This window comes from Miniopterus natalensis, chromosome 9 (assembly GCF_054644295.1).
Source record: "Miniopterus natalensis isolate mMinNat1 chromosome 9, mMinNat1.hap1, whole genome shotgun sequence".
NCBI classification, from domain to species: domain Eukaryota; kingdom Metazoa; phylum Chordata; class Mammalia; order Chiroptera; family Miniopteridae; genus Miniopterus; species Miniopterus natalensis.
The window spans coordinates 18,545,342-18,687,126 of NC_142089.1; the positions used below are offsets into that span (position 1 = coordinate 18,545,342).

Genomic DNA, 141,785 nt, shown 5'->3' on the forward strand with positions numbered 1-141,785 from the left:
TAATTACTGCAAATGGTAATTATAAGGGAAGGTAATTATCTGCTCTTTCATTATAGCACTTCTGCCCTTTTCCTCTGGCAGCCGGGGGCCAGTCATAAAAGAGAGCTGGGTCCTGATCTGCAGTGACAGCCCAGCTCTGGACGATCCTCTAGACCAGCTAGGAGGAAGGGCTGTAAATAGTTACTGCCATCATTTTCTGAAGGTAATTTGTAGATTATAAAGCCCTTCCATGCCATGAGCTCCTTAGATCCTATTGGAAAAGAGGAATGGACACTTCCTGAGCACTGGCCAGGTCCTGGGGACCCTACCTTCTCCAGGTGCGATCATGCCTGTGAAAAGCCCAGCAAGATGCCTCACCGATAGTAAATGCTTGGTAAATGGTGGTATATACAACTCCTGACTTACTGCCCTGTGAAATAAGAATCATTCTCTTCAATTTATAAATGAGAAGACTTTGATGCCTTCAGGTTTTAAAGCCAGTGGGAGCCAGGGTTTGAGCTGTGTGTGTCTGATCTCAAAACACTCATGCTTTTCACTTACAACTTGCCACTGGATACTATTGGCCTATTTCATAGTTGAAGAAATTGAGACCCGGAGATGCAGTGTGGCTGACCCCAGCTCACCAAGGTTATTTAATAGAGCCAGGACCTGGATCCACATATCTGCCCTGCCTGGTCCAGGCTCTGACTTGCGGCTGGCTCTCCTCTGCTCCCTTACTCTTCCTCTGCCATCTTCCTGCATCCCACAATGTCCAGCTCACTACTAATGGTAGAGACACAGAAGATGACTAAGACATAGCCTTGACCCTATGGCTAAGCAAACACTAAGCTAAATTGCAGACCCAGGAGCCCCTGAGTAAGGCTGGGTCTATGTAACCAGCTGTCACTGTCCTTGACAAACATTGCAAATCAGTCACAGCATTCTTCCTATTTAAAGCCCAGATTCCTAAACTCTGGTGCCTTTGCACGTGCTATTCTAAGAGCCTAGAATTACAATGACCATGATAATAATAACATAATAACATTTGTTGGGCCCTTTACAATATGTTAGGTGCCTAATTAAGCATTATTTCATTGACTAACAATGACATCAGCAATGACATGGGCTGGTACATTTTTTTTTCTTATTGGACTTTGTATCAAGCGTAACTACTGTCAACGTGATTTTCCACTGTTGATGTTGGCCTTGATCACCTGGCTGAGGTAGGAGTTGTTTAGCTTTTCCACTGTGAACTTACTTTCCCCTCCTTTTTCATATTGTGCACTTTGGAAGTTGCAACACACGACTCACACTTAAGGAGTGGAGAGTTATGCTCGAACTCCTTGTTTATCTACATAAATTACTTCAAATTCTTCTGCATGAGAGAGTTGACTCTTCTTTCCATTTTACATGTATTATCTCACGGAACTTCCCGACAGTAGGTTGATACTCATCGGCCCCATTTTTCTGGGAACTGGGAGGGCCCCCCTTCTTCCCCACTCTGCTCACACTAGATCTAATTTCTGAAGACCTTTCCACCTCCCTGAGGCATATAGTGGCCTGATCTGTGTTGCCCTCCCCCTGCTTTGTAATTCCTGCTAATTCATGCCACATATACATATTGTGCTCTGCGTTGCGCTGGGTACTGTGCTTGAGACTTGGACTTGAAAACAGATGGCCTATGTGTGTCCTGTCCTCCAGGTGCTCACAGCCTTGACATCTGTGCTAGACTGGAGGTGCCATAAGGGCAGGCACTTTGACCAACTTGGTCAGAGCTGTTTCCAGCCAATGGGTAGAGCATCTGATAGCAGGTCCTCAACACTACTTACTAACTGGGAAATACTTCCTGGAGGATGGCAAAAGGTGGCAGGTTATTGTGTGTGTACCTCTCCCAGGGGACTGGGTGCTCCCTGAGGGCAGGGCCAGCCTTGATTCATCGTGGCCTAGAGGCTGGGTGGCAGTGAGTGTCACAGAAGTCTGAGCTGGGTGAAACGACCCAGGGATTGGCCACCTCAGGTAGAAGTGAAGTTTGGAAGCTGACACAGCCTGGGAGGCCGAATCCGGAGGACTTGGTGACTGATTGGCTGGGGAGGGTGAGGCAGGAGGAGGAGTCACACACAGATGGCTCAGAGGTCTGGCGCTGGGGACAGCCGTTGCCACCTCTGATACATTCTGCGAGAAGAGCCGCTGACAGCCTCAGGCGGCCCCACCCTTTGGGGGCTCCGGCCTAGAGCCAGGGAGGGCCGGAGCCTACAGAGGAAGGGGTGGCTTGGCCTGTCCAAACTTCTGACCCCCATCCCCATGTCTTCGTTTAAAAAAAACAAAACCACCTCAGCCTGGATTTTGAGCACGATCGTTGGCTCTCAGGTGTGGGGGCCCATTCTTAGGGTCTCCTTCTGCCTGCGCCCGCGAAGGAGACCCCCAGGGCAGCCTGCATCCGCGCGGGGTCGCCCTGATCAGGGCCATGGTTCGCCAGGCCCAGGTCCCCATCGCTGGGGAGGGGGCGGCGAGGCGGCGGCCCAGCCAGGGCGGGACAATGGCCGCGGCCGCCGGGGCCCCGGGAGCCCCCGCGCTGGGGAAGGGGCTGGCCTAGGGCCGGGCGCCGGTGCCCTCCCCGCGCAGCTCGGGCGGGCGGAGGGGGGCGAGGAGTTCCTTTGTGGCTCTGCCTCCAGCGCGGCGCGGACGGTGGGAGCCGCGCAACTTTGCGAGGCGGCGGTGGCGGCGAGAGCCAGACGAGGCCCCGGGGCCCGAGCGGGGCCCCCAGCGCGCGGCCCGCCCCCGCCCCCTGCCCGGCCCCCTCCCTTCGCGCGCCGTCGCCCGCGCCCGGCGCTGCCCACTCGCGGGAGCCCCCGGGGCCGGACGGGCTGCGCAGCCGGAGAGGTGGGGGCCCGACGCGGCCCCCCCGGAGCCGGGCGCCTGGCGCGGGGGCTCGCCGAGAACACGGGGGGCCGCGCGGCGCTGCAGACCCAGCCTCCCGCCGCCGCCGCCGCCGCCGCCGCCTCGGCGCTTGCAGAACCCAGAAGTGAACAGCAGGCGACCCGGAAGGTTTGCGCGCGGCTCCGCACCGAGCCGGAGCCCGGAGCCGGAGCCCCAGCCCGGCCCTGCTCGGGCCGCCGGGCGCGGGGCTGCGGCCGCGTGCCGGAGCCACCGCCAGCACAGCCAGGTCCGTGCGGGCCCGGGGTGCGGGGGGAGCGGGCTCGGCGGCGGCGGGTGCCCGCCCGAGCGCCCGCCCGCGGGAAAGTTGCGCGGAGTTGCGGGCGGGGGTGCGGGCCCGGGCGCGGGCGCTGTCAGCGCGGGCCGGGCGCTCCGAGGGCCGGGGGCCGCCTGCGCCCGCGGCCGGGCCCGGAGCGGCGGCGGCGCGCGGGGTACGAAGTGTCCCCGGCGGCGTGTCTGGGTCTGCTCCGAGTGTGCGTGCGTGTGTGTGTGCCCGTGTGTGTGTGTTTTCTTAAGCCGGGCTATTCAAACCTGCTGCAATTCTCCGGTAAACAATGATTCATGGGACTTAATGCAAATAAACGGATTGCAAACGGCGCGGTTCGCGCACTTTGCAGCCGGCCGGGTGGAGCGGCCAGTGCCGGATTTCTCCCTTTTTTTGCAGATCTGCAGAATATGGCGTCCCTGTCCTGTTTTAAAAATAAGCCAGGCTGCCATTTTTGTTTTTCTTTTGTCTGAAAATTTTAATAAAACTGTCTGAGAATGTGGGAGAGGCGGCTGGAAGCAGAGGGGGCACCCGAAGGGTTGGCTTTTTTCCCCCTTTTCTTTGGCGAGAGCCGCTAGCCTTTCGGGGAGGTGAGACACAATGCAATTGCACTTTAAAGAAAAAAAAAAAGGAAGCCGCTGGGCGATTTGGGGGGTAGGGCTGGGAATTTAAAGTTAACTCCGAAAGTTTTCTTTTCTTTTTTTTTAAAGCTCTCCTCTCTCTCTCTCTCTCCCTCTCTCCCTCTCTCTCTCCCTCTCTCTCTCCTTCTCTCTCTCTCTCTCCCTCCCTCCCTTCTTCTCTCTCTCTCCCTCTCTCTCTCTCTCTCCCTCTCCCTCCCTCTCCCTCTCCCTCCTTCCTTCTCTCTCTCTCTCCTCTCTCTTTCTCTTTTTGAAGGCAGTGAAATGCCGCAAAAGGATCTTGGGGTCCATTTCTCTCCGACAGTCACCTTTGCAGGAATTTTGGGAAAAAGTTAACTGTCTGTTTTCTCAGAGCTGCAGGAGGCATGTGGGAGGTTGGGGATGGGGATTTGGGGGGACCAGGAAACGTCTTTTGGAAGAGGCTGTATAAAAATTGTATTGTAAAGAACTATAATTGTAAGGGGCTCAGAGTGGGCCCAGGGTTGGCCCAGAGTTTACCACTGAGACTCCTGGCTTGAGGAAATAAACCTGCTCTCCAGCACCCTATCCTCCAGCAGTGTTTGTGGGCAGTGGGCCTGTCTCCATGACTGCTGGGGGCCTCCCTTGTAGTTGGGAATCCTGCCCTGGGTGCTGGGTGGCTCCGGGAGCCCTCTGGCAAGTGTGCTTGGTTGGCAGTTGGAGAGCCCCTTCCCCAACCTGGTAGGCCTCCTGCTGCAGGAGGTGGCATCTGGTGGTGAATGACCCCAGGGGGGTAGGCTCTTGGCTGGGTGCAAGCCGGCAGCCCCAGTGGGTTCTGTCTGAGAGGTTGTCTGGTGGAGGGGGCCTGCTCTGGTTTGCTAGTGGGGGTCATCTGAGCCTTTCGCCCGTGGTGGCTCCTATCCCTTTTTGCCACTCCTTCCAGCACCCTGGAGGCTCATCTTTTGGAGGCAGTGAAGTTCCTGAGGTATCTCACTGGACTGATCAGGGCCTGCTGGCTTTGCAAACTACAGAGGGGATCTGAAGGCCAGGTCTTGGGTGGCTGGCGCTGTTCAAGGCACCAGGGCTCGTTGGGCCTGGATTTTCCTCTCTTGGGAAAGTATCTTCTTGGGAGGACCTTGAGCCCTTCTGGCCTTTGTCCTAGCATCTCCTAGAGGAGATACCTCTAGTCTTATTCCTGGTCTGTGTCCTGGCTCCACAGGGCAGTGTGAGCTCCCTGAGGGCAGAGTCAGGAGTTGAAGGTGGGTTTTGGAGTTCAGGGCTATAGAACTTGGCATGCCTGGGCCAGAGGTACCAAGCCAGGCATTTTTCAGATGAAACTAAAGTCCAGAGAGGGGGAAGTTACTTGCCCAAAGTCACATTGCCAGTGAGGATATCTAAATCAGGGACCTAGGCTCCACTGTTCTCTGGCCCTGACCCCTGAGAGGGTCATTTTGTAAGAACTAGACTAGAATGTGACAGCATGTCTCCCTTCACTGCCCCCCGCCCCCCGCCAGTAGTAATCCTTATTATTGGAGTGAATGGAACTTTACAGTTTATACGGTGTAGTGCATGGTTGTTATCACATCAGACTCTGCAGGAACTCTGTTGGGGTGAAATTGCCAAGGTGAGGATACTTAACACCATCTTAAAATTCAGAAAACTGAGACTTGGGGAGGTTGAGCAGTGGCAGAGGAAGGCTTAAACTGAAGCTTCCAGGCTCCTTGTCTGGGGGTCTTTTCCTAGGTGGACTTTGGTGCTCGTGGAGAGGACTCTTTCTCACCTTCTAGATTTTGATCTCTCAACTTCTGCTGACCCAGTGACTGTGTAAAAATCTAGAGGCCCACCCCCTACAGACTATCAGAGCTGAAAAGGCCCTGAGAAGCCGCTGGGTTGAAGTAACCCAGTGATTCGGGGCCCAGATAGTACTAGAGCCCTGGTCTCCTGTTTCCCTTCCTCTCTGGGACACTCAGAGAGAGAGTAAACCACTCTACCCACCGCCAGGCTCCACTGGGCTCAGGAGAGCTGTGATTGTTGGTTGTGCTGATGGGCACTATAATGGCCAACACTGAGAGACATGGGTCTGTCCCAGGGGCTGAGGAATAGGCTATTTGGGGAATGGAGGCAAATGGCCCCAGGTGGAGAGGAAGCGGGTGTGTGGGTGTGGTGTGAACCGGTTCTGAAGTTAGCCTGGCTCCAGCCCTTCCCTGGGTAGGTACTTCTCTGCCCTGCCTCTCCTTAAAGTAAGAGTTGCTTCCTTCCTTCTTTCATCTCCCATCCATTAATTTATTCATTTATTGGTCTGCTAGATCCTTTATTCTTTCATTTTAATCTTTGTTCTTTCATTTATTCATTACTTTATTGGTTAGTCATTTCATTAGTCCACCCATTGTGTGTCCATTGGTCCATCCATCCATCCAGCTGTCCAATCCCCGGTACACCTAGCCCAGGTGGACAGCCATGTGAGATACAAGTGCAGTCTCTGGGGCTCTAAGGAAAGCCAACGGGGAAAAGGGTGTGAGATTGCAGGTGTGTATAGCACTCACCAGGGCAGTATTCATGGGTGTCTACGTGAGTCCCCAGGGAAGGTCTCTAGGAGAAGAGGAGACTTACAAATACTAAAGGAGTGCCATAGACCATCTCGACGGTGGATCTGGTCCTGGGACCAAGTCCCATTTGTGTACTGAACTTTACAGCTTGCACAGTCTGGTGCATGGTTTAGGTGACTTTGGCAACATTTTTCCCCTCTCTGAGCCTCAGTTTCTTGATCTTAAAAGTGGGGATTCTCTGTGAAACTCTCATGGGTTGTTGGGAGTGATAAGAGTGTCTGCAATGTCTCCCAGATCTGGCCAGGGATGTAGTAGGAGCTCATTATACACCAACTGAACTATAAGGATTGTTGATTACAGGCCTAGGCTCTACCTTGATTTTGAAAACTATCATGGTGTTTTCAGAATGAGCCAAATCACCTGGGGACCTTGAAAGCCCTGCTCTGCCTTGTCATTCCATTGCTGAAACTTTTCTAATGTTTCCTAAGCATTTAGAACAAAAATCCAAAGTTCTACAAGGGCCTACAGGCCTACAAGACCCTTCAGGTCTGGGCCTGCCACCCCTCAACTTCAGCTCCCCTGCACCCCTCCCCTCCCCACCCCTACCCCCAGTCTCACCATTTCCAGGCGCACTGGCTTCTTTTTGTACCTTGAATTTACAAAGCCTGTTGGTAGGGCCTTTGCACATTCCCCACCTAAATGTTTAAATGGCTGGTACCTTCTTGTTTCACAGGTTTGGACTCCAACGTCACCTTCTCAGAGGGGCTTCCCTGACCACCTGCTCTGTAATAGCTTCCCACTGTCATTCTCCATCATGTCAGCCCCTTTTTATTTTTTCTTGTGGCTCTTACCAGTATCCAAGTCATTCTCACTTATTTGTTTATCTGCATTTCTTGTCTGTCTGCATCACTGGAATATGCTTAAACCCCATGCAGGCGGGTGGGCAGGTGGTTCCAGCGTGTGTGACTGGGGCTTTCGTGGAGGTGAGCCCAGGTGTTGCGGCTGCCTTGGCAGCACCTGGGAGATGAAGCGACACCGAAGTGACACCGAGCTGTGTCCTCTCCTCCCCTGGGAGGCCCCAGGCTGTTGTTAGGAAATAATGAGATGATTAAATCACGAGATTTAAGAATCCCAGTCTCTTCCAATCTCAGAATCTTAGCATTGAGAAGCTTTCCGCCCTCAGAAACTTTGACACTTGGAGTGTTCACATGATCTGATCTGGGATTTAGAATCTTACAGAAGGGGACTCTCACTGCCTTACTCTCACTGCGTGTCAGGCCATGTTATAAAAGGCTTTAGAAATGTTAGTGGATTTAATCCTCATTGTTGTTACCCTCATTTTACAGGTAAATTGAGACAGAGAGATTAGGAAACTTGCCAAAGTCTACAGAGCTTGTCAAGGGTGCTATAGGATTTGAACCCAGCTCTCTGGGGCGCCTCCTTAGAAACCCACAGTTGTTGAAGAGAAGCCCAGCTTCATCAGCCCCTGCACAGAGCTGGAATTCCTTTCCCATGTCCTTGACAAAAGGGCCTCTGACCTCTGCTAGCTCAGAGGGGACTCTTTCCTCACCATGTCCCCCATGCTCCCCTTGTCAGACAGTTGTCATTGCTGGAAAGATTTTCTTTACAAAGTGTGAAGTGGTGTGAGTGTCATGGTTTCCCAGTGCTTTTGTCCTTGTCTTTTTGTGACTTCAGTAGCCTCTTTCTCCCCACTGGGTTGTGAGCTCCTTGAAGGCAGGGCTTTGGTGCATGGTGTTGAATGAATGAATGAATGAATGAATGAATGAATGAATGAATGAATGAATGAGTGAGTGGTGTGTACAAAGAATGCATCCTGGACTCCTCCTATCTGTGTTGCACCATGCTAGGCACTTGTTTCAGGGTATTGGGCAGCTTAATGTACTTAGGGAAAGAAGACAGTTACTTCTCCATGTAGCCCCAAGAAGGTCTGTATTGATTATTTCCCCCATTCTCGGGAGAACGATCTGAGATCTAAAGTCATGCACTAACTAGAGAGAGGTAGACCTCATAGATTATCCAGTTGAGCTTCATTTTGTCCATTGTGGAGACTGAAGTGGGAAGGAAGAGGAGTGGGCCTTGTCCAAGGACACTCACATCGAGATGCTTTGCCTGGTGGGCTTTCTGCTCCCCAGGTGCCAACAGGCTGCCACAGTATGTGCCTAGGGTTCAAAGGCAGGGACAGTTCCTCTTTGGAGAAGCTCCTTCTGCAGCACCGGCCTCCTCACCTCCACAGTGGTGTAACATTCCTGATGCACAGGGGTGCACGAGAGCCCAGCGCCTCGCCTGGCACTTGGGTGGGATTGAGGAAGTAGGCATGGTGGAAGTGGGTTGGGGGCTGTGGGGATGGCTTCCTGGGACCTGGGACTGGGGTAGCTTTGGAGTTTGGGTAGGATTTGGGGAGGGGACTGAGTGGTGTCTTTAATGGGTAAGGTGTAGGGGGAAGACCCAGGTGTCTGGGGCCTAAAGTGTCCTGCCTTGTCCCTGCCTCGTTTGTGTAGCTACAGCATTTCCTTGGTGGGGGCTCCCCACCATCTAGGTCCTTCTCTGAGCTTTGGGCAAAGGCTTCATGCTCTTTGAGGGGACAGTCTAGCCATTTCAGGTTCTGGGGTTGGGGTGGGCACCCCTAGATACACTGAAAAACATACATTCTTATATATTCACATTATCAGCCATCATCTACCACCTTTGACCTTACCCTCCTTTGCCAATGTGGGGTGCTCCCCTGCTGTTTCAGAAGTGCCCCGACTGGGCCCACAGGAGCCAGGAGTTCAGGAGGCATGTCTGCTGGAGCGTGCATCCACACACATGATACATATGTCACATGGGAACACATGCATACACTCCTGCCACCTGCAGGATCACATACATGTGCAAATACCTGTGTGCACCCTCCCAGGAAATGACAAACAGCTGCATGGCAGCCCCTCCTCATGTACTTTCACATGCATGGTACATGCCAAGTTTATCAACTGCACTCAGGCATACTTGTATACATGTGTGTTTTTACATGTAGGTGCATCTTGCATGCCCATTCATTTACGCCATGAGGATGTAGCCTCCCATGCTGGGCTGTGCACATTGTCCCCCGTGAATTCACACGTGTGCCCACGCCCTGCCTGGATCTGCTTGCAGTGGTGGAGCAGGCAGCTCGTTTTCATCTCCCACCTTCATTCAGCAGTATTTCTTGAGCATTTACTATATACCAGGCCATGTGCTGGATGCTGGGGACAGAGGTGAGGAAAATTGACATAGTTCCTGTCCTGGTGGGGGAGACAGACATTATACAAAAGAGCACACAAATGATGAAGTGATTATATATTTTGGTAAATGCTGGGAAAGAACTACTTTTCTCAGATAGGGGGCTTCCCTATAGCTTCGTACTTGTGGATTTACTATAGTGAGTGACAGAGTGACAGTCATGGTGTATGCAGGGGAGAGATGCTTCTGGGAAGAAGTGATACCTGAACTGTGGCCAGAAGTTTTCCAGGTGAGGGCATAGAGGCAGAGGGAGCAATCTGAGCAAAGGCCCTGAGGTGGGAAATCAAGGAACATGGAGAAGGTGGTAGCTCCTAGACAATACCTGGGTGAGGGTATAAGAGACGAGGAGGTGGGCAGGGCCTGGAGTAGGTCTTCTCTGGCCTCTTTACCCCTCCCTGTGTGCCCAGGCACTCCCTTTGCTGCCTTGCCCTGCTGCTCAGGGCCCACTCTTAACGCCTCCACTCAGGCCTGAGCCCTGTCTGACCTGATCCACAGGCTACCTGCCCCTGGGGGTCTGGAGATACAGCTTGAGAACAGGCTCTGACCATCTGCCAGGGGTTCCCTACCTACAACCACAGGACCTGTCTAGAAAGTTCCTGGGGGCCAGGCCACAGCTGGGGTTCAGCAGCTGGCTATCCTGCTTTGAGTGAATCCCAGACTTGGCTCTCCACATCAGCAGAGCAACCCCTTTGGGTCCTGAGAGGCTCCAGCACTGCCTCATTCCCTCCCCCCCAAGCCCAGGTAACAGCACTGCATGGTGGGATTTCAGCCCTTCCCAGCCCCTTCCCAGTGGGTCTTTGGAGTGCGGCTCCTCATGCGTTAGAGAACCTAATAACAAAACAGCAGTAGACGGGAGTCCTTATTGTGTACCAGGCATTCTTCTAAAGACTTTATACATAGTAACTCATTTGATCTTCACAACAACACTGCGGAGATACCATTAGCATCCCTAGTTGGGTAACAATCTCTTGGGCTTCCCCCTACACTGTCTTGTCCCAGAATCTGTACTGTTGACCTGTCAGTTGCCACACTGCCCCTCAGAGGGTCCAGGAACTAAGGCTGTGACTTAGCTGAATCTGTTTTTTAAGGGAAGGAACAAAGGTCCAAAAAGGAAGTGGACTTGCTAAAGGTCACACAGCCAGCCCAGGGTGGAGGGTTCCAGCTCCCTTGGCCCTCACCCGCTGCCTGGCCTTAGGCAGGTTACATACTTCTCTGAGCCTTATTTCTGCCCCCAAACAGGAAAAGATTACCACCAGAAGCCAGGAGGGTAGAGACTTTGGGGGATGCAAGCAAGGGGACTGCAAGGGGGTGGGGGCTTCTTGGGTACCCTGGATGTGCGCTTTTATAACAAGTCAGTATGCTGTTCATTTATGTTCTGAGCATCTTTCTGAACATGTGTTATATTTCGAAATGTTCACAGCATCTACTTCACAGGGTCGTTAGGAGGCTGAGTGAGAAATGCTTATAGAACATCTAATAGCACCTGACATGGAAGACGTGCTCAGTAACTATTACTGTTGTTGTTTTGTTATTGTCATTTTCTGGAGGCAGAGCAGTTCCCTGTGGGGATGGGAGCTGGGGATCCCCGGGGGCAATGGAAGTAGAGAAGGGCATGTGTTCAAAGCCTGCAGAATATATTCCCTCTCAGCCTTGAGAGGAGTGTCAGGCCCATTTCCTAGGTGAGGGCAATGAGGCTCCCAGAGAGGGTCACTGTTCTAGATGGCTCTGGGTGGCTGGCAGTGGGATGGGGAGCCCAGGGGGGTATATCATCCCCGCTCCCACTGACAAGGGCACAGAGAGCAATCCCCTCCTGCTCGTTAACCCCACCGCCTCAATGGAAACAGCCCTTCCCAATCCCGCGGGGCTGCGGAAACCCAGCCTAATTGGATCCAGGACCCTTGGGAGCCTGTTCCTCACAGGAAGTTCCCAGGAGCAAGCTTCTGAGGCTGGCCTGGGTCTTGGGGGTGGGGTGGGGTGCAGCAGCTGGGGCTCAGGGCTCTGGGCTGCATGGAGTAGGGCACATGGAGGGCAGAGGGGTCATGGGAGGAAAGCTTGGAGCACACAGGGGTGTCAAGGCGTTGGGAAGATGGGAAACCTCAACTTGTCTTTCTTAGACCCTCTCCTGCTCGTCCTTTTCAGGCCATCCCTCTGGCCCCATAATGACCTCTCCACTGAAAACCTTGGTCACGGCCTTCTGCTCAGGGACCTCCCATGTCCTGTTCTCCCCCCACCCCACCCCCGCCTTTCATCCAAGCACCTTAGCCTGGAACTCTGGTCCTTTGTGAACTGCCCCGGCCAACTTTCCCTCCTTCCTCTGTGAATTTCTACACTGTACTTACAGTAGACCAAACGTGATTCTGTGCTTTCCTGCCTCTGGGCCTTTGCACATGCAGTTCTTTCCACCTGGCCTGCCCATCCCTGGCATCTGACATCTCCCCTTCCCCCCATCAGTAAGTCCCCCCTTCATGAACTCTTCATTCAGATGGGCTCATCTTCCCAGGAATACCCCACCCCCTAGCCCAGCCACGCCCCCAGCAGTAGCTTGCTGCCTCTCTGCGGCAGGGAGCATGTTTGAAAACCCTTTGCATCCTTACAGGCTAGCAGTTTTCCATGCCTTTGCACACACTTCCCCTCTGCTCAGAAGGTTCTCTCTACACCCTCTCACTCTCCTGGCAAACTTCTCGGTCTTCCAGGCCATCGTGGACAGACACCCTCCTCTCATTGATTCTCTCAGTGAACATGTATTAGGCATCTAGTGTGAACTAGACACTTGAGTACCTACTATGTGGCCAGGACTTGATTCTGGGCCTACAGTGGTGGCTCCATCTTTGTGTGTCAGGACTGGAGTATTTAGAGGTGTGAAACAAAGGTGGGATAGGGAGAATGCAGGTGGCAGTGGGTGTGTATGATAGAGTGACCCCATTCCTGCGGGGGAAGAGGTGAGAAAGTGACTTTATAGGAAGAGCCTGGTGAGCTGTGGGGCTGAGTCAGGGCTTGGGGTTGTAACCCAGAACCAGACCCAAGCTCCCCTTGGAGGGCTTCCATCTCTGTGGGGACTGGGCAGACAAGTAACCAGGCAATTCTAGGACAATGGGATCAGTGCTTTAGTGGGGGAAGCCAGGCAGCTGTGGGAAGTCAGGGGAAAAGCTGCAAATGTAGCCTTGGAGGGGCCAGTGATCAGGAAAGTTTTCCCAAGGCAGTGACACCGAGCTGACTTAATAGTTGATGGAAACCTGTAGGGTTTCAGCTTGGTGATGACCCCCAGGTGAAAGGGCACAGCCTGTGCAAAGCCACAGTGGCACAAGAGAGCAACTAGTTTTGAAATCTGCAGGTAGTGAGGCTGGAGAGAGGGAGGTACCTGTGGGATGCATGTGGCTAGCAGGGCCTCCATGGCAAAGGCCCCTGGGTGCCATGCTGGGGAGTTTGAACTGTACCTCAAAGTGATGGGAACACAAATGGGATTTAAGCAGGAGAGTGAGTGGCCTGGGTAGGCTTTCTTTTGTTTGGCCTGGTCCTGTCCCCTAAAGCCTCCAGATAGGAGGGGGAGCCCATGGCTGGGGTCTGGGCTGGGTATGAGGCTCACAGTGGGACTTCGAGCAAGCCCCTCTCTCCTCCTGGGTAAACCTGCAGGGCATGAGGCCAGAATCCTCACGGGGCTGTGGGTGGCTTGGGGTGTCTTTGCTTGGCCAAAGCTTGCTGAACCTTTAGTTTTATTAAAAATAGTCCTTAAATAAAAGTCACGTAACCACCCTATAGAAAAATCAGAGTGGCCTGAAACACCACCGTTATTAGCATGTTTGTGTTTCCTTCCCCTCTTTTCTCCCTGCACCTAATTTTTATATAGATGTCATCATTCTAAACATAATTTTTTAAAACTTCCCTCCCCCCACTCCTGACTAATGTATCGCAGGTATTTTCTGAATTACTGAAGGGTGGTTTTAATCCTTTCTAACAGATCCAGTGTCAGGGTGGAAAGTGTGGGCTCTGGAGCCCAATTTCTAGGTTCAAATCAGACATGGACTGCTTGACTTCGGGCAAGTTACCTAATTTCTCTGTACCTCAGTTCCTTTTACATTTGATATAAGTATTAGATAAATCATTACAGTGCCAGTAAACACTGTCTGTTAATAATGACTGTAGACTTGTGTCACTGTTGAACATGATTTACAGAACCATCCCCCTCGTTTTTGCTGTTGTAAGAAACCACTGAAGCAAACAGCTTTGTGCCTAAAACTTTGTCTATATTTGGGCTATTTTCTAGGGATAGATGACCAGGAATGGGATTGCTAGGCCAGCATGTCCGAAAATTTTTAGAGTTTATGACACAATATTGCCAGATTGCCTTCAAAAATGATTGTTGCAATTTACACTCCCAGCAGTAATGGGAGTGCCAATTTCATCATAGGCTCACCAGCACTGGGTGTTATCATTTTCTTATTTCTTTTTGCTATTTTAACAGGTGAAGCTCATTTAATTTTCACTAGGGAAGCAGAGCCACTTTCTGTGGTTATTAGCAGTTAACATCCTTTTGGGTCTGCTAGTCTTTATAGCTTACAATGCCGTCTCAGATCAATTAGGGAGACAGGGCTCAGATATAGGAAATAGGAAGCAGTATAACACAGGGGACAACATGGTGCCAGGATGAATGGAAGGTACCCAGAGGAGGGAGAAGGGACTTTCCTCTACCCAGACCATGCCGCGTGCAGTTCCTCCACCTAGACAATTCATTCATTCAAACATTTATCAGGTACTGTGTGGGGCTCGAAAGGTAAATGACTCAGCTGTGGTTCTGCCCTAGCAGAGAACATGCCCAGCAGCAGAAATGGATAGGAAAACAGGCAGACAACGGAGTGACAAATGTCTGATGATGGAAATGCAGGCCACAAAGGGAGCAGAGTGGAGGGGCACCCAACACAGCCTGGGGGGTGGAGGTAGAGGGTTCCAGAAGGCTTTCAAGAAGAAACAGCCTATAAGCTGAGGCCCAAAGAATAAGTTGTAGTTAACCAGTGAAATGAGGAGGGCAGAGGGCTCCAGGGGGAGGAGGCAGCCTGGCTGAAGGTGAGAAAGTGAGGAGGGAAGTGGAGCACTGAGGGAACTCTCCGAGTAAGGCCGAATAACCAGGGAGGCCAAAGAGGCCAGCGGGGGCTGAGTAAGGGCTAAGGAGTCCGGACCCTGTGTGCAGGGAAGCAGGGAGCGTGGAAGGTTCTGAGGAGGGGGTTGTGATCAGACTTATATTTTAGAAACATGAGAATGACTATTGTAGGAGAATGGAATGGGGGGTGTGGGTAGAGGTGGGGAAACCTGTGAGGAGACCCTTGCAGTAGCTGAAGGGGACCTGGACCAAGGCAGGAAAGGGGGTAGAGACACTCCTCTTTCCCCACCTGGTGGAATCCTAACCAGCTCCAAAGTGTAGGTTGACTGTTCACCTCTGTCAGGCAGCCCTCACTGACATTTGCTATCCCTTACCCAGGTCATGTGTACCTGGAGGATGGGGGCTGCGCAGGGCCTGGCATGTAGCTGTCAAGTGAGTGCCCATCGTTAGCTGACCTTGACCTCTCCCTGCTCTGCCTCGCCTCCAGACCCTCCAGCTGTTCCTCCCCCTCCCCCCTTCCTTCCTTTCCCCCCCTTCCTTCCTTCCTTCCTTCCTTCCTTCCTTCCTTCCTTCCTTCCTTCCTTCCTTCCTTCCTTCCTTCCTTCCTTCCTTCCCCCCCTTCCTTCCTTCCTTCCTTCCTTCCTTCCTTCCTTCCTTCCTTCCTTCCTTCCTTCCTTCCTTCCTTCCTTCCTTCCTTCCTTCCTTCCTCTTTCATTTTTTAAAGAATAAATTTATTGTTTTCAATGGAAAAGCAGCCGAACAATATTACAGAGAACCTGGAAATCAGAGAAACAAAGACAAAAAGTCTGACCAGCTCCAGCTGCTTCCCAGCACGCCCAGCCTCCCTCTGGGCGTGGTTCCCTGCTGCTGGCTTTTTCTGACGCAGGTTTTTATTTTTGCATCCTTGTAATCATAGTGTCCCGACAGTTTTGGGTCCTGTTCCCTCCCATTTGCTTTGTGGCCACCGGGACTGGGCAATTCTCATTTTTTAATGTCTGTGGGATGGGCTGAGGTTGGGGGAGGGACATTAATTGCTTAACCACACCCCCTGCCCTACAGTGGGTAAGGCCAGTCACATTCTACCCTGGGCTACTCGTCCTCTTTGTCTAGGCCTCACCCTCCTGGGGTGGTAGGGCCTGGCACTGGCTGTACCCCTTCGTGAGTGCTCCTCCCCCAGTTCTCCATTGTGGAGCTTGCTAGGCTGGCCTCAGAGGCCACCCTCCTGGTACAGGGTGATAGACCTGGTTTCAAACCCAGACTGGGCTCTATGACCTCAGAAAAGTTACTTCACCTCTCTGGACCTCAGTTTCCTTATAATGGGCCTATTATAACAGTAAAATAATGGCTGTAAAATGCCCTGACACAGTTCCTGGCCCATTGTAAGTGCTCAAGAAAAGGTTGTCGGCATTATGATACTTTTCCATTCTATGAAGAGTTTCTGAAACCACCGTGGGCTAGATGCTGGAATGGCAGAGGTGAACAAGCACCATTCCTACCTGGAAAAGCTCATAGTCTGGCAGGGAAGTCACCCAGGGAGGCAGATAACTGCCCCAGGGTTTGATTGTCCCTGTGGTGCTGGGTGGCATCCTAACTCCATCACTTGCTAGCTGTGTGACTTTGGGCAAGTTGGTCAACTTCTCTGAGCTGCTGTTTCCTCTTCTGTTAAATGCACATTTTCAGTGTCATTGGGAAGATTCAGTGACATGATGCATATGACATAGCACAGTGCCTGGCACATAATAAGTGTTGAAATCAACTGTAGCTGCCATTTTATTATTATTATTGTTATTGTTATTCTCATATACAAGGTGCTGTTGGGAACACAGAGGAAGTGACTGACTGGGGGTTCAGGGAAAGCTCCGTAGAAGAGGGAACACTTGAGCTGGGTCTTGAAGGATGAGTAGAAGTTCACCAAGTGGGAAAGGACACTCTAGGTAAGCAGCCTGTGATTCCAGGTTGAAACCTGTCAATGAGGGGTTTGTTCTTTGGGGGAATTAAGCCATTGTGTTCATCCCAGCTTCCCCGAGCGCCCCACATTGCCTCCCTCTGGGTCTGCATGGAGGGCTGTGTGCACGTACCCACTTTAACAGTATCCGCCTGTGACTCCGTGTCTTGGTAGTTGTGGGTTCCTACTCATGGGAGTTGTATCCCTGTCTGTCCATGTTTGGGGCTACAGGTCTGTGTCTGTCATGTGTGTCTGAGTTTGGTGCTGTCTATATCTGCATGTTCCTGTGGCCATGTCTGTCCACATTGCTATCCAGAGGATCTCCCAGGCCACACCATGGGTGGCAACCTGAACATACTTCCTTGGTCTCCAGCTCAACCAAATAGCCAGGCCCCCTTGGTCATTCTCCTGCCTGGCCCAGGTTTGGCCCTGCCTATCGCCTCCATTCCCCAGGGGCCTCCTGATGGGTGTTCTCTCACTGCCTCCACTCCCGGCCTCTCTAGTCCTGTCTACACTCGGCAGTCAGTGGGGTCTTTCTAAACCATAGATTCTCATCGCCCACTGCTTTAAGTCTAGACTCCAGGCCCAGGATTCAGGAATTGACCTTCTGGATCTGGCTCCAGCCTCGTGTCCTGTCTCCCAGTCCACACCAGAATGCCTTAGCTCCCCGTGTTGCTTCTCACCTTGGCCTTTGCTGAGGCTGCTGCTCCTGCTAAGAATGCTCCCCACTCCTCCTTTGCCTGGCTAACTCCCACTCATCCTTTAAGACCCAAAGCAGGCATCATCTCCCCTGGGAAGTCCTCCCAGATCCTTTCTTTCCATCCTGGGTCAGGTCCCTGGCTCTGGGCTGCTCATCCCTTACTTGCGGGGAAGAAGCAAGTGACTTGCCCAAGATCACACAGTTGGTGAGTTGGAGCCAAGATTTGAACCTGGGTGCATTGGGCTCCAAGCAAAGCGGGCTGTTCCATGGGCCAGGTGAGGTGATTGTAGCTAGGACTTGTGGAAAGAAGTGAGAATCCTGAGGACGTGGCTGGTGGTGGATCTGAACTGGGAAGGGAGGGAGGGGACATGTTGTAGATCAATGTATATATGGGCAAGAACATCTGGGCAGATGGGGATGCCCTCTTGGAGTTGGGAATGGCTAGAGGAGGTGCCCATCTTAGGGGAAGACCAAGTCCAGCTTGGGCCTGCTGAGTCTGAGAGGCCCTGAGATAGTCAGAGGGATGTGTCAGGGAAGCAGCTGGAAAGCTGGGCCTGGAGCTCCAGGGAGAGGCCTAGGCTGCAGGTGGAGACTTGGGTTTGACTGGTATTTAAAGTCCTAGAGTAGATGGGCCACCCAGGTATTGAGGTCAGTGGGAGAGGAAGCTCCTACCCTATTCTAAGCAGCCCAGTGGGAGTGCTGTGAAAGAGACTGAGATGAGGGACCTAGGGGTCATGGCACACAGATCTTCCCAAAGGGCCCAGGTGACAGGGATGCCATGTAGGACTGGAAGGTGGCCTGTCGGCTTTGACCACATGAGGTCCTTGGTGGCACGTAGTAGGTTTCATAGGCAAAAGTTCTTTTTTGCAGAAACCTGGGTCACTTGTCTGCTTCCCCCACTTAGCTTGGGGCTCCCAGAGGGCAGGGCTCTTCTGTTTGCCTCAGGTTCCCCAGCACTGGTTCTCTGGCCCATAGCATGTATTCAGAATCAATGGATGTGTTGATGGGCGGATGGATGGATGGGCCAGTTGCCATAAGAATGCTGTTTTCAGAGGCAGCTCTAGGAGGTGTCTCATTCATCCACCCATCCAACTTTTCCCCCCTTTTAGAGCAAAAACCCAAAATGACAGCTTGTTTGCCCCACTGCAAGATCAGTGCTGTGTATCTCAGGACTCTCAGTACCGACTCTAGGCTTCTTTCTGGACCATGAAGCCCAGGCCATGTTCCCTGCGCAACCACCAACGTGTATCCTCTGCCTGTTCTGCCATGGACATGCAGCCCCCGCCCACCTGCTGTGCTCTGCCTCCATCCCTCTGTCCTCAGGCTTCTCCCTCTGCCTTGGCCCCTAGATTCATTGCTCCCCTTGCCCAGCACACTTCCTGATGCCTTCTCACCACCAGCACCCATCCCAGCACCTTAGCGCAGCATTCAAGAACCTGTGTCTCTCACCCCCTCACCACTCTTCATACTCTTTCTGATGTCAGTGGGTGGCTGCTCACTGTCCCAAAGCTGCCTTGGACTGTCATATCTCCATGCCTCTGTTTGAGTTGGTGCCTCTGCCGGGATGCCCTCTGCCTCGTCCACCTGTCCTAAATGCACGTTTCACCAGTCTCTCTCCTGCTTAAAACCCTCCTGCAAGACAAGGTCCAAGCTGCTTAGTCCGGCCCTGGTCACCTTCCCCCCCCTTACCATGGTCCCCTTGTCATGCAGGTCCTGGGGTTGCAGAGGTGGACACCCACCTCCCAGGTGTGTTGGGGGACTCACATGAGATACTCTTGGTGCACACCTAGCAATGTGTCTGACAGTAGGAGCTCAGCAAGCGTTTTCCCCATCCTGCCCCAGCCGGCCTTCCCTGCATCTGACACACAGTAGGTATACACCAGGGCCAGGGTCACTGACTGAATAATTAAATTATTTCAGACCAGCCAGAGCAGGATGCAGACATTAGGCAAAGTTGTGCAGATCAGATCAAATGACTCAGGGCAGTGCCTTCCCCTCTGTGGGCCTGCTGTGGCCCAGGTGAGGAGTGGTCTGCCTGGCTGGGGGCCTGGTAAACGGCAGAGAAGATGCTCTGTTGCAGCTACGGGACCCTAGGCAAGCCACGCTCTTCCCTATACCTTTCTGACCAGGGTCGGACTTTGGGAAGCCTGAACTTGGCATTGAATTGGAGGAAGAGGAGAGCACAGCTTTCCCCCAGAACTATCTGAGGAAGAGCTGGTTGCAATGGGCAGAGCCCTGGACCAGGACTGTTTCACCCCATTTTACAGATGAGGAAAATTGATGCTCAGAAAAATGATGCCCACCATTGTAGTCCAGTGCTCCCTCCTGTTTCCCCATCCATGTGGCCTGGAGAAAGTGCTTCCCTCCCTCCTAGTGCCCTAGTTTCTTCCTCTGTGAAATGGGGGTGAAAATTTTTCCCTGCTTCCTGGGGCTCTGATGAAAATGCCAGGGGGTACAGAATAGCTTTGTAAAGTGCCAGCAGCACTAGATAATTGTGTGGGAATGTCTAAAATAATTCTGATTATTATTCCTTCATTTATGCATTCTTTCATGCAACTTGCATTATTAATAACCTCTGGGCCGAAACAGCTAAGGGACTGATAAGCTGGACTTCGGAGTCAGGCAGTTTAGAGTGGGAATCTCAGCTCTTTGCTTACTTGCTGTGTGACCTTGACCAAGTCATTCCGCCTCTTTGAACTTCAGTTTCCTCGGTTGTAAAATGTGGGCGATGAGAGTACCTGCCTTCCAGTGTGCCTCACACAAGGTAGGCACTTGGTAAAAGGCAGCCTCCTCACTGTTGTTATTGTTTTGAGGTCTTTCTGAGAGAGAAGTCCCAGGGATCTGGAGCATTCAGGGAGAAATCCAGGCAGGAAGTGCGTCTTGTGTGGGGCTCTAGGGATGGTAGAGGGAAGGGCAGCTTGGTGTCTGTGAGTGGTGGGAGCAGGAGGGATATTAGAGGCAGGGGCTGCCCTGGCCACCCCAGAGGAAGATACTTTGATCCCCAGGCTGGCCAGGCTTAGACCCAAACTACCCGCAGGCTGGAAGTGAGAGGCAAGGATTTTTGCATATAGGTATTGAGTTATTGGCATGTGGACATTTACCCAACTGAGCACTGGGGTTTGCAAAGCAAATTCCCCAGAGGAACCAACTTATGCAAATCTGATTTCTAGTTTGACTCTGGAACCCTAGCCCTGTGGTCTTGAGCAGCTCTCTTCCCTTCTCTCCAGGCCTCAGTTTCTTCACCTAGAATATCGGGTTATAATACTTCCTGTGCCTTCTTCTCAAGTAAAGACCATAAGAGATAACTAACATAAAAGATCTTTCTTAAAGTGTTGAGATTAGGTTATAATCTTACTGACGGTTTTCTCTGGAAATCCTCTGTGTGCAATTCTAGTAGGGGCTTCTCAGGCTTGTAGGACCAAGAAAAGAGGTTGAAGGCACTTCGTTTTGGCCTTGCCTATCAAAATAAAGTTCACTTAAGCAATGATATCAGTTAGGCATTTAGTTAGTAATTTCTGTAAGAGAGATAAGTAAGAGAAATTGGATGGGAAGCAAGACAGTGGAATACCTCTGTCCAGCATGGTCCCTGTAAGTCACTTCTTGACTTACTCTAGGGTCACAGGAGGACTTGGACCCCCTAGAAGACTAAGAGAGCGCTCAATGCCCATCCTTCATACTTCCCTGGTTGAAAAGGCCTTCTAACTGCACAGGCCTGCCATGGGAACTGCAAGGTGAGGGCCACCAGACAGATTGTCACATACTTTTACTGAAGAGCCCCAGACTGCCCTAGCCTCAGGTCTCCTCAAGCCCTCCTGTGCACAAGTGTTCTGACATATTCCTGCAGGTAAAGGGTTACGCATGGCCAGGCTTGTTTCTTAAAGGCAACTTTCCAGAGTCAAAGGCCAATAACCACTTGGGTCTTTGTAAGTGGTCCTGCCAAAGTGCCTTTCAGAAAGACGGTATCTGATGGCTCAGGTTGCCCCCTGTGTTCCCATGAGGATGTCTGCACTAGAGAGGCCATTGGTTCTAAGAGCAGGGATGAGGGATGGGCAGTTGCCTCTGCCCTGTGGCCATTTACAGAGTTGCCCCAGGATTCCTGTTTGTCTTTGAATGGGATGGGGGGGCGGGCTTCAGTGTGGAATCGTGGGTCCATGGGTTGGCTCTGCAGCTAAAGTCCTTCTGGGGCATGGGCATTGGTCCACCAGGGGGCTGGGAGCATTCCGGTGTGGGTGTGACCTTTGTCCTCTGGGCCCCCTGAGGGAGACACTGAGTTCCAGACTTTTTTCCCTGGGGCTGTCCTTCCCTGGCCCTGGTGGGATGCCTGCATTGCTGCAGGGTGAGGGTCTCACCGGGGCAGGCATCCCAGACACTGGCCCAGCCTTGAGTTCCCCTCAGGCTGGTGGGGAGGGCCCTCTTCCCTGTGACAGTCGCTCTCTCCCCGCAGGATGGCCGAGCCTCGGTTTAACAACCCCTACTTCTGGCCCCCTCCTCCCACCATGCCCAGCCAGGTAAGACAGAGCGCCACCCCTCCGGCCGCCCTCCCCCTCTTACTGCTTTGCTTTGCCTGGAGCGTTGGAGCCTTGGCCGCGGCCTGCGGGGCGAGGGCCGGGCGGGGGCTTGCTGGTGGACGGGCGGCCCAGGGAAGGGGCCCGGCGCCGCCCACGCTCCCTGAGTCCCTCTCCTCTCCCGCCCGCAGCTGGACAACCTGGTCCTGATTAACAAGATCAAGGAGCAGCTGATGGCGGAGAAGATCCGGCCGCCTCACCTGCCGCCCACGTCGGCCTCGTCGCAGCAGCCGCTGCTCGTGCCGCCGGCGCCGGCCGAGAGCAGCCAGGCCGTCATGTCGCTGCCCAAGCTGCAGCAGGTGCCGGGGCTGCACCCGCAGTCGGTGCCGCAGCCCGACGTGGCGCTGCACGCGCGGCCGGCCACCAGCACGGTCTCAGGTACTGCGGGGGCGGGGCCGGGGCGGGGCCGGGGCGGGGCCTGCGCGGGGCGGGGCGGAGACCGGGCTGGGGGCGTGGCCAGGGCTCAGTGCCTCGGGAGGCCGAGCGGGCGGGGCCTGGGCTGAGCGGCCGCGGCCGGCACCCTGTCCTGGGAGGACCCACCCCACAAACTCAACCGGACGAGGACGGGCCCCCCGGGGGGCGCATGAGGGAAGCGAAGTCAGTTTAAAGAATTTAGGAATCCAGAGAAGAACCCTGAGCAGACCTGGGGCAGGATGGAAGGGGGGGGTGGGTAGATTTCCTTGGAGGAGCAGATAGGCAGGGAAAGGTTGGCAGTTCAGTAGGGAACGGAGCAGCCAGAGGGAACAGCATGTGCAAAGCGAGTATACGTAGAAAGCAGGAGTAGGACAGTCTGGGTGGGCAGCGCCAGATGATGGTGAGCACCTGTATACTTCATTAATACTCATTTGATCCCTCCCAGCAGCGCAGTGAGGTGGGTACTGTTAGTATTAGGTTCACTTACAAAAACAGCAGTTTTGTGCGTTCACTCTAACATCTCCATTTGACAGATGAGGAAACTGAGGCTCAGTTTCACAGTGAGGAAGAGGCGGAGGCAGGCAGTGTGGTTCCAGAGCCTATGGGCTAATCCTTTTGCTCTACCTCATTTTGCTGAGGCTAGAGAGGAAGCAGGCATCAGACTGCCAGGGGCCCTATGGGTCATGCTGTGCAGTTTGGACTTTACCCTAGGGCAGTGGGGAGCCATGGAAGGTTTTTAAGTTGGGGAGGGAAATGCTTAGATTTGGGTTAGAAAGCTGGGTCTGGCTGCAAGATGGAAACTGGCTTGGTGGGAGACAAGCATGGAGGCAGAGAGAGATGCTGGAGAGGATGGTGGCCCTGGCAAGGCAGTGGAGACTAAGAGAAGTGGGCAGGTCTGAGTTACGGTAAGAAGAGTGCTCAGGGCTGGTTGCTGGATTGGATGTAGAGTGAGGAGTGGGAGGAGGTGAGGGAGACTCCCAGGCACTGCCAGAGAGATGGAACCATAGAAGGAGTGTAGGGGCGGGGGGGGGGGGCATAAGCTCAGTCTTGGATAGGGTGCCAGGGGGACATCCTGGTGCAGGGTCACAGGCTGGGGATGCCTGGTGGACAGGTTTTCTCTGGCGGCCACTGCAGCTGGGTCTTTGTTCTTCCCCTGGCTCACACCTGCCACCAGCCAGGCACCCCTGCCTCTCTTCCCTTCTCCCGCCTCCTTTCAGAGACATCCAAGAATTATGGGGCCCTGTGAGCCTCCCCCAGGCCCCAGCCACTTTGCACATTTCCCCATTATTATGACTTTATTAAATTTATTTTTTTCATTATAAACGTAATATTAAAAAAGTAATATAAGCATATTATGGGAAATTTGGAAAACAGAGAAACGAAGAAAAAAAATCACTCATAATCCCCCAGCTTCTAACTCAGCAGCTTAGAGAGCCTTTTGGTCTGTTTCCTTCCTTTTTCATCATTTTTGTTTGCTTTTTAATGTGCATACATGTTTTGCTGAGCTTGTGGTAGGGCTGTACCCATGACTTTAACTTGCTTTCCTACTTGCCATTCTATCATAAACATACACAGTGTCCCCCAAAAATGTATACACACTTTAACAGCTACTAGCTCAATTGATGTTTTCTTTCTTTTCAGATTTAATCCATTGGAATTAATAATTATTCAAAGTGTGTACACATTTTTTGGGACACTTTATTTTAGTGCATTTTTTATTATAAAGGTAAAATACATAGTCATTATAGAAAGTTTAGACATTGAAGATAAGCTGAAAGGAGAAAAAGTTAGTCCTAGTCCTACTATTGTTAGCATTTTATTGTCTTCTCTGTAACTTATTTTATTTTATCCTTTAATCACAGATGTAAAAAGTGGATGAATTCACCAGGTAAAAATTCAAATAATATAGAAGCAAATAGACAAAGTATGAAGATCTCATTTTATCGATAAATTCTTTCTCCCTAGAGAGCACCTCAGTTTGCACACAATTTAGCTTGGTGTGTCTCTTCTCACATCCATTCCTGTGCACTTACACACATCTGCGTTGTCTCTATATAATATATATGTAGTTTGGGTGTATGTTTTTAAATAAATGGGTTCATACTTTCCATGGTTTCCTTTTTCACTCGACAGTACACGTTGGCCTTCTCTCTTTGTCACTAGGTGACATCTGTCTTGTGGCTGCCCAGTCCTCCATAATGAGGATGGACCTCATCTCTTTACAGAGTCCCTACTGTGGACAAACAGATCATACCACAGTTTTGTAGAGAAGGTCCATGTATACAGTCTTTTTGTCCATGTGCAAATATTTCTTTAGGGCGATTTCTAGAAGTAGGATTGCTTGGTGTAAAGCTACATACATGTAACATTTTAAGGGTTATTGCCATGCAGCCTCCATTAAAGTTGATAAGTGCACACTCCCAACTGTGTGTGTCACTCAGTTGTACTTGTGCCAACTCTGGATATTATCTTTCTCAGTGCACAGAAAGATTAAAAAAAAAAAAAAAAAAGCATAGTTTTCATCGCATACTATTTTTATCTTTTTGTCTGCTTAACCTGATATTGTAAAGGTTTCTAGTTTCCTCATTTTAAAGAGTAACTTTTATTACAGAAGTAAAAGAAAGTAAGTTTCATGTCAAAGAGTCAGAAAGTATAGTTAAACCAAAAATTTTTTTTAATTACTCCTAATTTTACCACCCACATCACATTTTGGTTATCTCCTCTTGCTTACTTTTTCTATGCATACATATGACTTAAAAAATTTTTTTGGCCCTGGCCAGGTAACTCAGAGCATCATCCCCATACACTAAGGTGGTGGGTTTGATCCCCAGTCAGGGCACATTCAAGAATCAACCAGTGAAGGCATAAATAAGTGGAACAACAAATTGACCTCTCTCTCTTTCTAAAATCAATCAATAAAGAAAAAATTTTTAAAAATGTTTTTACAAACATAATCTTTTTTATGGGCAGTAATGTTCATTAGAGGAGATTGATCAAAATTCATTGAATCCTTCCTTCCCTAATGTTGCGTATTTCAGCTGCCTCTAGCTTTTACTATTATAGCTAACACAGTAGTGAACATCTTTGTGCCTCAGTTTTTTTCTGTGGTTTGAATGATTTCCAAAGTGCCTGTTACCTAACTCAATTTAGCTCTTAGGTACCTAAGGCATCTTACACATATACAAGCTCTCATTTAGTTACCCCTGGGTAATAATTTACAAAGGGAAGGGGGGTTCAGAAAGGCGAGTAACCTGCCAGAGTCACACAGCGGGGTGGCCAGGGCTGAGCTGGCCTCTGCAGCTGCCCCTCACCCCTGCCCCCCCATGTCTTCGCAGGTCTGGGGCTCTCCTCCCGGACCCCGGCTGTGAGCACATCAGAGTCCAGTGCGGGCACGGGCACCAGCACCCCATCCACTCCCACCACCACCAGCCAGAGCCGCCTCATCGCCTCGTCCCCCACCCTCATCTCAGGGATCACCAGCCCCCCCCTCCTGGACTCCATCAAGACAATCCAGGGCCATGGCCTGCTTGGCCCCCCCAAGTCCGAGCGCGGCCGCAAAAAGATCAAGGCGGAGAACCCAGGGGGCCCTCCTGTCCTCGTAGTCCCCTACCCTATCCTGGCCTCAGGCGAGACTGCCAAGGAGGGCAAGACATACAGGTGGGGATCTTGACTAAAGGGGGTCCTGGTGGGCTTGGGGCAGAGGCTCTCACAGAGGACTGCCCCAAGGACCGAGGGTGGGGGCACCTGACAAGCTGCACCCATCCTTTCAGAGGCAGTGTGAGGCACCCCAGCCTGGGGCAGTGGGAGTCTGTTTCGTCTTCCCTTCAACCCTGAACGTTAGAGTCACCTGGGGGGAGTTCAAAAAATGCCAAACCAGGGCCACACCTCCAAAAATTCTGATTTAATTTGTTAGGGGGGATATGCGGAGGGTCAGGTGTCAGCCTTTCCTGCAAGCTGCCCCTGCATGATTCCGAGGTGCAGCACGGTTGAGCCCCTCCCCCAGAACTGTGGATCCCGAGGCCTCTTCCCTGTGAGGTGTGAACCTGCTGCCCAGGCTGCGGAAATGTGCCCCCAGGTGGAAGACCTTGCTCCTCCACATTGGAGGTTGTCCAGGCCCGGAGCCTGCCCCCATCTTTCCCAGGTGGGCCTGTGCCCGGGAGACTCCTCTCAGGAAAGCTCCGTCCCTGGTGCACGGGGTCTCTGGTGCAGGTCTCCCCCGCGCTCCCCACGCAGGGCTGCAGGGGTCTTCCCGAGTGTGAAGCTGCCTCTTGCCCACAGGTGTAAGGTTTGCCCGCTGACCTTTTTTACCAAGTCCGAGATGCAGATCCACTCCAAGTCGCACACAGAGGCCAAGCCCCACAAGTGCCCGCACTGCTCCAAGTCCTTTGCCAACGCCTCCTACCTGGCCCAGCACCTGCGCATCCACCTGGGCGTCAAGCCCTACCACTGCTCCTACTGTGATAAGTCCTTCCGACAGCTCTCCCACCTCCAGCAGCACACCAGGTGAGTGGCCGGCCTGGTGCTGCCTCCTGCAGCCTGTTGCAGCTCAGCGCCTGTGCCTGAGCGTGGACCTGGTCCAAGGAGGGGCAAGGACTTCTCTAAGGTGCCCGTTGCCCTCAGGGTCCAGACCAGATTCCTTTGCTTGGTATTCGAGGGAGGCCTTTTATGATATGGGCTTTGTGGACCTCAGCTCACACTCCTGCACCCTCTTTCCCATTGTTTCTCATCTGTAGGTCTTTGCACTGCTGTGTCCTTTACCTGAAACACCCTCCCCTCCTTTACCATGTTTCTCCGGCCCTCTCTTATCCACTTCTCAGTCCAGGCTCCTCCAGGAAGTCCTCCTCCCAGGCCCCCTGAGCTGGCTCCACAGGCCCTGTGCCTCCCCACCCCAGCAGTGGTAGGCTGTCCTTTCCTTGCCCGATTATTTGCCCACGATCCCCAATATATTGGGAGTTCTTGAAGGCCAGGGCTTGGTCTCCTCATTTCCACATCCCCAGAGTGTGCCACAAGCATCTAAGCATTTCTTTAATATTTGTGGAATAACTAGAACTAGCTTTTATATGGCCCATTAACAAATAATTACAGAGCCTCTTCTATAAGCCCAATGTGATTCTAGGTCCTGGAAATACAGCAGTGAACAAAACAGACAAAAATCCTGCCCTCGTGGGCTTACATTCTAGTCAGTGTGTGAAAGGGAAATTCCAAGATAAAAATGCTTTAAGGATGGAAAAGTTTTCGCAGGGGAGTACAGACATCAGAAAGACTGGCTCACTGCCTCGCTGGCGTGGCTCAGCACTTGAGCGTTGACCTATGAACCAGGAGGTCGTAGTTTGATTCCCGGTCAGGGCACATGCCTGGGTTTCGGGCTCCATCCCCAGTAGGGGGCATGCAGGAGGCAGTCGGTCAATGACTCTCTCTCATCGACGTTTCTCTCTCTCTCTTCCTCTCCATTCCTCTCTCTGAAATCAATAAAAACCTATTCAAAAGAAAAAAACGACTCGCTCACCAAATAAAAAGGCCATGGAAATATAAAGAAACAAACCCACGGTTTCCAAGATTGCAGTTCATCTCTTCAGAGGGAGAAACAGCACTTTTCTCCCAGGTGATGGGATCTGTGAGCATTGCTGTGTTTGTCGGTATCAGCACTGCACAGTTAGGGAGAAGACTTTTTCCCGTGGGGTTTGTAACTTACAGAAAGCACTCAGGTTTTCTCTGTTAGGGGGACGAATGCTAGACAGAGGGACCTTATGTCTTACTCGTGTTGTTGCGATTATTATTTATCTTCACTGTCCCTGTGTGCTCTATCCAAGGGCACAGCATGCTCTGTTTCTCAGACTTTGGGGCATGATATGTAGGTTGGACAGTAAGAAACATGGCAGAAAACGTGGCCACAGGACAAGGAGTCAGTCTGCTTTTCTTGTTCCCATGCCTCCTGCCATGGATTTGGCCCCATAAGTTTGTTTAAGCAGTTTTCTGATTTTTGTCATTACTTTGATTTTTTAAAAAGTTTGGCCAATTTTACGTACATAGAGGTCATATGTATGAAGGTTGATTAATCAAGCTCCCTGGTTGTAAGGTTTGAGAGTTAACTTCTGTCAGGACACTGGTCATAATTTTAATCTGCGTGTGTGTGCACAAGTTTTCTTATCTTTTTACCTAAGATCAGGCACCTAGAACCATCCACTTCATCGCTGTCAGGTTTGCCTCTACAACCTGTAACAATAGGTACCATCTTTTTGGAGAATCTCAAGTTTGTCACGTTTCTGGGCCAGCAGGAGGGACTTTTTCTACAGCCTTAAGGACTGTAGGTCCACAGAGCACGGAGCAGATCCTGTCCAGTTTCCTGGAGGCCTGGGGAGGCCACCCGTGAAGTACAGTCCTCCTTTCTTACAATCAGGCTTGTCATGCCTAATTAAGTGACATTTGTCTTTAATGTGACATTTCTGGCATGGTCATGGTCACAAATTTGATTTACCCAATTATGCCCTGTTAGGAAGGAAGACAGATTCTTACTGAACCTACTTACAGAACTGGCAACCATCACAGAAAGAGAAGGGTCTCCGTTAAGGACCTTAGAGTGTTTACAGTCATTGTTCTGAGTGTTGTAGACAAGGCCAATTACCTGTGTGGTTTCCAATAGAACTGTTATTTTTCAGTTTCCCTAATCATTCATTAGTTTTTAATCTATGTTAAATTTTTATAGTGTTTCCCCTCCAGAATTCTGAAGGGTTAGCTGGAGGAGGAAGGCACCCTTTACGGGATATTTTATTCTGGTTTGTACAGTTATAGCCTCCTAAATTGAGGATTAGAGATAAATCAGATAAAAAATGGGTTTTCTCACATGCGTTTTAGAAAATAACATTAACTAGAATGAAACCTTTGCCATCCAATGCTAGGCCATAATTCCTGTTCTGCTGATCTTGGGTGGTTAGTCCACTTTGCAGAGTTGTTTGCTTCTGGACTAAAGACTTGTGGACCCTGCCTTGGCCTCGGGCAGTGTCTGGTCATGGTCATGGTGATGGTGGCAGCTTGGATGCCAGTGCCCATTTGTCCGTTCCCTGAAGTATAAAGGGCCAAGTGCATGTGGCTGGGTCCTCTACTGCGGCCCTCATCGCCTGATGTGTCTTTCAGACTCAGTTTCTGACCTGCAGCTTGAAGCAGAGGTCTTTGGGCAAGTGTGAGGGGGAAATCAGATCTGCGGATAAGACTGAGTGGCTCTGGTTTGTTATAATAGTGAACTGTATCGGAACGGAGGAGAATGGAGTTCTCTGTTTAGGTATAATGAATGCACGGTCAGTTTTTTCAGATTAAAAACAAAGGCAGCAAGGGCATTGACCCATCTTCAGGGTCTTTTAATTTACCTCCGAAAGCACGTGTTATGTGATCGGCACTAATTGATAAGTGTAGTTAAAGCTAAAAATAATCTTTTTAAGACATCTCTCTGTGGCTACATACTGTTCGAGTCTCTGTACATGAAAAGTTGTTGGGTTTTTTTCCTCCATCTTAAAAAATACACAAATATATAAATATATTTATATTATATATAATTATATGGCGAATATATTTATATTATATATGATTATATGTTTATGCATAATTATATTATATATGATTACATGTTATCTATGACTCTTATATATGATATTACTATATATTATATTTATATAAATTATATATAATTACAGATATTCATAAAATTAACTAAGGGAGCTTGAGCTTCCCTTCTTTTGCTTCGCCAACTTTCTAGTGCTAGGAACTTCACAGGACTGCTCTCACCCTCGTGTTTATGGAGAATTCACCCAGCTGGTGTGGCTCAGTGGTTGAGCATTGACCCTTGAAACTGGAGGTCACAGTTTGATTCCCAGACAGGGCACATGCCCGGGTTGCGGACTCAATCCTCAGTAAGGGGCGTGCAGGAGGCAGCTGATCAATGATTCTCTTTTATCATTGATGTTTCTCTCTCTCTCTCCCTCTCCCTTTCTCTCTCTGAAATCAATAAAAAACACATTTAAAAAATATATATATGGAGAATTAAAAAAATACCCATTTATTTAGATCACCCCTCTTTTTATAAAACGAAGGAGGAAATCTTTGGTGTCACCCAGTGGCCATCAGAAAACTGCAAGAGCCTTTGGGTGTAAAGGACACCTTGGTCATTTTATTATTCTGGATTTAAGAAAGGCTGCAGCAGAGAGTTGGCAGACAGACTGGGCAGGGTTTGGGCATCAGTCTAGCAGGAAATACACACAGTAGCAAGCAGTGATGGTTATTAAGAATTCGAGTTTTTTCAGAAGTAGACATTTGTTTTAAGATATTACTTCAGATTGCAACAAAAGCAACAAGAAATTAACAGGCCCTAAAGGAGGGTATTTTGTCAGAATGTTCCTTGACCTGGGAATTGCTCTCCATTCCTGAGGGTATAATTTTTTTTTTTTTGAGTGGTTTGAGTTTTTAGTGGTGAAATATGAAACAAGTAACATGAGGATCATAGCAACATTTAGGGACAAATAATTAGTCATTAGGCACATATTAAACCATTGTGTCCTAACCCAGTGACAAAGAGGGGGGGCTCCCAAATGCCCACAAGCCCCAGAATCCTTTAGGCAGACAACTGAAAAAAAACCAAACGTAAAGAAGCACCGAGATTGCAGGTTGCCTGTTTGCTACCATTCCTGTTTTCTGCCCCTTGATGGAGAACCCAGCGATCAGGGCATATAATCAAACGCCCCTTCCCAGTGTTATTGCCGGTCATGCAGGGAATGAAAAAAGGAGGTCGTGTCCAAAACCGAACCAGCCCTGGTCAAGAAATAGAAGTGGAGTTAGAAAGGGGTTGAGCAAGACTCACCCTGGCTGTTGAGAAAGATGCACCTGGGAGCATTTTGGGGGTAATGTAGTTTAGTGGTGCTGATGACACTGGAGCATCTTGGTGGGACCTTCAGCTGTAAGAAAAGCACAGGAGCCCGGCCGAGCGTGGCTCAGCAGTTGAGCATCGACCTAGGATCCAGGCGATCGGGGTTCGATTCCCGGTCAGGGCACATGCCTGGGTTGCGGGCTCGATCAGTGACTCTCTCATCATTGATGTTTCTGTCTCTCTCTCTCCCTCTCCTTTCCTCTCTCTGAAATCAATAAAGATAGATTTAAAAAGAGGAAGGAAGGACAGGGAGGGAGGGAGGAAGGAAGGAAGGAAAGCACAGGAAGGAAGAGCAGGAGATTTGCAAAGTGTTGCGAGGTCCAGACTTGAGGTCCGGCTCAGTAAACAATAAGTACCACGGTGCATTTAAAGAGAATAAGCAGAACTTTGTAGTGAGTCTGTCGGTGGTAGGAAAACAGCAGTGGTCTCCTGCAGTCAGCATGTTGTCAGATCACAGATCTGTAGGCACCGCGATGCAGTCAGGGAGAACTGTTTTGTTAGGGAGGCAGGTGCAGAGAGGGCTCCCAGTTCTACTTTGGGGGGAACTCCTGCTGGACTGAGGACTCTGGGTTGGCTGGTTTGTTCAGACTGCAGAGTGTTTTTGCCCCCTTTTCTCCCCCTGGCTGTGATGTTTGGTATGTGTGTAATGATGAATGTGACAGGGGCAGGTGTCACTTGTTTTCTCAAGTCTGATGTAGTAACTGTTAAATGAATGAATAAATACTACAGGTGTTTATTGAGTGCTCATTTTATGCCAGTACTTGGCTAAGCCCCTTACATGTATTATCTAATCTGTCTTCATAAGGCCCAGTGAAGGAGGGTCTGTATTTTATTCCCATTTTTCAGATGAGGAAACCAAGGCTCTGGTTTGCCCAAGGTCACCCAGCTAGGTAGTGGTGGAGCCAGGATGAGAACCGGGAATGGGGGGACAGAAGGGACTCACAGGAATGATACAGAGGGGCCATGCTTCAGGGCCACCCTGTCCTGCATTCTCTCAGTAGTTGGGTTGACCGTATAACCATCATGGACATGGGCCTGACATGGGGAGGGGTCTGGAAATAGAAATTGGGGCCCAGTCACAGGGAGATGCCTCCTTTTTCTGAGGGAAGAGGCAGGTGGGCAGGGAAGGTCTTGGCGAAGCTGTGTCTGTGCTCTTTTCAATGGGTGGTCTGCAGGTGGGCTTTTTAGAAGAGGAGCAGATGCAGTGAAAGCAAGCCCTCCACAATTAGCTGGAGGTCAGGGGCAGGTCTCTGAGTGGGTGGGGTTGGGTTCAGCAGGGACCTTGGGGAGCAGGGAGGCTTTAGTCACAGACTGGCAGTGGGAGGTCAGAGAAAGGAAAGGGGTGGCCTGTGGCTACCCCAGCTCTTACCTGGGGCTTACTCTGGGGAGAGTTTGGGTAGTGGAGCCTGGGAGGCTTGGGGTCCAGAGGTGTGTTCAGGCCAGTGAGGGCGTGGGGGGTGGAGCTGGCCTAGGGGTACCTGTCAGGGACCCCACCTGACTGGGCTGCCCATTGCAGAATCCACACAGGCGACAGACCCTACAAGTGCCCACATCCTGGCTGCGAAAAGGCTTTCACTCAGCTCTCCAATCTCCAGGTGAGTGGCCACCTGCCTCCTGCCCACCAATTGCCTTCTCCAAAAGGGAGCGTAAGAAGGGGGTGGGGCTGGGGGATGCCTGTTGGCCCCTGACTCCCTCCTGGGCTCCCTACAGTCTCACCAGCGCCAGCACAACAAGGACAAGCCCTACAAGTGTCCCAACTGCTACCGGGCCTACTCGGACTCCGCCTCCCTGCAGATCCACCTGTCCGCTCACGCCATCAAGCACGCCAAGGCCTACTGCTGCAGCATGTGCGGGCGGGCCTACACCTCGGTGAGTGCCTGGGGCGCTGGGGGGCCTTTTTCTCCCCCTGGGCCTCAGTTTCCTCCTCAGCTTCCTCCTCCTCGCAGATCTATACTGACTCTCGCCTTTTTCCAGACAAGAAAACTGAGGCCCAGAGATGGGAAGTGACTCCTTAAAATCACAGTAGTGGAGAGCCAGGATGTCTGTGTCCCAGTTCTCTCTTAAGCTGCCCCAGACCAAGCTCCCAGCTCCCTGGCAGCCTGTAGGGTTCCGAGGTGTGGTTTACTCCAGGCCCAGGAACACTCCAGGGAGTGGTGCTGGGCTTGGCACCCTGCTTTCCAGAGGCAGGGAGGGAAGGGAGACGGGCCTTCTTCCTCTGGGGAAGCTGCAACCCCCATCGTGGCCACAAGGTGGCACAGTGACTGCGCAGAGCCACCCTCAGGTCTTAGGAAAGGTCTGAACAGCACCAGAAAGGTCGGTGCATCCAGCCCTCTGTCCCTGGGTTTGAATTTCCCTAAACACGGGCCTTTCAGAAGCAAGAAGAGAGAGTCCAGGTGAGTCATCTGTGTGTGTGCTTCTGGCTAATCAGATATTCTGGGTAACAGACCCCTGTGTATACCCAGACAGATCACTGAGCCTCAGTTTCTTCAGCTGTCAATGGAGGAGGTGATAGTTCTTAACTCACAGGGCTGTTGGCTGGCAGAGCCGGTGTCTGAGCCACCTTAGCTAACATTTGTTCACTCAGTGTTTACCAAAAGCTTGTGCCAGTGCTTGGGGACCAGGATGAACCAGACAGACATATTCTTGGCTGCCAGGGAGGTTAGAGTCTACTGCTGGGGACATATTAAATAAGTAACTACACAAATAAAGATGTAATGACAAGTTGTGGTCATTGCTCCAAGCAGGGTTTCTCAGCCTCAGACCGTGTTGGCGTTTGGGCAGGTACCTCCCTGCTAGGGGGCTGTCCTGTGCATTGTAGGGTGCTTAGCAACATTCTTGGCCTCTGCCCACTAGCAACTCCCTCCCCAGTGTGACAACCCAAGATGCCTCCAGACTTTGACGAATGCCCAGGGGGTGGGGGGGCAGAGTCGCTTCTGATTGAGGACCATTGCTAAGAAGGAAAGTGTGTTTTGAAAGAGTGGCAGGCAGGACAAAATGGAGCTGGGGAGGAGACAGGTCCGGGTAGGCTGTATGAGGAAGCAACACTGAGCTGGAGACTTGTAGGACGGGCCAGGCGAGCAGGAGGAGGGGAGAACATTCTATGCAGGGGAACAGCGAATGCAAGCCCCTGAGCTGCAACAGACTCGGTGTGTTCCAGGAACTGAAAGAAAATTAGGTCACTTGGGCCTGTGTGGCCTGTGTGGGAGCCTGGATACTTTTCCAGGGGGAATGGGAAGCCATCAGGAGGGGACCATCTGGGAGTGCTTTTGAAAGGTCACTGTGACTGGAGGGGGCGCCAGGATTGCAGGCAGGGTGGCCAGCTGTATGCGGCAGGTGCCGGCCAGGGCTGCAGCTTGTTGAGTGCCGAGTGTGTGGTATTTATCCTTCCCTGGAGTTCAAGGGCAGAGGAGAGTTGAGGTACTGCAAGGACAGGACTTGCAGGGACCAGGCCCAGTCATCTGACCTTCAGCCAGTCCCAGCCCCCAGTTCTTGACCCTCCTCCGCACCCCCACTCTTAGAGGAGGGGACACAGCTGTGGTTCTGAGAGGGGATCTCTCTGAACTCTGGAGGGAGGGGGGTCAGCCTGGGGTCCCACCCTGAACTGGGCCTCCATAGAACAATAATAATTACCATTTTTTTAAAAAATATTTTTAATGGATTGATTTTTAAACTACTTTAATACATAAAAGAAGTATTTTAGAATAGTGAGCCCTCATGTTCCCATCAGCCCCCAGAACCATCAGCCAATCCCGCTTCACCCGTATCCCTGTTTTTTGAAGTAGAACAGACATCATATTGTTTCATCTGAAAATTTTCGCTTAGTGTCTCTAAACATAAAGACTCTTTTTAAAACATACCCACACTACTTTATAATACCATAAAATAATTCACTGTAAGTCCTTAATATCACCAAATACCCAGGGAGCATTCACGTTTGTCCCACTAACGCCATACTTTTGTGTACTTAGAATTTTGTTAGTTAATCAAGATCCAAATAAGATTTCTACATTGCACTGGGTCAGTATATCTTTTTATCTATTGGCTCCCCCACCCCTGCCTTTTTTTCCCTTTGTAGTGTATTTACTGAAGAATAGTTTCCTAGTTTGGATTTTGCTGATTGCTTCCCTCTGATGTTGTGTGCTAGCATGTGGCCACCACATTTGAGGGCTTCCTCTGCCGGATTCTGAGCAGATTGAGGCATGAGGCCAAGGAGTGAGTGGCAGGTGGGAGCCAGAGCACCACCCTGCAGCCTAGTGTGAGAGCCTATGGGCCTGCAGGTGAGCCTTTGGTCACCTTGCCCACCTATTCTTGGGTGCCTCAGGTCAGATTTAGCAGAGCCTGTGGGGGGTGCGCAAGGAACGAGCTGAGCATGCCCAGTTTATGCTTCCAAAGTCACCAGTCAAATCAGGCCCCTCTTCTCCCCAAGGGAGAATCGAGTGTGGGGGTGCAGAGGCTGGGTCTCCCACCACCACCTGGAATGAAATGCAAAGACTGGGGAAGGAATGGTTCCCTCAACCCTTACTGCATGCTGAGCTTTACCCACATCACCCTAGCAACCCTTTAGGTTGTTCTTGCCCCATCCCTGCTTGCAGAGGAGGAAACTGAGGCTTGGAGGAATGAGATGACTTGTGCAGAACTAGGCTCAAACCCAGGCCTGCTGCCCCACCTTCACTGGGAGCACCAGCCAGCGTACTCCGCGACAGCCAGTTGGTAAATGGCAGCTGGCCTGGCCTCTAGGCAGGTCTAGGTGGGTACTGCTGAGGGACGGGCCTGGTGCCTCCTGGCTCTCCAGACAACACGCAGTGGCTCAGACTCTGGTCAGTGAGCCAGCTCCCAGGCCTGTGATGCAGCATCCCTGGAACCTGTGGGGGATGCTCATCTGCCCCCCCCAAACTGTGGCTGCTCACCACTAGCTGGCCCACTGCCAAGGAGCCCTCCAGTGGCCATTTGAGGGAACTTCAGCCTCTTTTGCCACCTCTGCCAGCTGTTGGTTTTATGTTCTGAATCTCACCCCTGCCCACAGGAGACCTACCTGATGAAGCACATGTCCAAACACACAGTGGTGGAGCACCTGGTGAGCCATCACTCACCCCAGAGGACGGAGTCCCCCGGCATCCCGGTGCGAATTTCCCTCATCTGAGCCGACCCCAGGCGCCGCCCTGCCCGCTGGCACAGACCCAGGCAGCACCAGGCCCCGACTCCCTTCAGGGCCCTCCAGGAACAGCCGAGCTCTCTCATGACCTTCCTGACCTTCCAGAAAGCCTGGGCTGCAGAAGCCCTGCCTGGTCCAGGTCTGGGGGTGGCCAGGCCAACTGCAAGATTCTGGACTGTTTGGTGGCATCCAAAGACGATCTCAGAGCACTTTGAACCTCTCTCTGTTGGGTTTTCTCCCCCCCCCCCACCCCTTCACTTGCTTCACTGTTGTTTTTTTTAAGTTTGTTTTGGAAATAACAAAAAAAAGATATTTATTGGCCAAGAAGTTGGTGCTGCTAAGACCGAGAGATAAAAAGAGTCGGACAGATGGACACAGAGAACCAGAGGGCAGCGTGGGACCTTCTCTTGCCATGGCCTTAGGTCCTGAGGGAAGGCTCAGGCCTGGGTTTCTGGACTGTGAAGGGGGCCCCTGGTGGTAGGGGGCAGGAGGCAGCTAGAGTGAGCCATTCACGCTGGGTGCCCAGCTAGAGCCTTGAGCTGCCCCCTGGGCATCACTGACTAGAGGGAGGCAGCAGCTGCCAGAGCTGCCTAGGCTTTAGGAGGCAAAACAAGAGGGGCCGGGAGATCCGAAGGACCAAAGGGTGCAGCTTTGGGCTGGGCTGGGTGCTGGCCCAGGGAAATGGGGTGGGGGTGGGCTGGGTAAGACCTGGACCCCTGATGCCCTTAAGACCACCCCAGTCTACCTCGGTGCTGGCCAGAAAACCTATTGGCTACCTCTCCCGCCATCCCAGACTGTGGGCAGGGGGATGGGGAGGGAGTGGGTCTGGGGCTAGGACCCCCTCCATAATTTCCTCCAGATGGGGCAATACCCAAGGAGGGGTTGTCTTCCCTGCCATGGAGGGGGAATCCCCAGCCCAGGCCCTAGGCCCTTCGGCAGGGAAGGGATCCTCAGAAAGGAGGGTCCCAGGAGCAGCCCCTGCCCTCAGCCCCCACAGACACACCCCAATCTGAAAGCCATGCGTGTCCATGTATATAGGAACTATGTACAGAGACCGGAGAAGCCCCACTCCATCCCCCGGGAAAAAAAAAGAAAACTAGACAGAAACTCATCTATATATTCTGTATCTGGAGTTCCGTTTTGAATATTAACTGTGTTATTTTTATACACTTTTTAAGCCTTAACTCACCATTGATTTACCAGTTTAACGTTTCCTGGGGTTTCTTTTCCCACTGCGTTCTCTGCCCCCACCCCCACCCCTTTGTTTGACTTGCGTCGTCTGATACTCAGTATTGTAGCTTTTGTCCGCATGTTACTACCCTGTAAATACGCTGTTATACATACTGTTAACACCCTTTGCTTTTTCTATGGGACCTCCAGGCCACCGTATTTAGAACTAGTTACCTTATTAAAAAAGAGAAAACAGTCTTTTGGCTTCTCAGTCTGCATCTTGGTGGCAGGGAGGTGAGGGCAGGTGCCCCTCAACGCTTCAGGAAAGAAGTTTGCATTATATTTAAGATAAGGGGTGGGAGTAAAAAAATCAAATGTGGGGGAAAACACTAAAGGGGGCAAGACACAAAGGAATTCTAAACCTTCTGCTCTGTATTTCTCTGTTGTGAATAAACCATACCTGCACCCGGGTGGCGGTGGTGTGTGGCGTGCTCTGTGTGAGGGCGGGGCTGGGGGGCACCTTTCTACTGCTCCTCTCCCCTCCCCCACCCCCCAGACTCAGGCAAGAAGGAAATGGTGTTGATTACCTCTCAACTCCCTATGAAGTGGGCAGCCAACCAAGAGAGGTATTTTGCTGAGGATCATGCTGCCATTAAGGGACATAAATTTGACCCAGGTTTGTCTAGTTTTGAAGATTTTTTAGATGTAAGGGGTCCACCAATGAGGGGTCCACTGCCACTTCTCCCAGAGGGGCAGCCGCATCCGGTTACCCCACCCCTCTTTGGGGGACCATCTTGAGTGCCCTGATTTGTGGAAGCTGTTCCAGTGATTGCAGGGACCAAGAAGACCCTTCACATATGTTTGCCCTATAGAGGTTCTGATTGCCTAGGAGGGAAATGCAGGAATTAATTCCCCCAAAATTGATCAAGGAGGGCCCTGTACTAGGCATTATGGGAGAGAAGTGACTCAGCCATGAGTCACCATGGAGCTCACTCTGAGCCCAATGCAAATAAGGATTTATTGGCTTACACAAGGACATTACAGGGATAGGTTGGGGTCAGGGCTCAATGACGTGTTTCTCCACTTGGCTTTGTTCCCAATCAACTTTACCCTTGGACTCCTGTGGAGTTGGCAGCTCCAGCCTCACAGTCCCCAGGTTCCCAGCAGCCAAGCCTCTGTCTCTCCCAGAAGTTCCAACAGAAGTCTAATTGGGCCTTCCTGGTTTGAACTGGGTCAGGTACCATCCCTGAACTAGTCGCGTGACCAGAATGTCTGTAGTTGATCGGCTCAGGCCTAGAGCCTGTGCTTTAAGCCTGGGGCAGAGCGTGAGACCGCTGTCTAAAGCACATCTTCCCAGGAGGAAGCCAGAGCGTTAGCATCAGAAGGGGAGATGGATGAGTAGTCAAGAACATGTTTTAAGTAACCTCACAGGACTCCTCTCTTTCTCTGAAATTGACCTCCCTCAGCCTGCTACATGGTGAAGGGTGGGCCATGGCTGTATTTTGTCACGTGACGTTATCTCAGCCACAGCTCGTTGGCCAGGGGTGGCCACCTGACTCAGTGACGATTCCTAGACCAGTGGTGTATACAGTTAAGCCCTCACCTAATGTCGTGATGGGTCTGTGACTTTAAGCGAAACGACGTATAATGAAACCAATTTTACCACAGACTCATATAAACAAGAGTTTAGTTCCTACCACATCTCATCAACGTTGTAAGGAAATGACATTGAATGAAATGTTATTGGGGGACCTGCTGTGCTAGCAGTGGGCTGCGCACACCCCTTTTCCATTCTATAGTCAGTGGGGGTTTGGAAATCGGCCACAGTGGGATTTACATGGTGGTGTAAATCCCTACAGATTGGGGCTTGCTTTTTCCTCAAAGGGCTGGTTGCCAAACATTTACCAGCACACCACTGGCTGAATCTCCGATCAGATTCTCCATTCCACGAATTAGGAACAAGTGAGGAGGTGGTGGGCACCTGAACGGGCGAACCCCGTGGACTAGGGGTCGGGGTGGCTGTGTTATGCAGAAGGAGGCAGGGATGGCCCGAGGAGACGGGGAGCCAGTAGCAACCTCAGTCTCTACCTTCTGGCCAAGTTTAATTTCCTGTTTGTTCTCACATCAATGAATTTAATTGCTACTGGTGTAACATCGGGTAAGTACTTAATCTTTCTGTGCTGGTTTTCTCATACTTAAAATGAGGGATATAGTAGTAACCAACTTAAAGGGTGGGTGTGAGGATTAAATGAATCAATACACGTCTAATGCTTAGAACTGTGCAGGGAACTTCATAGCCAATAGATGGTAGTTGCTATAATTTGATGTAGCCCTGGTGGAGCTGTGTCTCTTCTGATCAATGGATAGCTGAGGATGGAAATTTCTGGAGGCAGCATCTGAGCTGATAGTAGGGTGAGGCGTCTAGGATAGGTGAAGACTGCAGACAGCAGTGACACTCAGGGCAATGGGAGTCTGAATTTCACCTGCTTGCCCAGAAGCTCTCGGGAGCATCCATTGTCCCTGAGGGCCCCAGCATACATGTTGAGGACAGTGTATTTGGCCAGGGAAGTAGCTGCAGAAGGAACTTCAGCCCCTTTGTTAGTCCTGCTTCAGCCCAGTCCCCTCTACTGTCCCCATCCCCACCTTGGGCCTCTGCATATGACAAGGAGGGAGCTGTTTCCAAGAAGTTGTTCATTGTTCCACCTTGTAGCTGCCTTGACCCCTCCCCCTCTGCAGGAAGGTCTTCACCCCACAGCATGAGGCTGCCTGAGCCCAGCACCTAGAACCCCCTGACTGTGTCATCATTTTCTCTTTAAAACAGAAAACGACTGTTCTTTGGTGAATTCTTTGCACTCCGTGAACCTGTTGGAGAAGGGGCAGGTAAGGAGGGGGAAGGCAAGTTATGTTTTCTGGAGCACCACACCCCTGCAGGGAGGGCAACTGGCACCTCTACTTTACATGTGAGAAAACTGAGACCCAGCAAAGGTTAGGAACTTGTCCATAGTCACACACACAGAAGAACAGCTGAATCCCACCCAGGTCTTACCTGCTCATGCTCAGGTCTCTCTTTCCCTAGGGTCATGTGTGTGGCCCTTAGTGAATGTTCTAGGGTAAGGTGGGAATCATAGTCCCAGAGGAAGGGATGTGCCAGATCATGGTCTAACCTGTTCTTAGGCACACTTGGCCTGTTCTTATCTTTGATCCAGTGGCCAAAAGGCCTTCTGGGTTTTCCTTATCTAGTTTAGGTAAGAGATACTAGGGAACCTTGAAATGCTTTTGAGAGGGGAGGTATCTTTTATTCCATACCATCAGTAACTGGAACTTGCTTGTAAATGTTACTAGATTATATACACCATCAGGACTGGTTTATAGCTGGAATTGCTATCCTACCTGGGGACAGTGGAGGCTGTTAAAAGTGCAAGTCTTTGAGAACACTACATAATGGACTCAGGAGACCTGAAGTGAAATACCACCCTCTCAGGGCCTCAGTGTTCCCAGCTGTCAGACAATAGCTCACGGGCTTCCAGTGGTTACCTTTCCTGTCACCTTGGCTCTGGGACCACCTTTTCTGGAGGACCTGATGACTTCATGCTCCTATTTGGAGCCTCTGTTTTTCCCTGTTGAAGATGAAGAGGCTGGACTGCAGCCATGGATGAAGAAAAGTCTCTCCTAGATACTGTGGCCAAACAGACTTATGAGCCCCAGAACAAGGAAATGTCATTTTTGTTAACTTTGACTCTTCAGGAAAAAGGGCCATAAAGACACTGTTGGAATAACTTATTTTATTATGATGTCAACAAAAGAACTCGCAGCATATAGAAAAGTCTCATAAGAGTTTATTTGCACCCTGGCATACGGCTCAGTCGGTTGGGGAACCTCCTAGGAGGTTTGCCATGCACCAGGTGGTTGCCAGTTCAATTCCCAGTCAAGGCACATGCCCAAGTTGTGCGATCAATCCCTGGTAGGGGGCATGTAGGAGGCAGCTGATCAATGTTGCACCATTGATGTTTCTCTCCCTCTCTCTCTAAAAATCAATAAACTATTCTTTAAAAAACAAAACAAAAATAGATGAGTGGGCAGCCATCCCAGTAAACACATTAAAAAAAAAAAAAAAAAGCCTGGCCAGTGTGGCTCAGTGGTTAATCATTGGCTTAGGATCCAGGAGATCGAGGTTTGATTCCCCATCAGGGCACATGCCCTGGGGTTTCGGGATGGATCTCCAGTAGGGGGCGTGCAGGAGGCAGCCGATCAATGACTCTCTCATCGTTGATGTTTCTCTCTTACCCCCTTTCCTCTATCTGGAATCAATGAACATATATTAAAAAAAAAAAGCTTATTTGAGCCAAATTTTGAGGTCATGCCTGGAAGCAAAATCTCAAAGGATTGAGAAAATGCTCTGGAGAAAAGCAGTTCTTCAGTTCTTTTTATGCATCTAGAATTAGAGGAGAAAACATAAGGAGGGAGGGTACATGCAATCCATCGGTGGTGGATTACAAAGCAAAGCAGGGAAATCTCTATGGTTAAAAAGCAAAATGGAGAAAGCATAGCTTTGGTGGGTACAGGATAGTTAGTAATTAACATTTACAACACACAGACATGGTATTCAGGGAAACAAAATAACAATGAGGGGTTCTGGTGGTCTTGTGCTCTGCTGCTTGTGGTTGTGCCCTCGAGGGGTCTAGAAAAGGAGATCACTCTGCCATTTCAAAAGTATGTTACCCTAGATGCGTAAGAACAGTGGACAGGGCTCACTTGAGGTAAAGAGCGACCTTTGCTAAGGATGCTCTAAGCCCGGGACGAGACTACCCACTATGGCCTGCCCAGTGAGGAATTTATGATCAGACCTTCCTGTGTGATTGCTGAGCTTGTCAGGCCTGCCATGTGGGCCCCTGAACTTCTCTCAGGTTTATTTCATAGCCCCTTTTTCATTCATAATAATATTACTTAAATATGTACAAACATATTATTTAAATATGCTTGAGGGTGGGGGAGGTGACAGGTCAGAGCCAAGGAACTGGATGCCACTGGCATCCAGTCTCCCCATTAAAAGGGGGGAGGGGGACTTTACATCCCCACAGGTGGCATCGACTGGGTTAGGTAAGGTCAGGGGTGAAAGGTCTGTGTGCCTCAGTCCCCATCAAAAGTGAAGGAAAGGAGATCTTACAAGTGAAAAGCTCCCGACCTTTTTGTAATGCAAGTGTCCCATTTAAGCTGATTGCCAAGGCAGTCACTTCAAAGAGAGCTGTCTCCAATGAACACGTTGCCAGCCACGCGACTAGAGCGCGAGGCCGCATCCCCCACTGAGGAGCCTTTGTTTTAGAGATCTTGGTTGATTTCAATACCTAACCACTTGGGCTACTTGTTTTTTCTCTTCCTGAGCTTTAAATACTTGCTGTTATATTTTGAATTCACCCATAGAGTGAGTCCGCGGAAGGCCCAGAACCCCGCTCTCCATCCCAATAAAGGCGGGACTCCAGGCCTGCGCGCTCTGCACCGGAGACCCTGCAGTGTGGCTCCTGGTGCGCTGTGTAACTCCCAGGTCCCGTAAGCAATAAGCCTGTCTTCTCTTCGGCGTCATGATGGCTTCTGCTTAAGAACCACATGCCCAGGTCCAACTGCAACATGGTCTGTTCATAGGCCGGGCCCAGCACAAAACACTGCGGAGGGCCAGGGCGCCCTCCCCCCACCTCCCGTCTGGGCACCCGCAGGAGGTGGTAGAGACGTTTTCACCCCATCTCTCCCGGTCCTCCAAAGCGCCATGCCGCTTCCAGAAGGGACCACAATGGCTGCGGGGTCTCTCCTCGCTGTCCCGCCCACTCCGCACCCCCCCAGCGCCCAGGTGTCCCGCGGGTGGGGCGAGGCCCGGCGCTGGCTCCTAGTTCCGCACCACGGCGTACTCCTTGGGCGCCCAGAGCAGCCGCGGGTGGCGGATCTCGGCTCGCCGGCCTATTTCCGGGGACCAGCAGAACTCCGGCGACAGCACCTTGGCGGGCTTGTGCAGCCAGAAGTACTTGTTGAGGTGGCTCTCGTCGTGCCAGCGCGCCTCGAGGCCGCGCTCGCGGTCCTGCCGCTGGCCCCGCGCGCAGTGCGCCGTCAGCTGGCGCAGCGCCGGCACGCTGCCCCCGAACAGGGCCGCGTGGTAGTAGAAGTCGCCCTCGTCCGGCGCCAGGGCGGCGGCCGAGCGCGCGTCGCGCTCATAGGGCAGCAGCCTCCGCGGCCAGTGGTAGTGCCAGGAGTGCAGCTGCGCCACCGAGTCGGCCAGCGTCTCGGGCCCGAAGGCGCCGCTGAAGTACTGGTCCACGTCCATGCAGAACACGAAGTGCGCCTCGCGGCCCAGCCGGCCGCCCAGCGCCGCGTGCAGCGTGCGCATGCGCCCCATCGAGACGTCCTGCCAGCGCCGCTCGCGCAGCACGCGCTCCACACGCAGCCGGCGGCCCGGGCCCAGCGGCGGGCGCCGCACGGCGTCCGGGCGCTCGGTGAACACGTAGTAGACCACGCGCTGGCCCACCATGAAGTACTGCTCGGCCGTCTCCAGGAAGTGCGCCAGGTACTTCTCCAGGTACCTGCGGGGGGGCGGGGCGGGGCGGGGCTCCAGGTCAGCCGGGACGGGCGCCGGGCGCGGCCTGGCCCCGCCTCAGCCGCCCGTCTCCTCCCCCGCCCCTCCCCCCTCGAGCTGCCCGCTCCCCCGCGTTCCGGTTCCCGGCGGTCCTCCCTATATCCTGCGGCCCCAGCCCCTGGGGCTCCTGAGCTGTGCAGTCCCCGCATGGCGCCGGCTGATTAAAGACGGTAGAAATTGTTTGCCATTCCTGCCCTCAGGGGCCGTGTCTTTCCTCCTTTGAACTCGGGCTCTCCCTGCCTGCTCTGAGTGCCAAGGAAGTGGCGCTGTGCTGGCCTTTGAAGGGCTGGCAGCGTTAGCCTTTGTTTTCTTTGCTCGAGTTCGGGGCCTTCGCTTAATAAGTCTCAGAATTTGGAAGTTGCAGCGATGTGGGGAACCCCAAAGTAGCCACGCAGAGAGGCTGTGTGGGGAGAGGTGCCCCACCAGTCTTTAGCAGCCGGCTATCCAGGGGAGACCCACACATTGGGGAGCAGTGAGGAGCCCTTCCAGGAGCCCTGTTGGAATTCCTGGCCCACAAAATCATGAGCTATAATGATAAATAATTGTTGTTTTAAGTCCCCGAGTCTGTGGTAACTCCTTACATAGATAACCGGAATGTTTGTAATATTGGACACTTTGTATTAACAGACTTTGGGATCCCAAGGTTCTGAAATAATAGTAATAACGCCTAACATTTATGTGGCAGACAGTATTCTAAGTCAGAGTGCATGATCGCATTTAATCCTCACCATTTATTATTATCTCTATTTTTCAGGGGAGGAAACTGAGCCACAGAGAGCTTTAGTAACTGGTGCAAGCATACACACAGCTGGTAAGTTGCAGAGCTGTGATCTGAACCCAGCTTGGCACTGGAGCCAGAACTTTTACGAGCACTTGCTCTGTTCCTGTTAGATCTGTGAAAAACTGGAATTGGAGACCTTGGAAGCCTCAGCATCCCAGGGTGTTAGACTCACAAAACCTTGGAATTTGGGACCTCAAGACCCTGGAATTTCTGGGCCCGGAGATCCTGACCCCTAGGGCTGGTGCAAGGACACTACTTAGTATCCGGAGTGGAAGTAGGAGCACCAAGGCTCTGCCCACCTGGCCCACAGGTCAGCCCTTGGTCCTGTTTGCCCCCTCGTACCCCAGGCTGCCTCCTGGCTTTCTCTCCCTTGTAGCGTGTGTGGGTCAGAGTTGGAGGAGCTCTGGGGTATCCGATGACAGAATTCCTTTCCCACGTTATCAGAATTTCTTCCTGGATGCAAAATTCTCATTACCTTCTCAAAGCAGTCTGTTTCATTATTATAGACTCTTCCTTTAACTGCCCTGAACTCTACCTCTGTGTACCTTACTCAGGGTTACAGGATCGGTTGCCTCTCAGACAGGAGAACCCTTTGCCTCTGGAAAGTAGACACCCAGCTTGGACACCCCTGCCATCCATAATGGGGATGTCAGTGCCCCTGGGATTTCTTCTCCACTTACCACTCCGGCTCCTTCTCCATACCTCAGGGCCCCTCAGTTTCTCGATTGGACTCCTCTCCTGCAGTGATTCTGTCCTCTGCCCTTTTCAGGCATCTTCCCCCGTATCTACTCCCTTGGCCTGGTCTGTCCTGCTCTTTGATCCCTCCCTCCCTCCCTTCCAGCCGACTTCCTGTGATACCGTTCCCCCAGCATTCCTACCCTACCCTTTCTCAGTATCCCCCTCCTCTCTTCACTTCCCTCTCTACCCAGCTCAAAATTCACTCCCTTGCAGAAGCCCTCAGCCTCCCAGATCCTTTCCCTCCATTGGGCTTGCTGGGCAAGCCTCCCCCTCCCCTTACTTTGTGCCTGCATCTGAGCCACTGACCTCCAGTGGGCGCTTACTGCAGCCAGGCCATTTCCTCTATTCTCCCAGTTGCTCTCCCCATGTCTCACCATCCTCACCTGAAAGACGCCATCCTTTTCTCACCACAAACTCAGTGCCTCCAAATGGACCACCAGCCACTGGGCAGGTTCTGTGTAGGACATGGCTTTGAGCCCCTGGCTGCCTGTGCTGGGTGGGCTGTACGGTCTTGGTGTCCAGAAAGGACAGGAAAGGGAAGGACGGTCCCCCCTAACCCTGTCTTTGCCTTCTGCATCAGCTTGAGATCCTCTGGCTCAGGGAACAGGGTGCTACACTACCCATATCACATGCATACCCTCCCACTCCCTGATTGGACAGCACTGCTTCCCTCCCCAGGCCTTACCTGCCTACAGCAAAGACAGTCAGCCCAATGGTGAGGTTCTGCTGTATAGCCTCTTGCTGGGCCACATCTGGATCGAAAGTGCCATCCCAAATAATGGGGGCCCCCCAGGAGGTACAGGTCAGGACTTCAGGCCGGGCCCTGGCCAGGGCAGGGAGGGGAGATAGGTCCATTCATCTACCCCCTGGTGATGCTCACTGCCATCTCCCCATGCTGGGCCCTAGGGACCCCCAGGTGGGACATACTGGGTCCCTAACCCAGAACCAACACAGAGGATCCGTAGATGTGTGGTCACTCACTGGGTGAGGGATGTGAGGAAGGCAGAGGACGCTGGAGCACAGACTGTAGGGGATTGTGGGCAATCTCAGAGTAGGAGGGATGGTATCTCCTTACCAGAGATGCAGGACACCCGTGAAGTTGTCTCTTATCAGGGGCATTCTGGCCAAAGGGCAGGTGCCCATGGGGATGAAGGTTTCCAGATGCCTGTTGGGTAGGGGCAGCAGTCGGGGGCATGCCAGCCTGCCCAGGATCCCTGTCGCTCTGCTTACAAGTAGGGAGAGCCCACAGGGCACTTGTGCAGGCTGGGATGGCTACCACCCCTCATCCCTCAAGGAGACACTTGGAAAGATCCACTTTAATCCTGCCCCTGTGGGACCCACCTGGAGTGCTTGGGAAAGGAGGTTGTACCTGACTGCAGGGAACCCATACAGGATCATCCCTGAGAAGCCAACTGCAAGTAGGATCAGCCGCCAGAAGATTCTCTTCCAGGCCCTGGGGAATGGGGAGGGGCATCAGCAACATACTGTTTATATCTTTATATTTATATTCACAATATCCATACACACAAGAGAAATCACTTGTGCAATTTAATCTTTTGTTTTATTTATTTTTAATATGAATATATTCTCTTCATGTGGTACATTCAAAGATACAAGAGGAAATACTGTGCAAATCTTTCCTGCCCCCAGACTCCTAGCTTCTCTGCGTGGAGGCAGCCAGTGTCACAGTTCCTGTGTGTCTTTCCAGAGAGAGTCTGTGCACAGACAGGCAGTGTGGTAAATATGGTAGCAGGTTCTCCCCCAGCCCATTTCCCTAACCCTTTCTTTTCCTTTCCTTTTCTTTGTTATCCTGTTGTGGCTTTCATCTCCCCACAGATAGTAGCACAGTAGATATGCCATTCTGCACCTTGCATTTTCAACTGACCGTTATGTCTTTGAGGCTTTTTCATCTCAGTGCTTAAACAGCTTCCTTACCCTTTTTTCCATTGATTGGCAATAGCCTAATTTACCTGACCAGGTCCCTTCTGATGAGCATTTAGATGTATATCCTTTGCTTCTCCCAGTAGTGCTGGGGGGCATGGCCTTGGGCAGGTTTGGGGGATGCTAACATTAGGTGTGGGGTGTTTAGTCTGGGAAGGGGCAGGGACTGACCTTGGATGGGAGAGAGTCTGGGAGGGGAGGCGGGGGAGTTCGTGTCTTGGTGGCTGGAAGGTGAGAGCTAGCTGGGACTTGAAGATGAGTTGCCAGGCTGCATGGAGGGCAGCTGTGGTCAGGGACCATGTGTCTATCGTGGCTCTAGTCACCGGCTGATTCCTCCAGCAGAGCTCAGCAGCCCTGTTCCTGGCTCAGAAGAGGTGAACTAGGATTTGTCTGTGGCTGGTTGTTTTCCAGGAATGGTGCCAAAAGTTGAGAATCTTAATAAGCCCCTTCTGGGAGTCTCACCCTGCTCTCCTGCTGTGTGCCCCTGTCTCTGGAGAGGCTGGAACCATGTGGTGAGGAGCACAGACATTGGGGCCAGACCCTTGGTTCAAATCCCAGCTTTACCTCTTATCCTCTGTCTGAGCATGGGAAGGCTTTGGACATCTGCACTTTAGTCTCATCTATAAAATGTGAATAATCATGGCTACCTCAGAGGGCTGTCGTGGTTATTCAGTTATTACATGCTAAGCGCTGAGAACAATGCCTTGCATAGTAATAGCTGAGTAAAGCTTTACCTGTTGTTATAACTGTTCCTGAACAGAGTTAATAATAACATCATTATTCCCCCTCTGCCCCTCCTGCTCCTCCAGCCCCCAGGGTGACCCTGCCTGCTCACCCCTCACCAGGACCATTTCTGCAGCAGCCTCCATGCTTCCAGTCATTCCCCACACAGCCCCCAGAACATCTCATAATCCAAAATGCCAACCTGCCTTACCAGTTTCTACTTCACATGACCAGGTAACTCCCCAGAGAAGAAATGCGTTTAGTGGTCACACAGGGAAGAACACCCTCACTAGTAATCAAAGACATGTAAATTAGAATGGGGTGGTGTGTTTTGCCTATAAAATGAGCACATTTAAAAAAGAAAGAAAACTACCCGCTGCAAGAATACAGTGAGATGGGCACCATCACACTTGGTGGGATTGTAGAGTGCTGCTGTAGCTAAACTGCTACTTAGATATGGAAATTGAAGCTTTCAGTCTTCATCCCCTTTAATCCAATAACCTCAGCCTCTAGGAAACTGTTCAAAGGAGATAGTCTTCAGTATGGGTTAAGTTCACGCATCAAGACCTTCACTTGTTTCTGTTGTATTCAGCCTATATGGGCACAAGCTCATAATCAGGCACTGTGCTAGGTCAAGGTTTCAGAGGAGAGCGAGACATGGACCTGTCTTCAGGGAGTGGAGTCAGGAAGATGGATATAAATATAAGATGCTAATGAGGGCAAATTGGAGGGTGGCACCTGAGCCTTGAGAGGTGGGAAGTCAGGGAAGTTTCCTGGAGGAGGTGACCTCTAAGCTAGGAACTGAGGGATTAGAAGGTATCCAAGCGAAGGAGGTAGTGGAGGGGGAAGGAAGGTCTATGAAAAGGAAACAACATTGTGCAAAAGTGACCAAATGTCTTTCTTAAGATACCACAGCCTCTATCAGACCTCTTTCTTGGAAGTGGAGTAGGGGCTGAATCATGGCCTGGAGCCTCTGGTGGACTGATCTGGATATCATTGGTACAGTGACAGGACATCCAGGCATTGGTGCCACTTGATCTCTCCACTTGGATATCTCACAAGCATCTCAAATTTATATGGCCAGAAAGGGACTCTCGATTTTCCTCAGAAACCTGCTCCCCACTCAAGTCTCCCCCAACCTGGGAAATGACATCACAATATATACCCCATTTCTCAAACTGAGGACCTAGGAGCCCTCCTTGATTTCCCCTCCTCTCTCGCCCCACATGCAGTCCACCAGCAAGCCCCTTGGACACACTCCACCCCACTCCCACGAACACACTCCATCCACGTGCCTTCACCTCCTCTTATTCTGCTCCAGGCCACCGTCTGGATAACCGTCATGCGTGCCTTCCATCTTCCCTGCTTCCTCTTGCCCCCCAACAATCCATTCTCCAGGATGAACTTTCAAAAACACATTAGCATACATTTCTCCCCTCTCCTAGACCTTCCAATGATTTCTTACTGCTCTTAGAACAAAACCCACACCCTGGGGTCTGGTTTGCAAAGCTCCATGCATCTGGCTCCTGGGGTCTCTCTTGTGCTCCCTTGCTGTGCTCTGGCCTCCCAGCCTTGCTCGTCTTTGCATGGCTTGCCTTTCTTGTCATTTGGAACCCAGTTAGGATTCTCTTTGTGCCCTCTTTCACCCCATGGCTTCTGTCTGCCAATGACTCTGCAGTGTCTCTGTCCAGTTCAGCCCTCACTGAGCCCTGGACTCCGGTATCATGTGTCTCATGGACTGCTATGTCTACCTGGGTATCCCACAGACACCTCAAACTCAGGGCTCCTCAAGCTGCATTTTGCATTTCCCCTGATCTCTTCTTCCTTCTGCATTCTCCATGACTGGTCCCAGTTACCCAAGTGGGACCCCCTTCTCACTCCCCCTATAGCCATTCACTCACCAAGTTCCATTGCACTTGCCTCCCTCATTGAGCCCTAAGCTCCCTCCTCTCCACCCCACTGAGCTCGTCCTGCCTAGTCGTTTCTCATCTAGCTAGATTCCTGCAGTTGTCTGCCTCCCAGTCTCCGTCCTGTGCAGTTTCCAAGACTTGCTTTGACTTTGTGACCTCCCACTTCTGTATCTTTGCCTAGATTGCTCTTTTCCTGTCAACTACCATCAAGCTCCCAGTCACTCCTCAATACCCAGCTTCCTTCCTGGGATGCCTGCCTTGGCCTTCCCCTCCAACACCTGCTCTACCAAGAGCTCCTCCCATGCAAACCTCTACTGTAGCGCCTGCCAAACTAGACTGAACTGCCTGCCCCACTAGGCCATGAGTTTCCTGTTTTATTAGACTTTGGCTCTCACTGCCAAATCTGAGAGCCTGCCTCATAGTTGGTGGTATTAATAATTATTCAATAAATTAATGATATAATCACTGGGTTCCTTGTCTTCATTCTCTTTCCTAAACTGACGGTTACTCGTTTGCCTAAAACTCCATTTTCTTTGTGGTCATCTCTGCACTTTTTCTGAATAATCCCAGAAATTTACTGAGACAGACACTCCGCTGGGAGTTTCATGTCCCTATCTCATGGAAGTCTGACCACGATTGCTTAAAGAAGATACTGTGATTACCTGCACCTTATAAATGAGGGAACTGTGGCTCAGGATTAAATCGCTTGCTCTGGCTCACATAACCAGTAAGCGATGGAGCTGAGGTTTGAACTTGGGGTCCCTGTTACTATTCCTCATGGGCTTGGCTCCTCTCAAGGTTCCTCACGTTCCCTGCAAGTCAGTGTCTCTCCTGCAAAAAGCCTTTCTCCTCACTCTCCAGCTCCATGCCGAGCTCCTGGAGGGCTGGCTGCACCAGGGCCTCTGTGGCTCCCGGAAGCACGACTGCCCAGGAAAAGGCTGGAGCGGACCTCTGCGCTCTCAGGCTCTCCCTACCCTCAGAGCCAGCCCCTCCCAACCCGGATAGGGCAAACCCATGCTTATCTTGGGCACTGGACCTCAATCAGGGCAGTCGGGCAGAGCTGGACCCAGGTGGGCTCAAACTGTCAGGTCTGGGAGGGTGCAGAGACCCAGGCCTGCGGCAGGCATCTGCCAGCTCCTGCGACCATTTCCATGCCCCAGCCTGGGAGCCCTTCGTCCATAAGGCCACTGCCTGAGCCGTTCCTCCACATTCCTTTCTCAGGTATTTTCAAAAGGACTCCTTCCACCCTGCTTCTACCTGCAGAAGGTGGTCTCTCAAGCCCACCCCATGCCCTGTTCCCTCCTTCCTTTCAAGAAGCAGTTAAAGATCAATCATTAGTTCTTAAGCAGGAACAAGCTCCCAATCCTGGACAGTCACTCCCATGGAATACAGAGACTTCTCAGTTACAGGGGCGGTGCACCCCAGGTCTCCATTCTCCAGCTCACCAAGGGGCCCAGAGTTAAGGGAAGCAGGAGGGTTCCCCCAGCTCCTCACAGACTGCAGTACCTACTAACCTCTCCCCAACCCCTGTCTATACCCCTTGGGCCGTGTTCCTTCTTAGAGTCACCTTCTCCCAGGCCCACCTTGGTGCCTCCTCCTTGGCTGTTCTAGACTCCCCTCAGGTCAGCTGTCCTGCCCCAGCTTCCCCCACACTGGCAGTGGCCCCACTCACCTGAGTCCCTCTTTGAGAGCCATGTTGAGAAGCTGGTGGGACAGCCTTCTAAGAACTCTCTCAGTTCAGAGCCGGGAAACAAATGACCTGGCGATTGGGACAAAGCAGTTATAGGCCATCTGGAACCACACCCACAAGGGCAAGCAAGCAGGGATGAATTGCCTTGAGTGGGACTTGCTTAGGAGCGGCACCTGCTGGAGGAAGCTGGCCTCAGGCTGGGGGGGGGGGGCCTGGGAACCCCCTTGGGGCCAATCACCTGGAAAAGAGTGGACCTGAGTAAAGCCAGATCTGATGGCCAGAGGCCCTGAGCTATTTTGTACTGACTCCTTTACTCTCCAAGGCTCCTTGTGCCCGCCCCCCAGTGTCTTCTGGTCTGGTCAGGGAAAGGCTGCAGCCAGAGCCCCAGGGCACTGGTCTCCCAATTGTGGTCTCTGACAATTTACCACAAGGGGTCCTTTACCTCCTCAGAAAAATGGAGTATAGTCACCCAGGACAGTGTAAGAGCCACACGAGACAGTGTATATGGGAGTTCTAGAGAGTTTACCCTGGGCAGGGTTTTTTGAAATGCAAGTTGTGATTTATCTGAGGGCCATGAAATTAATTTCATGGATCATGACCAAGATTTAAAACGTATGAATAGGAAGAGAATGGAAAAGAAAATACCACAATGCATTATACATAAAGGTAGGTATTGTTTTGTGAAATTTTTGTTTCCATTATACACATTTAAGTATGTATATCAGGGTTGGAAACACTTTTTTTTTTTTAAAAAAAAAGGTTTTTGTTGATTTTAGAAAGAAAGGAAAAGAGAAATAGACACATTGATGAGAGAACATCTGTCAGCTGCCTCCTGCACGCCCCCTACTGGGGATGGGGCCCAGAACCCAGGCACCTGCCCTGACCGGGAATCCAACTGAGCTACACTGGCTGGGCTGGAAACACTTTAAACTGTGGATGATAAAAAAAAGGTTTGAAAAATTCTGTGTAAAGTGTAAACAGGAACAAAAACATATTTAAGGACGCACCCTTTAAACTTACGATAGGTTGGAGCCTTTCAACCAAAGTAAAGAAATAGTGATTCACCATGTTCTTTTTTGGGAGTTTTGGTTTCCTCCTCCACCATGCACATAAAAACAAACTCAGGTGGGGCCTGGCTTTCATTGTCTGCCAGGAAGGGGAATACGGAGGTCCAGAGTGCAGACTTGCCCAGAGCCGCCCAGGACGCACTGTACCTGCAGTGGGAGGGGCAGGACAGGGAGCATCCCCGGGGCGCCCTCTCCATTAGGTGCCCTCCCCAAGGTGTCCTCAAGGTTCTTTATGCTCTCCCTCTTCCCCCGCACCTCAGGGGCTATGTCGGACCCCTGTCCTGCGAGGCATTCCCTATCTTCTGGAACAACCAGACTTTCCAGTCCTGGCTCCACCCTCTGGGCTCTCAACTGCAGGCACACCTGTGATATACTGTGGGTTTGGTGCCAGGCCGCTGCAATAAAGTGAGTATTGCAATAAAGCGAGCCATGTGAATTTTTTGTCTCCCAGTACATAGAAAAGTCATGTTTACACTATACTGTAGCCTTTTAAGAGTACAATAGCATTGTGTCTAAAATAATGTGCATACCTTAGTTTAAAAATACTTTATTGCTAAAAATGCTAGCCTTCATCTGAGCCCTCGGCAAGTTGTAATCTTTTTGCTGCTGACTGATCAAGGTGGTGGTTCTGAAGGTTAGGTGGCTGTGGCAATTTCTTAAAATAAGACAATGAAGTTTGCCCCGACGGACTCTTCCCTTCACGAACAATTTCTCCATAGCATGTGATGCTATTTGGTAGCATTTTACCTACCGTGGAACTTCTTTCCAAATTGGAAATCTCGAATCCTCTCAAACCCTGCTGTGCTCTGCCAGCTCAGTTGATGTGATAATTCTAAATCCTGTTGCATTTCAACCATCGCGACAGCATCTTCCCCAGGAGCAGACACAGACGCACGAAGTGAGCAGATGCCTGCTTGAGGCGAGGGTGCCACAGACCTTTGTTAAAAAATGCAGTATTTGTGAGCTGCAATAATGTGCAAGAACGTGGTTTGTCTGCACAGAAACACAAGGTATGCGTGTAATCGGTTTCTCTTCCAGGTAGTACATATATTTTAAAATTGACTTGAGAGAAACATCGATTTGTTGTGGCACTAATTTATGCATTCATTGGTTGCCTCTTGTGTGTGCTCTGACTGGGGATTGAACCACAGCCACGCTCTAACCACCTGAGCTGCCTGACCAGGACAGTAGTAGTTACACTTTAACCGGCTTTCCAGAGACACGTTACCAAGGTGCGGGGCACTGGCTCTTCAGAGGGCTTCATCTTCCAGGCCCCGCCCTTAGGGCCTCTGGTTCAGTGGGTTGTGGCCTGGGCCTAAAGCCTATGTTTTAAACAAGTGGAAACATGGCCTGAAGGAGAAACCTAGAGACGGGTAAGGAGCAGGAGGCCAAGTTGCCCCCTCTTCCCTTCCCCATGCAGGGTGTTAAGCTCCATGCCAGCGGGCGCAGCGGCGTCTTGTTCACCACCAGCCACTGTTGGCCGCATAGCCCCCCCCCCCCATTCTGCTGGTCTGCACTCCCACCTCATGCTCTGGCCTTTGGGTGAGTGCCTAGGTCTGGAAGGCCCTTTCTCTTTCACTCAAGGCTTAGGTGTTATCTCCTGGGAGGCAACTTTCCAATAATTTGCCATTCCAGCATCCAAAAGATGCTCAGAAAGTGCTGAGTGAACCAGAGCCATTCCAAGGGCCATTCTGGACACTGAGCGACAACCAAAGGTATCTGCTAAGGGATGGACATCAGGGTTCTGCCTTGGGTGTTCCAGATGCCCCTGGCCTGATGGTGTCTTGTCTCCCCAGTGGGAATGGTGGATAGGTGGCTGAGAGCTGAAGGGGCTCTGGACTCTCCACTCTAAGGGACACCTGTGTGAAGAGCAGTCCCAACCCAGGGATTCACCCCTCTTCTTGTGTGTGAATGGGAGCCATGAGGAACCTACACCTGCAGGACAAGCATCCTCAGGAAAGAAAGGCACAAAAGAAATAGATTTTACAGATTTATTTTTTAAAAACAAAAACAAAAGGTTAAAAAAGTCCTTCATTTCCAACCCTGCCTGCGGTGAGTGGGGAATAGAACAAGCTGAAGAAGGCGGCCATCTCTTCTGGGGAGAGGCCCACTCTCCCCCTGGAGCCTAGAGGACAGGGCAAGTCAGAGGAGGCCCTCGCCCTTCCTGCCCCGCCTCCTCTGCAGGTAGCTCCCATTGCTGCTGGGGTCCCAGAGCCCAGAGGCTGCCTTCTTCTCGGTGGTCACTCCAGCTCTGCTCTCCCTCAGAGGCCGTCTGGTCCTCACCACTGGGGCTCCCAGGGCCGGCGGGCAGGAGGCTCAGCCTGACCCAGCCCGCCCACCGGACTATGTGGCCCAGCCCACCGGCAGCTTCCTTAATGTTGTTTGTGACAGCAGGGCAGTCAGGGGGACTTCACAATGTGGGGTAGGGGCTTCAGAGTTGTCGTGAGCAGTCTGGAGAGGAACATCTAGCCTTCGTCGCTTTCTGATCTTGTCCCTCTGCACTGGGGCTGCCCTTCTTTTCTATTCCCCATCCTGAGGCTGAGTGGAGTCCAGGACAAAGCACTAAGTGGCTGTTTGCTACAAAACACCTGGAGAGTCCAGAGGGTGGCTCTTGGCCTGTCTGTCAGTCCAGGCTCCCACACAGTCATACAGTCACACACACAGCGTTTAAGGCGTCTGTGCCAGCAGGCATGGCCACACTGGGCCCAGCTTCTCTCTCTCCACCTGCACAGGGCGAAGGGGAAAACACCTGGCTGCTTCAGAAATAAGCTGAAGGGGGAGAAGCTGGTGTCAGGAGAGTCAGCCAGGCCTGGAGAAGGAAAGCCCACACAAGGGCTTTCAAGGCCTCTAGCCAGGCTTGACGGCTGCCCTTGGAAGTAACCCAACTCAGGTTGGGAGCCCTGACCATATACCCCCTGGAAAATGGGGGACAGAGAGAGGGGAAGAGAGCGGGGCTAGAGTATTGGGACTTTGGAGGAAGCCAGTGCTATCAATATTTACAAGCATAAAGCCCCATCTTCTGCGCCACCTACCTCTCTGCCCCTCCCACAGAAAGAAAGGCCCCTGAGAGCCACTGAGAGGTACCAACACCTCCCCACCAGCCATGCCCCATAGGGAGAGCCCCTGCCCTCCAACTGGCCCCATGTCTGGGCCCCTCAGGAATGTCTGTCTGGCTCTGCTCAGCTGGGAGGAGGCGTCCTGGGCCAGAACCGTGGCCGCGCCGGCCAGCCCTACGAGTCCTTGAGCATGTTGATGCGAGCGTAGATCTTCAGGGCAGGCCCCAGTTTGATGTTCATAGCACTCATCAGATGGTCCTCCTTGAGCAGCAGCAGAGCCTGCCCATCGATTTCCTGGGCACGGAATTCCTCTGCTATCTCCTGGCAGCCTGGAGGGGAAACCACCAAAGACAGTGTCAGTCAGCACTACCAGCTTCACTCTTGGCAGTCACTGCACTGCAGACACATCATTTCATTTAATCCTCACAACCACGTCTTAGGGAAGGTGCTGCTCTCCTTATTTTATAGCTTGAAAGGCTAAGTGACCTGCCCAAGGTGGCTGGATTCCAGGATGGCCCCCCAAGATCCACGCCTCTTTATTCATGCATGTAGTGCTCAGAGCCCCCCCCCCCCAACAAACTGGCTGACCTGGGAGACCAATAAGGTGTTGTGGAAGTGACGGCATGTGATTTCTAAGGCACAGCAGGGTCCACCTTGCTCTTTTGGATAATTTATTTTGGAGTAAGCTAGCTACTATGTTGTGAGGACACTCGAGCAGCCCCCTGGAGAGGCCCACATGGATAGGGACTGAGTCCTCTTGCCCATAGCCATCCCCCTTGCCATGTGAATGAGGCACCGAGAAGTGAATTCTCCAGCTCCAACCCTCAGACACCTGCAGCTCTGGCTGACATCTCACTGAGACCTCTAAGAGACCCCATACCACCTTAGCCACTGGATGTTCCTGACCGGCAGAAACCTCCAGATAATTCTTGTTTTAAGCCACCAAGCTTTGGGATAACCTGTTTCACAATAAAGATAATTAATGCAGATTTTGATACCTAGAAGAGGGTTGCTGCGATAACAAAACCCTAAAAGTGTGGGAGTGGCCTTGGGAGCACCAGTGGGTGGGAGCTGGAAGGCCTGTGAGGAGAGGTGCTAGTGAATGGCTAAGGTGCTTTCCACACGACTGGGAGTCTGATAGCCTTTGAGACTCTCCTGGGGTGGCTTAAAGGAACGGGAAGAAACGGATCCTTGTTATGAAATAGAAAACTCAGCCACCTGCTGCTGGCGGTTACATGTAAGTTTATTGTGCCTAATGAACTGAGTGGTCTAGCTAACATTTTTAGGCAGAATGTTGAAGGTGTTCCTGTATTCTTATTGGGGCTTACAACAAAGGAGAGGAGAGAGCTAAGATAAAGGAAAACTGTTAAACATGAAGGAGCCAGGATTTGCTGGTTTTGAAAATCCCTAGCCTCTCCAGATGGCAAATGATGCTAAAATTAAGAAATCATTTCCAGGCAAAGATCAAATACAGGACATGGTCAAGAAAACATGCTCTACAGATGAAACTGTGGGTGTGACTTAAATCTTTTGTTTAGACCTTAGAAATATCTAAAGTGCTGCCTCTGAGAACTATTCAATCAAAAGGCTCTCTAAGGGTTATGGGCATGCCTCACAGCAGGGCTTCTATGACTATTAAGGGGACTGTCCCTCAGCTTCAGAAGCAGCCCAATGTAGAGAAAGGCTTATCTTAAAGACATTTGTGAGTATGGTTTTTGTCTAATGAAGTGAGCCCCCAACAAGATACATAGGAAGCCCACAAGTATTTTAAGAGAATCGCATTGGCAGAAGTGCTGCTCACTTAAACTGAAAGGATCAGAGGTAACACATCCTGAAAAGCAGCAGGAAGTAGGCTGAGAAAACAACTCCACTGAGAACTCAGGCTAGCTCTCACAGGAGAGGAAGAATGACCCAGAGAGTGGAACCAAGAGTTAAAGAGAATCACTCCCAGGCTGTGAGTCCTAATCAAAGAAGTGCCAACATGTGCCCAGCTAGATTTCAGAACTGGTGTGGCTCAGTAACTGCTGTATCCTCCGTTTTTTCCCTTTTAGAGCTGCATGTATACAGCAGGTTCCTATACCTATCCCACCCACCATATCTTGGATTTGTGGAGGGAAATGAATAACCTGTCTCTAGTTCTCAGGTCTTCAAATTAAGAGAAATCATTTTATTTGAGGAGCTGGACCCAAGGAGGCTCATTTGTGCCTGGACCTGAGTTAGATGACAAGATCCTGGACTTCAAACTGCTGCTGTAACGGGATGAGACTCAGAGGACTTTGGCAGGGGCTGAGAGAGGAACATGGATCACTGGGGAACTATGTAAGCAGCCTCCAAATAGCTCCCAGTAACTCTTGCTTCCCTTTTATGCCCTCATGAGTTCCCTCACAAAATGAATTGGGTTGACCTGGGTGACCAGTGAGATACTGTGGAAGTGACAGTACTGTATGTGATATCTGAACCTAGATTATGAAGGGCACAGTGACTTCCACCTTGCTCTCCTGGATCAACACCTGTGCAAATACTGGCTGCCATGTCATGAGAAGACTCAAGCATGAGTGCTCTGAAGAGGCCAATGTGAAAAACTGGGGCCTCTCACCAATAGCCATACCCTAGTTGAGAATAATGTGAGTGAGGCACTATGGAAGGGGGTCCTATGGCCCCAATCAAGCCTTTAGATTACCTTAGCCTTGACCGACATCTTAGAATCTCGTAAGGGACCCTGCGGCAGAAATGCCCACAGTAACTGCGTGATAGCAAATTTTGGGGCTGCAGCGATAGATAACTAATACACTGGGTTAACTGCCAGGGCCAGGATTTGAGCCGAGATCTGTCTGACTCAGAAGTCTGTGCTCTTAACCACTATGCCCCACTCTAGTTTCTGAGTAACAAGCTTGTGGCTGCCTTCAGTGCCTGACCCGGTCAATGGCTAGGTGAGACTAACAGGAAAACAGTAAAGCTTTGGAATCCTACCAAAAGCATCTGTGAATGGTGTGAGGTTTGTCTTTCAAGGTTCATTTCTGGATTCTAGCCCTCAAAACCACTTGTGCTCCACCACCCAGGGTTCTATGGAGTTCCCAGCTATATCCTGTACTTTCATGTCTTCATGCCTCAAGCTGCTCCTTGATGCAGTCACTTCACCTGGCAAGGACCTACTTGTCCACTGTCATTTAGTTTAAATTTCTTCATAACTGATGTTCCTGACAGATTTCCTACACTCCCACTTGACTCTCCTCCCAACTTGCTGCAGGAGACACAGGGTTCATTACATTATCACCTCTGCATTTCACACACACCACTTAGCCAGTAAATATATCCAATTATAGCTACAAAATATTATTTACAGTTTGTGTTCTGTGCTAGAATGTAAGCTCTTACAAGCAAAAACTTCCTTGTATTCATCTTTGCACCCCAATTCCTGAACCTGAGTCATTAACTGATCTGCCTAATCTTTCCTGGTGGTGGGAGGAGAGGTCTCTTACTCCCTCTCATTCCTCAATATTCTAGGCAGACATGGAACTTCCAAGGGCCTTACCTGGCAGAGAGCGGATGAATTCGTAGACATCTTCTACATTCCATTTGGTGGGCTCACTTGGCAGGAAGTGGTGTCCCATGCCCACTAGGTCCCGCATGTGCATGTCAGGGAGCTCTAGGTCCCGCTGGCCTTGTCGCCGGCGGGAGGTGGATGAGCTGGCTGAGATGGGTGACAGGGGTTCCTCATAGCTTGAGTTATCTGAGCAACGGCTGGAGTCTTCCTGGCTGTGTGTTAGCTGCAATGCAGCAGTAACTGAAAGGGGTACAGTGCCTGTTGGCTGGAAACAGAGAGGAAGTTTTCTTCAGGATGGGGGAATAAACCATCTCCAGCACAGTGAGAGGCAAAGGGAGGTATATTTTCCCTCTTCTACTTGGCCTACTACTACCTATGTTTGAATTCCAAAAAGTATCTTCATACTGTCCCCTCTCTGACCCTAAGCAGAGTCAGTCCTTCCCAGGATTGGGGCATGTGCCACACTTCTGTGCCTACATTCTTTTTACATGTGGGGTTTTAAACCAGGGTTCTACGGGCTTGAGGGGGAAGTCAATGAACACCAGAAACAGCATGTGAAATTTCTCACATATGTACATTTTGGACATAGCTCTCATCAGGTTCTTAAGGAAGCTTATGAGCGAACACTAACAGGAAGCAGCAAAACACCCCCAAGGTTTTGAAGCAGCACCCGAGGCTGTGAGTTTCTCCAGGGCAACTTTGAGCCTCTGACTGACAGAGCTCCAGCACAGAGCGGGGCTAAACAGTATTTAATGAGTAAACACCCATGTTCCTGGTGGAGACCTGCAAGAACTCAGTGCTCTACAGTTCAAAGAAGCAACACAGTGAAAAGGTGAAGGGTGTAGGCTTCCTTCACACCTAGCCCTCTGTGTAAGAGAGGACGTAACCCAACAGCCAGGCAGGGGAGAGCCCAATTCTGTGGCCCCAGAAGTCATGGATGGAGGCAAACTGGAAGGGAAGGGGTGATGATGGGGCAAGATCGCTGAAAAGGGAGTAACCTCATAGGCATCCATGGGTCTAAATGAAGGGACATGGGGAAGGCTTGATCTTACAGATTAGGAGAAATGGGAACAGGACAGAACATGCTGACATTGGCAGTGGAAAAGCAACGGGGGTGTCTCAGGCCACGGTGTAAAGGGGCGTTGGGGGGACTTGGGAGGGTGGACCTTCGGGCTCCGCCAGCCCTCACCTGCTTCTTGGTATCCTTGGTAAGCGTTGGCAGGCTGGCTTTGCTGGCCCGACGGCGGTTGTGAGTCGTGGCTCCTGCCTTCTGCAGCTTGCTCCGGTCTGAGTGGAAAAGCCCCACTCGTTTGGTGCATCCCACATTATATCTGCCAGTGAGGGAACACAGGAAGTCAGAGCAGTCATAGGGTGGACGGGCCTCGGGCAGAGTAAGAGCTGCCAAGCGACCTGGCAAAACCCGAGTCCATCTACTCATTCTAACCCTAAATCCCTCCCTCGACACAACAACTTGGATCACAGTGAGAAACTGCAGACACATTCTGCTACAAATGGTACCTGTGCTGAGAAACTACTGCCCATTGTCCTGCTGGATTGCAGCTTGGCAAAGCTTCACAGAGGTGCCCCGATCCCCTCCAGCACAGCCTGAGGGGCTGAGACCTGAGGACAGCCTCACTCTAGTTGCCTGCAAAGCACGGGTGCCTGGGGCCCAGAGATTCTCTCTCTTTGGGGGTCTCAGGGCTTCAAGGTCAGCTGCCTCTTCCACCTTGGTACAGACCACATAGGATTTTAGAGTCAGAGAAGTCTAAATCCCCAGCTCTATGACTTCAGGCACAATTATGTATCCTTTGTGCCTCAGTCCCCAAATATGTGTATAAAGAGACAATAGCAGCACCTTCAGTTATTCTGAAGATTGGATGACACAATGCACACCGACGGCCTTGCACTTGGCAGGCTCTCCATAATAACACTGGTTTTACTATGACTGTTAGTCTTCTAAGCTGGGTGGAAGCTCCTGAAAGGAGCAACTGTCACTAATGCAGTGCTCTGGGCAAGCTCCTGGTGGAGGGCTTACCCTAAGGAGACGGGCAGGAAAGGGGCTGGGTGCCAGTGGCACTCAGGAGGGTCAGCCCAGCTAAAGTCTGCTTCCTTTCCTCAATTCTGTGCTGCTCTCTCTGATCTGCTTGTGGGAACTCTGGTGAATTAGTAACATGCTGCTGCTTCTAGGCAGGCCAGGGGAATGAGGGGCTGGACAGACCATACCCCGGGCTTCTTGGCTGATCTACAACTGAAAGGAGGTGGGACACAGGAGCAGGATGCCAAGGTGCGATCCTGAGGAAAGGGAAGGGGCTGGGCACAGCATGGGGGTGGGGGCTGAGGCCACTCACCTTTTTGCACAAGCCATGGAACAGAAGCGCTTGGAACGCTTGAACTTGTAGGCAAAGTCCACCCGGCCACAGAGCTCACACTTGAGTTTGAGGGGAGTACCCTCCTCTTTGGATTCTGAAATGTGTGAAAACTGGTAAGAACGGAGGGTGAGCAATCCCACAGGACTGTCGACAGCCCCATCTCGGGGCAAGCTACTCTGTTCCGCCGCCACCTCACGTGCCCTCCGCTGTGACACGCAGCAGCCACAGAGCTTGGGAAATGCTGCGCCTCCATGACTGTTTTTGGAAAGGTGGTTTCCCTCCCTGGAAAGTACTCAAGGGTGCCCGAGGATACCGCTGGGACACTGACAGTTCTTTCCTCTAATTGCTGTAGGCCTGAGGCACCCACGGGTGAAGTTGTGTCAGCACCCTCCTGACCCTGGGGACCGGAGGCGGCTCAGGGGGCACACTCTGGATGCTGCCACGCTGATCGGAATTCTCCCGCCCACCTCCATCCATCTGGTTGGCTGCTGACTGGATAACAGAATCCAGGAGTTTTGTAACCTATGCAGGGCCCTCCTTCCATTTAGTCAGTGGCTCAAGTGACAAGTGCAGTCCTCACTGGCCGCCACTGAGCCTCAGAGCTGTCCTGTCCTGAGTGCAGGCTCCACGGGCAGTAAAGGAAGGGCACAGCTAGCCTGGTGCCACCCCTGAGTCCTACAACTCGCCAATGACTCACACAGGAGAAGCAGCTCTTGGGACCCTGCGGCTGGCTAGAGGACAGGCAGGTACTTCCCCTGGCCGTTTCCCAGGGACAGGGGCTGGGAAGGCACTGGGTGAAATGTTCAGTAAGCTGACATGTTTACACACTCCCTGGCTCCGAGTTCCCCCATGGACACCAAGAAAGGAAGCACGGAAGTGATGCCCTTCCAGACCTGCCTACTTCCTGTCTGACCAAACCAGCCTTAGACTCGGTCTGAGGGGCTTACCTTGCAGATAGGGCTCCTCCATCTCGGAGTCAGTGGTGGTGGTATGATCCTGCTGTGGAAGTTTCTCAGGCAAAAACCCCTGTGCATACTTCTTCTTGAGATTCCCCACCAGCAGGGACGAGCGTCCCACCTAGAGGACATGGTGACATGGAGGCCATGAGGGTCAGGCCTTGCTATCCAGCCTCATCAAAATTACATGTCTAAAGCATCAGACACAGATGCCAGCCTGTGCAACATCATCCAAGTACGCCCTGCTCAAGGCCTATTTTGCTGTTTAGCTCTTGAGGCAAGATGCCAATGGACACCAAAGTACAAGGATGGCTTCAGTCCAGGATCAATGGATGGCTCAGGAGGTTAGGAAAATATCTAACCTTCCAAGTGTCTAAGGGGCAGAGATGGAGGCCGAGACCGGGCTTCCCACGCTGCCAGCACAGGTTCCAGGGCCTGTGCTCACGCCACCAAGCAGGAGCACAGCTGAGGCTGTGTGCGAGTGAGTGAATGTGTGTACAAGACAGAGACTCAGCAACCATTTTTTAAATTTCTTACTGCTCTATACCTTACCACCACCCTGCCCAAGACAGAGATACACGCAGCCATGGGAGAGAGTAGAAAAAAATGGACTCTGGGTTACAGAGCAAAAATGCCCTCTGTGGCTGCAAGGATCCCAGATTGGTTAATTTGTCCTTTGGCCCTCCCTTTGTTGCCTTTGTTCAGGCAGCCTGGAGGCCAGATCGCTAGAGCGGAGCTGGGGTGTCATTGAATCTGCATCTACTCTGAGAGATCAGTTGGTTTCTGGTGTTTCTCCAGGAGGCCAAGGGGAAGACCTAGTCTAATGAGGGCAGGGATGTGACAGGCCTAGAGCTACTCAGCTCAGGTGCTCCAGGTGGATTTCTTTGCCACAGGCCTTGAACGGCCTCCAGAGAGAAAGAGGCCAAGTGCCCACGTGCCTTTTGGCATTTTAGAAGGGCAGGTCACCCTTCTCAGTTAATCAAGCTTAGTCTGCTGACTATTCGAGTCACTCATGGATCCAAAGAATGAGCAAAAGGCAGATGGCATCCCACGAGGATCATGCCTGTCGCAGTCCGGTAACTTTACCATAGGAGGGGCTATGCGCACCTGGCTCTGGGCCCCTCCCACCCACACAGGAGCACCTCCTGTCCTCCCCAGTCCACCCTGAGCACAATCGACTCTGGCTGCTTTGTTCTAATAAGCCATTTTCTCGGTTCCTTTATACTTCCCTTTGGTCTTATGCTTTAACTGGAGACATGTGACTGTGGCCTTTCTGAAGTGCCCCTCACTCTCATATACGCCCCTTTAGAGGGTCTGTTCCCAGGCTACAACCCTGCTCTTCATTTCAGATGTATCTTAAGAACTCTCTTCTGCACAGACTGCTTCTGTTCTCTTACTGGCAAGATCTTGCCATTCAGAGGTTTGGCATTCAACACTGAATGAAGTTTCATTTCCCAAAGGCCACCAAACATGCCAGGGTGAGCTCCCTTCTGACCAAGGGGGCGCGCACCACCGGGCAGGACACAGCAGAGTCTGTGTGGACACTTAAACAAGGGCTCCTGCCAGTTACTCCTAACCACTGCCCCCTGAGGGCCTCGGGAAGATGCTCGATCCTGGAAGGAAAACGGCTCTGACACTCCTTTGGGGGGAAATTAGCAGGGAAAGAACAATCTTTTCACATTTTTGGAAATTTTACATGGAAACGTAAAATATTCTAATAATACACATCCAAATTATACTTAAAAAAAACAAAAAAGAAAGAAAAGAAAGAAAAAAGAGGGGAAAAGAAGTAGTCCGTACCGGGAAAGGCTCCGCCCCCTCCTGGATCACAAACCCTTCGATAACATGCGTCAGGATTTGGGGTTTCACAATGGCCTGTGGTGGTTTATTCTCACCATTCTGGGGGGCAGTGCCGGCGATGCTGGAGGCAGAATTTCCGTTCCCTGAGGTCATGCCGGGGCTGCTGAGGTCGGTCAGTGCATGAACAATGCCCTGCCCTGTCTCTGTGCAGGGAGAGTAGGGAAAGAAAGCAGGGAGGTCAGAATCCGGCGCAGGCCAGGAGCAGGAGAGGACTCACCGGGAGCCTGGCATTTTCCGTGGAGCCAAACGACTATGCAAACGGAGCAGTGCCCTCCCCCAACCACCTATTTAATGGTGGTGCCAAGGGGCACAGCCCAGGTGACTAATCAGTTATTCGGCAATGCAACTAATCAGCTAGCAGTTTCCCAGCTGTGTTAAGAACACTCCGACCAGGTGGGACAGACAAGAATACCGCCTTTCAGGTGCTAGGACCTCGGTCAATACTGAGAAGGGGGAATAAAGTAACATTCAGTTCACGGGAGAAAATGTATTCAAGCTGATATTTGAAACCAGAATGAAAAGCTGAACTAGGCAGAAGGCTAGGGGTGCGATGGGGCTTGGGGATGAGAGGTTAAGTGAACCGTCTACGAGTTTCCTTGGAAAAGACGTAAAATGTCCTGTGAAATGTCAAAGTACTGAGTCCCAGAAATCAATGCAAAGGGAATTTGGGGTGCTGAGCCCCAAGTAAACACGGTAACACAGATCTGACTATTCAGAGACTGGATATTTGGGGTCACTCCACCAAGGAGGCTGCAAGGCAGAGCTGAGGTTTTCCACGCTCTTTGTGCTGGTCCTGTGCTCTCAGTCAAGCCCCCTGCCCTGTTCTCAGCTCCACATCCGATCTGATGCTCAGCCAAACACAGACTCCTTCCCTCCATCCCGCTGTGGACAACCTGTCCTGAGTTCTCCCCTATGGACCTGCTGGCCTTCCTCTAAAAGATCTAACAGAGTGCTCCAAAAGGAAAACCAGGTGTCCATGCAGACCCCACAGCAAGGGGCTTCCTTTCTCCACTTCCAACACCACCTCAGGAGCTGTCCCTCAGTTGTTTTAGAGGTGTGAGACTTTGTCACCTCACTTCTGAAACTCTTATCCCCACCGCTTAGCAGGGCCATCCATTCTCTACCACCATGGGCTGCCCAGTGAGCTGAGGTTGCCTTTAACCTGGAACTTCCTAAAAAACGGGGGGGGGGGGGGGGGAGGGGGGAAGAAAAAGCCATTTCTTTATTGCAACAGCCTACTAATATTAGGTATAACCCAATGCGTGTGTCTGGTGTCTGTTATATACTTTAAAAACGGTTGCAGTAAATTTATTAGCTAAGTAATTTCTGCACAAAACTTTATATGGAGACGCTCTTAATTCACGTTAAAGATCCAAAATCCCACCACAGGACAGGAATTCATAGGGTCTAAGTATGCAGCATGGAGAAATAAAAATAAACTCATTTTAGAAAATGTTTAGAACAGATTCATTTTCTTACTAGTGGCCCTAATGCTCAATAAGCTGGGGTAAATCTTTTTTGGTAAAAAAGAGTTGGTGGCTATGACACATGCCTTCAGTACGCAGACCTCCATAATTCAACTATAATAAACTTCAGAGCAAGAGTCATCCAACAGATGTAATTGATGAGATTTAAAAAAAAAATTATTCTTGGTTGTGATAATCACACCAGCAAGTTAAAAAAATTCCCTTATGTACTTAAAGCTTTTGCTTTTGTGTAAAGATAGAAAATTTCCCCTCTTTTGGCATCTTTCTAAACTGTAAAGGTGTTTGGGAACTGAAAAAATATCTTTAACAAAACTAGGTGGACTGAGTTAATTATATAATCAATCAAGTCACTTTTCTCTGCCTTTAAATTTTAAATATGTAAGTCTGTATTGACATAATTACATTTTCTCTACTTTAAAAATGTTTTAACAATTCAAATTAAGTATATATTTTATTTAAAATGATGAATAAATGATAAATAGAAAGCTTACTGTGTAAAATTTTTTTAGATGATGGCTATTTCTTCCTCATTAGAGCCTAGTAAAATATTCCCTGATTACTCTAATGAACTACAGATTACAGAATCGAGATTAGAAAGTCTGGTTCAACCCCTTATCAATGCTGCAACCTGCTCTGCAATACCCCCACCCAATGACCTTCTGGCATTCGTTTAAATACCTCTCGTGACAAAGGAACTCGCTACCTCTGAAGTAGTTTGTTCCCACCTTGGGCAGTTTAATGAATAAGTTCTTCCTTATAATGAGCCAAAAATATATCTTCTGTTCATTTCTGCCCACTTATCCTGGCTCTGTTCCTTAAAACCACACAAAACAAGGCTAACCCTATTTGTGTACAGGGTGAACACACAGGCTTGGACCTGTCTTAGAGACGGGTCTCTATCACTGAAGTGAATTAACGGCAAGTCTCATCGTGCTCTGGGCCTGTTTCACTGGCTGTGAGACAGGCACAGCAGTAATACTTACCTTACAGCGTCGCTGTGAGGATCGAATGGATGAATAGCAGTGCGGTGCTAGCACACTGGGAAATGCTCAGGGTGTCACGAAGAGTGTCACTGATGACCCCAGAATCTCTCTCCTCCAGACCAAACCCCCTCTGCTCTTTCAACTGTTTCGCATATAAAAAGTATTCAAGTTCACCATCATCCTAGGTCTTCTCTGCCTGCATCTTTTAAAGTCTACCCAGGCAGTGCTAATATAATCAGGTATATTGGTCTAAGAGATCAGGTCGGTAAGATTGTTTTGTTGGGGGCACAGTTGGAGGAGAATGAGTGACTTCCTTGTTTTAGTTTGTAATTCCTTTATGGAATTAATCCATTCTTCCCTGAATTCTGGGATCATTCCCACCTCCTGCTCTTTTTAATGCTATCCGTCACCAAACAGCCTCTGATCCCTCGTCTCCTTTCATGGATCTATCTTCTCTTGGCCCCCTGCTTCCACCCCCTCCCTCCTGCCTCTCAGATCTGTGCCTATTAATGTACACAGCAAGGCGGGAGAACTCTCTCGAGGTCAGATTCTTTCCTCATGCCAAACACAGTGGTGAGCAGATACATTCAGCAGCTCAGAGGCAAGAGAGCCAGCACACGGAGAAATCCTTTCACCACAACATTAGGAACTATCACTCCTGCTATAACTGTGGCAGGGTCCAGGAGAGATGGGATGCAAGGGATGGAAGACAGTGTTTTATGAAGATACAAAGGTCTGCATACTTTGTGCTTCGATTTGTCTTCTAGCAAATACCTCATCATCTGCTTTAGTGACAAAGGAGTTCGGGCTATTTCTGGAATGACCCCCCCCCCCCCCCCCCCCGCCCTGCCTCACACACTGCGATTAATCTAATCTGCTTCCCCACTCTCCCAGACCGGTCTGTGGTCTGCTAGGGGGAAAGCAGCTTAATATGGGAACTTGCAGAAACCTGTCCTGCTGGCCCTGGGGCCAAATCAAAGACAGCACAAAACTATACTGTTTGGAATTCTTCCTTTCTCAATTCTCTTGATGGGCCCTAGGCTGTAAGGGATGCCTGGGATTCCCAGGGGTCTCAAATGCCTTTATACAGAGTTAGGCATCTGACATCTGAAAGGTGAAGGCAAGGACACCATGCACTCTGGAGGCTGCGGAGGGCAGTAAAGCCCAGCTTCCGTAGTGTGGTGCTGGGGGAAGGTAGGATCTAGCTTTTCATTGCAGCTGACCAGGAAGGGCCAAGTATTCAGACCAGAATGAACAGAACAGTATGTTTTGGGTGAGGAGTTACATAATGTCTCAACCTCTAGGTTGCTTCTCAATTCTGGTCTCACTCCGAGGCTCTGGCAGAAATAGTGCTTACAGGGGCCGGATGAGCCGGGAAGGCCCACAATGGCCCTGTCTGTGAAATGATCTCCTTCAGGGCTGGTTCCCTTCACTAGGCAGAGCAGATTTCTTTAGGCAGGGGGCTGTGTTAGTCACCTCTGTATCTTCAGGGGCTAACCCAATGTCCAATATATGCCAGATTCTCAATGTCTGCTGAGGTGGAATGAATGGAACCCAAGGTCTCAGTCTGCACTGTTGCTGTAGAGTACAGGTCTCCCTGGTCTCAAGACAAGCAACTTGCCAGCAGCTGAGATTTGTAAGTTGCTTTCTGAGGCTATAATGATTTGCGAGCAGCTAGGCTGATGCCTGTCTCTAAGAGTGGCATTTCTGGGTACCTGGCTCTAAAGAAGCATAAGAGATATTCCTTGGCCCATGTCTTCCTGTTTAGGCAGGGAAACAATACACCAGCTCCAGGCACTTGGAAAGGCATGATGACCTCCAGGGCACCTTCAGAAGCCCAGAAGTGCCTATAAACATGGCCTGGCCCTCAGGGCCCAGAGGTAGGTAGGCATCCAGAGAGGCTGAGCTCTCCTGCCCTGAAGGCAGAGGTCATGCTGGTCCCAGCTATGCAAAACCTGGACCACTTCAGAACCAGCTGTGATGTTCTTTACATGCAGGTAAGACAAAAATTACCAGGTATTCTGGGATGCATTTAGTACTAATATTTACTGTGGCTATTTCAGATGGCCTGGCCACTCATTCTATCTCCCTTAAAGACCTGACTTCAGAGGAAACGGGGGACAAGAACAGCTTCTCCTTCCACCACCTCAGCTTGGCCAACACTTATTTCTACTTTCTCTAGACACGAGGAGAGGGAGTATTTTAATCTACAAGACTGCTAACTACCCTTGCTTGGCCGTAGCGGGAGTAAACCAGAGTTAATGGAGGTAAAGAAATTAAGGAAGCAGAGTAGGTGATAACATGGGTCATTTGCCTGCAGCAAATTCTGCTGGGTAAATGGGAAACAAGGCTACCTGTACCACACAATGTCCTCTTCAGGTCCCTCCCTGGCTCTGAAGTCCTGCTCACGGTGCCTCAGCTCAGCAGGCCAGGCCTGTGGCCTGGGTGGGTGATAGCAGGACTCCTGAACTGCTTGCTCCAGGGAGAGCCCAAGTGGAGCACCTGCAAAGTGATCCCCAGGGAAGCCATACCCCGGAGGTGGAGAGTAGCTGAAGCAGACTCTGCCTGGTCTGAGCAGCGGGCAGAGCCACAGCGCAGGAAGCTTGGGGCAGGGCTTAGTTATATTGGGGTCCCTGAAGAAATTACTGTCACTCTGAAAGTGAGGAAGGGAAGGTATTTCATAAGCACCAATCTGCTGGCATTCCTCCCCCATCCCCTAGGGGGAGGGTAGGAAAACGAAGTGTGTGTGTGTGTGTGTGTGTGTGTCGGGGGGGGGGGGGCAGCACTAGCACAAGGTGGGGGGCAGGAAGAGGGAGGGAGGATTGGGGCTCTATCCTGGGCTCCTGACAAAGTCCATCAATTAAAGAGATTGATTTGGTTAACCACCTTCTTTAAAATGCAAATATACGCCTGCGGTCATTCACACCTTACTGTGAATCACTTAGATAAGCAGATAGCTTTCTTCCCAGTTTAGGGACAGAAGGTTCAGTGGGACGGGTGGGGGTGGAGAGTGATCGTTTTGGATCCTGGGAGCTAGATCACAGATAATTAGTTAGAAGGGCCCGGTATAACATCTTAATTTTCCAGACAAGGAAAAGTGTGCATAGTTAACTGTGCATTTTAGTTTAGAATGCAGGCAAGAGTGGATGCAATTTATTCAGAAGACAGTATCCTCTAAGCACACAAAAGGAGCTCTTGGTGGCTGGGAAACTAACTGTAGGCCCTTTCCCACCCTGGGGTCCCCCGAGCACCAGGAGGCAGGAGGAACCAAGGCCAAATGCCGTAAGTTTTTCAATCCTGCTAAGGACCAAGCTGACAGGCACACAGACCTCCTTCCCTTGAGGATACAGAACAGGCTCCCTCACACAGACGCCACCACCATTCTGCTCCTCAGGGCACCTTCCTGGGCTCTGCAAACAAGACCAGCCTGATATGAAGTACCTCTCGGGAGAGGGGAGTAATGGCTGACAGGAGGATCCTTGGGGGCGCTTTACTGAGCAAAGGGGTGGTGAGCTTTTCAGTCTCGGAGCTGGCCAGCAGAATGAAAGGGGGGTCCAAGCCAGGTGGCCCTAGACCTGCCCTCAGTGTCACTGCACAATGACCTTGTTGAGTCTGGGTTAAGAGGACTGGAGAGCAGGCATGCTTCTCGGATCTTAAGCATCTGGGCTGAGCAACTCTGGTTAAGGCGTCTGGCAGGGAGGGCTCCTCCTCCTCACTGGCAGCCATTACCATACAGCTGACTTTCATGCTGTCTTTTAGGACATGAGCAAAGAGAGCAGCTCTTCTGCCTCACCCACAATCCCCAGCTAAAGTGTACATAAGCTGAATTGTAAACAGCTGAATGTTTTCCAAGCTGCCACCCCCAGCTATGAAGGAAGGAATCAATGGAGCGAACAGCCACCCTCCCCCGTGCTGTTCAGGACAACGGGGAGCCGTGGGGGATTTCCAGACAGCTGCAAGACTGCTTCCCAGCCAGGCGGGGACTGCAACTTTAAAACCAGATCAAACACCGCAGCAGCACCTGCAGGACCACAGGGTGACGTCCAACAGGACAGGTCAACACACCAGGAATAACCACTAACTCTGACTGCAGGGAATCAGGGAAGGTTTCCAAGGAGTTCTGTTTAAATAGGGACGATCGCATGGTACCCCATGCTGCGCTGGAGGTCCCCACATGTTCTCATGTCACAGTGCTCTGGCAGATGTGATTTCAAAGGAAAATGTCTGCAACCAATGGGAGAGACATCACCATCACAGGAGAGGAAAGAAGAGTGGCAGAGTGGAAAGAGCCCTGGCTCTGGTGAGATTTGGGTTCACAGTCTGGCTCAATCTTCAATCACACGTGCAGCTTCGAGCACTTTGTACCTGTTCTGAGGCCCAGTTTTCTCATCTATAAAAATGAGGACCATACTGCCTATCTTGCAAGATTATGGTAAATACCAGAGTATAAGGAAAACGCCTGGTACTGGTTACATTTAGAAGCTGTGCTACATGGCAGTTAACACTTTGGGATCAGAAAGGCTCTAGGCTTAAATCCTAGTTTGTAATCCTGGGCAAGTTACTCCAGGCCTCAGTTTCCTCAGCTATAAGATGGGGTATAATCTTTGTCTCATATGGCTTCGATGAGAATTAAGATAATGCAGGTACAACACAGTGGAACTGGCCTGACTTGAACGTAGGAGGGTTAACCTCACTGAGATCTAAGAGATTAGGAAACCAGCCTCTTATAGCTAAAGATAAAATCATGGAAGATGGATTTATAAGTTTACAAAAAACCTAGAAATATTTAGTAAATTCCCCAATTGTTTTCAGGATTATAACTAGAAAAGGCCCAATATAATGTCATATTTATTTGGTTACCAGCTGCAGGATCACAAGTATTTAGATAAATGGTCTTGGGGTTGGGGGAGGAAGAGAGGAGAAGGAGAATACTAAGCCTCAGTTATCTTATCTATATAATGGGCTGGATGATACTTATCTTGCAAATCAATTCTCCTGGTAATTTCTTATTCTTGGAAAACACTACTCCCCTTCCTTCCTGCAACCACTGTCTAAGCTTTCTCTCACCCTACTTTGCTACCAATCATTTGACAGAACAGACTAATACTGATTACTGGTGTCCTAGAAATGTGAACTTAATTCATTTTAAAAGTATCTGATTCACATTGATTTTGTATTAATTTAAAGTGCCATTTACTTTGTTTAAAAATGTCTTAATATAGTTGGTGTGGATTTAGACCACATACGGATGGTTTCAAATACACTAAAGATATCACCAACTACGGATAATTATATAGTATTTGAGACATAATAGCCATGCAGCTAAAACTTTAAAAATAACTCAAAGCAGTCACAAACTCATTTTCCTGCCAACAGTCTCAACATTTAGTATCCGGCCTGGCCCTTCTCATGTACCAGAGAAGAGCTGGTTATGACATGGCATCTAAAACACATTTTTCCTTAGGAGGAGGTATAATAAGTTTTACTGTGAAGAAAATCATTCAAGAAACAGATACTTGCTTTAAAGAAAATCATAAGAGCAAACGAGGACTCTCTGCAACGTCTGGATTCACCTCAGAATGCTGGCGATGCCTGTCCAACGGCAACCATGTCTTTAGCAGATGCAGGGAGGATGTGCTCTTCTTTTGGACTTATCTAAACTAAAAAAATCATCTGGAGATTCAAAGAATAAGAAAGCACACCCTTTTCCACTAACTATAAATAACTTGGAAGGGGAAGAAAAATATATTGTTTACCATGCTGGCCTAGATGGTCTTACAATGAATCACAGAGCAACAATTTATTATTTAAATCAATGCTATGTTTCCTACTGTATTTTTTATCTCCAAACCTAACCATTTTTAATCACATAACTATTGATTAGCTATAAAACAGCCCATTTCTTGACCATGTCAATTACATTCTACTTTCATTACTGGTGGGAAACTGTCCAGAACCTGAAAGACTCTCTCTTGGATAAACAAATTGGTTATTATCCTAACGTCTCTCAAAATGTCAGGAAGTTGAGCTAAAGAGGATTTGCCTCAGAGTATTTTTACATATCAAAACAGTGATCTAATGTAGCTAGTAATTCAAATTGAAATTTTAAAATAAGTCAATGCTTAAAATGAAACCTGTACCTATTTCATTGTGAATAGTTATTTTAAACAGGTACACTTTAAATTTAACAGAAAACATACTTGGTCTTTTTAACTGGTGACTCACATTGCAGGTTCAATCATTCCAGAAAAAACATTTAAAACATAAACCTACATATGTTCAGACCTCTGCCTTGAGGGGCAGTCCAGCTTTGATATCACCATCAAACAAGTTGCTAAATCACTGTGGAGAGAGTCATTTCTGTTCCTGGCACAAAGGACTCATCGGCTGATTGCGTAAGGCAGTCAGTCCTCACCCGGCGCTCTCACGGGGGCGGAAAACACAAAAGCATCGCTCTATAACCACTTTTGTGAGATCCCTCCTGACCACAGAAAACCATCTTCATCTTCCAGGTGCAAAACGCCATAAAAGGAATCAGAGGGAAACTGCTATCTTCACGAGGCTCACTTCCCTGCTCTCAGCAGATGTACAGTTCTGGAAGAGAATCTCGTGGGTGGGACAAAATCTGTCCGGAGATTAAGTGGCATCGAACAGCTGGGGGAATTTTAATATAAACTTAGACTGACTCAAGAAGAGGGAAATAAAAACCCAAACCCTTGGTAAAAAGCCTATTAACACAAAACAGTATCACCAGAACTAGAACCACCATCCTATTCCTTGTTTTTGTGTGTGTATGTTTTTTAATTTAAATTTTATTTTGGCTCACTGCTCCATGCTATCTGTAAGTGAAGGACTTTCATAGGAAGTGGGTGAACTTTATTCAGCAAATGGTTACCAAATGCCTAGCATGAGGTCCACAGACCAAAGAACGGCAAAGGCTTGGGGGAAGAGTCTAAGGCAGTCAAAGTTTTATCTTCTTTATACACTCACAAAAGGAAAAAACAGACACAAAAGACACTCAAGAGCTCTTGATTCTGAGACAGTAACTCATTTTTGTTTTTCTTAAATTACCAAACCCAGGGAAGGGCCAAGCTATGTGAGAGCATGCAAGGCCAGAGGCGAGAACAGTTACAGTTCAAATTTATAAGATGACTTATCTATTTATTCCTCTTCACTTAGTCTAGTCTCTCTCCCTCTGGAAAATCAGAACCAAGGGATCCAAAGCATCTGAGACAGGAAATGAGTAAGGCAGGAAAACGGATGTGGTCTGCAAAAGAGTGGATTCTGGGGTTGAGCCAGAGCAAGTAACAGGCACAGGGTCACAGGTGGGGGAAGGGGTCTTGGTGGCAGGAAGAGAAGTCTCAGGGTCAACTGGCTCAGACTAGAAAGCTAGTGACAGAGGAGGTATGTCTGGAGAAGCATTAAAAACACCTTCCTAAAAGGTGATCCCTCACTGAAATGCAGAGTGAAGAGGCCTGCATTATCTGGGGAATCATTATCTGGACAGAAAGAAGAGCTGGAGTTTCCTTTCCTCCTTACTTTAAGGAAAGTGGAAATAATATATATTGAGTGCACTTGACAAGGTAAATTAGAAATTAAGCCAGGACCTGGAAGAGAGGTTGCAAGGGCTGGGAGGAGACAACATGAGGAAACACCAATATTCACTAAGCATCTATGTGCCACATATTAGTAAAACAACAGCTTAAAAAAATAAAGAAGTGGGTGAGGACAGGAGAGGCTGCTCTTGCAAATGCAGCTGGACCCCCTGGCCAGCTGGCTCACTCGGTTGGAGCATCATCCCATCCACCAAAAGGTAGCGAGTTCAATTCCCGGTCAGGGAGCATACAGGAGGCAACAGATAGATGTTTCTCTTTCACATTGATGTTTCTCTCCCCCCACCCTTCCTCTCCCTCTAAAAACCAGTAAGAACATATCCTCAGGTGAGGATTAAAAATACATATAATGCAACTGGATAACTGAGAAATCAACTCAAGAACAGAAAAGTGGACTAAGAAACTGCCTACTTTCTCAAGTTTAAGGCTGGAGAAAAAAAGGCATTTATTTTCCCCAGTGAGTATGGAAACAGATCTTGGGTGGGCTGAGAGGCAGAGCACGTGATGAAGAGTGCCTGGAAAGGGCAGGTGCCAAAAGAGCACACTACCCATCTGCTGGACCCTCTGTGAAACAAGCCAGCCCTTGAGAATGAGCCAAGCCAGAAGCTCTGGTTCCCGCCTTCCAGGGACTAGAACTTAGGTACAAAAACAGTGGAAAACACAGTTTATCAGATGATTCAAAAGTGTGGGTATTTCCAAATATAGATCCTGATGTTGGGGGCTGTGTGGGGAAATTGCTTTTATATTTTCCACAGTGCCTAAGACAGTGTTTTCTTTATATGAAGCAGAAGCCTAATAGAGATGTATTAAACCTAACTGAATGAAACCAAAACTACTTAGCTGTGCTGGTATCTTAAGACTCAAGACAGAATCTCTTGCCCTATAACCAACCCAGTAAGTTACTTTCTATTCTAGAGTAAAAATGAAAAATGATAGAAAGCCCTGCATCCCTTGTGACCTAAACCAAGGCCTCAATCAACAGATACTGCCACAGGTCTGCTGCCCTGCACTGGTATAAAAGATGGGGAGGGCAGGGGGGGAGAAATAAAGGAGTAATAAGGCATTTCCTTGCTTCATTAGCCTGTACTAGTCATACTCGCCTAGAAATCCCGGCAGTTCCAACATTTGGGTTGACTCAGAAGGGGAAGAAAAATCCCAGGTGAATGATAATTGGATTACCCAGTTATGCCCTAGAGCCAAATGGCTGGAAAAGGCCAGGACAGCATGGTAGATACAGTTAAAGTGACTATTTTCTAAACCAAAATCGAGACACACAGGCTGATAGACAATAGATGGAATATTTTAAATTGGGGCTGTCCTAGAAAAATCGAGGACATATGGCGGATTTAGGTCGGTAGCTTATTTCACTACAAGGATCCTGTGGGCCCAATATGCTAATAGGAGGGGATTAAAGATTTAGAATGGGAGATAGGAAGGGGGAAGGCTGTCACTGGTTTGTAAAGCAGGAAAAATAACAGAGGAAGGAGGTAAACATTCTAGGTATGGAGCAGGAAGGAAAAGAAAGTTGATCATAACTGAAAGTATGTCAGTGAAATCAGTCCAGGTATCAGGCGGGCGGGGGAGGGATGGTGAGGGTATCACTGGCACAGCCTGATGCGAGTTCACACTGCAGCTTCACCATTACTTTGCAACCTGACCTTGGGCAAATTATTCCCTCTGTACCCTTCAATTTAAATAGAAAATCTCACGAATCCCGATTTCAGTGTAAAGGATTAACAATATTAGTACACCTTCATTTGGTCTGGGAGAAAACGCTCTTCTAAAAATGGAAGAGCGCACAGACACAGAACAGCTTGTCCCTTTCCATCCAATTAAAAACCTCGTGAGACTGAACTAGATTAAAAACAAAACTCTCCAGCGAAGCCTCGGGCCCTCCAGACAGGAGTCGCCGTCGATGGAGTACACCAGGGGCCAGCAGCCTGGCCCCTTACACGGCCGTCCGCCCGGTAAACCGCTGTCCGGGGGGGTGCGGGGACCCGGGGCAGGCGCGGGACACGCGGAAGCGTTTGGCACGCCGGGCTGACACGGCGGCTTCCGGGGGAGTGCGGACGGGCAGGGTCCCCGACGAGGGAGGGAGGCGCAGGACACCACCCAGGCGCCCGGAGGGCGAGAGTCGCGGGCTGGCACGGCCTGGCAGCCGAGTAGGCCCGGGCCGGGAGTGGCACCGGAGGGCGGTGCCCGGTTTCCAGCGCGACGAGCGCGGGCCGACGACCCCCTCTTGGCGAGAACCCCTCCCCCGCACGGGCACTGACCTGTCCAGGGCCCGGCTGGGCCTGGCCGGGCGGGGCCTACGCAGCCCCTCGGCCGGGCGCCGCCTCGCGCGGGGTCCCGGGCCCGGGCGGGCCGCCTCCTCTCCGCCGGGAGCCTCCGAGCCGGGGCCCGGGGCTGCCGCGGCGCATCCGACCGCACCGGCCGGGCCGGCGTCAACAAAGGGCGGCGGGGGCGCGAGGCCGGGGCAGGGGCGCGGGCAACGGCCGGATTGCGCGCGCGCGCGGCGGGCGCTCGAGGGCTGCAGCCGCCGCGGAGACAATGCGGCGCGTCCCGGCCGGGCTCCCACGGCCGCCTCCGCCGGGGGCGGGGTGAGGCGCGGGGCGGGGCCTGGGCCGCGCGGGGCGGGGCGGGGCCTCCGGGGGGCGGGGCGCCAGCGCGGAAACCGGGCCGCGCGCTTCCTTTGTGCGGTCGCGCCGGCGGGACCGGCGCCCTCCGGGGGACGCGGCGGGGCCCACGGCGGGGCCCACGGCGGGTTAGGGACGCCTGCTTTCGGTTTGGGGAGGCGCGCGCGACGCCACGAAAGCTCCGGCGGCGGGGGGCCTGGGCTCCCGCCTCGGCCAATGCGGCGGCGATAACAAGAACTGCCAGGAGTTGCGTGCTTTCCGTGCCAGGCTCCACGCGCCCGCACTGTGTTCGCAATAACCCTGCACGGAGCCATTATCCTCCCCGCTGGGACTGAGGCTCAGGGAGGTCAAGTAACGACCAAAGTGACCCTGCTGCGCCTCCGTAAGCCGGAGACCGCCTGCTCTGGGCTTCCTGCGAGGTCAACTGAGGACATGTATGCAAATTGCCAGCAGTGCCTGGCACACAGTTGGAGCCCAATAAATGTTACTTCTCTTCCTAAACCACACTGGTTTAAACGGAATTGTCACGGCGAAGTACATTCATTCAGTAGATACTAGGAGCTGTGGGGGATACAAAAGACATACGTGAATCACAGGTTTCACCGCCCCCTCCCAGCTTTGTGCTGAGTAGACAACAGGAATCTCTCCATGACCGACTTCTCTTTATTCCCAGCATTTCCCTTTCTCCTTGCCTTTTCACTTAAGCATTCATATTCTCTCTCTTTTCCCGTCAGGTCTCCCACATTCCTTTTTCTTTGTTCCCACGTTTTACATTTGTTTACTTCATCCCCTTTCTCTTTTCCCCATTCCCTTTCTTTCCCCTCTAGTATTTTTCACATTTTCAAAGCCTTCTTTCATTAATATTCACATATCTGCCTTTACATTTCTTACACTTATATTTTGTTTCACAAAAGAAGGTAACATAGGATCAAATACACAACTTCTCTCTCTATTCTCCAAACAAGCCCACACTTCCCTGACTCCCTACCTTTGCTTCCACTACTCCCTCCTGGAGTGCCCTTTCCCCAACTCTGCATATCCAGGTCCTTCAAGATCTAGAATCAAGAACAGTGGTCAACAAACTTCTTCTGTAAGAGACCAGATAGTAAATATTTTAGACTTTGCAGGCCATATGGCTTCTGTTGCAACTACTCAGCTCTGCTGTTGTAGCAGGAAAGCAACCACAGACAATATGTCCATGAATACATGTGGCTATGCTCCAATAAAACTTTACTTAGGACACCAAAATTTGGATTTCATATAATTTTCATGTATCATGAAGTACTGTTCTTTTTATTCTTAAACATCTTAACATGTAAAAACCATCAACTTGTGGGCTGTACAAAAACTGGTAATGTGCCCGGTCGGAGTGGCTAAGTTGGTTGAGCATAATCTGTGTACTGAAAAGTTGCTGGTTTGATTCCCAGTCAGGGCACATACCCAGGTTGTGGGTTCGATCCCCAGTAGGGGTGCGTACGGAAGACATTGATCCATGATTCTATTCCCTCTTCCTCTCTCTAAGCATGTCCTCAGGTGAGGATTAAAAAAAGAAAAAGCCAAACTGGTGATGTGATGAATTTGGCCCTTGGGGCATATAGTTTGCTAACCCCTGCTCTAGAATGCCACTTCCTCTTCGCAGTCTATCCTGGTAATCTGTACTTGCTAGTAACTTTCCCCCCTTATAGCACTTACCTATAATCCTTCTATGGCATTTATCACATTTTAGTTTTTATTGTATATGTTTTTTCCCCTGTGCATTTATCATCTTTTCCAGCAGACCTCAAGCTCCTTGAAGGTAGGATACAGACCTTTTCTCTCTGCATTACCTCCCATCCTTCAGTGCTTTGCACAGAGCAGGCATTCAAACACATACAGAATGGTTATACAGTTAAATGTCAGGTGGTTGACAACTGTTTCCACTGTGCAAAGCTTACTTCTCTCATTAGACAGTACCTCTGGAGAAGGATGCCTATTATGTGTATATCACCTTAATTAGATTACAGAAAGAGATTTTCAAGAGCTCTGTAGACAGATGGAGAAAGGTAGGCAAATGTCAGTTCATTTAGGGGTTGTTGGAAAACAAATACTTGAACAAAGAATGTTGCTTATCACCAACCTGTAGACAGGGCATGTGTCCTCAGTTGGGTCCTAGTCAGTATTTCTATCAGCAAATTGGTTAAAGACAAAGAAAATATACTATATAAATTTACAGATGGCAAAGTCAAGCAGAGGAGTTAGTATAATGAATAACAAAATTCAGATATGAAACATTTCTGCCCCACCACGTATTCTCTCTGGGCCTCAGTTTTCTTTCTGTTAAAATGGGGATGATAAGAGTTCCTGCTTCAGAGGGTTACTGTCAGGATTAAATGAGGAAATACATGCAGAGCTTGGCAAAGAGGCCCCAGCAAGTGATAGCTATTAACTCTTGTCATTTTCTCGCTAGGCTGTAACTCTGGGCTAAATTCACAAGATAACATTTAACACCTGTAATTAACTATACTTTGGCTCCAAATATAAATTGTACAAGTTTGAGACTTGGGAGACCCGGAATGATAGGGACTCGTGTAAAAAAAAACCCTCAGAAACAAAAGCAGTAACAAAAAAACAGACCCAACCCTCTGGAATTCAGGTGACACAGTGCTCTGCAACCCAACAGTATCATTCCTCTGGCCGGAGCAGTCAGTATGGGGCCATGGGCGCACAGTCCTGGTGAAGGGAGGCGAGGGAATTACACTTGCAGCCAGAGTCATCGTGCTGCCCTTTCATAGTGGCAGGGCCTGGAGCTTCTTTAAGCTTTCTTCCTCCTCTGAATAATGGGGACAGTGCTGTTTCTTTCTCAGTGTTATTATCATGGGTAAAGGAAAACTTAGAACAGTACTTGGCACGTAGTAGGTGTTCAGCAAATTTTAGTTCCTCCCACCATACCATGCAGATCTGGAAAACAGTCCTGCCCCTTGAAGGGCTTACACAGCTAAGGCCAGGTGCTCACCTGTGGTGACTAGTGGTATTTTATATTTGGAATTAAGGTGCTTAATTTTGGGGATCATACTTTAAGAGAATTCATGAAAAGGTGGAAAGTGCCTAGACAAGAATGATCAGAACAGTGCAAATGGGAGGTCTTGAAATGTAATAGGTAAAAAATTGAAAAAAAGTCTCAGCCCTTAGCTTGGAGATTTTCTTTCTTTTTTTTTTAATGGGAGGGAGAGGAAAGAGACATGATACCTGTCTACAAACACTGTGGGAGATGGACCCTGTCACAGTTCACAAGATAGGATCACAACCAGTGCTGGAAGTTCCCTGGGAGCAGATTGGGCTTAGTTTGAAGAGTGACCTTCTGATAACTAGAGAAATTCCACAATGGAGTGGCTGCTTTTCAGAATGATGGGCCCTTACCTTTTTTTTTTTTTTTTTCTTAAATATATCTTTATTGATTTCAGAGAGAGGAAAGGAGGGGGAGAGAGAGAGATAGAAACATCAATGATGAGTCATTGATCGTCTGCCTAGCCCGCAACCCAGGCATGTGCCCTGACCGGGAATCGAACCCCGATCTCCTGGATCCTAGGTCGATGCTCAACCGCTAAGCCACGCCCGGCTGGGCAGGGGCCCTTATCTTGCAAGAGCCCAGAGAACAACGACCTCCTTCCTGTCCTCATTTTTCTAAGGTTCTTTCTCCATAGTCCTTTGCTTTCCTTTTCCTTGATCCCATCCTCCATTCATTCAAGGACATGTATAATCTTTCCCCCTACTTTGTTCTAACGTACTATTCTTCTCATTTCTCCTTCTTTAGTTTCCAAACTCTCTTCTGTTGGCTCTCCCCACCCCCGCCCAGCACACAGTCCAGTGACAGGAACTGCCTCCCTGAGTTGTAGGCAGCAAATGGCTCAGAATGTCACTGAAATCTGGGCCAAGATTGCTGTGCACACTGGCAGAGAGGGAAGGAAAGCAAATGGATTGCTGCAAAGGCAAAGCTACTGCTGTGACTCTCCCATCAGGGTGGAGGGATCCAGCAGAGTCTCCTGAAACCCAGGTCATGGAAAAGTCCACTTGTTCCTGGACACTCACAGGCAGACAGATGGGATCCCAGAGCTGAGCACTGTTCCTTCAAAGAAGCTTCCCATGAGCTGAACTCATTCTGAGTCCCCCTAGGCATTTATTTCCCTATCTTTGAGCTACACAGCCATCTCATATTTCCAACGTCAAGAACTCCCTCTCATGCCAAACGAAGCAGAGAACTGAGACAATCGGATACCTGCCTGAACGCCCCAACTGGCATGTGAATGTCTAGAACTCAACTCTCCTTTTCTTTCTCTACCCTTCTACCCGTATACTTTGTGTCCCCTTTCTTTATCCCTGGTTCATCTTCTCTTCCCTCCATTTTTACCTACCCAGCTTCTTCGTTGCCTCTTTGGGCTTCCCCTTCCATTCTAGATGCCCAAGTGTTATGTGCCAGGGGATGGCAAGAAAGGCCAACTCTCTCCCTCCCCCAAGGGCCCCACTACACTTCATACCGTGAGCTGGGGACTGCTGGATGTTAGGGCTCCTGGGTACGGGCAGGCCACCGGGCATGGCAGTGACGATGGCTTGCTGATGCGGTGATGGGCCGGACCGAGCCTCAGGCACACTCTTTTCCCCCGGTACCACTTCCTTCCAGTCATCTGGGGTGCACTGCTGGGGCTGTTAAGGGACAGGACAGAGGTGATCTTCTTGTGAACTGCCTTTACATTCTGGACACTTGCCCTGTCTCTGTGGAGCTGGGTAGAAGGCAAGGACATTAAGATTTAGCCAGCCCCATAAGAGAGAGGGGCCCCTCTTTCTCGGATTTCGCAGAGACGACTTCACCACTCAGCCCGCCCAGAAACGCATCCCAACGTGGGCTGTGGGATTACCTGAGCCGTGCACCCCCGCTTGTTCCCTGAGCCTTGGGATCGTCTCACTCACCACTGGTGAAGCAGGCTGGAGCTGTAGGATGACTGTGGAGGCGTGCTGGAACCTGCGCTGAGGGGTGTGGGACAGGCCCTCGGGATATCCATTGTGAGGCCCAGCGTCTGGTGTGGAAGGGCGGCAATGCTGTGCGCTGCAAGGCTTGTGCAGGTTGGCGGTGGGGCACTGGAGAGGCAGGGTGGATGTAACTGGGCCTAGAGGCATGGCATGGGCTTCGGGGCTGGGCTGCAGGGCCAGGCTCGGAGGGACTGAGGCGAGCTGGGGGTGGGACTGGGCTTGGAGGGTGGGCCGTGGTTGCTGGGGCTGCTGCTGCTGTGCTGGCTGCTGCTGCTGCTGGATCACAAACTGGGGCTGCAGGTGCTTTGAAGGCGGCTGCGAGAGGAGCTGGTGTGGCTGCAGCTGGGCATAGGCTGAAGGGGAAAGACCAGGGCAGGTGGCATGGCTTGACCTTGTCTTCTGCTATGTCCCCCAGCTGTGCCCCTCCCACATCCACATAAAGAAGGCTGCCCAAAGTCAGTGTCGCTTGCTTTCACCTTTCACCTAGGGCTTGGCTTGGTCATTGCCATGGCCTGATTTTCTCTGTTTTCTTGCTTTCCTCCCAACACTGGACCCTTGGCTGTCCCTCACAGCCCAATGCAAAACTCACCTCCTTTGTGAAGCCTTCTTTGATCATTCCAGCTGTTCAGAGAAACACTGGGTTCTTCAGTGTGCCATGCTCTCTCTCCTCCAAACCCTTTGCTTGTTTTTTTTCCATGCCTTCAATACAGGCAGTGCCCCACCGCCCCCCAGCTCTGCCTGGCTACCTCTTGCTCACCCTCTGGCTCTGCTCAGGCTGGCCTCCTCCAGGAAGCGCCAGTTGCACACAGTGGGCCTCAGGCTGTGGCAGGAGGCAGACCAGGGCGGGGCCACCAGGTCCTCCTGTTACATACTATGGGACCTTGGGCCGGGTGCTTAACCTCTTGGGGCCTCAGCTTCCTTGTCTAAAGACTTGAAATAAAAATAGTTCCTACCCAGAAAGCTGTCGTAAGGATGAAATAAGAAAAAACACTGTGCAAATAAAATGAGAGACAATGACGTGATATGTGCAGCACAGTGCCCGGCCCCCAGCCCTGGCCAATCATTTCTAGCTATAATTAAAATTATTATTTCAGTCCTGGCTTGGACTCCCAAAATTTCTCAGGCTTACCTCTATCCTAATAAGCTGTATTACAGTGGACTGTAATTGTTCTCAGGTACCTTCCCTTCCAGACCATGTACCCCTTGGAGTCAAAACTGTCATGTATCTCTATCCAGAACCTCGTGCCTGACATTAGTGGGTGCTAAGTAAGTAAACTTACTTTCCTGGAGTGAATTCATTTGTTGCCACTGGCTGCGGCCTTTCGCTGTCCATTTCATCCAGGCTGATTGTTTGAGGTCCCCCCCATTCTTACACCTTGACCCTCCCTTCAGGGCCTAGCTCATGCCCTTCTATACAGCAGGGCAGCAGGAAATTCCCTCGGAAATCAGCTGTCCTCACCGGCTCGCTCTCCGTCTAGCGGCATCCAGGCCCGTTCGCGTGAGGGGGAGGAAATTGCCGGTAGACATTTGGTGGTAAGTTGCCCCTGGCCCCGGCTCAGCTGAATTTGTCCTTTAAAGGCGGCCCTGCACAGAGACTGCCACAGCTGGAGAGCCAGCAGGGACAAGTGGCGCCACACAGGCACAGAGGGCCACAGCTGGGCACTCACAAGTGGATTTCTACCAAAGGCTCCCAGCCAGTGAGGATGAAGGAAAATTCTGGATCGTGAGCTGTTTAAAAAGGATCCTGTGATGCTCACAGGGGCAAAGGAAGCGGATTTCAAACTGGGTGGGGGGAGATACCTTCTTTCTTGAATTTTGTCTATACGCATGCAAGTTTCCAGCTACGTCATCACAGTCCAGCAGAGCTCCAAGCAGAACGCCCATAGGAGTGGAAAGGAGAGCCAGAAACAAGAGGCATTAAGGAAAGACCAAGTGGCCCTCGGTGACTGACTGCTGGAGGCAGAGAGGGAGGGAATATGGGTGGCCCACAAGGCTACAGTCTGGATGTCAGTGAGTGATGAAAGGGAAACCTTATCACTCCAATGGTGATAAGGTTTTGAAAGAAATGTTGGGTTTCAGGTGATGGTGGAACATCCGAATGGAAACTGCCAGTAGGCATTTGGTGGTAAGTTGCCCCTGACCCCAACCAAAAAGCCTTGTCTCCTAATTCCACACTGAATAGCTCGAAACTTAATCAGGGGACGACAGTCCAGCAGGCAAACTTCCCTTCACAGTCAGGAACTTTTAAGACAACTGTTGATGAGGCACCTGAAATACTGCAGATGCCACCCTGTGCCCTGTTAGACTCTAGCGGCCAAAGAGATCTGCAGAATGATGCTCATCCCCACTGAAAACTCGAGTAAAACATTTTCTCTCTTATTACAAAGTCACAAATTCCCGGCTCAGGAATGGAGTCACTCTAGGGGCTGCCTGCCCATCTGAGGCGAGAGCCAGAGATGGTGCAGGTCAGAGGAGCTAAGAGGATCAGAGGCACGTCCTACCACTCACTGGCTGTGTAGCCTGAGATGGGTCCCTTTCCTTCTCAGGGCTTCAGAGTTTTATCTGTGAAACATGAGGCTTGGCCTAGGTGATCACACAAGTCTCTTCCAGGTTTACAATTTGATGGGGGTGGCTATCACAGGAAAACAGTTTAAAATTCAGGATTTGTAAGGTAGGGGAAAAAAGGTTAGAGAGAAAAAATTAGGGACAATACATGTTTGTTTACCAAGATTGGGAAAGGTGACTGCTGGCCTCCTGGCCCTCCATCCCTGGGCCTCCCCTCCAATCCCACTCTCTCCCCCATCCTGTGCTGCTAGTGGAAAACCAAAGGCAATTGTTTTAGAACAAATGATGCTAGAATATGCCAAGGTTGTAAACAAAAGCTTATGAAAGCTTAGATAATTCATAGGTCAAAGACCCTAATGTATTTTGGGTGGAGTATACATCCTTTTGAGGTTAATAAAAAACAAATACCATGAATTAACTGCAGCATTAGCCTGGGTCAAAAGTCCTTTTATCTCGAGTATTGCAATAACCTTCTAATGGGTCTTTCTGATTCCAGTTTTTTCTTTTTATGGCCCACCTTACAGAGGATTGCAAATTACTCTTCCTAGTGCACAGATCTGATCCCCGATTAGAAGCCATCGGGGATTCTTCTTAGTTCGCAGTTGTCTAAAGCCCCTGACATTCAAGATCTTTTTACAACACAAACAAGCCTTTTATTTCTATAATTTCTTTGATCCGAGAAATCTTTACTGCTCACTGTCCCCTGTATGGAGTTTATGTCTTGTCTCATGCTGTCTAGAGTGCCACAAATCAAATCCTTGTCACCCTTCCTCTGCTCTTGCAGCCAGCAGGACTGCCCCATCTCTGAGCTGCTCGAGGGTTCTGCTTTGCACTGCCCTCGGGAACAGCGTCTCCAGCAATGAGGGCTCTAGGTCAGGATGCTTGGATTTGAATCCCAGCTCTGCCACTGACCAGAGGAGGAGGCTGGCAAGTTACCTGCCCTCTCTGCACCTGTGTCCTCAACTTTAAAACGGGGGTCATGGCAACACCTGTCTCAGAGATAGTAAACAATATCTCCTTTAGTGGGCAGCATTGACATGATTCATTTGTTTCCTCCAAAGCACTTTGAATTTAGCAGATGCTCAATCAGTATTGCTGAATGAATGAATGAATGAGTGAGTGACAAACATGGTGGGGTTCCAGCTGGTTTGCTACATAAAACTTGTCCCTTCCAGAGCCAGAACAGGGATGAGATGGGTGCAACCCCACAGACCATTTTGGTCTTACCAGCGTCTGGTTTATGGAAGGCCTTCCTCCCGTCCAACCTCTGCTCACTACCTTATCGCACTAACCTTCAGCCCACCCTAACGGCGCAGCTCCTTGTCCATAAAACATCGCACCCCCTTGTGCATCTTTGGCTTCAGTTTCAGGGCGTCGGCTTCCTGGAGCGCCCTCCTTCTGACCCAAGGCACAGCTTCCCTGGCCAGGCCCAGCCCCTGTTTTCTCCCGCTTTGCCTGAACCCCCTCTTGTGCAGTTCCCTCAGAATTCCTGAATGCTTTTATTGTCTGTTTGATTTGCTCACGATTTAACATGTACTCTTGTATAGGTATTCTTGATTCTTAAAAATCAATCGTCTCCCCCACCTCCCATGTTAACCTCTTTAATTGGGATCCATGTACAGTTAATGTGGGTTTAATTGGCTGTGCTTTTCTTTCTGAGTTAAAAAAATAATGGTGCCTCTTACATTCAGTGGTGTCTTAGATTAAATTAGATGGGAATACTTTCATTCTTTTGTGTGTTCATTTCCTATCCATCTAACCAGACGGCATGGGTTTTCAGTCAAAGACATCTTATGTTTCTTTTCTAAAAAAAATTTAAAAATGGCTGTAATTCAACTGGAAGGTTTTTATGTTTCTTTTATATTCTGTATTGTCCAACATAATATGCTACACGTTTGTAGGTGCTTAGCAAATGTTTGCTGCTGATCTCGGTAAGATCAGTGAATTCCCCTTCTCCCAGCCCCCAGCTCAGTGTGGGGTGGCGAAGGAGGGCGTTTCCCATTGAAGCCCTGGTACTAGAGGGGCCACATCCCTCTTCCCCACAGCTAGAATGGGCATACCTGTTTGTGAAATTAGTGCACAGAAATCTCTCTGGACCTTCTTATTTTTTGCCTAAGGTCCAATAGTTTCATTTCTCCCCTGCACCCATTCTGGCTCCCTCCTCCCATTGCTGGAAAGTTCATCACTTCTAAGTATCAAAGGGTTGTTTCCCTGAGACCTCAGCCACAGCTTTGGAAGGCTTCACCAGCCCCTTCTGTTACGGAGCAGGGGAGGGGCAGGCTTGGGGCTGCAGGAATTAGGGCGCAGCTAAAAGGAGGGACTCCAGGGAACAGTCTGGTGCTCTAACCTTGAACAGCCTCCTTAGAATCTGAAGAGGCAATTCACTGTTCCCCAACCACTGGCTGTTAGCAACAAGGGGATTAAGGTCCTTCAGGGGGAGGGCTGCTGACTGTGAGGGGATTACTGACACGCCCCTTCACTGCATCCACTGTCAACTTATCAATAGTAGATCTCCATTGATCTCAAGGCTTCAAGTATGCAGGAGAGGGCCCACTGTCCCAGAAATGCTGGGACTCTTGTCCCCAAATATATGGGCCCTGTAAGCATCCTAGCTAATAACTGATTAGAGTTTGGAGCTGTGGGAATATTGTGAGGGGAGGGTGCCTGTGAGAGAGGAATGACACAACTTTTTACTACCCGCTACTGTTCAAGGTTTAGAAAGTGAAATGAAGAGATACTTGCAACCATTCAGTCACTCAACAAACATTACTAAGCACCCACTACAGACCAAGTACTATGTTTGGTGCTGACTAGAACATGGTCCCTGGAATAGATAACAGTTGAGTGAAAGAGACAGCTGGTAAATAGATTCTCTCGGCATAACTTGGTAAATGTTATGATAGGAGATAAGAACCGAATGCTGAGAACAGAAAAGAGGATTTGGCTTGGGAAGGGGACCAAAGAAGACTTCCCAGGTGAAGGAAGCGTTTAGCACCATTCAGAGTCAGGAATGTGACAAAGGGAATGGCGTGTGGGAAGACTTGGAGGTATAAAACACCAAGGTGCAATCAGGAACCTGTAGGGCATCCCGTACAGCTGAAACCGGGGTGTTTCTGGGAGAAAAGCCAGAAGAGGAGGCAATTTTAGGTTAGGTCTAAATGATGCTGGCACCCTCAGGAGGCCGCTCATCTCCAAAGATGTCTCATGTAATCAGGGAGTAACTGAGATCGAGGTGGACTCTAGAGGCCAGAGTCTGATACACACAGACAGGGAAGCGCCTTCTAGGAAAGCGGAAAGCAATAGACACGTGAATTTTCCCTGCTGCAGCCCGTCTCGGCTGCTGGTTGGGAGAAATGCAAGAGGGGAAGTAGAGGGAAGGGAAATTTCTCTGTAAGGTGAAACTGGGTTATAAAATCAGGGCTGCCAACTGCAGGCCTCTCTGTGGTGGTCCACCTACGCCTTCATGTCTTTAGGCCTGCTCTGCAGCCACCTGGCAAAACTACAAATATCCTCTGTGAGCGGGATTCCTTACCAGGCAGTTTGGAGCATTAAAAAGGAAACTACCCCATGCTTGGCAGAGGGATGATAGGTAGTGCAGCATAAGTAGCTAAAGGCATGGGTTTGAGAGTCAGACATCTGCTTTGAATATTGGCTCTGCCAACTACAGGCTGTGCAGCCTTAGACAAATTGTTTAACCTCTCTGAATGTTGATTTCCTGTTCTATAAATGGTAATACATACTAGAGAAGTTAGAATCAAATGGAATCTGATGTTTAACTACCACAAAGATGTTTACTGCCTTTGTTTATACCCAGTAGATGCTCAATAAATGGTAGCTATTTTTCAAATACCACCCGCTATTTATATATTGCTTAGAACTCCTCAAAGCATTTTTATCATCTGAGGTTTCATGTATTCCTTACAACAAGCCTCTGAGTCAAATGGGCAGTGCTCCCATTTTACAAGCAAGAGCTGAGAACAGTTTTCAAGGGACTCCTACGATGCATTTGGTTAGGGGAAATGGACTGCCCATGGCAGATGAGGCTCGGTGCCTTGCACATAACAAATGCTCAATCAATGCCGCTGGGCGAGCGGTACAAGTCAGAAGCACAGATGAAAATGGTAAGCCTTGGAGGGTCAACTGGAGGCTGTTGAGAACTTTAGAGGTGATCTTGGAGGAGTGGACAATGAAAGGGGAGCATCAAGTCAGAAGGTGAGAGGTAAAAGTTATGCGACAGGTCAAATAAGTCATAAGGGAGTGGCAGTGGGGAAGGAGAGGAAGATCTGTGTGAGGAAGCCACGGGCAATTAGAGTGCAATGGGCAATGTGGGAGAGGGTCTGGAAGGGTCCCCAGAGTCAGAGTCTGTCTATCGGAAGCCATTATGTGCTATTTATTGAGTCCCTCCTACAGACTAGGCATTGCAGCTGACAAAGTAGGGACTGAAGACACAGTGAAGGGTCTCTAACCAAGGCAGAAATGTCCCTGAGGAAGATGACTCTAGCAGCTGTGAACAGGATGCCCTGGCAATCTGTTAAGCCTGTGGGGGGCCTACTCTGTGATGGTCACCTTTGCAGGCCACCTCGTTCATCTTTATAGCCTGTGGTAAATATAATCACCTTTATTTTATAAATGAAGAAATTGGTGTTTACAGAGATTAAGCAATTAGATGTTGGTCATAAAACTAGTAAGTGATGAAGCTGGGGTCTGAAACCAGGTCTAAGTCCAAAGCCTATGCTTTTCCCGTTATAACACGCCCCCCCCCCCACCTGGTGAAGGAAAATGAAGTAAAAATAAGCCCGAGATCGTGAGCTTGGGGTACAGGGAGACCTCACGACTGGGGGCAGAGGTCAGGGATGGGAAAGGGGGCCTTTCCCTAGAGGAACACTTCTGGGTTTAGTTTTGTTTCTGGGTCCTCCAAATTTTAAACCTGTGGATTCAGGTGGGGTGGTTTCCAAGCGGGAACAGGCTATCAGTGGCCGGCAGTCTATGGGGAGAGAGGATGAGGCAGGGATGGGTGCACACTGGGAAGCCGTCTGCAGACAGGTGGTAGCTTTTTGCAACGTAAGAGCAGAGAGGTTCCTCTGGAGGTTAAGTGTTGGAATAAAACACAAGGGGGACAGGGAAAAAGGCTTTTTGGGTGTCCCCCAGCTAATGGCAGTGGGGCAGGAAAAGGGAAGGAGGAGCAGGTCCCACCTCCACGAACAGACAGATGGTCATAGGCACACACAGCCTCTCTGGGTGTGGGTACTGCCCAGTGCCAGCCGAGATAATCCTCCTGTTCAGTTCTTGAATCTTATTTCTCAAGGTGCAACTCAAATTCCCACCCAGCCCTATTGGAATTTAAACCTATTCATCTCTGTAACTCCAAACCGTTAGCATTATGCTTGGCACATAACACATGCTAAATGAATACTTGCTGAGCTTAAAGGAACAATTAAAGGGAGCAAAACTACTTGGCGATGACAGTTAGCTATTCTTTCTGAGCCACATCGTCTTCATTTGTGAGACGAAGTGATGATTGTTAGGATTAAATGAGATATGTAGGTAAGGCATTTAGCACAGTGCCTGGAATATGATTGCTTACTAACTGTAATTACTTTTATTAGCTGGCAGTGACCATGGAAGTAAAATATGTAATAGGAGCCTAGGGTGCAGAATGTGAGGGAGAGAGAGAGAGAAGGAATGCTCAACAGTCCCAAGGTCCTCTGTGCATCAGAGTCCTCTCCCTCTCTGCCCCCTCCCTCTCTCCTTCTCTCTCTTAAGCAAAACATAAAATTCCACTGATATCCTGCCGATTTCCCCCTGTCCTAATATAAGGAGATTCTTAGCAATCTAAGTTTGGCCCTACGGAGGATAGCTGAAATGACCTTCATGGCTGCTTGCATGATTCTAATAACAAAACTGTTAGGAATTTTGAATCCAGCTAGATAACGGGCCCACCTGCATGTTTTGTTTTTTATTGGATTCTCTAAGTCAGGGTGTGCCTAGCCCCCCCCCCCCCCCCCCCCCGTTTGGCAGCTGCTTTGGGAGGGAAACTTGGTGCCCGAGATCCCCAGAATCAGCAGCAGCCCATTGTCCAGCCTATCGGAGCCAGAGATCACTGCTCCCTGACACAAACCCTCCCTGTGATAAACAAAGCCGTTTGTGGCAGGCTTTCCAACAGAGCATTCTCCCCCCTCGGTGAGACCTGAGGAGGGACCGGGAGGCGGGACAAAGAACCTGCGGCACCATTGTGCGAAAAGGGCCCAGGACGGTCAATGACCAGACAGTTCCCTCCTGTCACTGCACCTTCCACCCGGCCGGCAACTTTCTTCTCACCTTTGGGCCTGACTGTGCACCCAAGGCCTCGAGTTTTATCCACTAGAACGAGGACCCCAAGAACCGGGCCTCCTACCGGGAGCTGGGGTGCCGCGCGCCCTCGCAGCCTGCCCCTCGCCTGCCCTCCGCGGTCAGCCCTGTCCCTGCCAAGCCCGGCCCCCGGCTCTGCTCTCCGCCCCCTCCCCTCCCCTCCCCCACCCGCAACCCACCCCTTTTCAGGGCTTAAGGGACCTTTTCTATTTGCGGAGCCTAAAGAAGCCGGTTGCCAAGGTGACAGGAGCAGGAACAGCAGGGAGCTTGCCATGGGGGAGGGGTTTCACCCCCAAACAGCTGTCAGCGGGAGCAGGCCCAGCTGGAGCCGGGCGGCTGCCGGCGCTGGGAGGAAACAGCCCCAGGAGGACGCATTCCCCGTGCGGTACCCCCCCCCCCCAAGTCTCCACTGGTTACTTTCCCCGGGGGCAACCAGCCAGCCGGCTCAAAAATGCTCCAACAACAAACAAAAACTGCTCGGCGCCCCCCCCCCCCCCCCCCCCCCCCCCCCGGGCGTGCCCGCGCATGCTCGGAGCCGCGCTCGGGCGGGCGGCGCGGCGGGAGGTACCCCGCGGGGCGGTGGGGCCGGGGCAGGTGCCGCTCCCGGCTGCCCCCTCCGCCAGGGCATAAGGGTTCTCTCGGTCTTTTTGTTTGTTTGTCCCAGGGGCCCTGGGAGGATCTGCAGCATCCTAAACCTCCGCGCTGTCATCCATTTGGGAGGTGGGGGAGGGGAGTGGAACCCCAGGGTTTGCGAGAGGAAGGGGTGGGAGAGTGAAGGAAGAACGGGAGGGGACGGCGGGGGGCAGGAACGGTGCCAAGCCTGCTGATCTGTGCCTCTGGGGAGAGCGTCTTTGTAGCCCGCAGCTCGCAGCTGCTCCACAGAGAGTCCTGCGGAAACACTGGTTTCTGCACTGCGTACAGTCACATATTGTCAGTCCCAGGCCACACTGGGGCCCGGACCTCAGCCCGCAACTCGCCTGTGTTCACCCTGACCGGGCTCGAGAAGGGAGCCCTCCACTAGACTCTGTTAACCCAGAACAATCTTAGAACCATCAGGCTCTTTGAGCTTTGGGTCAGAAATGAGAAAGGCCTAGGAAGCCCCAAATTACTGTCAGAACTGAGAGAGGCAGACACGGCTTGATGACTGAGAGCCAGGATCTGACTGCCAGATGTGGACTTGGTTCCCAGTTCTGCTCTAGAGCTTGTATGCTGAATGAGTAGATAGAAGAAATGCTAACTGGGGGTCCCTGCTCTTGTCCAAGCTGCTATCAACTCATTGTAAGAACCTGTCTTTACCTCTCAGCCTCAGTTTCTTTCTGCACAAACGATGAGACTGAACCAATCTCTAGAGAAAGTAATGCCAGAGAGAGAGAGAGAGAGGCACTTGGAGCCACAGGGCAGTGAGGCTCTACAGGCTCTGTAGAGGCCACTGGAAGGCAGAGACCAACCCTTTGTCCTTGGGAACTTCAAAAAGGCCAATAAAGGACTTTAAGTCAGATTCTTCCAGCTCACTGTCATAACGCTCCACTTGTGCTTTCCTGTCGCGGATACCTTTGTCTACTTTGTCTGCTGGGTCAGCTGCTCGCCTTTTGCACCATTTCATTTACACCATCCTGCCTGGTGCTGAGAGGACCATCTGTGCTCTGTGCCCACTCACCTCGTACTTTTTCCTATAATAAAATTTATGATATTAAATGGATTGGCTTATGTATCTGGCTTCCTCCTTTTGACTGCACACTCCTTTAGGTAAGGAATCATATTTTTACCATCTTGGTTCATTAGTAACAAACATATAGTAGGTTCTTAAGAAAAAAATAGATTGGATGAACACCGAGGGTCAGTGGTTGTCTCAGGGATGTGACCAGGGTGAATCTCTCTTTAGTGAGAAGCCACGTGGTCCACCACTATATTTACTTCTGTGCTATAACAGCTGGGTCTTGTTCCGTAGACTGGTAAGTCAGGCTTCTAGGGCTCTTGGTGGATTTTCTCATTAGAGATGGCCAACAGGGGCAGTGCTGGGAGAATGTTAGCAGGCAGGGAAAGGAGTCTGGGCCCGGGGAAGACTGATTCACCAACTTCAGAGAACTTGCCTCACAAGTAACCTGCTGGGTTATTAGTCTTTTAAAATTTGCTACATTTATTCTCCAGTGTGGCCCTCGCTGGCCCCCTTTGGAGAGATATCTCCCCAAGGATAGCTAGTGCTCTGTGTTCCTACAGAGCTCAGAGCTCCCATATATTACAGCACTCATCACACTATGCTGCATGGTACTTGTCTGTCTCTCCAGACTGTGCTCTCCTGGAAGCCAGGGCTCAGTCTCATTGATCTCTGCATACCCAGAACTTGCAATACAACTGGCAAAAATTAGCCAACAAATGTGTGTGGAATGATGAGAAAACAAACTTCCCACTTCCTCACCTCCCTGTGTGTTCTTACATGCCTCTGGCTGGCCCCTGTCCTTTTTGCTGACTCTTAGAGAACTTCAAAATAGTCCCACTGCCAACTTCCACCCACTCAGAGTTAAGAGCTATGACTGCATACTCTGAGATTCACCATTGTGCCCGCTGTGAAGGACTCATTTATTCCAACGGATGTGGCTTCCTTCTTTAAAGCTGGATTAGAAGCGTGAAACAGAATCAGGATCTGATGAACACCTCAAGGTTGGAGGAGGGGAGAGAGATACATGGCTGGCACCTTAGCACGTCCATGGGAAAAAGGAAAGTTTGACAGTTTCCCCTGACCCACAGTCCTCCTGAGTTGTTGTTTGTTTTTTTTTTGGGGGGGGGGATATGATCCTTCTTCCTGGAGCCCTTACCTGGTGCAATGAGGGGATGGGCAGCCACAGTGGGCACCATCCGGCTGAGCCCAGCCCGGCCCTCCAAGCTCCCTGGCACACTGCTGTTGCCATCTCCTTTCTTGAGTGGCTCCATCACACTGTCAGTTAGGCCAGACTTGGCACCTGCGGGGGAACCCTGAGCAGTGTTTCTGCCCTGTGATGGGGTAGGCAGAGGCTGGCTACCACCTGGCGTGGGTTTCAGGGCCAAGCTGGGCAGGACAGGCTGAGTGGGGTTAGGGCCCGAGGCTGCTGCAGCTGGTGTCTGTTGTGTTCGGAGGGTCAAGTTCTGTACCTGGAAAAGAGGGGTCTACAGGAGTCTGGAGAATGTGGGTAGGAGCGATGCCAACACGCAACTAAGATAGGGAAGGAATTAGGGACGGATCCAGGAATGGCTGAACAGGACAGGGGGTTATAAAGTCAGAGAGAAAGAGAGAGAACAAATTAGGGGCTGAAAGAGAAACCAGGAGCAGGTAGAGGTTCTAAAGGGGACAAGAGAGAGTGCCAGTGACTGGGCCCATCCGCAGAAGATGTGGAATTTTGAGAAGGGAAGACGGCCAGGCTGGGGCAGGCCCGGGCAGGCAGGTGGGCTCTCTCCCTTCTGTTAACTCCTGCCTCCTCCAAACTATCAGGGTGAGATCCATACCACTTAGAAAGAATTCCCAGATACAGCAGGGCGTGGGGCTTGCCACCCGGGAAAAGGCCAGGGTGAAATGGAAAGTTAATTGACCAGCAAGGCCACCAGGCAGAGGGTTGTCTTGTCCTCCCAATAAGGTGAACACCGCTGGGCCTGCTTATTCAGCCTGGTCCCTGGCGCCCTCTGCTGGACGCATTGAGGCTGTGCCAGACTCGCATCTGACAAATCTGATAATCTTGCTACCAAGTGCTCTCCATGTGGGCCCCATTCTGTAGCTGGAGGTGGGAGGTGGGGGGTCAGGGGGGTGGAAGGGGGAGGGGGAGGGTGTTCCTCGCCCTGCTGCCCATGGAATCTTTCCAGCTACAGCAGATCTTTGTGCTCCCAGCAGTGGGTAGGGACTCAGGACTATCTTTGCCCCCTCTTCCATGCCTTTTTTCCCCGATTCCTAGGGGTGCTGGTGTGTGTAACCAGAGAGGGATTTTCCACATAAAAAGCAACCACAGCAGCAGAAGTTGCACTGGGGAGGGAGAGTGTAAGGTACAAAGGTAGCAAAGACCACTGGGTCTCACTGGTGTGACCTCAGGCCACTGCTCTCTGACTCCTGACCTGTGTCGCAGGAACAGTCAGGAGTGGCTGAAACCTTCTCCATGGGGAATGAAGGAGCAAGTCTGGGAGCACTGGGCTGTCCTGTCTCCCACCTGCTTTCCTAGAAGATCCCAGCCTTTCCAAAGATTCAAAGCTCCACCAGGACTTGGGCCCATACCCGGTATCAGTACCCCTCTATGGGGTGCCCACCCCCCTACCCTCCCGCAAGATGGAATCCTCACCTGGGCAGGGGTGGGGGGCCGGGCGGGGGAGCCAGTGCCGAGCTCAGGCTGCACAGTAGCGACGGTGGCCGTGGGCGTGAAGATGAGCTGAGGGGACAAAGGAACAGTGCCGCCTAGGCTCCTAGCTACCTGCACCAGGTTACCTGGCTGGGCCTGGAATCACAGGAAACGAGGTGCCTTTTACCTGCCCAATGTGGGCTCGGCCATAGGACAGAACAGTTTAGTCAGGGAGCAGATATGGGGAAACAGGGAGACAAGACAGGGAAGGAGTCCAAGGGGATCCCCTGAAAATCTCAAGAGGCTTGTGGCGTCCTGACCTCGGCTGGGCTGTGAAGGGGTGAGTGGTCGGGGAGAGCCATGCTGGGGCTGTACCCACATCAGGTTTACTGCAGAAGCCTCTGTGAGGAGCTCATCCTAGAGGAGACCTACATTCACAGGACATCCTAGTCACTCTCTCCGCAGCATCCTGGGGAGCAGGGACCCTGGGCTGAGACAGATGCCCTAGGACCACTGTCTGGGTCTAACCCACTCCTGACTCCAGGTTGGGGTCAGAACAGGACTCAGCTCCAGAAAGGATGATTCGGTCATTTTTAAGCTGCGTTTAGGGGTGTGTGTGTGTATATAGGAAGTAGAGCACCTAGAGCTGTGCTCGTGTCTGCATCCCTTCCATGGGGTGCAGGCTCTGTGATGGTCTCTGTGTGATGCTCCCAGCCCTGCGAGTCTGGCTTGGCACCAGTGCGGACATGCTGGTGTCTTGGAGCGTGCTTTCCCTGGAACTCTGGGAGGCACCTGTGCTTGCCCCTCTGTGCATGTACTCTCTGCTTTGGGGAGGAAGGCAGGCAGGCTTCAGACTCCAGTTGGGGCAGCTGAGTAGGGCAAGGGAAAGAGTAAACTGAAGACAAAGGCAGGCTTGGGCAGGGTCACAATGTGGCTGTCCTTTCCCTAGAGACATGGAAGTCTGTTCTGTGCTGTATGTCTAAGAGGCTAGTCCCTGGGAATGGAGCTGCACCTCAAACAGTGAACTCAGAGTTAGCAATGAAGTGCAGGAGCAAGACCAGAAAAGCTCCAAGTGTCCAATTCTGGCGTCAGGAGCAAGGGAGGGGAGGACTGTATGCCAAGGGGCTGGAGGGAGAAATCTTCAGAATGGGAGATAGGAGGCTGGACTGAGCCCAGCGGAGAGCCATTAGATGCTATCGTCTCCTCGGGGGCAGGCTGCTATTTTCCCAGGAAGTTCTTCTGAATCTCAGGAACCTCTTAAATTCCTAAGGACTTCTGCAGCCCTTAGGGCCAGGTGTGAAGGAGAGATTTTATGTCTGCATGTCCAGGGCTGATGCCGTCCTGAGTCCACCTGACTAACAGATGATAGGGTGATCCCGATGAGAAGCAGGCCCAGCTGGGGGGCAGCGGAGGCCGCAGCCTGTCCCGAAGCTGCCGCCACCTTCACCACCTGAGCCGGGAGGTACCTTTGGCCCCTGTGCAACGGCAAGGACTGTCACAGTGAGACAGACAGACCAGCTTCCCATTTCTGTAGAGGATATGGACATTTCTGTGCTTGCTTATCTCACGCGCCCGAGCGTACAGGCCACTGGGGAAGGACTCCTGCATTCTCTACCCTAACTAATTTTAGGGAATGGCTTATGATAAGAAGAGGACAATTCAGTTGCACTCTAGGAAGGGAAGGAAGGAGGCATTGTGGCTAACTTTATTTCCTGGAACCCCACCTGTCCTTGAGTCATGGAGCCTATGCCAAAGCTCCCCCTTGGCCTTCCGGCCCCATTTCTTTCTTCTACCCTTATCTCTTGCCAACTGTTTCCTAGGCTTCTTCCCCTCCCTCGACGGATCCCCACCCTTCTCTAAACTCCTAGCTCTTGAATTCTCTGCCTGTTTTCCCCAGGCCCACCTGAGCCATGGCCCAGGCTGGGTACTCACCATCTGTGCCCTCAGATACATCTGTGCTTGGCTTGCAGTCAGGGCTGGAGAAGATGTGTTGCCCAAGAGCACAGCCTGCTGGGCGATGCCCGAGGCTGTTGCTGAGTTGACACTCTGAGCCCGGTTGATGAGCTGGGCTGCTGCTGGGGAAGCTGCCAGATTGATCTGATGAGAGAGACACATGCAGTAGGAAACAGGAGGTTCTGTTGGTTTGATCCGTGCCCCGCATCCATCTTGTTCTCTCCCCACTCTGTCCCTTGGTGGATTCAGTCTCATTCAAAACCATCTCTGGTCCTTGGGCCCTGGATCTTCCCTCCAGCACTGCCCTATCTCTGGCCTACATGCAGAGCTGCAGGGAGGATCCAATGGCGAGAGAACTGAGCTACGAACAGAGAGCCTTGACAGTGGAAAGATGGCAGGGACTTACCAAAAGTAAGGGTTAGGAAATGACACATACTTTATTTCTGGCAAGAGTAATAGATTCCAGCCATGATTGTACGTGGCTAAGGATTCACCATGACTGGGTCTTGGGCAAGGAGGAATGAGCTGGTCCTAGAGCTGTGGGCTCTGCCCGCTGCTCTGCATCCTACTCACCGAGGACGACTGGGCTGGGGCCTGTGCAGACACACTGCCGCCTGAGGTGCTCCCTTGTCTGTTGGCCACCAGGCTTGCCTGGAAAAGAACAAGTCTAATCACTAGAGTCCCAGATCTCCCCTAGTCATGCCCCAGGCTCTCACCCTCCAAGGAAGTACTACAGGGCAGTGGTGAGGAGTCAGACCTTCATTCTACCTCATCTGTATAACCTTAAGCAGTGCCTCAGTTTCCTCTTTTATAAAGTGAGGATAAAAACAGTGTCCACCTTGTAGGACTGCCAGAAGGATTGTACACGGCAAGGCATTTGCACGTAAGCATTCTAATTGTCAGCTATGGCTATTAGCAAGGTTTCCTGCTCTCTCAGCCCTCTGCTCCTTCCCTCCCTGTCGTATCTGGGTCCCCAGGCAGAGTATTGTACACGCTGTCTGCGATGTCCAGCCTATCCTCTCCCTTTGGCCAGCTTCTCGTCACCCTCCAAGTGTAGCGTCAATGTTACTCCGGTAGAGAGGCCTTCCCTGGCCACCCAACCTAAGGTCTTCCTTGTACTTCAGTCACAGTGGTCTGCTCCTCTCCTTCACAGAGCTGATCACAACTGAGATGTTTACATATTTTGTTTCCTTGTCTATTTGGGTTTCTGTTTACTGGCTCTCTCCCCACTAAAAGCTCCAAGAAGACAGGGTGCACAGTATATTTAGTGCCTTACATAACTTTGGCATATAGTAGGTGCATAAAAATTTTGTTGAATGAATGATGAGTTCTCCTCAGGCACTGATGGCAGACAGGCAAGCCGAATGGGCAACAGCCTCTGCTTGTGGACTCCTTGACCCTTGGTCCCATCCCTGTGGTGCAGGACACAGTGCGGAAGGCCTCCTTCCTTGGGCTGGGCGGGCTGAAGGTTCCAGCCGCTCCACCGAAGGGCTGTGTGACCTTGGGCCAGGCGCTTAGCCTCCCAGAGCCTCTTTCCTCATCGGTTAGAGGGTGCTGACGACAATGACGCTCCTTCCCAGGGTTCTGTGCGGGTCCAGGGAGGATGCACGGAGCGCGTGTGGAGTGCCTGCTTTTCTTACTTACGCAGCTGCCACGACCTGGGTGGCACTGGCGGAGCCCGTCTCCTTCTTACCTGCTGCACAGCTGCCAGGCTCTGGAGCTGGGCGCTGCTGAGGTGCTGCTGCTGCAGCGCCGCCGTCTGCAGCATGAGGTGCTGCTGCTGCGCCGCGTACATCTGCTGCAGGTACTGGGCCGCGGTGCTGGGCTGCCGGTGCAGGGCCTGCTGGATCACCTGGGGGGCGGGGGGGGCACAGCGATCTCAGCAGCCCTACCGCCCGCCTCCTGCAACCACGCCCGTCAGCCCCGTCCGTCTCCAACCGCTCAGGGAAGGCCACCAGGTCTGGGAGCACCACCACAGCCAGCACCTCTCAGGCAGGTGGGGGAGGCATCTCTGCCTTGTCTGTCTTGCATCTCTTCAGGGCACATGCTCCCCAGAACTGTCTGCCCCTGTGTTGTCTGCTCCCCTTGACTTCAGGGCAGCCCACCACTGTTCTGACTCACTCTCAGGTAGTGGAGAGGCTGAGGGAGACAGAAGTCCTTTAAGCCTCCAGTGACACTGTGTCCCATGCCAAGGACACTGCCCTTCACCGCCATTCTTCAGCCTCAGGTTAGGGTGGTTGGAACACAGGGAAGATGATGACAGAGGGAACCAAAGCTCAACGAAGCAGAGAAGGAAAGGGGTGGGAAGAGAGACAGCTCACTAGGGGGGACTATCGCAGCTTAAGCAAGACACCAGCCAACTAAAACTTACCCAAGGCCACACCATCCCCGCTGGGGCCTCAGGGCAAACTTGGGCCGCTGCCCAGGGTCTGCCCTTAGCTGCCTGGGAAGTCCCACCAGTCCCTTTGAAGAAGGGCCCCTGGGGCTTGCAGAGCAGGCCAATGCCACAGGGTGATGGGTTTCTCTCTCATTCTCTCCCTCCCTCCCTCCAGTGCTTCCTCTTCTGAGCCACCACCTCCCACTCCTGGCCTTACTGCCATTCCCTTTCCTGATAGGAATGGCTGAGCCACAGTGGAAAGGAAACGACAAAAGGCTGCTCTCTGTTCCCCTCCCCCTCTTTACTCTGCCTCTCAGAGCCTCTCCCAACCCCCAGGAACAGAGAAGCAATGCTTTCCCCCAGCCCCAAATCCTCTGTCTTCTCATGAGCCCCAGAGACATTTCTCCTCTCTCTCCTCGCCTGGTCACCCTCCCGCCATTTCCCAACCCGATGTCCCACTTGAGCCCTGGCCAGGCCTTGGCCTACTTCCTGCCCTTAGTCTGCTGAATCCCTGGCCACAGGGCTGCTCCCAATGCTGGGTCCTGCCCCAGCAAGGGAGCCTCCAGTCTGAGTCTCTCCAGCTTAGCGTGGTTTCCAGGGCTGGTGCTCTAGCACAGAATAACTGCTGGGCTCAGATTTGGGGTTCGGTGAAAATAGGCACATTCCCGGATTCTGCCTGGGCTCTGGGGTCTCCCCAGATACCCCCACCCACCCCGCGCTTCCCCTCGGAAGGGCCCGATTTACATGAGCTCAGTCCTCTTTGTTCTGGTTCTCCCCAGGACCCTTCCTTCTTCCCTTTCCCTAAGCTTCTTCATCTTCCTTAGGCTCCAAAAAGCACCCTCAGCAGTCCCGCCAGCCGTGGCAGAGATACCGCGACTCTTCCTCGCTAGATGTCAGCGGGGAAGTGGCTTCCGTACAGCACACGACCGGGGTGCTGCCATCTGCCAGAGCAGAAACCCTAATCCCTGATGCCTAGAGTTGTGCTGAGGGGCAGGAGGAGGGCACAGCCTCATGCCAGCTGCTAGAAACTACAGCTGCAATGCTCACATGCAAACGGGCCGTGGAAGAGCCTGGGCGGCGTAATGGGCACAGAACACAGGGTTTAAGGGTGAGGCAGAGCAACGGGAGGGGCAGGGCCCCAGAGTGTCCCATGGCACCTTCCTTCACTAGATTTCTCAGGCCCTGGCACTGTCTGCTGTGGCTTCTCCTCCGTTCCCTGGCCTGGGCCTGGGGCCGAAGCAGGATGAGGCCACGTGTCTGGTACATCCAGGCTGTAACAGCAAAGTCACAGAGCAAACGCTTCTCGGCTGCAGTTTCTCTCCCGCCCTTTTCATCCGGAACCTCAAGCAGGCATTGTAGTGATTAGGAACACAGGTTTTGGGGGAGAATTAGGTTCAGAGTTTTTGTCTTTACCTGAATGACTTGGACAAGTTATACCTTCTCTGAGGTGCAGTTTTCTCAACCATAGAATTGTGCCGAATAACAACCATTCTCACAGCTGGAGGAGTAAATATGTGCAAAACCCTCCAGACAGCACTGGGCACAGAGCAGGTGGCGACACGTGGTCACAGCTGCGTTTGGAACAGTGTGAAACCACTGCGAAGCCGCAGGGTGACTCTGTAAACTGCTGCTTTGGCGAAGTAGGTAAGAAGTTACAAGGACAGGGGAGTGTTTGGGGGTTCGTTTTTGGTCCTCTGTCTTTGAGAAACTTGTATTTGTTACAGAGAAGTTGTCATTTAGATGGTGAGTCTAGGTTGTGGCTTAGCCGCTCCCAGTCACTTTTTCTGTTTATTATTTTCACTGTTTCTTACACTCTCACAGACCCATCCTCCCAAAGCAGCACTCTGGGGTCTGACTCACAGGTAAGGGAGACGTGTCCAGATCTGCTAAGTACTCCCCCTCCTGAAACTTCCTTGATTGGACCATCCAGCTTCACTTCTCTAACACCCCAGTTATTCCACCACACCACGCTGACACGTCCTCCTGGCCAGGCCTGGAGGTGATCCAGGAATTCAACCCGAGATCAGCTGGAATCTCACCTGCACGGTCTGCCGGTCAGGAATGCCACTGTAGACAGAAATCTGGGGCCCAGCGGGGCGGCCACTCCCACCACTGCTGCTACTGACCCCGCTGGCACTGCTGGGGACACTGGCACTGCTAGACGAATGGGGGACCGGCAGCTCATTCTCCATGGCCTGTAGGATGGCACCGTCAGGGGGTTCGGATGGCGGAAGAGCAGGCGGATGCTGGGAGGAAAAAGGCAGAAGTGACAGGTAAACACTGACTAGAGCAGCCACACATGTGCCTGAGTTTCCCGTCGGCCTGTGGGGGCACTGCTTCTGCACTGCGGTCTGGGACACCCCTGTCAGCAGAAGGACAGGGTGGCATGCTCACCAGGCGAGAGTCGAAACCAGGTCCGCCTGGTTGTAAGCCAGTGACCTGCTCAGTCTGCTCGAGGAAGTACACCAGCAAAGGAGGCGGGTCTCCCCGAGCTGTCTTATGAGGGTCACCTCTCACTCCTTCCACCCCTTTATTCTTGGGATGGAGACATTGATGGTCAGAGAACTAGTTACTTAGCTGTATTTGTACAGCCAGTTATTGAAAGAAATGGGATTACAAATCTAGAGAGGACGGTCTGAGAGAAAAAGGCAAATAAAGAGGCAATAAAATAAACTGAAGTGCTTATTTTATTTTGTTTTGAAAGCCGGAAGGGCTTTGAGTATGTTTGGAGTCTCTGTTTTCGTTATGAAGTACTTACTGAGTGCTCTCTAAAGCTGAGTAGGGCACTAGGTTCAACGATTTGGTTAAAATGGCAGGGTCTGGAATCAGAAGGACTTGGGGTTGTGTCCTAGCTCTGCCACTTACTAGCTGGGAAACCTTGGCAAGTCACACTTCTCTAACCGTGTCTCGTAAGCGTCAGATGTTAGAGTGCATGGATGGCTGGGAGGGTAAAGCAAAGCAATGATACCAAGCGCCCAGCAGAGTGTCGGGTATGCACTGGCCCATCCTCTGTGTGCCCCACTCGCCCCCCTGGGCTTGGGCTCCCGTGAACACATGCATGGTTTCCTTTCGCTCTCTTACCCTCCCTCGATGGGCCTGACGGCTTGCTCTGGTTTACTCTAATGAGCTCTCTCCCCATTCCTGACTTCTTTGCTGCCTCGCCACAATCTCTCCTAGCCCTCCTTGCCCTCGGCTGACCTCACTCTGCACGTGGTTTGCTCTGCGTCTCGCTCCCCTGCTTCACATGCTCTGGATCTCTCTCCTCTCACTGTGATCTCCCCTGCCTGAGGACCGCCCTCCCCACCAGGCCGGGGCAAGCACACCCTGCCTCCTTCACTCCCCTGCGTGCACATTCTCTCACTCCCTAGATAGAGCATGCTTCCTCTGCAACGCCCCCTCGCCCTCCCCCTTTTGCTCTCTCTGTTCTAGCTCAGGCTTTTGCCCTCTCTTTCAGTCACTCATGCAAAGCACAGAGGAGGGAAGGACAGATTCTGCCTAGGGGATCAGGGAACACTTCAAAGGAGAAGGAACATTTGAAATGCCTGAACTCACACTTTCACAGCATAATATGCCCTGTCCCACCTTCCATTCCTTGCCAACCACTTCTAGACTTTCCCAGTCAACAATCTGAACATCTGTTGAGCATCTACCATATGCAGGGCATTTTCATTAAGTACTGGGAATAGAAAAACGTTGAAAACATGAATCCTAATTTTAAGGTGATTTAATTTCAGTACCTTCCATCAATGGAGTCTATACTAATAATACTGATTATTTATGGAGCACCTACTATGTGTCTGCCACTATAGTAGAGGCTTTACACATACTTATGACCTCCCTTATTATCTCAATTTTGTCGATGAAGAACTTATCAAAGTAACCTATCTAAGGTCATCACAGAATGAGGATTTGAAACCAGGCCTGACTCCAAAGCCAGAGCTCTTTCCAAACTACGCCTGCAGAGTTCACCCATATTCTCACTTGGAGCCATTATTTTAATGACATTGGGCAAAGTTCATATCAGAGCGTGCTAGATTTTTAGGGGTGGAAAGGAGGCAGGATCACTGAATTTAATCCCCTAATTATTAATTAATGTCTATTAAATATTTTATACTGATAAAATAATCTCTCTTTCTAGATAATGCATACATAAAAGATCATAGGCATGTGCACCTACCAATCAGTTTAAGAAATCAAAAGTTACCACTACCTTCCTTGTTTTTCCTACACAAAAACTGACATCCAGTTTTTGGGAAAGCGCCTCACTTAAAGAGATAGGCAGGACTCCTTGGACTCTCTCCAGTAGCATGAACATGGGAGGTGCCCTCAGAAAACCCACTGGACTCGTGGTGATTTAGTCAACCAGAGGGTTGAAGTTTTCCCTGAGAAGGAATCTGAAGCTGCCGTATGCCACTTTCTCATTGGTCTCCCAGGGGAAGGAAACTTGAGTGGGAAAAAAAAATTAGGAAGCATGGACCTATATAGTAGCTTTCAAACTTTTTCTACTACAGTTCCCCTCTTTGAACCCAGGCTTTTAGGGCCTCCCCTCTCCTACCTTCCTTCTGCCTCAGAGCTCTGGTCTGGGGGAGTGGTGGGGTTCTGAAGTCTCAGTGAGGGTTACTGAGGCATCTGTGGCCTCTCGTTACCCCCAAACTCTGCCACCCCATGTTAGAAAATCGGAACCCTTACACTTTCTTAGTATTTAGGCTTTAAGCATTTTATACACCACTTTTCAATTTCCTTTTAATTCCTACTCTTATTCCTCCCTTCTTTTTCTAACTAGCTCCTTATTTCTTCCCCAAGGCTACTGATCCCTGTGGACTCCCACTATGAACACCAGCCAAATCTGATTAATGGCTAACGTCCAGAACTGGAAATCTGCTTTTCTCTGGGTTCCAACTCACTGTGTGGTTTTGTGTGAGCTCAAGCTCTGAAGGCTGTGATTCTTACTTTAGTCAATTTCTCCTCCTAATCACAGGGGACCACTTTGAATGATGTGCTGACTGTAACCGGCTTAGCTAGTGATCTTATTACAGGTCTCTGCCGCCCATGGGGCCTGAGACCAGCAGCTGGAGAAATGCTGATGGTCCTGCCCTCCCAGGAGCCGCCAAGTCTAGGGAACACTAGGCCTTTGTCCTAGGGTCAGGGAAATCCATTTGCTGCGGATTACAGCTGTAACAGAGGTTCCAGGGAAGTAGGTGGAAAAGACATTGAAAACAGAGCTCTCCAAATGGAGCTTAAAGCCCTGGAGTGAACTGGGGTGGGGTTCCTAATGCAATTGGAGACTGACAGGAAATGAGAGGCCTCGTCTGCCCCACAAAGCCTGCTGGCTGTCATCGTCCCTGCAGTGGCTTGTATATGGGGACTTTGAAAAGGTGGGGAGATGGGGCTGCTTGGCTATGGCTCTGCCTCTCCTCTTGGGTTGCTTCTCTGTCCGAGGTATAAATCAATAATAGCAGTGTTCAGGCTCTCCACACTTAGGGGCCAGAGGGCAGGCTGCCTTACACCCCAGCTGCTGCACAAACATAAGTCTCCTGATTTGCAGCAGTCTAATTGCGCCTTTGGCAGCTGTCTGAGGTTACTGATACATTGGAAACAGTCCAAATGGATTCAGCTCAAACCCCCTCAAAAAGTCCCTCCTTTCCCCAATCCTCTGCTTCTCGCCTCCTTTAGTGTCACTAGAAACCAAAGTAAATAAACAAGGGCCACCAAAGGCAGACATGAAAGGCGAGAAGTTAAAACTGACCATGCAGTCCTAGGAATCCAAATATTTCATTGTGAAATAGAACCCCATAAGTTTAAATGGATCAACTTTTCTGAAACCTCCCCGTTTTCTTTGTAATTTGTAGAAGGCAGGCTGCATCAAGTGTCTCTGTAAGCTGGTTGCTGGTTGGTTACAGAATAAGGAGAGGGAAAGGGAGGCTTTGACCCTGTTGGAAGGAACATCTAGTTAAGGCCACGCTATGCCAATGCGGAGTGTCTAGGGAGTGAGACTTGGCAGCGACAATCTCCCTGCTCTGAGACAGGGCAACTGTACAGACTGTGTATCTCTCTGCAAAGGGCCAGATAGTAAATATTTTAGGCTTTGCAAGTATACAGTCTCTGCCATGACTACTCAGCTCTGCTGGGCAAACACAGTCGTGGACGCGTCATAAGAGGGGTGTGGCTGTGTTTCAATAAAATGTGAGTTACAAAAACATGTGGAAGGCTGGGTTTGGCCCGTGGGCTGTAGTTTACAGGACCCTTGTCTGTGGCAAATCTGTTTTTATATTTCAGCCACATGGCAGACAGTGTACCTGAAGCTTATTGATTAGCAACATGGACTTTTGTGTTAGAAAGACCTGGGTTCAAATTCTAACCACCAGCCGAGTGTCCTTGAGCAAGTTATGTTCTTCGGGGCCTCGGTTTCTTCAGCAGTAAAATGAGACCACATCTCCCTCACAGGGTGGTTCTATGGATTAACTGAGATGTCTGTTGAGTATTGAGAACAATACTTAGCAAATAGTAAGCATGTGATAAATGGCAAGGGTGCGAGCCCCATTTGGGATTTGGAAAATGATTCCTCTAACCACAGCAAACAGTGAGGAGCCCATAAGTTATTTTTCATCATTGGTCATAGCCACACTTAAAAATCTCTTTATATAGAATCATGGTCCTTTTACCTATCAAAATGTTGGTCTTTTAAATTTTTTTTTCTAAAGGGGAGCTTTTCCAGAAGGCCCTTTAGAAACATAAAATTTAAAGAGAGTCTGTCTCCAGACAGTGATGAAGAGTGGATGCTCTAGAGCCAAACTGCTGGGGCTCAAACTTCAGCTTCCTAGTTTTGTGACTTTGAGCAAGTTACTAAATCTCTAGGCTTCAGTCTCAATTGTAAAACTAGGCCAATATTACCCCTTGTAGGGCTGTTATATTAGATGAGTTAATATATGTAAAGCAGTTAGAGCCATGCCTGACACTTGGTAAACACTTAATGTTAACTGCTATTATGATTATGATCATCATGGTTATTATTGACATTATTAAAGATCCTTTAGAAAGAACTTTACTTCGCGGCTTAAAGAGGGATGCTGTCCTACTGGTTTCCCAGAAGACAAATACACACGCGAACTTGGGCCCAATCATTACGTGAAGCTGGTACCTAACTCTAAGCGCCCACAGCCTTAATCTCCCAGCCATCATCACACTGTACCCATGTCCCTTTTTCTCCCACTTCAAATACTGCCTGTTATGGACGAAGCTGTGCTCCCTCAAAAAGATGTGAAAGTCCTAACCCCGGGACCTCAGAATGGGGCCTCATTTGAATATAGGGTCACTGCAGATGTAATTAGTTAAGATGAGGTGATACTGGAGTAGGATGGGCCCCTAATCCAACATGACTGGTGTCCTTATAAAAGAGACACATACACAGGGAGAAGACAGCCCTGTGAGGATGGGGGCAGGGACTGGAGTCACGTCTTCATGAGCCAAGGAACACCTGGTGCCGGGAGCTAGGAAGAGACCAGGCAGGGTTTTGGAGGGAGCACAGGCCTGCTCACACCTTGATTTCGGACTTCCAGTCTCCAGAACATTTCTTAAGCCCCCCAGTTTGTGGCCCAGACTGGAAAGAGAGGAGGTTGGGGTAGGGTAGAAGAAGAATTAACTTCCCAAGAAAAAGATACCTTTATTCTCATCAATAACCTCAAAGTTAGAGAAATCTTTATTTTTTATTTTTTATATCTAGTGATGGTAAATTTCTTATGCTATGGTTTCAGTCAGTTCTTCCTTGTTTATTTTTTAGTAGAGCCATGTATTCCCAAAGACCTCTATAAAAATCTCTCTAAAGGTACAAACCTCAAGTTATAAAATAAATAAGCCCTGGGGATGTATGGTGACTACAGCTAACAATACCGTATTTTCACATTTGAAAGTTGGCAAGAGAGTAGATCTTAAAATTTTTTACCCCAAGAAAAAAAATTCTGTAGCTCTGTGTGGTGATGGTTGTTACCTAGACTTATTGTGGTGATCATTTTGCAATATATACAAGTAATGAATCATTCCGTTGTATACCTGCAACTAATATAATGGTGTACATTAATTATACCTCAAATAAAAAAAATCTCTCCATACTAAGTCTCTCCATATGGCGTGCACACACGCACCCTGACTACTTCCAGAGCTTATCGTTGCTGCCACTCCACTTCAGCCTTGACCTGGCCTGATGCTGAGTTATGTATGCCATGGTAGGTTAGTCTTTCTGCCACTCCTACGTCCTGGCAAGCACAACTGGGCCAGGATAGGGATCACAGGGAACAGCCAGGCTGCAACATCATTGTTCAAGAGCATAGTGAGGTATCTATAAATTCTTCACCAGCCCTCTTTTCTCTTCTTGCTCTATCCCTCCAAACCCGGATATACCTGAGACCACCGGGGGCTCTCTAGGTATCACTTAACTCATTGTAGCACTTGGGGCTGAGGAGTTGGCTCACTTCTATGGACACTAGCTGAGAGTGCCCTGCAGAAGCTGGGGCTACACTGGGTGCCGTTTTTCTGCTCCCACCTGAGCATGCTCCCCCCAGAGCTTATGCCAAGAGGTAGACTCCCTTAGGATCTCCCTTTCCATCCCCTATGAGGAGATGAGGGAATGGGGCTTACAGACTTTGATAGATGGGCACATGGGTTGCTTCCATATCTTCACTACTGTAAATAACGTTGTAATGAACGTAGCAGCGCATATGTTCTTTTAAATTAGTGTTTTGGGTTTTTTTGGATAACTCCCAGAAGTGAAATTACTAGGTTATAAGGCAATTTTATTTTTAATTTTTTGAGGAAACTCCATACTGTTTTCCATAGTGGCTGCACCCATCTGCATTCCCACCAACAGTGCATGAGGGTTCTCTTTTCGCCACATCCTTGCCAACATGTTAATTGTGGACTTACTGATGACAGCCATTCTGATATCTCACCGTGCTTTTAATTTGCATTTCTCTGATGATTAGTGACGCTGAGCATATAGTGACATAAGAAAAGATCTCAGTGTCACTAATCTGAGCATCTTTTCATACTTCTATTGGTCATCTGAGTGTCGTCTTTAGAGAAGTGTCTATTCAGGTCCTCTGCCCGCATTTTAATTGGATTGTTTGATTTGGTGTTGAGTAGTAAGGGTTCTTTATAAATTTTGGATACTGACCCCTAGCATTTTCACATACCTTATCTACATACGAGGTTGGTCCTGTCAGCAGGGTTTATAAAATAATTTTTTTTCCTTTTTTAAAATATATCTTTATTTATTTCAGAGAGAGGAAAGGAGAGGGAGAGAGAGAGACAGAAACATCAATGATGAGAGAATCACTGATCGAGCCCACAACCCGGGCATGTGCCCCGACCGGGAATCGAGCCCCGATCGCCTGGATCCCAGGTCGACGCTCAACTGCTGAGCCACGCCCGGCCGGGCTATAAAATAATTTTTAACTATTTAATTGAAAATACAAGACAAAAGCAACTGCCCCAGGATCCTTTAGATAGGAGGGATGTGGACACCTGCCTTTCCTGAATGCCTACTATGCGCTGGGCACGGCCTCAGGGAAGCAGCGTGATTTGAAAGGGGGAAGAGGGCCTTTGTACTCAGAGGAAGCTGTTTTGATTCCTGCCTCTGCCCCACTTGGGAGATGTGAGGCAGGTTGCTTAACCTCTGTGGGCCTGGGTTTCCTCATCTATAAACAGCGTTAATGCAATAGATTTTAAAGAGTTATTGGAAAAAGTAAATAAGAGAATGCAAGCAAAACACCTAGCACAGTGTGCAGCACAGAGCAGGCATTTAATAATTACCAACCTCCCTTTGCCTGATCACTCTTCCAGCATTGTTTTGGAGCAGTAATTACTGATGAGGACATGGGTTCCGAGTGGTAATCTGCCCAAGATCATAAAGCTAGTAAGTGCCATGAACCAGAGAGTCTGAGCCTAGAACTCATGTCCCAGGTGTGGGGAAGGAAGACTAAAAAATTTAGGCTTTTAATCTTTTATGATTATTGAACATATTCTTTCCAGGCTTGCTTGTAAAGTTTTCACCAGAGTTTTAAAAGCTCCATTCTTGAATCTTAGGAATTTTTTTCCAAAGGAAGTAAGGGAGGGAGGGAGGGAGGGAGGAAGGGAGGAAGGAAAAAGAAACCACACCAAACACTTATAGGTATAATTGGAAGAAGTGATAACCAGAATAGACTTAGCCACGGTGTGTGTGTGTGTGTGTGTGTGTGTGTGTGTGTGTGTGAGGAGGCTGCTCATACATGTGCACTCTTGTATTTATGTGTGTTGGGAAGGGAGAGGGAAAGCAAGAGACTAGAAGCTAATCAGCAACTGCTATTTACTAGATTAAATTCCCCATTTCACTCCAAGCTCTGTGCAGTAAAAGTGCTTTAGAAATCCAGAAAGTACGCGATCAACAAACATTCTTCCTGGAGCTATTTTTCATGTAATGATTGATATACCAGTTCTCAAGGTATCTGGATTAATATAAAGACTACAGTACATCGCGAACAGGCATACAGCTTGAGAGTTCAGCGCCCCCCCCCCTTTGGGGCAGCTCCCTCCCTGGGCCCTCACTGCTTTGGCCAGCCCACCATTTAGAGGACTCGGCCATTCCTAAGAGGCTTTCCCTTGCTCTGCTTCTGCCCTAGCAACTCGTCAAGGCAGCTGTTTCAGAGCTTTGGAATCACAAAGCATTTCCACAGTCTCCTCGGCCCAGCTCTGGGGCCTTCTTTCCCTCATTTGTCCCAAAGAATGGCCTCTAATTGCGATTAACATTCCTCTGTGGCAGAAACATGCTGCGTGTCTGTGGTCGGCCTCTGATCCGCTGTGGCCACCAGCCTTCTGCTGCGTGTTGTGTTTGGAACGCTGTGCTCTACTCCACTTCACACCCCTACGTTTGCTCTTCCTCTCTTAGCATACCTATTGCCTTTCAACTTCTTGTATCTCTAACCCAGTCTGTTACTGTTTGCAGGGAAAACTCTCAATGGGGTAGATCCCCTCTGATCTTCCACTCTTTCCATGGGAGTGTAAGTTTACCCCACTGACTTCCTCACACTTATAAATTAGGTGGCTCACTTTGATAGCTAGAATAGGCCAAAGTGAGGCTGTGGAGTGGAAATTGTAAGGAGATCGATTTCAACTCAAAAGAAAAGAAGTACTTACTGACGACTGGAATTGTTAAAAAGTGGAGTGGCTGCTTTGTGAAGCGAGTGTCATGCCCGTGGAGGCCTCCGAGCAGAGGCTGAGCAGCCATGAGGCGTGCGTGACTCATGCCGTGTGGCCTGCAGGGTCTTTAACGCTGGTAGTGTGGAGTTCCATGAAACTCCTTACTGGATGCCAGAAGTCCAACTGAGATTTTAAGCTTTTCTGCTTATTTTAAAAACTAATACAGTTAAACTTTCTAAATGCTAATCTTGTGTTTCAAGCCGTAGCATAGCTCCTAATGTCTTCATCATTCTAGCTACTAACAAAGGGCAGGCTCCCTTAGTATGAACGTCCCGATTCTCATCATCTACTCAAAGTGGAAGAAACTATTGTTCTCATTTCCTGAGTGGGGCAGCTACAAAGTGGCTAAGTAGAAAGGCTGATCTCTTTTGGACTCCCAGAACACCTTAACCACCCAAAGAGCTCGCCAAGCCACCACCCATCCACCCATCCACCCTTCCACCCAGCTGTCCGTCCATCATTCTTTCCACATTTATTGAACAATTATTATGTGCTTGGAATTGAATGGAATACAAAAATGATTCAGATATTAACTACATTCTTAAGGAGTTAATAATTTAAGAGGAGAAATAAGTACATAAATATAACAAGAATTGGCAAGCTTTCTCTGTAAAGGGCCAGATAGTAAATCATTCATGCTTTGCAGACCACATATGGTCTCTGTTGCATATTCTTAGTTGATTCTCCCCCTCCCAACCATTTAAAAATGAAAAAGCCATCCGTTCCAGGACTTTACATAAATAACTTGTGGGCTGGGTTGACCTGGGGGCCCTAGTTTGCTGACCCCTGAAGATGTAGTAAGGTACAGAGTGATAGCCTTTGGTTGAATCAGCTAGAATTTTCATTGGGGGTGGGTCTTTTTTTTTAAAATATGTTTTTAACTTTTTTTAGAGAGAGAGGAAGGGAGAGGGAAAGAGAGAAACATCAATGATGAGAGAGTCACTAATCAGCTACCTCCTGCACGCTCCCTACTGAGGATCGAGCCAGAAACCCGAGCATGTACCCTGACTGGGAATCGAACCAGGACCTCCTGGTGCATAGGTCAATGATGAACAGCTGAGCTACATGGGCCGGGCTGGGGTGGGTCTTTAAAGATGGGTTTGATTGGGACTTTGGAAATGGGGAGAGGGTATTCTAGGTGGAATTATACATTGTCCCCCATTTTTTATTCTTAGAGCAGAGGTTTTCAGAGTGGTAACACCTGGGAACTTATTAAAGATACAGGTATTCAGGTCTACAGTGGTTCTCAAACATTAGCATACATGAGAATCACCTGGAGGGTTTGGCAAAACAGATTTCTGGGCCCCACCCCCAGGTTTCTGACACTGCTGGTCCAGGGAACCCGTCTTGAAGAATCTCTGTTATATCTGCACACAGGGCATGGATGCTCTGCAGAGCACGTTTCATTCCATTCAGCAGATGTACTCGGAAAGGGGTTTGAGCCACTGTAAGTTAGTGATGACTTTTTCCTCCGGGGCAAGAGCTTGTCAGGCTCATCCACAGAGGCAGCAAGTCACTGGGGGGGGGGGGGGGTTGTATGGTTGGGAGGCTATTCCCTTCTGAGTCTTGGTTCCTGGCACACATCCTGTCTTGCCCCTCATATCTCCACGCTCATTCATTAATTCCTCCTCGCCCGGAGTCATTCTCATATATTAATTAATATGCCTGGCTCCTGGTGTATATTTTTACCACTGCTACAAAATGGTCCCCTCTGCATTGTGCCAGGGACTATTTCCTTAGATCAGGATAAAAAGAGACAGTGTTTCTATTTTACCTTTTGAATTAAATGACTTAAGAACTCAGATGTGGAGCTCAGAGAGGCTGAGGGGAGGAGGGGGGAGGAGGGAGAGGACACAGGCGGCTGCAGGCAAGCAGACGCAGGAGTCGTTAATCTGGCAGACAATGAATGGCAAAAGGCAATTAGCTTGCTGGGGTTGCAGCAAGCCAATGAAGTGTGCAGTATGGTAACTGAGGGTCTAGTGGAAGGGCAGGGTCATTGCTAGGGAACTCAAAAGGGGGACAAGATAAAGGAGGTTAGAGGCGGCGAAGCCATCTGGGTCTAGGAGGAAGAGAAAGGAAAGTGCTCATGGTCTCATGGATGTTAATTATCCAGCGGGAGCGTCCAGGTGGAGCTGGACACTTGTCGGGGCTCTACATACAACCTTGAAAATGAACTACTTCAGCACACACACGCCACACGCGCACACACGCTCTCGTATTGCTCTTACGCTCCCTCCACCTGCCAAGTCTACCCAGGCGGAAAGGCAGGCTGAGGATCGCCCGGCTGAACAACAGTAGGACCACATGCCCAAACATTGGCAGACTTTGAACAGACACAATTCTAAACTTCAGTTTATGGAGCTTCCTTCCACATTTTAATGCGTATGTGTTTTCTCTGTCACCCGCCTCATTCACATGCGCATTCTCACATTCTGCTCCTCTCTGGCGCTCCACGGCCACGCTAATGGAGTCTTATCTGCCTGTGCATGTTCTCCAGACACATTCATTTATTTATGCTCACTTGGAGTCATCCTCCTATATTAGGCACTACCTCCTGCTTCTAAAAATCACTTCACATGTCAAAGTTGCTTCCACAGCTTCTGTGCCTGCTCTCTGCAGGACCTGCTAGCTGTGTCATTCTTATAAAGAAGGAAAATGTACCGATATTGGCTTGACTGAGTAAAGAGCCCAACCCAAAGCAGATTGTCCTACCGTGGGATGCAGGTTTGTGGCTGTGGCGTCCCCACCTTCAAGACCATCCCATTTATCTCTCTTTGTTCCACTCCCTCTCTCTTCCTGCACAACGCTGCAATCACACACATACTCCGGGTTGGAAAAAAAAGGACAGCCTAATTTCCCGATGATTATGTTGTTACCTAGCAACAGCCAATCAGGGCCTGGGCTTTTTGCCTGCAGTATTTCATGCAAATAGTTTGGAGAAATTACAGGGTAACCCAGGCTGCTTAGTCTGTCTTCTCAGGGGACACATTACAGGATAGAACCAACCCAAAAGGGGACTATTGAAGCCAGGCACGTGGCTCAGATAGCAGGCCATTTGATTTCTTTCCCTTGCCCCCTCTACCCTTCCTCCTACCCTGTACCCCCCTAACAAAAGCAGGATTCCACAGACAGATACTCAGGGAGGCCAAAAAGTTGAAAAGAGGCACATTAGCAGCCATTCTTTAACCTGGATCTCTGTACTGGAGCCTAGAGCTACCTCTGACACTGGAAACCCTACCTTCCCGGGAAGGCAAAGGACGCTCACTGCCTTCTCAGTAGTTGTCTGTGGAGGACACGAGGAGAATCCTCCACAGGCATTCTGTTCAGCAAGAAGCTAAAATCTGGCACTTCCAGGCTGATTTAAGAGCTTCATCTGTGCCCAGGCTGGCCTCTCTCACATGGGGAAGCCCATTGTTTACAACAGCATTCCTCATGGTGCCAACTGGCAAATCCTCATTCAAATGGATGAACAATGAGAGAAGCCACATCACTCAGAAGCCCCCTTAAAGAGATGTTGGTGTTTTTGCAACAAGCACTGAGCAACTGATGTAAAACACTGTCAGCAGCCACGCATGCCAACTCTCTGCAAGGCCCAGAGGGCAGTCCACCCATATCTGGACCAGTACCATAAAGGGCGGCCTCAGAAGGCAGAGGGTGCGGGTCTGCCTCCTCCAGGGCTGTGGCCAGGCTGCAGGGGGCAGGGATCAGATTTCAGTAGTTTGTTCTGTTGTTGATGACTCCTTGCTCAGTAATCCAGCAAGAAGGCAAGAAAAACTGTGGCCTCAGATGCTGGATAGCTCCTCACTGTTCTCTTAACACCCACTCTAGCCAGCAAGCCAGCAGTTTTGCAAAGGTGTGTTGTTGGTTACACTGGGACAGTGAATAGACCCCATCCTATTGACTTGTAGTTTTTACATATTTGTAAGGCAAGAGGTAATTATAGTCCAATCATTACAGGAAGGTGGTGATGGATCTTCAGCCTCTGACATTCAGAGCCTCACCATGCAGAGCCATGCTATGGAATCTAAGAAAGGAACTGTCAATCTGCCTTTGTTCAGAAAGGCAGATAAGGAATGCCACTCATCTGGAGGGCTGCATGACGCCATTCCCACCCTGGTCCTATGGTAAATTCAGGAAATTCTTGGAGTTAGGCACTCTCATCCTCATAACCTTGGAATGCATACTATAAACCCCATTTTACAGAAGAGAAACTGGTGAGTAACATGCTCAGGTTAAACAAAGTGGCAAAACTGGGATTAAAAAGCAGGTCTTTTTACTTCAAAGTCTGCACTGTGATGTCTAAATCATCCTAGACTGTGCCCAAGTCTTTAGAGCAGTAAAAAGGAAAAAGGGGACAGCAACAGAAAGCCACTTTTGCAGTAAAAAAATAAAAAGGTAAGAAAAAAATCAACCTTTTGCATTTCTTATTGGTACCCAGAAGTCTTACCTGGAGTTAACCGTTAACCCTGGAGTGATTCTTACCTCTGGCTGCACACTAGAGCCACCAGAGACGCAGAATATATTCATGCCTGGGTCCCACTGCAGACCAATTAATTAATTAGAAATTTCTGGAGCAAGCAGGGAGGCAGTGTTTTTTTAAAAGCTTCCCAGGAAGAGCACAACCTTGGAATATGATCTGGTTAGTTTCTTATAAAGCTAAACACACACCTATCCTAGAACTCAGAAATTCCATTCCTAGGAATTTCTTCAAGCAAAATGAAAACATAGGCCCATGAAAAGTCTTGTACAGACATGTTCCTAGCAGCCTTATTCAGAGGAGCTAAAAAGCTGTGGTATATCCAGTCTGGAATACTACTCAGCAATAAAAGAGAAAAAACTATTGATATATGCAACAACGTGGATTGGTCTCAGAAATGCTGTGCTGGGTGAAAAACACCTTACACAGAGTACACACTGAATGATTCCATTTATTTAAAGGTCCAGGAATAGGAAAAGTTAATCTACGGTGGAAAAAGTCAGAGTGATGGCTGCCTCTGGAAGTGGGGCGTGGGGCCGGGGAGTGACTTGTTGGGGGCATGAGGGAACGTCTGGGGTGATGTTCTAAATGTTGATGGGGGGTGTACACATTGGTGTATGCCTCTGTCAAAACTTAGAGAATGGTGTACTTTAGATTTGTGCATTTCACTGTAGGCAAATTTCACCTCAAAAGTATTTTAAAAAAAGCTTTATTGATTTCAGAGAGTGGAAGGCAGAAGGAGAGAGAGAGAAACATCAATGATGAGAGACTCATTGAGCGGCTGCCTCCTGCACGCCCCCAACTGGGGATGGAGCCGGCAGCCCGGGCATGTGCCCTGACTGGGAATTGAACCGCGATCTCCTGGATCCTAGGTCGACGCTCAACCGCTGAGCCACGCCGGCCGGGCTACCTCAAAAGTATTAAACTCTAGTTAATGATGTGCATGCTGACGTATTTAGGAGTGAAATATACTGATGTCTGTAACTTTCTTTGAAATGCTTAAAAAAGAAACAAGATGGACTGGTGAATGGATAGAGGGATGGATAGTTAAGACAGATATGTGATAAGTATAGTAAAATGTTAATTGTAGAATCTAGATAAGATGCATATAAAACTCACTGCATAATTTTTTTTCAACATTTTGGTATGTTTAAAAATTTTCATAATAAAATTTTGGGAAAAATCTGTCCAGGTGATTCCAATGAGCATAATTAGGACAAAAGATGAATTTCAGTTATCTTAGTTAAAAGCATAAAATGAATAATGCTGTGCCCTTAACCTTCAGAGATGATTACAATCACTACCCTCCAACACAGACACACACATACAAAGAAAAGAAAAAAATTCTAAAATCCTGGAATAAATGTCCAGGTTGAATCAAAACTTCCAAGAGTTAGGTTAAATGTCGTGGCCACGCTATGGTCCACGCCATACTGGACTTACAGAGGACCCATTGACATATGGTCTGATGGGATAAAATATTTGAAATCAGGACAGTTCTGGAAAATCTGGGCAATATGGTAATTATATAATAGTCTTCTCAGACTCTATAATTTTCCCTGGCTCCATTTCCCCCTGGCAGGCCCCAAGTCCACAGGGATATTGCAAGTCTCTAAATACACAGAGAAAGAAGCTGGTGTGGGGGGCCCCAAAGGATCTGAATGGACAGCTGATTTCAAGGGGGTGGGGAAAGAGTGAGGGGAGGAGCAAAAGGGGAAATAATGCAGTCAAGTGCAATATGGAGCCCCTGTTCCCCGAGCTGCCCCATTTATTCTGCGTAATTGCTTCATTTCCACTGGCAGTGCATCTCAAAATGAATTTCATTACCAGTGCCTTGGATATCATATTGATTACCAGTTTCATCGATTCTTATCTTTCTAATTAGCATATAAAGTAGCCATTTGGGGGAGGCATTAGGCAAAATTAAATTTTCTCCTTAATCTTCTTTTAGAAGGTAAATGAAAATGGATGTTAAGGCCCATGGCCTTCCTAGGACACAACCTAAGTGCTGTTCACAGCCAAGGAAGCTTCTTGTCAAGGGAGAGAGAAGGCTCTTGGAAGAAGCCTTCTTAGCCCATGACTGATATTGCTGCAGTCAGACCCTTTAAGAGTTATCAAGAAAATCTGAGGTAGAGGATAGGTTTACAAGCTGAGAAGTGTTCCCTCGGAGGAGACACTTGGAGCTGAGGGAGAACAGTGTCCCCCCCCCACGTACACATAAGGGGAGGCCCTGTGATGCAGCAATCTCTGTGGTGCTCTCTTCCAAGGCCAGGACCGAGACTGCTATTCTGCTCTTTGGCTTGGTGGTGAGATGAGGGGTCTGGAATCAGATGAGCTGGGTTGCCTGCTCTGTCTCCTACCAGCTACATGTTATGGAGCACTTTCACCTCACCTGTAAAATGGGAATAATCACAGTACTGACTTCAGTGGTAGGCGGGAGCATTAAGAGACAGAATGTTTTGAAGTGCTTAGCACAGTGCCTGGCACACAGTAGAGTTCACAGATGCTAGCATTCTTCAGCACAGAAGAATCTTAGGAATCAGCACGCTAGAGTTCTCCAGTGGGAGCTGCTCAGCTTTAAAGTAACCATTACTCCAAACTCCCAGGTGCTTAGTCTCTAGAACAGGTCACAGAACGTTGGTCAGGCAGCTCGGCCTGTGCCTCTCAAGACATGGCCATAGATCACCAGGATCACATCGGCTGGAAGCAGGTTGAAAATGAAGAATCTTGGGCCCCATCCTAGATCTGCTGAATCAGAATCTGAATGGTAACAAGATTGCTGAGTGATTCATATGCAAATTAAAATTTGAGATGCAGTGATTTTAGTTATCCCCTGTTATGGGGTGAATGTTTGTGTCCCCCTAACTTTTTATGTTGAATCCCTACTCCCCAGTGTGATGGTATTAGGAAGTGGGGCCTTTGGGAGCCAATTAGGATTAGATGAAATCATAGGGTGGAGCCCTCATAAATGGGATTAGTGCCCTTATTAGAGCTATGAGAGCTGGCCCCTCTCTGCTCTTCACCATGTGAGAACACAAGAAGTTGGCAGTCTGCAACCCTCTTCAGAACACAACCATGCTGGCACCCTGATCTCAGCCTTCCAGCCTCCAAACCATGAGCAATAAATTTCTGTTGATTATAATCCGCTAGTTTATGGCATTTTGTTCTAGTAGCCCAAGCTAAGACACCCCCTTCATTAAAATCTCACATGGTTAGAGAAGGAGGGGATGTGGAGATTACCTAGTAAAAAACCAAGGCTTAGAAAGGTTAGGTCACTTGCCTAGAGTCCATCCATGGCAGTAGTTCAGACAGAGAATGAGCATCCTTTCTCGGAGTGTTCTGTGCTTAGAATACTGTGCTGTTTAATGCAGATACTTTTCAAAATACAGACAACTTGGAAAATAAAGAATAGAAAAATGAGAAAATGAAAATCACCAAAGTGCTCATATTGGTTGCTTGGGGTGGAATGGTTATGGCTGAACATCTACTGGTCATTCAGGAGCTGGTGGCGCTGGTCTGCCCTCAGCATCCTGACGCCTGCTGAACCAGGGCTGGAGGCACTCCTGGTTTCCTAAACACACAATCCAATGGATCCAGGGACTGTTTGGTAGGAGTGTAAATTCATATAATCACTTCAGAAAACAGTTTGGCACTTCCCAATAAATACCCATATTCTATGACCCAGCAATTTTATTCCTATGTAAACACCCAACTTAGAAATGAAAATGAGTGATGTACAGTCTCATGTATCACCACAGACAAATCTGAGAAACAGAATGTTGAGCAATAGCAGAAAGACTGAGAAGAATGGATACAGTATGATTCCATTCACACAGAATTCAAAAACCGTCAAAACTGAAAAGTATTTTGTAAAAATAACAGTATGTTGTTTAGGGAATCACTCGTATCTGGTAAAACTATAGAGAAAAGCAAGGGAATACTTATCATAGCAGTTGCAGAAAGATCTCTCTGGATGGACGAAGAAAGTAGATGCTACCAGGGAGGTGTCTTCCAAGAGTCTATTACCTTGGCTTATCAGTGAACCTTGTCACTTCATAATTACTGTATTCCTTAAATTCTACATATGCATATTACACATTCTGCATAAACATTTCACAGTAAGACCAATGAAAAAATGTATCAAGCGTCTACTGACATAAAGGCATTGTAGATGCAAAGCTGAGACTGACTCAGATTCTATTCCCTCTTTGCTAAAATTACTTACACCGAGGTCAAAGACTGTAATGCCACTAAATCTAACAAACATTTTTATTCCTTATTTTCCTTGACATCTCAGCAGCATTCAACACTGCTGACCATTATCTCTCCTCAAGAAAGTGTCTTACTTTGGCTTTCATGAAACCATACCCTCCTGGCCATTCCTTCCCAATCTCCTCCGGAGGCTTGTCTCCCATCACTTAACCATTAAATGTTGGAGTTTTTCCTACTCTACTCTCCCTCCTTAGACACTGACACCCACACCCATGACTTCAATTCTACATCTCTACATCAATGATCTAGGTCTCCAGCTCAGACCTCTCTTCTGAGCTCTAGGCTGATGTGCCCCATTATCTAGTCAACATCTCTACTTGGATGTTTCAAAAGCCTCTAAATCATAACCTGTTAAAAATTAAGCTCAGGGTTTCCCTCCAGAATGGTTTTCTAATATTCTCTCAGTGAATGGCACTACCAGTAGTTCTAGACAAATATTACTCCATGAAAGCAAACAGCCCTACCCCCCTTCACAGAACCAAAGAACTCACTCTCGTTCCTCCCTAGGAAAGGGTGGAAAACTATTTTGGTTGTAGCTCTAAGTAGGAATGAAACCTTTCAAAACACTCAACATCATCTGGCAATTTGGGCTCCTACATAGAAGGAGCTCAATCAGGCTAGCTCCTTTCCCTCTAATTAGGAGCTTTGCTGAACCACAACATACTACTATATAATTACCCTCCTCTCTCCTCCTACTAACCCATCACGCACACCTTCTTGTTCCCCTTCCTTTCCTTTATGCTATATTTTTATACACAACAGGTCCTTAAACAGTTTTATTTTTCTTCATTTTCTGTTTCTCCTTTTCTCCTTATTTCCATCAATCAGTTCACCTCTCCATGGCTCACTCCCACTCTGAAGATGGTGTTTCAATCAACAAGTATTTCTTGAGCACCTACTGTGTGCGCCCTGGGACAGAGTGCTGAGCAAGGCAAAGTTCTTACTCTCATGTGTTTTCTATCTGGGGCAGGGAGAAGACAATCAACAGTCAGCTAGTCAAATATGCTAGTTAGCGCATGAAAACTGGGAAAGGTGATGGAGAACTGACTGGTGGCTACTTCAGGCTGGTGGTCGGAAGAGGCCTTGCTGAGGATGTTATGGTTGAAACTGAGATCAAACTACAAGGAGGCAGTTATTACATCCCAGAAAAAAAAAAGACCAGTCAGTGCAGAGTCCCTAAGCGACAAACAGACTTGGCATGTTCGATGGCTGCACGGCGGAAAGACAGCCAGTGACGTCAGATGAGAGGACAGCGGGCAGTAGGTCGCTGCAGTTCATTCTTGTAGAGCGTATTCTTCTTAACGCCTGTAGGGTCTACGGGCATGTCTTATGCTTCATTCTTTTTTTTTTTTAATATATCTTTATTGATTTCCAAGAGAGGAAGGGAGGAGAGAGAGAAACATCAATGATGAGTCATTGATCGGCTGCCTCCCGCAACCCGGGCATGTGCCCTGATGGGGAATCGAACCCCGATCGCCTGGATCCTAGGCCGACGCTCAACCGCTGAGCCACGCCCGGCTTCTGTTTCATTCTTGATACTGGTTATCTTTGTTTGTTTTTCTTGACCAGTCTTATAATCTTATTAATCTTTACTAAGAACCAACTTCTGGCTTTGCTGGCCTATGAATGTTTTCTATTTCATTAATTTCTGTTCGTCTTTCTTATTCCTTCCCTCTACTTTCTCTGGGCCGCACGGAAGGGTTATATGGAGGTGTACTGCTTCATTTCTACACATTCGCAGAGTGTGTGTTTCCAGTCCCTTTTATCTTACTAACGTAATTACATAAATCCGCTGTGGTTGGGGCGCATAATTGTGTGTGGTTTTAATCCTGTGGAATTCGTTGGGACTAGCTCGATGGTCTGGTGTATGGTCCGCTTTTATAGATGTTCCACGCGTGCTTGAAAAGAACACGCATGCGGCAGTTGCTAGGGGCAGTTGTTAGGCACAGTGTCCATCAGCAACATTTGTTAATTATTATTCAAATCTTATATATTCTTACTGGGATTTTTTTTGACTACTTGTAATATCAAATACTTTGAGAAATGTAAACATAAAACATCTTGATTTGTAAAGTTGTTCTTTGTCCTCAGAGTTTTGTAAATTTTTGTTTTATGTATTTTGATGCCATTTTATTGAGTGCATGAAATTTTAAAATTCTAGTATCTTCCTGATAAATGGAGACTTTTATTCTTTTGAAGTAACGCCTTTTATCTCTAGAAATGTTTTCTGAATTAAGATAGTTTTGCCTATCATTCATATAGCTATATCAGCTTTCTTTTGGTGTATAGTTCCATTGTATTTCTTTTTGTTTTGTTTTTTACCATTTTTTAATTTTCAAGGGTTCTATCTACTTATATCAGAGTTTCTCAACCTTGGCACTATTGACATTTTGGGCCAGATAATTCTCTATTGTACGGGGCAGTCCTGTGCACTGTAGTTTAGCAGCATCCCAGGCTACCACCAGATGCCAATAGGACACCGTCCACCCCAGGTTATGACAACTAAAAAGTCTCCAGATACCGTCAAATGTTCCTTTGGGGGCGAAATCACCCCCAGTTGAGAATCACTGGCTTATACTTTAGGTGTGTCTTCTGTAAATAGCAGGCAAGTGAATTATTATGCATTGTGACAATCTTTGTCTTTTACTGGAAATATTAAATCTATTCACATTTTATATAATCATGACAAACTCTTTCACTGTTTGCTTGCCTCAAAATAGCTTTACTTTTCCTCCTGGAATAGCCACCTAAGCTCAGTTTTCCTCTGACTGGGCCCACTGATGGGAAGAAAGGAAAGAATGTAAAACTTCAAAACTAGTAGACACACTGAAGCCATTTCACTCTTTTCCACATAACTGTTGCTAGCTTGTCTGGTTAGTTCAAGCAAATTAAAACAGGGCACCTTCTCTGGGCAGATGCCGCCCCACAGGCACAGGGCTTGGCAAGTAGAAGAAATCTTTGTGGGAGTTAGAAAAAGGCATTGCTTTCTCTAAAAAGCAGCCCTGAGCCAGGCACAGGCTTTGGCTCCACTCATCCCTTGGTGAGAGGTCCTGTAAAACAAATAATTTGTAGAAGAAAATTGTGGAAGCCTTGGTTTTCTGGCTCCCATTGTTGCTATTGAGAAGTTAGCCATCAGCCTGAGTGCTCCTCCTTTGAAGGTAATCTGTCTGTTTATTTACTTATTATTTATCTGTAGTTTCACTACGATGTGTGGGTTTCTTTTCACGTCCCATCTTAGGACTTGTTAGACTTCTTGAGTCTGTGGGTTGGTGTTTTTGTCTGTCTGAAAAACTTCTCAGCCATCATCTCTTCAAATACGCCTGTCACAAACTGCTTCTCCTCACCTCCTGGGCTCTCACGAAAAGCACGTCAGGCCTTATTCCACCCCCACGCCTCTTATCCTGTCTTATGGATGTCCTGTCATTTTCTCTCTTCTGCTGTGTTCTGGACAATTTCTTCAACTCCATCTTTCAGTTCTCTCCTCAGCTGTGTATAATCTGCTAATAAATATGTTCACTGAGCTCTTAAATTGGGTTATTGTATTTTTCAGTTTTAGAAGTTCTATTTAGTTCTTTTAAAATCAGTTACAACACTTTTTATAGATTCCTGTTCCTGCAGATATTTCCAAGCTCATTTAAAAAACCCTCTTTAAATGCAGTTAGCACAGCTGTTTTATAGTCTGTCTAATAATTGCAATATCTGAAGTTTTTGTGGACTTCGTGTCGTCTGCCATTATCTGTTGGTTATTACTCAGGGTGTCTTGTTATTTTGTAGAGCTGATTATCTTTGATTGGTTCCTGTCTCCTTTGCCCTGTAAGACCACCAAAAACTCAGTGTGATTTCACAGGTACTTTTTCGAGACTAGCAAATATCTTTAGAGAAAAAGAGGCTTTGCGTGCTCAGCTTACACTCTGGGTCCTTGCTTTCCCTAGATTTTGGCCCAGGAATACCTTACTATTTTGTTAGCTCCTCAACACATTTAAGAAAGTTAAAAAGAATATTTCTCTCCACTTTTCTAGCTGTCCTCAGTGATCTTAATTAGCCCACTTTGACTGGAAATGAAAGTTCCGGGATCAAATGTGATGGGAAGCCAACAGATGACCTTGAAACAGGGGACAGAAGTAATCAACTGGTCTACTTTGGCCACATTCTGTCAGACTCTGTTTATAAGCAAAGGGATAAGATATTTAAAACACTGACAAAAAAGAAAATAACAGTTTGAGTTATGTGAATTTGTTTCTTGCATGATGTTTGCTTTACACGCATGTGTGTGTGCTCTCTTGCTCTCTCTCCACAAGACAGTAAGCTCTTGAAGACTGGAGATCTGAGATAAAATGCCAGTCTTGCCTTGTCTGCTATCACCCTGGGGCTTCAGGGCATCTGAGCAGAACTAGGTTCTCAGGAGTTCATCTCTCCCTCATCTCCTACCTCCTTGTGGTAGGACATTAGCTGAGTACTGAGAGCAATGAAAACTACTCCACATCAAACTTGAGGATTTAATCAGAGCCGCGGGACACATGAGCAGGTAAATCCAGAGTGTGCTTCTGCTCAATGACGTCCAACTTAGAAGCCACATGTTCCTCACCCACCCACTGTTGACAGATGTGTGAATTGGGGGAAATTGAAAAAACATGTATTAAGAGCCATAGCATTTTATACACTTTCTGATCTAGTAATTCCATGTTTATGAATTTGTCTTAAAAAGAATCATGGGTGTTCGCAAATATTCAGCTACCTGAATGGTCATCATAAGAGAGAAAATTGAAAAGTGAAAACCCCAGCAGAAAGGGATTAGTGACTGTACCTCCACATAGTAGAATACTCTATTTTATGACAGAAAAATGTTCCCAATATGGTGATAAAAGCAGTTTATGAAAGAACATATGTGGCAAGATCCTTTTTTTTGGTAAAAAATACATATGTGCTCATAAAAACCAGAAGGTTCTAAAACAAAGTGCTAGCAGCATTACTTTTGGGTGGTGGGATAATGGTCCCCCTTCCTCTTGGCTTTAATATTTCCTGTCCCTGAATCTTCTATAATGAAAATATATTTGTATAACAAGAAAAATTTGATTATTGTAAAATAAACGAGTTCCTTTCCCTGTGTATACATCTGATCGGCCATCTCAGACCAGCCATTTCTAGGGTCAATCCATCCATCACTGACTAGCAGAGAAGTCTAGACCCTCCTAATCCCAGCCTCCTCTCCATGCTTGGTCCTACACAGGCTCTTCAGCCTTTTGGCCAGCCTGAATAGAGTAACATCCATCCAGTCAGCACTGGGTAGGGGGCTCAAAATATGTATTTGTTGGACTGAACTGAGGGCTAAAAGCCAGAAATTTAATGGTAACAGAATGTCACATACTTAAAATGTGACTGTTTTCTGTTAGATAATCTCCATTGTAAACTATCCTTATGACATTATAGTATCTCTCTCAACCAAACAAATAAAAGTATTTTGAGAGAACACACCAAGGGGACATTATTATTATTGACTCCATGTATTTTCCTGGAAGGTCTGTCTGGTGTATATTTAGTAGCTCTGTGCAGTGCTGGTCAATAAGGCTTAACTGCCTCTGCCGCTGAATTGTCTCTGTTACATGGAGAGACTCAAACCTGTCTCCACTCTTTTATAGAAAAAAAATAAATGCCCGGAATGAGCTGGAATTTCCAGAAAAAACACAGCAGCTCAATTCAAGTCCCCGTGGGATTACTGCTCTGATGTCATTTTAATATGCCGTACTCTCCCCTTCTGGCTGGCACGATTCGTCATCTCCTTCCTCGCTGGTTCACTGCTTTTCCTTTAGAGAGCAGGCTGTCTTTGCGAGCGACTAGCTCAGAGAGCATGTGCAGGACAAACCCATAGCCTCGCTCCATGGGAACATAAGAGAAGATAAAGAATGGGCTGAGAGCAGCAGCTGAATGGAGCAGGTCATGCTGCTTCTCGAAGCTGAAAAGGTCAGCTCTGTAAAGGAGTAGATGAGAGCACCTAATTGGGTTTGACCACACAGGCTGTGTGTGCACAGAGAGGGCTGGCAAATGCAGCTCTGCACGTGAGAAGGGCAGTGAGATTCCAGGGCTGCTCTCCAGACACACTTATTCACTCATCTGCTTGATTCAATTTTATTTGTACAAAAGGTCTGTTGAGGCAACGGGCAGACTAAGCCTTGAGAGATCATGGGCTATGCAAATAGAACCTTAATGGAAGATTAAATCAGCCGATGTCCCCCTCTGTGCTGTTTCCATTTGTAGGGATGGAACTGGCAATAGGGGGGATGAATCACTTAAATGACTCTTTACAAAAATGCAGTCACTATCATAAAACAGGCCCAGTAATAGCTAGTAACAGACAATAAAATACGTTCCTGTAAAGAGAATGAATGTCATGATATGTTCCTCATAATTGTGGCTGAAGAGCAAGCACAATAAGTCAAGGCGCCACTGACGGTGCCTCCTTTTCTCTATCCCCAGATGAAGGACCAAGCCATCTGCACCCGGGAACTTCTGCTTATCAGGATCACTCCAAAATAATTTCTAAACATGTGGTGAACTACTTCTCAACAATTATGTACTACCTATCTAGCTTCACTATACATCTAATACATTTATTTCTTAAACATTAAGGTCTCAGAAGAATCAAGATGATTTTTTGTGTACCCTGGGAAAAGTAAATGGTAAGGAAGCTGATTTAAACACGACATTCTGCTCGCACTGGTTCAGATTTCACGAAAACATATTTAAATCACTAATCGTGAAGACTCAATATAATCATTTGTTCCTCCTAAAAGGTACATTATTGTTGATTATTGTGTCTTTAACTTGTAGCTTTATAATTGATAGACAACTAGAGAATAAGCCTAGAGATTTTAAACTACCTTAAGATATTTGCCTGTTTCCAAAAATACACAGAAATATGTACTAGAGTATCTCTATATCCTTGTTGTTATATTAAGAAAAATTTAACATTTGAAAATCAATCTATTATAAATCACCATATTAGCAGAATAAAGATAATGATTATGTGATCACCCCTATAGATGAAGAAAAAGCATTTGACCAACCAAATTCAATACCCAAACATAGAAACTCTCAGCAAACGAGGAATAGAAGAAAACTTGCTCAATTTGATAAAGGATATGTAACAAACACTTATAGCTAACAGCATATTTATTTAGTGAAAGACTGAATGCTTTCCCCTAAAATTGGGAATGACAATTCAATTGTGTATTCAATATTATACTAGAGGTTCTACATAAGTCAGGGGGGAAAAAAGGCATAACAATTGTAAAGGACAAAGCAAAACTGTATTTATTGGCAGACAACATAATTGTATTTGTAGAAAATCCAAAGAAATCTACCAAAAAGCTACTAGAACTGAGGAAAATTTATTGAAGTCACAGAATACAATGACAGAAAGAGGTAAAGTAATTTGAGGTGACTCTAATAGTAATTAGAGGAGCCAGAATTCAAACCCAAGGAGTTTGGCCCTGGAGCCACACACATTACACAGTACTATCTACAGACATGCCTCCCTGAAGTCTTTGGCTAAGTATGAATTTGCACATGCATGAGAGAAGGATACTTAAGACTACTGGAAAAGAGCAAGCAGAAAAGTTCCCAGAGTTCACATAGGGCTGGGAATAGTTTGTGTTCACATCAGTCAGAGTAGAAAGACCTTGTAATAAACAAGAAATTAGATAGAATTCTCAGGAATAATAGGGGGGGCTAAATTAGTCCTAGAATAAACACTACTATGGACCCACTATAATAAAGCCTAAAAGCAATGCCTGAAAGGCTTAAACTGATTCCTGGTTATTTAACTATATTCCTAAGGAGAATCTAGCAACTAAGAATATAAAATTAACAATGTTCAGTATCCAATAAAAAATTCCAGGCAAGCAAAGAAACTTGTTAACCAGGAGAAAAACAGTATAAATAAAAACATACACAGAAATGAGGGGCATGAAATAGCTAGCAACAAGGACAGTAAAACACCTTTAATAAATACATTCCACATGTTCAAGAAGTATAGGAATACATAAACATGAGCAAGAGAAAGGAGATGTAAAAAAACTGAAAAACTAGAGACTAAAATATAACATCTGAAATTAAAAATAAACTGAATTAGATTAACAATAGATTAGGAACTTCAGAAGAAAAGACCAGTGAACTTGAAGACAGTTCAAAATGAAGCGCAGAGAGAAGGAGGGTAGAATAAAAATGAGCAGAGCATCTGCGACCTGCGGGACAATATCAGGCAACCTAACAGTTATGAATTTGGAGTTGAAGGAAAATCTGTGGAGGAAGTGGATAGAAAAAAATTTGAAAAACAATGGCTTAAACATTTTCCAAAGTGTATGAAATCTTATAAACCCACAGATCCAAGGAGCCCAAATCCAAGCAGAATAAATATAAAGAAAATGATTCCAAGGAACATAATGAAATTACTCAATTGAGCAAAGAAAATCTTAAAAGCAGCCAGGGAAAAAAGAGACATTACAGAGACATTCTTACCAAAGGCAAGAATTATAGCAGATTTCTTATCATAGACTATTTAAGCCAGTGGGCAATGAATAGACATCTTTAAAACTCTAGAAGAAGAAAAAAACTTGTCAACCTAGAATTCTTTACCCTGTAAAAATACCTCTCAAAATGAAGGTAAAATAGAACTTTTCAAACAGAAAAACACTGTAAGAATTAATTCTAGCATACCTGCACTACCAAAAATATTAAAGGAAGCTCTTTAGGCTAAAGAAAATTGGGGAAAAAATACAGAAACACAAAGGAATAAAAAGAGTGTCCAAACAGCAAATAAGTGGGTAAATATAAAAGTCATGTTTTCTTATTTTAAAATATCTTGCAAAAGATAATTGACTATTTAAAAACCCCAACACATTAAATAATATATATGATAATAGCACAAAGAACAAGAGGGGAGAACTGGAAGTATTTAGTTTTTGAGTTCTAACACTATTGTTGGGGGAGGTCATTGAGAAGACATGAGTGCTGGTTGACCCATAAACTGGACTGGGGCAATTAGAGGCTCCCTACCCCATCCCTATCCTTGAAATGTGTGTTCCACTTGCCTTTCCCATTCCCAGAAGCTGCCCCAAGGATACAGACTTGAGATAGAAATGTGGTATTGAGACTGGATGGTACAGTATATGCGATTGAACCCAGTTAAAGCCTCTATATAAACTTTTAAGACTTGGCAGGCGGGTGTGGAAAATTACTTGTCTTGTGGCTGCTCGAGGCAAGCCTTGTAAGTCTCTTGCTCATTAAACCTGCCACCTGCCAATCTGGAATGGTCTGCCTCTTTCTTCAGCCTCTTCCTGCTCTCAGTGTATGGGGACAGGTTTCAGGTTACACCTGGGAAGATCCTGAAGAGTCTGTGAACCAACAACTATACACAAAGCAAAAAATATTATTTGGAGACAAAGGATACGTTAACGATGTATATTATAAACATGGATGAGACTACTAAAAAAAAGATAAAACAAAGACATATAGGCAATAAGCCAATAATAAGCATAAAATGAAATAATAAGAAACTTGAATAATCCAAAATTGGGCAAAAAAGAGAAAAAAGGAACAAAGAACAGATAGAATAATAGAAAACAAATAGCAAGAGGGTCAATTTAAACCCAACCGTATCAATAATTACAGTAAATGTAAATTATTTAAACATCCCAATTAAAAGACAGAAAATTTCACACTGGATCAAAAAGCAAGGCCCAACTATATGCTTTCTATAAGAAACCCATTTAAAAAATAAAGATGTATATAGGTTAAAAGTAAAAGGATGGCAAAGATATCCCATGCAAACAACAGCTATAAGAAAGCTGTAGTGACCATATCAATATCAGGCAAAGTAGACTTCAGAACAAGAAATATTACCAGGGAAAAAGATCATTTCATAGTCAAAAAAGGGTCAATCCAATAAGAGGACATATAATCCTAAATGTGAATGCACCCAGCACCAGAGCTTTAAAATACTTAAAGCAAAGACTAATAGAACTAAAAAGAGGAAAAGACAAATTTACTGTTATAGTTAGAGATTTCAATTCTCCTCTCTTAGTAATGGATAAAACAGAAGAATTGATAAAGATATAAAAGACTTGAACAACACTACATCTATATGTTAAATGAAGTTATATACATATAAATATATGTGTAAAACACTCCACCCAATGACAACAGAATACATATTCTGGACCATAAAATAAGTCTCAATAAATTTAAAAGAATAAATATCATACAAAGTGTATATATTTTTTAGCACGACAGACTTATGCTTGAAACAATAACAGAAAGCTAGTGGAAAAATCCTAATATTTCAAAACAGCACACTTCAAAACCACCCATGGGTCAAAGAAGAAATCACAAGGGATATTAGAAAATATTTTGAACAGAATGAAAAATTATTGTACTAGTTTCCATACGAACAACTGTAAACCTACTTTTGCCCCGCTCTATACAGAGTCAATAGTAAAAATAGTGGCAGTGGGTGAGACGCTGAACTAGAGCCTCCCCCTTCGAACTGTGAGTCTGTCTCTGGTCTCACTCCTCTCCAACCGGCCTGCACATTGCTGAATCAATCCTCCTGAGGCAGATTTGATCCCATCACTGCTAGAGAGCTTCAACAGCTCCCCATGGCCTCCAACATAAAGTCCAAATTCTTAGCTTGGCAAACCAAGCCTTTTGTGTGATTCTGGCCTACTCTACAGCCTTGTTTCAGCTCCTATGTTAGGCTCAGTCATGTCAGGTTACTCGGAATCCCCTGTGTGTGCCATGCTCTCACACACGGACACCACCCTTTGCACACATTGCTCCTTCTGTCTGAGGTACAGTCTGCCTGAGCAACACCTTCAGCTGTCATCTCACAGGTCATTTTCCCACTATTTATAGCTCAAATATGAAGGGTCTCTTATGATTTTAGCCATCAACAAGATGGGTTTGTCACTAAATGAACATCCACCTTGGGGTGTGGCTTTATGGATCAATGAGTTAGGTTTTTCTCAGGAATGATGACCTAAGAATAGAAATATGGCAGAACAGACACTTGTGTTTATCCTTTTTCTACAGAAACATTTTATTTTTTAAAAAAACATTAAATATTTAAGTCCATATCACCCTCTGCTCAAAAAATTAATTTAGATAAAATTTAAGGAATAGCCACTAGGTGTAAAATAGTACCTTCAAACTGTTATCAATTTCTTATAATACTGTTTTCTTCTGGGCAATGGGCCATTTAGAAAGTGCTGAATAACTATTTGTTGAATGAATGAATACACTTTCAAGGGTGGATTCAGAGAAGCTCCATGTTTCCAGATGTTCCTCAGAAGGGTGGTGCCTCATGTTTGCCCTGGAGAACTCTACCACTCAGTCCCACTTCCAGAGGGAGAAGGTACCCTTCAAGTCTCTAGAAAAGTCTGAAGCCATCTTTATCTGTACCCATGGTTTCTACATCGTTGCATTCACCCATAAGAAAGAGAACAGAGAAAGGCCAGGTTATATTGCTTTCTTGGGCCTGTGTAAATTCCTATGAGGTTCTCTCTTCTGTCAGGAAAAGTTTCCCTGGCAACCATATTTACACACTCACTTAATTCTCTCCCCTCCTTTGATTTGCTGGTTGGTATAAAAAATTAATTTGCATTAAATTGCTGAAGCTTACAAGTTAATCAGTTTAACAGACTCACAAAATTTTAGAACTTGGTTTCTGGCCAAAACTTGCTTCTTAAGGGGCCTGTCCCCTTTCTTTTGCAATCTGAATGTAATTCTCTTCAGTTAAAATATTTTAAGACACATTTAATATGTCTGCTGGATGTTTCTGGCTATAGGTAGAGAAAAGAATATTCTCCTAAAGGCATCTGGCCTTATTCGTTAGGGGGATCCAGAGGGAGGAGGTACCTTAGTTCTGAGCAAGCAAGGGACCCATTCCCAAAGATGAGCTATAAGAAGCTGAAAGAGAAGAGTCAAAGACCAAGGCAAAAAGTCTGGGCTGTGAAATGGTGAACTCAGGCCTAAGATTCTGGGTGGTCGGAGTTCAGGACCTGGATAACAGATATGGGACATGAATATCAAGAATGGAGTGTCATTAATTCGTTCACCAAATGTTTATTAAGCACCTAATGGTGCTTGGTGCTGTGAATATGGCAGTGTATAAGCCAGACCCATGCCCTCCCTTCATAAAGATTATAGTCAAATATTTAAACTCTGAACCAATGCTGGCTTTGTCATTGAACCAAGTATCTTTGGGGTAGGGATTCATTATATGTTTTCCTACAAGGGCCAGGACTGGTTTCAGAGCATGGGTGAAGCAGAGACTTTCAAAGACTTTCAGAGACTTTCTCTTTGAAAGTCTCTGCTGTCAGGACTTGGTCAGTACATGGTCAAAGGATGCCTCAGAGAAACCAGGAGTGAGAGGAGCAAGAGGGTGAGTAGAAGCTGTTTTGGGAGAGCAATGACCATGGAAGCCAGAACAACTTAATGTTTTGTCACTTAAAAGTAGTGATTGTAAAGCCAAAAAATGAAAGACAATATAAAAAGATCAAGTTTTTCTGGTTTTCATGATTCTTATGGGTAGGCTAAGGAACAGAGAGGGAAACAAAGGCGAGAGTGGAACAGGAGTATTAAGACGAATGCGGTAAACAGGGCTGCATGGTTCAAAGCCGCTGGGTGGTCTCTGGCACGGGGTGGAGGGTGGCACCAGCCTGCTAAAAAGGCATCAGGGCAGACAAGATGTGCCACACCTGTTCAACCCCAAGCTCTGTTGCAGTAGGTTGAAAATGTCTTCATAGCTTCCCAGGAGCAAATGGGAATATATGACTACAAAAGGAATTGAAACGAACTCATTGCCTATTTAAATTGGGAGCAACAACTGCATCAGGAATGTAACTCTACCCAATAATACTCTCAAGATACGATGCATGGGTTTCTAGAAGCCATTCTGGGTAAATAATTCCTTGCCTCTTTATTCTCTATTTCTTCATACTGGCTACCTGCTTGGTCTTCAAAATACCTCCCTTTTGCCCTTTGTACCAGGAGTCCAAAATGAGAGGACCACAGGAAAATGTGCATGTACCATGACACAGCAAGGACATAAGGCCACGCAACCAAAACAGAGGAGACAGCTCAAAATGCTTTCCCAATTCCAGGAGACAAGACTGATACCTTCAGGCAGAACCAGTTCCATAATTTGTGGGGACCCGTGCAAGATGAAAATACAGGGCCCTTGTTAAAAGATTATTCAGAATATCACGACAGCAACAACAGAGCCTTAGACCAAGTCTTGGGCCCTTCTTAGTGCGCTGGGAGACTGCACAGGTCCCACAGCCATGAAGCTGGTCTTGTTCTCAGGGACAGTACAGCATGGTCCTTTAGAAGAACTTTAGAGTCAAAGCTGGGTCCAAATCCCATCTTTGTCACCCATTAATCATGTGATTTTAGGCAATTTATTTAGTCTCTCCATGCTTCTAAGAGGTTGTATAATCCAGTATCATGAGGATTAAGTGGGATAATGGATAGACGTATATATAGAGAGTGCTTGGCACAGAATAAATGGTAGCCGTACTGTTACTGTCCAATGAAATGTACAAGCAATTATCAAAGCAGGAAGTTTAAGAAAAGAACTGCTTATCTGAAAGAATGAGAATGATATTTTAGGACAACTGAAATAATGAAGCAGACAGGGAAGAAGACATCTTGTGCTTGACTCTTCTGCCTTCTCCAACTGCTTTCCTATTTCTTTTCTTCCTTTTATTGCCAAATGTATAAACAGGGATCTACCTGCTATCTTCATTTCCTATCAGCATCTCCTTCCACAACCCTCTTTAATCGGGCATTTAATATCCCCATGGCCATCCCCCGCTGAATGGAAGCTATTCTTTTCAGAAAGTTACCAATGACTCCGTTTACTAAATATAATCGATATTCCCGACTTTTCTATACAGCTTCCTGCTGCGGACCTGCTCCTCCCGCTTGAAACCCGCTGGTCTCCTGCCTGCTGAGATCTGCACCTACCTGGCTATCGACACGTCTGCTCAGGCACACAAAGGGTCGGATGAGGAAGCATTGGTTGGGTGAACAAATCAGATGGTTCTTTTGTTTCTGATTCCTTATTTTCTACCATAATGACCACATTTCCTCTCCTTACCTTGCTAAATAAATGTGGGCAATCTCCAAGCTTCAGCCCTTGGTCCCCTATACTTCTACTTCTATTCTGTTACCACTGGTGAACAAGCTCATCATATGGCTTCAATTATCACCTTCTATATATGACTCCCTGACTTCCCTCCTTTGAACATTAGCCCCCACTTCCAAATGCTTGTGGGATGTGTCCACTTACAATTTCCTGTGTCATCTAGCACTGAGCTTCTCCACTTCTCCCGCAAACTGGCTTTGCTTTCTGTCTGTCCTGCTTCTGTTAATCTTGTCACCCATGTTCACAGCTGTATTTCATTCTTCCTTTCTTGTTCTCCATATCCAGTTAGTCATGTTTCCTTGATAATATTTATTGATTCCATCCCTTTTTATTTTCCCTGCCACCACCCTAATTCAATTCCCTATCCCCTCACACCTAGACTGTTTTAATAACCTACTGATTGTACAATTCTTTCTGTCCCAACTAAAGTTTATTCTCCATATTGTAGTTGAGAATCTTCTTAAAATATCACTTTCATGACCTCACACTTTCCTAACCAAGCATCTTTGGCCTTTCTATCATACAGGATAAAGTCCTATCTCTTTAGTTCAGGACCAATGCCTGTTAAAATCTGGCTTCAACCAACCCTTCCAGTCCTACAATTTCTCTATGTACACCTGATCTTGTCAGATTGGTCAATCTTATCAACTGGCCCCTGAAAACTTTCTTCCACATTCCGGCCCTATGTTTTAGGAACGTTATTTTTCCTGTCTAGAAATCCCTTCCACCTTCATTGTCTTTATGTGTAAAATTCACCATGTCTCTAGAAAAAGTCTTCCTTGATAATCATAGTCCATGATGACCTTTCTCTTGTTTCAACCCCTATCTAAGACCACATTTAGCACTTACAAAATTTACTGAATTACTGCTGTACATTTGTGATTTCATTCAGTCTTCACAACTATATGAGAGGTAGGTAGCATTAGTACATAGGGGAAAATGAAGTTGGATAACTTGCCCAAGTCGCAGAGCAGGTAACTGGTAGAACTGGGATCTGAATCCTTATTTAGCTGAGAATAATCCCCAGACTACACCACCTCTCTCATTTTCCTCTCTCTTCCAAAGCACAGATACAGCACAGTATTTGCACACAAGCAGATGCTGGGTAAATATGTTGATTGAGAAGATTGCTTAACTAGCACCCCTGATTCTCTAGCGCTTAGAGCTGTCAACCTTAGCAGTGCACATTGGGTGATATTGCCCCAGTGCCACCTTCTTTACACAGCCTGATCTGTAATATAGTTCAAGACAGGGGATTTGCCAGAAACCCACCATAATGCATTCTAAAAATAAAGTTTGGTTTAAGCAAAACTAAAAGGCATTGATCTGATTCAAACATCAGGTGAGTTTAAGGGATGAGGTCCACTTTACTACTCCTGGGTCCATCCATGCTCTGTTTGCAAATGATCAGGAAGTACAAACAGGCTGGCTAGTTGATGGCTTATAGGGTAAAATGGATTATTTATAGTTCTAGAGGTGGATACTAAAGCAGCAGAACAGGATTTTCTTGGCTCTGGTAGCTAAAGGCCTCAGTAAAAGAAGCCCAATAAAAGTGAATGATGGGTGGAAACAGACCAAAAGAGGGTAATAGTAAGCAGGGAGTGAGAACAGACAGAAAGAAGTCCTGGAAATACTCTATAGAGGAGATGGTGCTGTCCTTTTCTGCACAGTTGCCTGAAGCTGTCAGATCCAGCCCTGCCCCTCCATGGCTGGTAGCACACAACAGAGGGCTCTATCATTTCTGGCTGATTCACGGTGCCAGTTCTACACTACTTGCCCTGACCCACATCACAGTCCACACTTTCTCTTGCTCCAGATCTTTCTAGTTTCTGACCTAATTCCTCATTTCCCCAGGCTTCACAATCGGACCAAATGCAGATTTCACATTCAGCACTGCCTCCCTGGTTATGACGGTTATTTTCCTCTTACTGTATGATTTAGATCGCCCTCTGGGATGATGCCTGTGGTGTCACGCATTCTGCCCAGTTTTCAGGCCCTCTACCCTGGAGCTGCTGCAAACCATTCCTTTACCAATGTCCATATGTTGGCCCCTTAACTTGGAAAGACAGGAGTGACAAAGACCAGAAGTAAGGTTCAGAAAAGCTGGTGAGGGGAAAAAGTGGGGGGGAAGAACAATAAGACAGAAAATACCACTGGAAAATTGTGGTGGGAATAACACATTCTAGGTTACTTTTGGAAAGTTACTATATTGAGAAAGGAAAAAGGCCATGGCTACAATATACCACCATTGCCTAGAGATGCCACACCCTTTAAGTGCCTGTATTCAATATTTTTTTCTGCTTAGGCTGACCTTCCTGTCCTTCCCAATCTTCTTGGCAAGGCAAACTCCTACTCATCCTTCAAGACCTTTCTTAATCATGGTCTTCTCTGGAAAGCCTTCCTGGACCCTCTCTGACAGCTAATTGTTCCCTCCTCTGTGTTCCTGCAGCTCTTTACCTACACATCTACTATGCAGTTATGAGTTCTTCTGGCAATTCTGCCCCTCCCACTATTTCTCTGAAGACGAGGACACATTATCTTATTCGATCTTTGCATCCCTGAGACACAGAGTGCCTGGCATCGAGGTGGCGTTTGTCGTGTGATAAAAGAGCAACATGCAAGTGCAATTTGCACGTCACTTGCAAAAATCAAATTGGCTCCTGGTACTTTCCATGTGTGACCACGGTTTTCCTTGACTTAGAATAAATGACTTCAGACTCAGAAAGGAAATTCTTTTGCTATCGCTGGCACGTTAGCCAGTTTTACATCGGCACTTGCCATAGAAACATTTCGCCCCCACACTTCCAAGACGCTCTGAGAGCAAGCTGAATATTGGTGGCACATGGCCCATCCACCATTTCTATTGTAGAGAAAGCTAAATTACATCCTGTGCCTAAAGCTGCCACCAATCTCAATGAACTGGTGGTGGTGGTGGTGACAGCGGTGGGGGGGGGCAGAGGAGGGATAATGGAAAGAACACACTTCTGTAGCAGACCTAAGAGGGGGGTGAGGGAGGAAGATGAATTTAAACCTCGCCTTGTAAAAAAATCTGTTGGAAACTCACACAAAACAGATGCTTCCTCTGGACATGACAGACCCGATCCAGGTGTCCAGCAGTGATCTTTCCCTATGAGTGTCAGGGCACCACCCAGCACAGGAAACTAGGGGCCACTGCCTTTCTTGGGCATCCTTCCTTCTCAAACCTGGCAAACCTTGGGGCCTGCTTTTCCTTTAGGAGATTGTCCTCTCCTTCCAATCTCCTCCCAACAAGGACAATCCTCAGTTCCCTAGGCTGGCCCCCCCTCAACCCCTGCACCAATCTTGCCTTCGTCCCACAGGCGCCCCAGCTGGACTCCGGGTCCCAAGTGCCGGCGGCTGGGCTGTCAGGCCGCGCCGCCGCCGCCAGGCCGCCCCCCCGGGGCTCCTCGCGCTCCGCGGGGCGAGCGGGGAGGCGCAGGCCGCGCCAGGCCACGGCTGCTGAGGCGCGGGCCTCTGCGAGACCCAGGGGCTCGGCATCCCCGGAGAAACCGCGCGAGTCCCGGCGCTTCCGCCGCTTCCCCGCAGCCTCCCGCAAGTCTCGGCCCCGGAGCCAACCCCGCACCCCCGCCGCGGCTGGGTGCCCGCCCCGGGCGCAGCGCGGCCGGTCGGTCCGCCGGCCCGGACTGCTCGTTCCCGCGCGGGCCGCACGCCACGGCCCCCGGGTCAGGCCGCCCGCCCCCCGCGGCAACGTCCCGCCCCGCGCGGCTCCGCGAGGTCGTCGTGCCCCGGCCCGGCCGTGACAGCTGGGCGCCTAAAGGGTTAAGCCGGCGGCGCGGCCGCCCGAGTCCCCCGCGCGCAGCGGGTCCGCGGCGAGCCGGCCCCAGCGCGCACGCGCCCGCCCCTTACCTGCGGTCGCGCTCGCGCTCCTCCTCCACCTGGCCGCTCTCTCCCGGGGGCCGCCCCTCAGCCCGCCCCCTCGGCTCGGCGCCGCGCACCCTGCTGGCTGCTCGGACACTGCCCGGGGAGGAGGGGCGTGGGGGCAATTACCATATATTAGCATACCAGCGAGCGTCACGTGGCTCCTCCAGCCAATGGTCACTCCGGAAAGGCGGGGATTGGGCTGAACACGCCCAGGTGCTGCTCCCGGCCTGAACCGGTGGCCATGGCAACGGCGGGTGGGGCGGGGGCCTGGGGAGGCGCTGGAGCCCCGTAGAGCATCTCCCCTCCCTGAGTGATCCCCACGCGGAGACGCGGCGCGCTTTTCCCGTCCCGCGGAAGAAGCGGGGCTGAGTTTGGCTGAGCTCAGAAAGATTCAGAGTCAGCCAACACTCATTGAACGCGCACCATGTGCCTAACACTTTTATGCAGAATATGATTCTCGGGATAGCCCCATGATGTAGGAACTGTTAACCCATTTGATAGTAAGGGAACGAGGCGTCTCAGAGAGGTTAGGTCACTTACCCAAAGTCACCCAGTCACGCTAAAGGACAATGTGGAATCTGAGCCCATTTCTGAATTCAGGCTCAGGAGCCCCTAAGTTCTTTTCTCCACCGGGGTCTCCCAGCACCTCCTCACAACTCCAGGTGTACAAAGCAGAGAAAATCCTTATACAAACATTGTACAGTGTTTTAGTGTTTCTTTATAATGACCTTTGAGGTTACTAGGCAGAAAAGTTGTGCCCATATTGCAGATGAGGAGAAATGAGGTTCAGAGAAGAGGTGACCAGCCTTAGGTCAAACAGCTATTAAGAGCTAGTGCTTAATAACTACAATTTATATATACTCAAGCTTGCTACTTTATAAACTTTTAAAATTAATCTTCTCAACATGGTTGTATTGCTATGACCATTTTACAGATCAAGAAACCAAGGCTTTGGGAAGTTAAGCAAATTGTCGAAGGTTACACAGCTAATAAGTAGCAGATTTAGGGTTCAAATTCAGGTTTATCTGGCTCCAAAGCTAGTCTCATGATGTCTCATTGTATCAGGTTCATTTAACTTAGGCTTGGAATTTAGAACCCCTTCTCTAACAAAAGTTTTCTCCTTTCCTCTTATGATGTAAATATATTTTCTTTTAATACAGTAAAATACCACATACAAGTGATATGTGTTAAGGTCCCTTCAGGTGGGTAAGGACATCCTATAATTATCTGCCTCTTCATTTTATCCCTTAGGGATTTGACAGTTCTCCTGAAGGCAGAGTAGCTTAAAAGCATAAGCATCTGTATATGGACTTTCCTTCTGCTCCTTTCTTTAGTGGTTCTCTAATTATTGGACAAGGCCTTATGCCTCAAACCAAATGTGCTAAATTTTATAAGTATTTTAAGGGATTATCAAAGATAATTTTAAATATATGTGCATTTTAATTTACTGGGTTGACTTAAAATCCAATTTCCTCCTAAGCTCTGACTGGTGTTCAAGATCACGAACATGGAGGCAGACCTACTTGGGTTAAAATTCTGACGACTACTCACTAATGTGTGACCTTGGGTAAGTTAACCTCTCTGTGCCTCAATTTCCTCATTCGTAAGATAGGATAGGAATGGTGTGAGAATTAAATTAATTAACGTCTACAAAGCATTTAGCACAAGCCCCTCTCAGAGGTAAAACCTCCATAATGGTTAGCTGTTATAGGAACAGACAACCCACATGTACAGAATCTCTCAAGGTTTCCTAGCTGGCTTTGGAATTCTGAAGCTGCCTCCCATCCCTCGTGGCATATTAAACAGCCTGTTGTGCTGGCGAAGGCTTGTTTATCTCTCCAAATGACATTCGCTCTTCGTAGGATCATAAATAATTCCTGAACTCAAAGGAGTCGGTTTCCTCTGCACATCTCCTCACACCAAATTACCAGAGTGGCTCCTTGCAGAGGGGATCTCCACAAACAGCGGAGCCATGAGTCAGGCTCCTTGAAACACTTTTATGAGCGTCTTAATGAGGGAGATGAGCTGTCATCAGGAACTCCTCTGTCCTTCCTGGCCACAGGAAATGAGCTCTTTGTGCTCAAAGAGTTTCCAAAGCTGAGGCGCAAAGAGTTTTCAGGAAGTGGCCCAGGGATGAGAAGCTGTTGACTCAGAGAATCCCAGGGCTAAACAGCCCCTATCCTGCCATTCCCCTTATAGGGTCAAATTCCTCATGGTCTGATTGCAGCAATAGGACCAAAGGGTGGCTTGCACGAGGGGTGTAATCCTCTCTCCTTCCCCCTGTGTACACACTTCAACAGCCACCCCTCCACCCCAAAAGATAACGAGGTTTAGAACAGTGGTGAAGAGCTTTGTCTCTGGAGCCCAAGAAGCAAGTGTGATCTTGCTTTCACTACTCACTATCTGTGTGACCTTGGGAAAGTTGCTTAACCTCTCTGCATCTCAATGTCCACATCTGCAAAATGGGAATACTACAGTGCCCATCTTATAGGCTCCTGTGAAGATAAATGTTACTAACATAACATAAAGCGCTTAGAACACCCTATAGTATAGAGATATGTATTTGCTAATTAAACAAAAGAAACATGGAAGTCCAATACAATGTACTTCCTATAGAGGTAACCACAGCCTTAACAAAAGGTGCTTAAGCCCTCTCCCCACCATATGCTGACCCCACCCACTCTGACTTGCAAATAAACATTTCCCAGAAATAGGAAAAAGATATGCTTGGGAGCTCTAGTTTCAACCCTGACTGTCACATTCCTTGTTCTGTGAGCTTGGCCAAGTTGTTTTACACCCTGAACCACAGTTACGTTATTTGTAAAATGAGACTAACTTCCTCCTGGAGTTGCTCTAAGCATCTAATCAGTGGCCAGCAAGAGGTGACGAGGGCCTGACCTGGACAGAGGTCCTGTTTGATCCTAATCACCTTGCTCTTTTACTAGCTATTTGTGGTGAACATTTTCGTTCTCTAATAATGAAAATAACTAACATTCATTGAGCACTTACTCTGGCCCTGTGCTATATACATCATCTTATTTAAATACTCACAATAAGATGAAAGCCCAGAGGGATTAAGTAACTTGTCCAAGGTCACAGTGGAACTCAGTGGTAGAGCCAGGATTTAAAGCAGGACTGTCTGATTCCCAAGTCCGTGCTAATAACCCACCACCCACAGGTCTCCAACTCCACCTTAGCTCATAGAACTCAAGGAATATATATATTCTTTAGCATTCCTCTCCCATCCATACACACATGCTCTCCGCCAGCGCCCAGCAGCGCCCAGCACAGTAAATGCTGCACATATATTTACTGACTGAGTGAAAGTAAATGACGGTGACATCCTTTTATAATGATGAAAGCCCCTTTTTTCTTGGGCTGTCCCCAGTGGGGAATGAAAGCAGCTGGCCACCCTCCTCCCCACCCCCAGCATCCTCTTTCTGCTAAATGATCGTGCGGAAGGCCTTCCTCCTTTCCCCGATGGGAGAGTCAGGCTTCTTGGTTTCAGAGCTCCACAACAGGCACAGCGATGACTCATCTTCAGTGAGCATTTGGAGAGATGTCAGGGCCATTGGTGCTTTTTAGGGCTCTGTTAACATGCATCTGTGGGGTGATTTGCAAATAATGGCCTTGGATAGGTCTGCCCTTGAACA

General features: G+C 48.9%; 3 protein-coding genes across 11 annotated transcripts; 1 reads left to right on the forward strand and 2 right to left on the reverse strand.

Annotated features, from left to right (window-relative positions):
- Positions 1–2,242: 2,242 nt before the first annotated feature.
- ZNF362 (zinc finger protein 362) lies at positions 2,243–37,806 on the forward strand. 3 transcript variants are annotated; one of them, XM_087820288.1, is made up of 9 exons: positions 14,823–15,123; positions 16,500–16,625; positions 21,781–21,844; positions 22,033–22,279; positions 25,651–25,972; positions 26,594–26,818; positions 32,743–32,821; positions 32,937–33,095; positions 36,250–37,806. In XM_087820288.1, the coding sequence occupies exons 2-9, from the start codon at positions 16,588–16,590 to the stop codon at positions 36,364–36,366; spliced, it is 1,251 nt and encodes a 416-aa protein (XP_087676414.1). In that variant the 5' UTR covers positions 14,823–15,123; positions 16,500–16,587; the 3' UTR covers positions 36,367–37,806. The 3 variants fall into 3 exon arrangements, with proteins under 3 accessions (XP_087676415.1, XP_087676416.1, XP_087676414.1); XM_087820289.1 differs by lacking the exons at positions 14,823–15,123; positions 16,500–16,625 and adding an exon at positions 2,243–2,346; XM_087820290.1 differs by lacking the exons at positions 14,823–15,123; positions 16,500–16,625 and adding an exon at positions 2,947–3,142.
- A 5,617-nt stretch (positions 37,807–43,423) lies between these two features.
- Positions 43,424–51,952, reverse strand: A3GALT2 (alpha 1,3-galactosyltransferase 2). The gene is made up of 5 exons (XM_087820829.1): positions 51,930–51,952; positions 47,053–47,136; positions 46,759–46,848; positions 46,369–46,506; positions 43,424–44,111 (listed from the first exon to the last, which is right to left on the reverse strand). Exons 1-5 carry the CDS (start codon positions 51,950–51,952, stop codon positions 43,424–43,426), a joined length of 1,023 nt encoding a protein of 340 aa, XP_087676955.1.
- Positions 51,953–54,991: 3,039 nt separating this feature from the next.
- On the reverse strand, positions 54,992–102,246 carry PHC2 (polyhomeotic homolog 2). 7 transcript variants are annotated; one of them, XM_087820292.1, is made up of 14 exons: positions 102,094–102,246; positions 99,371–99,529; positions 98,251–98,328; positions 97,657–97,821; positions 95,728–95,814; positions 94,246–94,552; positions 82,460–82,872; positions 82,030–82,195; positions 64,740–64,942; positions 62,931–63,060; positions 61,963–62,077; positions 60,804–60,945; positions 59,603–59,879; positions 54,992–56,399 (listed from the first exon to the last, which is right to left on the reverse strand). In XM_087820292.1, exons 1-14 carry the CDS (start codon positions 102,244–102,246, stop codon positions 56,245–56,247), a joined length of 2,550 nt encoding a protein of 849 aa, XP_087676418.1. In that variant the 3' UTR covers positions 54,992–56,244. The 7 variants fall into 7 exon arrangements, with proteins under 7 accessions (XP_087676418.1, XP_016073540.2, XP_016073531.2 ...); XM_016218054.2 differs by having other exon boundaries at positions 82,463–82,872; positions 94,246–94,558; XM_016218045.2 differs by having other exon boundaries at positions 94,246–94,558.
- Between the last annotated feature and the right edge of the window lie 39,539 nt (positions 102,247–141,785).

Bases quoted from the DNA above. Each gene is read 5' to 3' on its own strand.
- ZNF362 (XM_087820288.1), top strand. From the start codon at position 16,588: ATGAGTAGAAGTTCACCAAGTGGGAAAGGACACTCTAG. The intron at 25,973-26,593 runs GTGGGGATCTTG...TCTTGCCCACAG, and splicing joins AAGGAGGGCAAGACATACAG to GTGTAAGGTTTGCCCGCTGA. The intron at 32,822-32,936 runs GTGAGTGGCCAC...GGCTCCCTACAG, and splicing joins CTCAGCTCTCCAATCTCCAG to TCTCACCAGCGCCAGCACAA.
- A3GALT2 (XM_087820829.1), bottom strand. From the start codon at position 51,952: ATGGCTCTCAAAGAGGGACTCAG. The intron at 47,137-51,929 runs GTGAGTGGGGCC...CCCATTCCCCAG, and splicing joins GCTCTCAAAGAGGGACTCAG to GGCCTGGAAGAGAATCTTCT. The intron at 46,507-46,758 runs GTAAGGAGATAC...TGCCCTGGCCAG, and splicing joins ACGGGTGTCCTGCATCTCTG to GGCCCGGCCTGAAGTCCTGA.
- PHC2 (XM_016218036.2), bottom strand. From the start codon at position 102,246: ATGGAGAATGAGCTGCCGGTCCCCCATTCGTCTAGCAGTGCCAGTGTC. The intron at 63,061-64,739 runs GTACGGACTACT...CATGTCCTCTAG, and splicing joins AGGGGGCGGAGCCTTTCCCG to GTGGGACGCTCGTCCCTGCT. The intron at 56,400-59,602 runs GTAAGGCCCTTG...TTTCCCCTCCAG, and splicing joins ATTCATCCGCTCTCTGCCAG to GCTGCCAGGAGATAGCAGAG.